This window comes from Phoenix dactylifera, chromosome 9 (genome assembly GCF_009389715.1).
Source record: "Phoenix dactylifera cultivar Barhee BC4 chromosome 9, palm_55x_up_171113_PBpolish2nd_filt_p, whole genome shotgun sequence".
Classification (NCBI taxonomy): Eukaryota; Viridiplantae; Streptophyta; class Magnoliopsida; order Arecales; family Arecaceae; genus Phoenix; species Phoenix dactylifera.
Window position 1 is genome coordinate 20006511 of NC_052400.1, and position 119546 is coordinate 20126056.

At 39.7% G+C, this 119546-nt stretch overlaps 9 protein-coding genes and 1 pseudogene across 15 annotated transcripts; 2 read left to right on the top strand and 8 right to left on the bottom strand.

Annotated features, from left to right (window-relative positions):
• Window positions 1-2969: 2969 nt before the first annotated feature.
• LOC103710230 (protein DETOXIFICATION 51-like) lies at window positions 2970-5379 on the bottom strand. Its single transcript, XM_008795882.3, has one exon. The coding sequence runs from the start codon at window positions 4922-4924 to the stop codon at window positions 3275-3277; it is 1650 nt and encodes a 549-aa protein (XP_008794104.1). The 5' UTR covers window positions 4925-5379; the 3' UTR covers window positions 2970-3274.
• A 15282-nt stretch (window positions 5380-20661) lies between these two features.
• Window positions 20662-31737, bottom strand: LOC103710229 (nuclear poly(A) polymerase 4-like). Of its 2 annotated transcripts, XM_008795880.4 has the most exons (12): window positions 30756-31736; window positions 30561-30638; window positions 26745-26852; window positions 25176-25238; window positions 24921-25082; window positions 23508-23621; window positions 23361-23423; window positions 22934-23263; window positions 22680-22844; window positions 21486-22547; window positions 21304-21380; window positions 20662-21200 (listed from the first exon to the last, which is right to left on the bottom strand). In XM_008795880.4, exons 1-12 carry the CDS (start codon window positions 30879-30881, stop codon window positions 21176-21178), a joined length of 2373 nt encoding a protein of 790 aa, XP_008794102.2. In that variant the 5' UTR covers window positions 30882-31736; the 3' UTR covers window positions 20662-21175. The 2 variants fall into 2 exon arrangements, with proteins under 2 accessions (XP_008794102.2, XP_008794101.2); XM_008795879.4 differs by having other exon boundaries at window positions 20662-21380; window positions 30756-31737.
• A 12086-nt stretch (window positions 31738-43823) lies between these two features.
• On the top strand, window positions 43824-47717 carry LOC103710228 (protein IQ-DOMAIN 14-like). Its single transcript, XM_039130374.1, has 5 exons — window positions 43824-44111; window positions 44338-44620; window positions 45471-45936; window positions 46485-46691; window positions 46801-47717. Exons 3-5 carry the CDS (start codon window positions 45529-45531, stop codon window positions 47509-47511), a joined length of 1326 nt encoding a protein of 441 aa, XP_038986302.1. The 5' UTR covers window positions 43824-44111; window positions 44338-44620; window positions 45471-45528; the 3' UTR covers window positions 47512-47717.
• An 8436-nt stretch (window positions 47718-56153) lies between these two features.
• On the bottom strand, window positions 56154-67118 carry LOC103710227 (profilin-like). Its single transcript, XM_008795876.4, has 3 exons — window positions 66782-67118; window positions 64993-65130; window positions 56154-56600 (listed from the first exon to the last, which is right to left on the bottom strand). Exons 1-3 carry the CDS (start codon window positions 66902-66904, stop codon window positions 56466-56468), a joined length of 396 nt encoding a protein of 131 aa, XP_008794098.1. The 5' UTR covers window positions 66905-67118; the 3' UTR covers window positions 56154-56465.
• Window positions 67119-69705: 2587 nt separating this feature from the next.
• Window positions 69706-72910, bottom strand: LOC103710226 (annotated as a pseudogene).
• Window positions 72911-73158: 248 nt separating this feature from the next.
• On the bottom strand, window positions 73159-79652 carry LOC103710225 (phosphatidylglycerophosphate phosphatase PTPMT1-like). The gene is made up of 6 exons (XM_008795874.4): window positions 79008-79652; window positions 78276-78398; window positions 77785-77878; window positions 75792-75874; window positions 75538-75627; window positions 73159-73737 (listed from the first exon to the last, which is right to left on the bottom strand). The coding sequence occupies exons 1-6, from the start codon at window positions 79191-79193 to the stop codon at window positions 73456-73458; spliced, it is 858 nt and encodes a 285-aa protein (XP_008794096.2). The 5' UTR covers window positions 79194-79652; the 3' UTR covers window positions 73159-73455.
• Window positions 79653-88243: 8591 nt separating this feature from the next.
• LOC103710223 (leucine-rich repeat extensin-like protein 3) lies at window positions 88244-89984 on the top strand. The gene has a single exon (XM_026805873.2). The coding sequence runs from the start codon at window positions 88442-88444 to the stop codon at window positions 89708-89710; it is 1269 nt and encodes a 422-aa protein (XP_026661674.2). The 5' UTR covers window positions 88244-88441; the 3' UTR covers window positions 89711-89984.
• A 442-nt stretch (window positions 89985-90426) lies between these two features.
• On the bottom strand, window positions 90427-95563 carry LOC103710222 (acid phosphatase 1-like). Of its 2 annotated transcripts, XM_026805874.2 has the most exons (4): window positions 95017-95563; window positions 94604-94813; window positions 90918-91079; window positions 90427-90788 (listed from the first exon to the last, which is right to left on the bottom strand). In XM_026805874.2, exons 1-4 carry the CDS (start codon window positions 95403-95405, stop codon window positions 90527-90529), a joined length of 1023 nt encoding a protein of 340 aa, XP_026661675.1. In that variant the 5' UTR covers window positions 95406-95563; the 3' UTR covers window positions 90427-90526. The 2 variants fall into 2 exon arrangements, with proteins under 2 accessions (XP_026661675.1, XP_008794092.1); XM_008795870.3 differs by lacking the exon at window positions 90427-90788 and having other exon boundaries at window positions 90830-91079; window positions 95017-95556.
• Window positions 95564-102559: 6996 nt separating this feature from the next.
• Window positions 102560-108797, bottom strand: LOC103710221 (NAC domain-containing protein 75-like). Of its 5 annotated transcripts, XM_017843571.3 has the most exons (8): window positions 108102-108620; window positions 107884-107951; window positions 107456-107677; window positions 107072-107249; window positions 106020-106576; window positions 104812-105063; window positions 104426-104533; window positions 102560-103243 (listed from the first exon to the last, which is right to left on the bottom strand). In XM_017843571.3, the coding sequence occupies exons 3-8, from the start codon at window positions 107576-107578 to the stop codon at window positions 103163-103165; spliced, it is 1299 nt and encodes a 432-aa protein (XP_017699060.2). In that variant the 5' UTR covers window positions 107579-107677; window positions 107884-107951; window positions 108102-108620; the 3' UTR covers window positions 102560-103162. The 5 variants fall into 5 exon arrangements, with proteins under 5 accessions (XP_017699060.2, XP_017699061.2, XP_026661673.2 ...); XM_017843572.3 differs by lacking the exons at window positions 107884-107951; window positions 108102-108620 and adding an exon at window positions 108706-108797; XM_026805872.2 differs by having other exon boundaries at window positions 104426-104527; window positions 107884-108627.
• Window positions 108798-113478: 4681 nt separating this feature from the next.
• Window positions 113479-116670, bottom strand: LOC103710220 (probable tRNA N6-adenosine threonylcarbamoyltransferase). The gene is made up of 4 exons (XM_008795866.3): window positions 116000-116670; window positions 114689-114844; window positions 114211-114583; window positions 113479-113700 (listed from the first exon to the last, which is right to left on the bottom strand). The coding sequence occupies exons 1-3, from the start codon at window positions 116555-116557 to the stop codon at window positions 114212-114214; spliced, it is 1086 nt and encodes a 361-aa protein (XP_008794088.2). The 5' UTR covers window positions 116558-116670; the 3' UTR covers window positions 113479-113700; window position 114211.
• Window positions 116671-119546: the final 2876 nt, after the last annotated feature.

Below are 119546 nucleotides of genomic sequence, written 5' to 3' on the forward strand. Positions count from 1 at the left end.
AAGTAATTTGAGAGAAAAAAAACGTGTACACTAAATGAAGGTCTCTCTCTCTCTCTCTCTCTCAACCACTTTAAACCTCACATGCAAGAGCATTAGCGCCAGCCTTCTTACCAAACCAAGGCAGACATACCCATAGCATTGCATGGACATGCATGGTTGGGGAAGATGATGGTGGATAAAAGGTGTTGAGATTCAGGAAAAGCCAAGAGGAACCCCATACACAATAGACAATAGCAGCAGGAAAACACATCACAAAAGGATGACTTCTTAAATGGATTGTGTTTGAGACGAAAGGAAAGGAACCAGAACTGTACGACGACAGTTTGTCCATCCATGTGAGGAGCATGATGGTGCTGTTCTCTTTCCTCCTTTGTTTCCCCAACGTATAGGAATGGCGGTCATAATTGCGACCCTAACAACCTAGGGAATGCAGGCGCCGGACCTCAATTAATGCTCTCATTGCAAAGCGCACAGGATTCAACTGTGGGTCGTGCGTGGAATTACTTTTCTTCTTCCTGGTTTTGTCCGACGAAGGGAAAGAATATAAGTAAGTAGCTTTTGTTTCTTCTTTTTTTCCCCTGTTTTAAGGAAACGTTAGACATAGGCCTCCCTGCTTTCTTTGAGCTTTCAGTCAATGAAAAAGAGGTATAATGTAACCAAAAGATTAATGGCAAAATAAAGGGAGGCAGAGAAGCAGACAAGATTGCCTAAAATGGCGAGAATAAGCTAGCATTGGTTACCACCTTCTTTTGAAGTCCGACAAACATCGCATCGTATTGATCATACATTGTACGTAGATAATAGTAGGCAGCATTTAATTAGGAGGAAAAGAGATGAGAAACAACATCTTGCGAGGCAATATCTAAGGCCACTACCTGGAGCTGGAGTGCTCCCTACGTAACGAACCAAATAAGCCCAGGTGCCAATTAAGCAGCCTTAAAAGCAATGAGTCGTGATAGCTAACCAATAAGCCAATACGGTGAGGCTTTCAAATATTTTTATTCATTTTAGGTGCTAAAAGGGCCGGTGTTGGCAAAAGAGAACAAGCTAGGGCTAGGGGACACGGAAGAACAGTACTGGAACCCAACGTTGGGGCCTGGGGGTCACCATCTCTGCGTTCTGAGCTAGTGGCACGTGGGTTGGCCCTCACAGGTGCGAGCCCTGGGCCCATGCGGTGCGAATAATTTGGTGCATGGAATGTTGGTTTTAGCGCCGTCAGCTCGCGGCTTCTCGGCTGGTTGGTTGCTGGCTTCGTTCCAAGACGCAACTCGCAATGGGGCCTGGCTTTTATTTATGCAGCTCGAGTACATCCTTTTTAACAATGAGGAAGAGCACACCCCTTCTTCCCGGGAGTCATGCGCTTAATGTCCAAATGAAAACATTAACGGGTTGAGATTCTCTCCCGCTTCGTGTTCCCATTCAATTCTTTTAAGCTCAAATTAGAAATTGCTGTCCGTTCTTCTTGTTCCCAATCCATTCTTAAAGTTCAATGAGATATTACAATCCATCCTGGTGGGTCGCACCAGCCAGCGATGGAACCCATTTAAGCTGGACGGTATGGTTTAATCGGACGAAACTTGAATGTATAGAAACTAAATTGTTGCAGTGATAACCTAAAATTTCTTCGATGCACGATCAATGTGAAACTAAGATCTAGAACATATTCAAAAGAACTAGCCAGAAGGTATTCTTGAATTTTTTTTAACTCAGCATAATTATCTAAATTCTTTCCAACAAATGATTAACGAGGGACTAAACCGAACGTATGGATCCTCGTATGCTCTTTATATTTGAGCTCTAGCATCCTCATTAGGTTAGATGTTTAAATATAATCATAAAAATCATGATCGACCTATGCTCTGCAGCATCCGCTACTCCACATGGACCGTGAACCGAGTTTGCTTTTACAATTCAAAGCCTCTCCCAAAAGGATTAGAGAAAAAGTAGTATTTGATACACACCCACACGGGTCACCATAGCATTCCCGATAACTATTTTTTAACAACCATATAACATTACCATCCAAGATCCAAACATCCAATTGCTTTTGGTTGGTTGAGTCCTAAACTGTAGACTTGGATTCCAACTAGGTTAGTCGCAATTTTGGAGCAAAGAGACCTAATTGGTCGGGCCTAATGGAGATTCAATTTTACTCAATTTATCCTAATTTGACCTTGTGTACGCATTAATTCAAAGAAATATTCTGAACTGACTCAATTTATAACTGGATATTCGAATTTAGTTTTATCCTTAGAGATTGTAAGGCTTTCTGCCTTAGAATAGGCTGAAGGAATTCTTTTATATATACAGGCTGACCACTAAATTAGCTGGTATGATGTCATCAATTGAATTGCAAGCGAAAGAGAGATAGCTAGAAGTGGAATCGTGATGTGTGGAGTAACAATAGACTACCGGGTGATTATTCTTGAAACTTAAACTACATCCTTCTTTTAGTGAGAAATCTAAAAGCTATCCTATTCCTTATACTAAGTTCCCAATATAACCCAATGTTGTTCCTTTGCAAAAGATATTGTTGACAATTTCCAAGGGACTCAAAAGTCCCCACAACTCTAATGCCAGTAATTGTTTGTTCTGGCATACCTAATAGTTTTCTTGGCAGAAAGCTGATTCGTTTCAGAAGCCTACAACATTTCAAATATGTACATTTTTTTTTACTATTGTTGTTGTTGTCACAACGCCGCTGGAAGTGCACCCTAACGTTTGAGTAAAATTTATAGCCGAACCATTTCATGTAAATTTTACTTGACTCGTAAAGATGAAAAAGATCCCATTTTTTTGCAGCAAATACCCTACCTTGTGTGGCCTCCATTCTGCCTCTGCTTGCAATAAGCCAATCAAATGAAAAAGCCGTGCGTAGTTCAGCAATCATGGAAGAAATGTAACGCACAAGATGCTGGCCAACCACTCAGGCATGCCGTTCAAGAAGCATGCAAAACTACAAGGAAGCATTTTAAGCTGAGAAAAATAGTTAAAAATAATTACAATCCAAGGTACAAATACAAGTCTAGTAATACAAACGCATGCACCACCGAGTCACAGGCACAGATCCTCGCACTCTCTGCTCCTAGAAGTCATTACCCATGGATACAAAGTCCATCAAGAATAGCTTCAATTAGATAGGAAAAATTATATATAATATATATATATATATAATTATTATATAATCCATAATTCTCGCAAAATCATCTTTTTCCTCTCTATCACTCTCCAGTCCTAAAAGTTAGAATTCAGAAGTGCATTCTATATAAATAGGTCACATCTGGATGTCTACCACTCTGAGGGAGATGAATGGCTCGTAGCAAGTTTGTGCAGCCTTTCCATCCTCGACCACCACCACCTCATCATGCACTGCGTTGCCTCCCTCCTTATTATCTTTGGGCCCGGCAGGTGGGTTCCTCGTGAGCACCTGAGCCCGCCAAGCCTGGGCCTCCCAGTCGGTGGTCCCCACGACGTAGAGCATGAGGCCGGCGCAGCAGACCTGGGCGGCGAGGAGGCCCATCCACAGCCCCGTGAAGCCCACGCCGAGGACGAACCCCAGCCCGACGGCCACCGGCATGCCGACGAGGTAGAAGGCCCCGAGGTTGACGCGGGCTGCGTGGGCCGGACGCGCGCTCCCCCGCAGCACCCCGCACCCCACCGTCTGGGGGCAGTTCCCCAGCTCGCACAGCCCCACGATCGGCAGCGCCGCCGCCGTCAGCCGGAGTATCTCCCCGTCGTCCGTGAACATCCGCCCCCACCGCTCTCGCATCCCCGCCGCAAACCCCATCGCCGCGAACCCGATCCCGGCCGAGAGCGCCACCGAGACGGCGGCCGAAGCGCGGGCGCTGGCCGGGCGGTTGGCACCCAGCTCGTTGCCCACCCGGGTGGAGACGCCAAAACTGAGGGAGGAGGGGAAGACGTAGACGAGGGCGGTGGTCTGGATAAGGACGCCCATGGAGGCCACCGTGGGCTTCGGGTCCGGGAGGAGGCCGCAGAGAAGGATCATCAGCTCGTACCACCACCACTCGAGGCAGACGGAGACGCAGCTCGGCGCGGCGAGGCGGGCCAGGGGAGCCCACCCGGAGAGGCACTCCCGCGTGGGAAGCCGCCACGTGGGGTCCGGTTCGCCGCGGAGGTGGAGGAGGAGGAAGAGGAGGAGGGCGATGTTGGAGGCAGCAGAGGCCGCCGCGACGCCGGGGACGCCGAAGCGGAGGTGGGCGACGAGGAGGAGGTTGGCCGGGAGGTGGAGGAAGGCGGCGACGGAGGCTGCGAGCGTGAGAGGTCGGGTGATGCCCTGCGAGCGGAGGTATACGCGTAGGGGATGAATGAAAGACAAGGAAATGAGGTCAGGGAGGGAGAAAATGAGGAAGCTTTGGGCGACGGAGGTGATTTCCGAGTCCTGGCCGAGGAAAAGGAGGATCTTTGACATGTTGAGCCAGAGAAGAGAGATGGGGATGGAAGAACACAGGAGGAAGAGAACAGAGCGGTGGAGGGTGAGCGACAGGAGCTTGGGCTGGTTGGCGCCGAAGGCCTGCGAGCAGAGGGGCTCCATTCCCAGCGACAAGCCCGAGAGCACAGAGTAGCCCGTGATGTTGGCGAAGGCGATGGCGAGGGAGCCGGCGGCGAGCGGGAGGTCGCCCAAAGATCCCAAAAACAGCATAGAGAGAACAGAGCGGGAGTAAAGAAGGAGCGCGGTAAGCGCGATGGGGAATGAGAGGTGGAAGAGGGATGAGGCCTCCCTCAGGGTCTCGGCCAGTGAGGGCAAGAGAGGCAATTGGGCGGGCTTCTCAAGCTCCGGCGACTTCAAAGGTTGGTTCTTTCCGGGCTTCGAGAGCGGGACGATGGTGTAACAGAGATGGGGCATTAGTGGGTTCTTTTCGTCGGTGGCCGCCATGGAAACGGCGCTGCTGTTCGTATTACACATAGTGGTAGAGGCTAGTTGCAGAATTCAACAGAAAGAGAGGAGATTTCCCGTTGAGTCTAGATTTCAAAAAGGTTGCATTTTCGCCGGCTTCATCAACAGAAATGGAGGGAGGGGAGCTAAAACTGAGACTAGAAGAGAAAGCCCTCTTGCTCCCGGAGAAGATTGTGCTTGTTTTCGTTTCTCGGCCTATTAATATAGGGGAGATCGGCCGGAGATTAAATTATTTCGGTTTTGCAGCAAAAGATGAGAACAGTTTTATACTATCGTTCACAGAAAATCATAAAGGAATAAATATTAATAGTTACACCTATATGTATATACATACATAGATACATACATACAACATACATGTACATATATTTCGGCGTGCGCATGTGTACGGGCATGTGTATAAATATATGTATACATATATCTGTATATATGTATAAAATGTTAGTGTATTTGGCTTTCATAACTGTTTGTTCAAAAATGAACAGCTTCATCATGGTTAAATATGAAGCAATGGATTTTCCAATTTACCCTCTCTTCTTCTTTACTTTTTTTACCTCTCGCAATGTGACGGCGGCATCACCTGCTTAGGGAGCAAAGTCCATCAAGGCAGATTAAGTTGGCACAACCGGTGGCAATGGCATCATAGAAGGGCGAAGCAAGATTGGCCAGGTCAATGCAAGCTTCGGAATTCAAAATCGAGCAAGGAGGGAGATCGAGTCAACCCAGCCAACATGGCAGTGCCATAGAAGGAGAATCAAAGGTGACGAGGTAAATCAAAGTGCCAGGCTTAAGCAGGCTTGGGTGGCAATAATATCATTGTAGAAGGAGAAATCTAGAGTAGCCGGATCAACCAGGGCACTAATATTAAGCAGGGTGGCATTGGAGGCAGAGGATGGCAAAGAGGCTAGGCCAAGACAAGCGACAGAGAGGAAAAGGTTGGCGAAGGTGAAAGATAGCGGCAAGGTTACTTGAAAGTGAGGGAGAGAGAAAGGTGGTATGAAGAGAGTCGGAGCCGAGAGGATGGTTATGGCGGTATTACGAAAGGCTCTAGCTATGACAACTACAATACGGTGCTGGTAATCTAGGAGGATTCCTACACTTGATGCGGACTGCTTTGGCCGTTACTATCATAACTTTTATAATTTTTATATAATATTTAAAAATTAAAAAAAGGTACTATCATAAAATTGTTTTACAATATTATTCTTATCATCTTTCTCTCTTTGTGGAACACAATCCAGCACATAAAACGCATATGAAACTATATGGATTTTGATTAGATGCACAACAAATTGCATGGAGAATTCATAATTTCGACAAATATTGGAAGATTTGGGTCGCCTAAGAGTCCAAATATTATTATCATCTATTTATCAATATTACTGGAGATATGGTTTGTTATAAGATTTCATACTATGTTTTTTTCTTGGACCTTGCTCCCATCGTGATTATATTTTTCTTGGTTTGAAGTATTGGTCATAATGACCGGGCGGGACTCCTTTCAATTCCCGTACTTTCCCCCCGAAATGGCAACCGGGGCGCGCACGCAATTGATAAAAATATAAAGGAGATCAACTTTCTCAGGTGGACCACACGTATTGAGATTTGAGATCCCCTCCCCCCTGCGCCCGTGGGGGGGACTACCGCCATCTTTTATCTCCGACCGGCGGCTCATCCATCCGTATCGTGGGCCTGGGCCATCGCCACCGCCCGATAGATTCACAGGCTGTACCACTGCACGACCCAAAAGAAGAAAGCCAGCCGGATTGAAGTGGACAGCTGAGACGGTGCTTTTCTATAAATCTAACACAAAACAGCTATTTTGTGACAGCACGGTATGACGACGAAACAGTACTTGCAGGTAACCTCTTTTTGCTGGATGGACGGCTCTGATTCAACCGTCGGCTCACATGGTCCTTCCATCCATCTTTCTTTACTGTACTAGCGGGAAGCGTATGTTTTCCGTGTTATTATAAGTGGCACATGCGTACTTCCGGCGCGGGGATCCCATCTGCATGCTAATGCTTTCGTTTGCGCCATTTCCTACCCCGAACCTACTTATTATAATCATATTATTTTTAGGTTTATGAGAAACATTGGCCGCACACGCGCACCACCCTCATGCTCGTACTTGCATTCCAAGTGGTATCAGGCTACAGCGACGTAACCTGACCGTCTCAGGTGAGGATTGGTGGGACAAGGTTTCGATCAGGGAGACTTTCGGGGTGCAATTACCTGAGAAGGTACTTACCATCTTGCTACCTTAGGAAGCATTGGATAGATAGGTTTGGGCGGCGACTGGGATGGCCAGTATGCGCTTGGTCAACTAGGAGCATGCTGATTAGGAGGAGAGACAAGATTTTTCCGATGTGTGTGGATTGCCTAGATTCGGTGGAGATTGTCAGCCATATTTTGTTTAAGTGCCCACGAAAAGCACGAGTTTGAAGAAGGGTATCGTTTCCCCTACTGGAGACCGGTGTGGCGGCTGGGGACCTTCTAGGACATGTGAGGTCTACCATACAATCTCCGAGCACTGCAGAGTAGGGTATTGCTGCCATCTACTTGGCTTATTACATCTGTTTGGACAGAAATGATGGAGTCTTTGAGGACAGGAGGGCACCCATGAGGTCTATTATGGAACGACCTCTCCATTAGGCTATGGAAGTTATTGAGACTGTCTAGTCTGATTCATCTAGAATGGCTAGGGATATCTGGAACCTCCTCTTCGCCATCACAGTGCCCAGGTTTGTCCTTGTTTCTTGAGAGCCTCCACCCTCTAACCATCTTAAGGGGAATTTCGATGAGGATCTGCCCACTAATGGTGATGGTGCTGGAGTGGGATTTGTGATCAGGGACCACGACTCCAGGTTAATTGCTATGGGGGGCATCGTTTCTTCGAGATTTCAGTATTTGGGGCGAAGCTTAGGACAGCATGGGAGGGACTTTCCTATGCGAAATAATATGTTAGAGATTGAGTATATCATCCTGAAAGGAGACTCAGCCTTGTTAATTGAGCGCTTACTGGAGGAGAGGCGGGGAGAGCTAGAGCACCCGCTCCTGGATGTTGCAGGAGTGTCGTACTTTCTATGTCAGGCATGTCTTTCGGGAGTCGAACAAAGTTGTTGATTAGGTCGCCTCATTTGCTGCCCATCATTTTGGTAAAATCCTTTAGACCTAGTAGGCCTCTGTTCCTTCTTCTTTGCGCAGCCCTCTTGCCAGTGATGTAGCTGGTTGTAGTCATGCGAGATTGGTATGAGCAGCCAATGTACCAAAAAAAAATAAAGATGTCAACGAGGATGGATATTTAAATATTTTATTTATTTTTATTTTAATCAAAATTAAATGAAGGTGGTCTTAAGAATAGAATTAAAACTTAAAAACTATTCAATTTTGATTACAGTTTTAATAATTTTTTGATTCAAAACCGAATCCTACACCGAACCCTGCACCGAATATGAAACCGAATGTACTCGATACTTAATAGCATTAATATTTTATATATTTAATAAAAAGCCAAATTACTAACATTATGAATATGGTTTTATTATTTTAGAATATATTTATTAGATGACAGTATGAATTATATTCTAAAGATTATGGGTAATATTTTTTAATTTAGTTATTTATATATAAAAATCTAAAATTAAATAAAAAAATTAAATAGTTTTTGATTTTTTGGGTTTGGTTTTGGATTTGCAATTTTTTTCAGCACTGGTTATAATTTTTTACTTTTACCGTTTTGATTTAGGAGAAGAGAAAGTGAAATTTAATTTTAACTTTGATTTTTTTTATTAGCTGCACCGATTCGATGCCGTTGATATATCATTCCCCGATGACGGGCTTGTTGGCTCCCACATATCTATGGCGGATTATATTCCAACCAGAACTAATGGGAATCAAGCGTTGGTGCGGAGGACGCACAGCCGTGAGATGGGCGCGTCAAAAAGGGGGAGCGATGACGGTTGGATTGCGGAAGCGAGAAACGGAGGTGGCGTGGGCCCCGCAAATGATTCGCGGGATCCGTAATTTCGCCCGGCAGGTTGGCTGAGCAAGGGGCAGAGCCTAGCATCCGTACGCTCGCATACAGATTTCTACGAGGTCGTCGTTATCTCTCCCCTCTCCAAAAAGTTTATTAATAATAATAATAAAAAAGCTATGAAGGCACGACGACATGCTGCGTTGGAGGAGCCGTAACTTGGACGGCAGATGTTCGAAAGGCCGCATAGAGACATCTATACGGGCGTTCGGCGGGGAGAGTTGTCCGTTGGAAGGAGACAGTGTTCCACTTCTTCGTTCCATCGCTTAAATTTTCGGATAGATGTAAAAGAAATGGACTTGCTCTAACGTGCACGGGGGTGGACGGGATGGAAGCGTGCGCACCGCCTTTTCGCGCTGTCTGCCTGCGCCACAGCAGCGGTTAGCGTTTGAGGGCGGGCTGGCGACAGGGGCTGTGGCCCTGCGGGTTTGTCCGTGACGAACACGACAACCACCCCACCGATCCAACGGGACGAATCGATTCCAGCCGTCCCATCTCCGCCAGCGAGCCAATCAGGTGGAGGGAGCACTCTAGAGCGCGCGCTGGGGCCCGGAAGCCCGTCGCTGAAAGAGATAAGGTGGGCCCCCCTCCCCAGGGACTTCGCGCGGGGCCCACTTGGCAATTATGGTGGCGTTAGGCGCCCGCCGCACTGCTCTACTTTTTCGGCCGAAAGAGATATGGGAACGGGAACGGCCCGGAACGGGATTCCTCCTCGGGAGTCGACGAATATTCCCACCCATGTGACGGTGTTTCGACCGTCCGATCAGGGCGATTGCGTGATGGGATCACTGGTTCGATGGTCCTGATGGTGTGTTGGGGTTGTGCGAAACGGGTCGCGCCGGGGGCGGAGAAAAGGCTGACGGCCACGCCTATGGTTGTATCACCTTCAACAGTAATCGATGGTTGCTAGTGGGTTGGCCTTTCGGTCCGTCGCACAAGAAAAACTTTAACCCATGAATGGATCATCTCAATGGCACTACTTTTAATTTTTCAAGTTTGTTTTTTTTCCTACGCCGGCTTCTCACACAATATGCAAGTGAGAGCAGCTAATAAAGTCAGAAAAAATAACTGACGAAGACATGAAGGGTCTCAGCTTTGCACGCTGTAGCTACGCAAAATGGCAAGCCGTGTTTGTGATTAGTAACAGACATGCACAGTCTCTTAATATTTTCTCAAATGATATGAATAGCATCTCAGATATATAGATAATATTTATTATTATGAACCTTTTTGATCGTGCTCATGTCCTCAAAGACAAGATATTATTTTCAAAACATTTTCAGAATAAATGAAATTAACTTAGGGCTGCTTTCGGATTAGAAAACCAAAAAAAAAAAAAAAAACAGGAAGGTTGCATGATAAGATCGCACGCGGCTTCATGTGACTTTGCTTACATGACACACTCATGTTCCGTGGATAAGAAAGTATCTCTGTTTGTTTTGGGTCACATCCAAATGCTGACCACATCCTTCATATTGCCAGTACTGTTGACTTGATCCCTCTTATCTCCATGTGCAAGGTGCCGTGCATGCATCCGCCTCAAAATTAGTGCTCTTTAAATGCTAGTTACCAAACTAAAGCGTCATCAAGCCTAGGTAGGAGGGCAATTTAGCATTAATCAATTATTTTCTGGATTTTGTGATGGTGAAGTTGTCAAGATGCACTGAAGCAGCCTGCAAATAAATTCCAAATGTACTTGTCCCGTGGGCCCAGAAGGGATTAGAGAGAGATTAAAACGGCTCGAAAGCAGATACAATGGATGCTGATAACTTGGGCTCCACTATGGCCTCCACCTTAAATTTCTTTCGAAAAAAAATCTAGCTTATTGACTGTACTTTGTTTCCGACTAATATGTCCCAGATTTGGACGTTGGACCGATGACGTTATCGGCCTACTAAGAGATCTTGCCATCTTTTTCTAATAACCTAAGTGTTTCGGCGTCTCCTTTCGACTGTCGTTTTGCATTTGTAGTATGTCATTTCAAAGTTCAAACATAAACAAAGGGCAGGACTTGGTTCAAATTAAGGTTTATTTCTTTCAGTGGTAATCAAGAAGATGGAGATGGAGAGAGTCTACGTCAAAGTAGGGGAGGTGCATGCTTATCTATCACGAAATAAAAAAAAAAAAAAAAAAGAGGGCGAGCTTATCAGAGTTCTAGTGCTATTATTGCTTCTTGTTGGCCTAGTTTATGCTTGATGATGTGCCAGCTAGAGTTTGGCTCAAAGAGATGAATCGATCCCGTACTTAGCCATCTCTCATTGAGAATAATCTTAAGCATGACTCAGAAAATGCCCAATTAATTCAATAGTCTCTGCTAGGCTTGAAAACAAATCCTTCCTTTTCTAGCACAACTTTCTCTTCTTCTTCCCTTCTAAAACATCTATTTTATGTTAAATATTTGAACTTTCTACTTTAAAAGATGCAAACTTTTAAATAGAACTTTAATTCTTTCTTTTTTGAATAAATTCAATTTCTTTTAAAATTTAATTTTTAATAATCTTCTATTGGATAACTATATGCGTGTGCAAATCCTCGGCTCAGCTCGACAAACCATAATGTAGGCGGTATGTTGACTTTGAGTTCGAACACGCACTGTGACGTATAAGTTGTGGCTCTTAGTGCATGCGTGCTGGTAGGTTATTATGAGGTGTCAGTACTAATGGGCCATTAAGGTTTTTATTGTGAGAGCTATTGAAGCCTTTATAGATCTCTCTGGCAGTTATTTGGACCGAACTTATAAAAACGCTTCAAGTCCTAGGTGTTAGCATGTTACATCCAGACCTATTGAGACTCTGAGAGATTTGTCCGAGAGAGAGAGAAAGCCTCTTACACTTTCTTTTCCCACTCCCTTTCTACTTAATTTTTCACTATTTCTTTCCTCCTTTTTCCTAACATTTCAATTGGGTAGCTAGAGGAGTTAATTGGGCCAAGTCTCCCACATGATTGTGCTTCTAAGAGGAGGATCAGGATTCGTGGTACGTTGAAGATGATCAAACCATGGATCCGCGCCGGGGTGAGGGGGTGAATTTTGTTTTGAGGACAGTATTTTCACACACCTCACAATTTCATTCATTTAATTTTTATAATTTTATATTTTTATTATTGTCCTTACAATTATTTTGGGCATCTATTAGCAATTTTTGGAAACCACGCTACTAACATTTACTGCCTGCAGTAGTTAGGGAAGCATGGAGGCTTTATCGTTGGAAAAAATACTAACCGCTGACATTATCCTCACTTATCCAGTTAAAAACATGCCATGTACTAAGCCAACTTTGGGCTGCCAGGGATCTGCATGCTGCCGCGGCAATGGTCCATGTCTGGTTTTGGTTTCCATTTCCAACTTACCACCTCGCTGATACGACTCTCCAAAAGGTGTACTGCTCGAAAGCTGGAGAGCATGGAAGTAATGACTTCAAAACAAAGGAACCATTAATTGTCACCCACGGACTTCATTCACTTAAAATATCTTCGAATCCTTCTGAAGATGCTACGATCAGCAACCAGGTTGTCGCCATGCACTACAAGTTGTCGTGCCATCTTTTGCATGCGTTCCCTTCATGCACGTAACAATACCTTCCTTCCAAATGTGACAAATGGTGAGTGAAAATTTGATGAAGCGACGACATGGTAATGTGATGCCACCTTGGCACCATCTAATCTCCATTCTCCCTGGTGTGTGGAACTTTCCTTCTTAGAAAGATGGTGAAGGGCCGGCCTACGTCCACCATTTATCCTGTGCTTCCTTGCAGGGCAACAGCTGGCATAGAGAAGACCCACACGCATTCTCCATCCTCATGTGGCCTGTGTTTCAAAGGCAACTTGCACGACGTCCATTCTTCAAACGCCTCCCTTGAAGGGGGAGTATGAGGTCCTTTCATGATAGGAAATGACTTTGCTAGGCCTTCATCAAGCAGGCTAAGGTCTATGTAATTTGGGTTGACAAGGTTGTGTGACTCATGATATTAGGTTCAAGGACCCAATTACAAGCACGAGCCATGAAGGAGGACGATATTAAGATGCATACATGTAGGGCGGAGGTCTCAAAAGAAACTCTTTATTTGCATTACAGGCGACATGACATGTTACCACTCGCCAAATCTTAGCCAAATATTGCGAACATGTTGAATGACTTCGATATCCAGCCAAGATTAGTAAGGTCGTGCTGTGCAAATTGCGGCTAGCTGAACATGTATATATTGGCTTTGATGGTTATAGCGACATGATCATGTTAGCCAATTGCGAATATCTCTTCCTATTTACAAAGAACACCATGGTATTGAGTACTTATATATTTTGACTTTGAATGTGATTTGTAATAGCTTTCCTCACCTGGAAATATCTAAGGTAGGTCGTATGGTTTTGCAACAAATTATGATAATTAATAAGCTGACTTCAAAAGCTTGGAATGATAAAAAAAAGTGGGTCTCTAACAAATTTTGATAATTAATCAGCTGACTCCAAAGGCTTGAAATGATAAAAAAAAAAGAATCGCTAGCAAATGTGTATCAGGCTCATGAGCTTGGACTTGCTCAACTGTTCGCATCCTTCGTGCTTGGCAACCAGAGGATTTAAGATCTTCAATTATTGGAACTTAGATAATTATGATACGGTATATCTTCTTTCCTTCCTCTCAAGAAAATAATATATTTCAGGCTCAACATCCTCTCTCCCAATCATGAGTGCATGTGAAGGGCTAAACGAGTCGAAACAATAACCAAAATGAATCAAGATAATCATCAAAATGATCGAAATAAGTCAAAATGATAATCTAGTCGAATAACTAACTGATACGAAGAAGATTCAAAACTCACCATTTCCAACAATCTGTACTGAAATACCATGCTAACTAACCAATTTGTTCTAAAAATTCAAGTTGATAGAGAACAAATCAATATGTATATCAGGTTTAGCAAATCATTTTTACTCACGATCACGTGACAATAAATACGCATGAAGGAATGATGACATGATTCCTACCTTTAGTGATAGCTAGGACCCGGTTCGCATCCTCGACTTCCTTAGAGAGTTAGAGGGACCACTTCTAGTGTTCCAATAAAGCCAAGCTCAACGAGCCTTGTGTTGCAGTTGCCATGCTCGTTGGGACCGCCTCGAGAAATGGTCCCTCGGGCTAAATTTGGGTTTGTGTGCCACCCTGCTGCATCTAATATATTTTTTTTTCAATGTTGAGGACAAACGATTAAAACATTAATAGGCGACGTCCTACGACTCCAAGAGCCAACATCGATTGCTTTTTTCTTAACTAAAGACGGGCAAATAACGTTTTCCAGCTTGGGTTCTTTTCTACTGCTCCCTCCTCTCTAGACTAAATGTTTATGAGGACATCTCATTCTGCCTCTAGTTAAGTTAATCATTATGTCCCTCACCATTGATCCCAAAATTGTTTATGGGACTGGTGGGGATAACCCTTAAGAAACTGTTTGGATGATTGGGTTAAAAATTCTATAGGATTCATAGGTTAGGCAAATATAATCAGCAAAATCAGAAGATTACAGGTTGGTCCAAGCCTATATTCATAAATATCTAAAAGTGCCTTTAGAGTGGAAAGGGTCCGAATTCTATAAGAAAAAACAAATCTGATAATTTTTTTTTTATAGAAATTGGGCTAGCCTACTCCAAAGTCATTCCTGAATATTTATAAATAGGTCTAACCCAACGTGTAATCTCATAATTTTGCTGGCTGTAAATCCACAAATTGTTTTATTAAAAGTTGGAAGGAGAGAGCTAAGATGAGACCCTCTCTTGATGACCCACGAAACAGCTTTCAGCAACTTGCCCTCTCCCTTTTGGGAGTCCTTAAGGGCAAACACTAGCATGCTGTTGTATGACTGCATTGCACGAGTCTAATATTTTTAATTGAAGGGGCTGTAATGTCCTTCACGTGCTAATGCTAGATTACCCTGTCCTTGTTTAATGCTGGTTTAAATATTTGTTTAGAAAATTGATTATGTTGTTGAGTTATAATCATAATCGCCTCATCCTTGGGGATGAATTTTGTGAATCCTATTTCACCAATTTTTTAGGTGCTTGTGCTTGGTTTCAAATGAATTATCACAATTCCCGATCTTCATTTTTATCAAGGAATTTCTTAGTTTAACGTGCTTTTTGCAACCACTAAACAACCTTGTGTCAATCTCCATTTTTTCTCATGAAGTCCGGGGTCAACTTGTGGTTTTTAATGCCCCTGGACTTTGCCCTAGTTACATTCCCATCCCCGTAGGTCAAAAATTTTTAATCGGATCTTTTTGAGTTTGTTAATTGACTCGATGCGACATGATAATCAAGCAACTCTTAAAATTTGCTAAAATCTCTAATGACCCCTTTCCAACTCTCATAATTTCTCTGATCATGTATCAATTCAAAGGAAAACCTGCAAAACTAGAAATTAATCTGAGCTAAGCGTCCCACTTAAGGTATTTTCTTAAATACAAATTATTTCCTCACTATACAGATGATCGTGAAACTATTGTCCCTAAGATGCAAAGCCCAAACTTTCTGCACCTTAGGTTGCACTCTCGTATAGTACACCAATACCCACATACTTGTTAATTTGTTAGAGAGAGAAAAAGTATGGTTGTAAGGATGAAGAGAAGAGTTATTGATATACATCATATTATATAGAAGTAAAAAGAAAAAAAAGAAAAAAAAAAGACGACACATCTAAAAACACGTATGGTCAAAATTTCAAACATTCTCCTAATGAACGAGAAGAGAAACGAAATGTCTCTTCGTTAAGAAAACCAAATGGCCAAAAATTCAAATAAACAAATACCTCTAATAGATAAGAAAAGTTTTTACAAATATTAAAACTCTAACAATCCCTCGCCATTTTCAAAATAAACAAAAATATTGATATTAATAAATTCATAAGTGTTAGTATGATGCAATGCTGCAGGTAGAAAACTTCTTACCTATAGTTTGAATGTATTCAATCAGGCTCTAAGAATAAGAGGATTAAACCTTGATCTTGTTAATAGTGTTGTTCGAAAAATTATATTCATATCATACTTGAGTACTGGTGTTTAAATGACTGCGTTTTAAAAGACCATGCACTTTATCCTATATTCATAATTGCTCTAGGACTTTACCAGTTAAATCTATAGGTAGAGACCTTAACTTCTACACTTTAATAGGTAAGCTTATCAAAAGTGCTTTTTCTTAGTCCAACATATATATCTATAAGCTTATTAAAGACTTAAGCTCTATCCCTCCAACTCATATGAAAGAGAAAGTATATTACCCCGTCGAAATAGAATTTGGTTCAAAATCTCAAATTTCAAAGATTTAGTGCACTTAGAAAATATGACCTTGTTACAAATCCAATCGGAAACACTTATGGTTAATTTCCTTTAAACTCTTGACTTGAGATATTCAACTAATATACAACTACGCTAATCCCATTATACTGGTAATAATCCCATCTCCCTCGAGGTTTTCCATATCTTTTCTATAGATATAGCTTTAGCAAAAAGATCAGCTAGCATCTCATTAGTACCTTACCCTATCTTACTAATTTTCTAATATAATGATATTTTCTTGAAATATGATTTAGAGTTGCTTGTAAGTTTTTTATTTTGTGTCAAGTGAATATCTGCCTTATTATCGTCGTACATAGTTACTAGTTGCACTGATCCCTCTATAAAAGAAATATATCTTAGAAATATTCTTATCCAGATTATATCTTCACTCGCTAGTGACATAGTCACATATTCCGATTAAAACATTGCTATGCACGTATGTTTTTTGGATGACTAAGCAATAGCTCCTCTACCAAGTGTGAATAGCCAACCTCCAGTAGACATAGAATCCATCTTACCAAAAGCCTAATTTGCCACACTGTAACATTCTAAAGTAGATCGAACACCAGAAGAATGCAAACCATAGTTCATAGCACATTTAAGATGTCTTAAAACTCCATCAACTTCTTTCCAATGCTCATAATTAGGTGTTTTTAGAGTTTTATTATTTTCAAAATAACTCTGATTTTTCTTATGTATTAGAGGTTGTTGTTTCTTTGAACTTTTGAATGTTTGGTTTCCTTAATGAAGAGACACTTCGTTTCCACTTCTTATATGTTGGGAGAGAGTTTGAAATTTTGAGCAACTATATTTTTTAACGAAGAGTTACATATTATTTTTTACTTCTTATAATACAGTGCACTTGGCATATACTGATAACTCTTTTCATCGTTCTGGGCATATACCGATAACTCTTTTATAAATAAAAAGTTTGTGGGCATTTGTGGGTACGCATGGCCTAAAATGTAGGAAGTGCGGGCTTCGTATCCTAAGAATAATATTTCCACAGAATCACCTACATAGTGTCAAAAAAATTATTTCTTAAAAAATATTTTAAGTGGTATGCCTAACCTAAATTAATTTCTAGTTTTGCAAATTTTTCTATGAATTGACAGGTGAAATTTCCCAACACTCTCAACCCCTTTCACCTCCTTTGATGCTCCTTTTGCACTTGTTGCTTTGCTCACCCCCTCACCGTCACCTCCTCTTTCACCATTGAGGTCCTCCATTGCTATTAGAAAAGACTCATTTACTAGACAAATAACTTTTCTATCTTTGTGTGAGGAGAATGAGAATAACATAATAACTAATCAATATAAGAACTACCAAAATCAAACCCCAAGAAACCATAAGCAAGAGAACAATTTTTAGGTGGAAAACTCTCCAATGTGAGGAAAAAAATCACCGGACCTAAGTCTATCTCAAACCTCCACTATCAACAATAATAGGTTTACAAAGTATCTTCTCTAGGCTAAGTTAGAGGATCACATACATCAAAGATCTCTTCCTTGGATCACAAACAAAGAGTTGATATGAAAAAAGAATGTAGGTTTCAATAATAAAATGAAAACAATCTCACCGAGTGTAAGTTTGCATAAGATTTTTCTTTTTCTTGGGATGCCTTGTATAAGATCTTCATCTTCTTCTTCAGATGGATTCTACAAACATTTCACCAAGGCGGCTTTTTTTTTCTTCTTCTTCTCATCGACCCTCTAATAGGACAAAAAATTATAACTCCTTTTTTTTCCTCTTTTTATTTTTTTTATAAAAATTTTACTTATGTTGCTGGTCGCACTCCACACAAGGTGGGAGTCAGCACAATAGCCACCATCCACCGCAACAGGAGCCCCCACCGCCATCACGGTCTCTATCATGGTCGATCTCATCCATCCCAAGAACCCCACTTTTACTGAGATGGCCCGGATCTCCTCCATCCATCACTGCCTGCGAAAAGATCTACCTCCGAGAGATCCTCCCACCATCATTGGCATTACCCTTTCTCTCTGTGCTGCCCTTTCTTTCTCATTCTCTCTTTCCAGTTTTTATTTCTTTTTCCCTATTTTTCCTGTTCTTCTTCTCTCTTCCCTTGTTTCTCGTCTTCTTCAGTTCTTCTTCTCTGAGGAGACGATCATCGACGTCAAGAGGAGGGGAGGGGGTCGTAGGGAGAGAAAGGGAGGTAGGGCGAAGCAAGCACCCAGAAGAGAGGGCAACAGAGGAGACCATGGAATGATGTTAGAGCATGAGTCGCGGCTGAGGGGGAGGGGTGGCGCTCGATCAGGTGGAGCCGGTGCTCTGAGACCCCGATCTAGCGGAGGATGAGGAAGAACAGGTTCTTATGGCAGCTGGCACCTGGCAGCAACCGGAGGTGGAGGAGGCGAAGGCATAGAGGACGAAGAGGTTGGTGTAGATGATGGAGGCCAACACGAGGAGATGGAGCGTGGAGGTGCAGAGCATGGCCTGATGAAAGCAGCCAGTGCCATCACCAATCTGAAGCGAGACGAAGAATGCGGGGTCGAAAAAGAGAAGGGGTAAAGATCGAGGCAGTGACAGGACTCACCGAGATCTATGGCTCGATTTCTGATCACTGTTCGATTAAGGATGCCATAGATTATGTCCGTAGTTGGAAGATATGCGCTTTTCGCGGATCGAGGCTGGATGACCTCTCGGGATCAATGGAGGGAGAATCGCCATGAAGGAAAGATGGAATGAAACGGTATTGTTTAACCAAGGTAGAGGACTTAGCAAAGTGTTTAAAAGGGATAGCCTATTTTCATCATTTAGGATGACGGTGCACTTATGATATCAGGTGGATTGTGGGATGATATTGGATCAAGCTGCAAATGTGAAGGATCCAATTAAAAATTTTCAGACTCAAGGGAGTGGGTGTGCAACTCGGCAAAAGTCAAGGGGTTCCAACTATAATTTTCCTAGTATATTTAGAAGGCTTATCGTTCTGATTTAAATAAATTATATATTTAACTAGAGTTGATCAGCAATCAGGTGACTGCAGAATAATGAGGAATGGAAACAAATATTTACGTGAACAGCTGACCGAAAGAATTTTGGCTTCGTCAATGTATCTGAATTATATGTGCCGTTGTAAGGTTTCTGATCATTTTCTGTATGTTATAAAATATCAAATTATTTATTTTATATAAGCTCAATCAAGGTTTCTTTTCGATACTTGGGAGGCTTGAGCCTTGACAACTCAAAAATCGAAAGAACACCCAAAGCTATCAGCATTTACGAGAATAGCTCAGGATGAGTCGCTTATGGAATGTGGAACAAAGGAAATTATTGTATCGCTTGTGAATATAGAAACCCTGGAACATCAACTTCAGCCACTCCCTCGTGGTTGACGTAAGTATTACAGTAAGCACACCAAATCACAAATGGGCATGCCATGCATAGGAACAAGAATATGCGGACGTTAGTTTTGCATCCACACAACAGGCGAAGAGGACCATTGGTGCAATTCGATGAAATCGTTGGACTTGCAGGAGATTTTTGCACTCCAAGAGGAATAACAATAAATAGGTGAAGAGGACCATTGCTGCACTTCGATGAAATCATTGGACCTGTGGTAGACATTTGCACCCCAAAAGAACAATAAACCTCGAACAACGATATATAACCTTGGGATAGATTCATTATGATGAAACCCTTTCTAGTAGATATCTGCACGCCAGAAGAATGAATACCTTACACGATGAAATCCTTCATATGCTGCACTGATAAACACCGCGCACTTTTGACATTACTACGTCCTGAAGGCATTATTGATCCAATAGAGCCACCAAATCGATCATCTAATCCAAAGACCAACAAAAAGAAATAAAACAAGGATGGCGCCGACATCCATGACCCTTTCTCAAGTAACAACAGAATATTACGAGACTTCTAATGAATAGGCCTGCTATGTCCTACAGTAAAACTCCCCACTCCACAGCATAAACCAAATGCAGTCCAGGACAAAAATCTGATGGAAACTCTCCTATAAAGAAAATTATGATATCCATCAAACCTGTTGGAAAGCCTGAGAATCAAAAAGAGAGAGAAATAAGGTGTGAAATCAGCATGCAACCACATTACCAGGCTTCCTCAATATACTTCTTTTGGGTGGCAGAACAGTTGGCCACCGAGGGAACCGCGAAAATTCATCCTCGCAAAACTTACAGTGATTTATTCAATTCCTATAAACCAAGCAAACCAGCATAAATAATTTTTTTTACCATTACGGCACGCATGCGTCTGAAGACAAACCACTGTTTGGCCTTTGTATTGTCAAGCAAGAGCTAATACAAAATTGCACGCCACAGGAGATAAAAAAGTTGGAAGTTGCAAATAATTCTCCAATAGAATCAACGAGCTGATGGAGATGACACATGCAGTAACATCCAGAGAAGGAATTCCAGAGTTAAAAGTTATATTATAACAGGAAAGTATACAAGGTGACATAAAAAAAATTTAAAAAAACGAAAGCAAATGAATTAATTAGAGAAAATAAACCTACACTAATCTAACCTAGAGTTCAGAATTCCTTCAAAACCAACTCCCTGGTATTGATCCCACCCGGTTAGACATGACAGACACCAGAACCCAAAGAAAAATAACAGTTTACAGGTTCCTCAACCACCTCATAAATGATCCTCATAAAAGTTCTAGCGCTTGTATCATCTTCCATATCTCCCATAAAACAACTACTGTACACAACTTGCCCAAAGATCCCCAGTCGTTGAAGCTCACACCACGAATTACATGTATCCATCAGCTGTCATATTTGCATAAACCAATCCATGCACAAAACCCAAACTCAAGTCGAGCAAAACTTACCCTCCCAAGAGCAGGTGATTCTGTCTTTCCTCCAATGGCAAGTTTCCAATCCATTGCAGGTTCCATTAAACCTCATGCTGTGGACGTCACGCTCAACCTACCACGAGCATAAAAACAAAGACCACCAAACAGGACAATATAAAGAAAACAGAGCAATCAAACACTACAAACATAAAACTTTAGGGATTAGAAACGCATGCCTTATTGCAGATTTCTGGGCAGCATCAGAGTTCACCCCCCCACGAGCTTTGAGAACCACTCCAAGTGTGATATTTGCCTTCACATATCAAAGACGAGAATAAAAAAAAATAGAGCATTCGGTGAAAAAAATTACATTACCACATTAAAACTTCAGAAGGAAAACATGCAGCAGAAGAAAAACCTCGAGCTCATCTGCCATGCCATTTTGCATCATTCCCTTTCCATTCAAGCACTCTTTCTCCAAAGGCACAATTCCTTTCTGCAATGATTCCAGGCTGTCATTCCCATCATTGTTGGCCACAAGTTGCTCTTGTCCCACCTCTGCACACATGCTCTCTGAACTGCTGCAAACAATTGCTGAAGCCCTAACAATCTCCACATGTGAAGTTCCATTGGTCAGCTTCCTACAAACATCACTGCTGTCATTCCCACAGTGCACTATTTCTGCACCACCTGCCTCTGCAGACCTGTTGACACCAGCCAAACCCTTCTTCTTCAAACAATTAACCTCAGCGTCCACTGTCATCTCTGGCTGATTGTCCTGAGAAACAGGTCTGGCAATACCATTAACATTTACATCAGGTGAGAATGTCCGCACCTGCCTGCTTGGGCAAACAAAGTCCATGTTTACCTGCTTATCCAGTTCTATTAGGTTATCATTTTTCCTCTCAGGCCAACGGTTATATGCACCATCAGTATTCTGTCTAACCACTTCAGTTTCCACAACCCTACTGACATTAGGTGCTTCCACAGATCCACCAATTACAGATTCAGCTACAGGAGACTTCTGCCTATTTGGGGATGCCCGTTTCTCAGGTTCATTCGACTTAAAATCATTTACATCAGCATCTTTTTTCCTCTTCAGTCGTCCCTCTGCAGATCCACCTTCACATTCCTCAGATCCATTTTCACCACCAAGTCTCTCAACCTGGTGCTGGCTTATAAGCCTAGATGGACGAGGCCGTTTGTAACCTTCTGGAAAGACATAAGAAGGAATCTGCTTCCTCCGAACATGAGATACATATATTTCCATTCCAGGCTTCCAGAACATATACATATTAACTGAATGCCTGAACTCATCAACTGTTCCACGTATGTCAAATTGTTGGCCTTCTTGTATTTTCACCCCTTGTTTCCTTTGCAAGCCCATAAAGAAGGCACAATGCGAACACTGTCTGGATGGGTCTACATACTCATTGGGGTATGGATGACACTGCAACATCCCATATGTGTCCCGCTCAATCTGTTTAAGGTGCAGAAGAGAGGAAAGCATAGAAGAAGGCACATCAAAATTGTGCTATAAGAACAGCCTGCATAGAATGAAATGAATTTTCTGAGGTCATGAAGAAAGTTCCAAAACACAAATGGAACTTACCTTCAGGGTCAACTGCCTCAATCGAGATTCAACCCTTCCCTTCCATAAACGGAGATCCTCAACATCTGCAGCAATAATGTCAACCTGCAGATAGTTTTTGTACGTTTCGAAGAAAAGGTAAGGCTCGAACAAAGCACTCCAGATGGCCTTGTTTAATTCGATATCCTAGTAAGGAGGGGAAAAATGAGTTTCACAATGGAATAGTAAAAAGACCTTGCTCAGCAATGCCACAAAGGATATCACAAATTTCATACCTCACAGATTTTATTGCCCGTCTGGAATTGTTCCATCATAACTCGGAGGGTGCTAGTTGATACATTATAGCTAGAGTTCATGCATGGATATGCAGGTGTAATTATAGGCATATGATGAGTTCGATCACGAGGGTTCTTGCGTGGATCCCACACAGGGAACCCAAGTTCATGCTCCTCAATGGGACATAACATCACAGGATTTGGCCAGCGCCATTGTGTATAGACTCTGAAGAATCGGGAGACAAGCATACTCGGCACAGCATTGGGATAAAGCTGGCAGACACGAGCAACTAACAAAGCCCAATTGACACCCCCAAGAAATCCAGTCACCTAGAAAAAGCAATGAAAAGAAAAGAAAACATGAAAAAATGAACATCCAAATAGTCAACTAATTCAAATAATACCAAGCCAAAAACCTCCAACTTACATTCGAGTATACACCACGCTTCTTAGCCCAAAATTTTAAGCATGTAAGCGTTGTGCGGAAATTCTACAGAAAACCGACATGGCTCAGAAATGTACACCAACAATAAGAAAACTACTAAAGAATGATGGAATCCTTAAGAATTGTAACCTCAACATTAGGGACAAGTCGAAGAATTTGATCTGCCACCCTGCAGCCGTTAAGACTTCGAACAGTTGCTTCATCAACATTGTAAAGCACAGATCCATGAGAGATGTCCAAATCCTGCATGAAAGTAAGTAGAGCAACACTACATACATCAAACGTAACATAAAACCGAAAGGAAAAAAAAGATCTACATTGCACGTCAACTGGATCTACAGGTAGTTGATTGTCAAACAATAGAGGATCTCAAATCTATGTTGAAACTGAAAAATAGCCAATAAGTACTACAGAGAACAATTAGCCTCCAGGCACAAAATTGCTGACACGGTGTAGCTGGTTGGAATAATTTTTATCACCTGCAGACATCTTCTGTGACATTTAAAATACAAAATGATATGTTCTAAGAAAGATTTTGTCCCATATATACCGAATATGTGCAGCTAGTTAACTTCTGCAATGAAGCCCCAATCAACCAGTCCTATGCCAGGCTCAACTTATTTCTCAATTTCAGACATGAGCTTGCAGGCCAACACAAAGTTCAAAAGCCACATTTCCATCCACAAAGTTTCTGGGCGCTAAAGAACAGATAATGATGCTTCTCTTGGTCGATGATGAGAAACATCTAATAGTGAACATGATTTTCTCAAAAAGTCCACAAAATTTGGAAAATATCACTTCTAGAAAAGTAAAAGGAGAAATAAGAGAACCTAACCACACAAAGGGCAAAAGTTTAGTATCCTAAAAATATAAGGAGGAGTGATCCTCTCAGTAAGCCCAATTTTGTAATGTAACATTAAAATATGAATGGAGAATTATGTGTTGCCAATAGATGCTGACTGCACTGCATAAAATAAAAACATTTTGTTCTGCTTTGAAAAATTTTGTCCATATCAAGAGGGCAAGCATGCTTTGCAAGAGATATGAGAGCACAGACTTGATTAAAAAAAAAAAAAAACCAAACTATTGAAATGACAAAAATATAAAAAAATGTAATGAAGTTACCAACAGGTAAAGCAGCAGACATAGTAAAGGACAATCTGCATAGAAAACAGGTCAAGAAACTAGGAATTTAAAAAAAAAAAATCACATTGATAGTCAACAAGACCAACTTACATAAGGCATGATATATATGCAGCATTTTAAACTACCACTTATTTAATGATCAAAGAAAAACAAAATAAAAGCAACTTGATTTGTAAATAGATAAAAGGCAAAAAGGACAGCTGCATAGCCTACCCAAGAGAAGCCGCTAAAAAAAAAGCAGAGAAAAAAAGATGAGATTGCAATATATTATAAGTTTAGATGATGGAATTGACATGGAATGGAAACACTAGGAAATAAAAGCAATACAATGACATGGACTGGCAATTTATTTTACAAAAAATATGGGAAAAATTGATTAGTTGTTAACAGACTTACTTCAGGAACAACTAAGAGGGAGATACTAGCATAAAGAAGATCTATAGATATTCCATGGAATTTGAATTTCATAACAGGAACATGAGCATCTGGCACAGGTTGTAGCTCAGTCACTTCATCCATTTCTGCCAAAATGTTATGCAAAATAATGAAAAAATCCTCCTGCAGACAGCACCCAACAAAACCAGTGTCACAAAATCATGCTAAGGTTTTAAATGTTTCGACATTAACCAAATGGAACATTTATAATTAAACCTCTTGGTTAACATAGGAAGGTCCAACACACAGAGTGTCAATGTCAGCCCCAGGTCCATGAACCTGTCACAACACCAAATAATATATAATACTCAGATATCGAATTCATTAGTTGCATGGCTATCCAGAAAATTAAGAGAGAACATTACAAAAGAATGACCAAGTGAAGAAACAAACCAAAGTATGAATCTGAAAAAAATGAGATAACAAAAATTCAGATAGACAAACCAAATTGCAAGTGCTTTGGAAGTAAGAATCTAAAAAAAATGAGAACGAAAATTCAGATAGACAAACCAAATTGCTAGTGCTTTGGAGGGAAAAAAAACAGCAATATGAGACAGCACATGAGCAGAGTATTATCACATTATATAACGAAAACTTAGGTGGGTCATGTAGGAAACAATGTAGATATGGTAGCATACTGAGATAGAAATATTCAAAGTAAAAGTATAACAAAAATATGCACCAGAATGTTGACAGACCTCACTCTAACTTCACAATACCTAACTGTATGAAATGGCTGAAATAGTAAGCAATTGCACACAATACAGACATAGCACCAACAAAGAATGATAAAAAAAGAGACAAATAGGCCTGCCCACAGGCTGAATTTTCTATTGTTTGGGCCAGGTAGGTGGGCTTTCTACTGCAACCAAGTAGCCAGAGATTGGTCCATTGAGTGTTGACGTCAGGTTGACAACCGATCATGAAATATATCAATAACTTTGAGATCAATCCTAATTTACATGGACAAGTCCAAAGGAAAAAAAGAAAAAAAATCCCTAGGAAGAGCAACGCTGGAACCTGTTAAGGTAATATAAGGATTGGCAAGAGTAAATAAATATCCCTCAAAATAAACAACAGCAAATCAATTCATAACAAATTCTTCGAGTCAGGCTAGTCAACCATTATTGTTTTTGCAGCTGTTTTGTTGCATTGTCATCAAGAATCCACTAGAAGTGAGTCATTCAAAATTCCTACTCTAGTTCATTTAGCATCCAAACAAATTGCAATGTCTTTCTTTTCATCCAGCTGCAAGAAAGAAAATAAACATGATGACTATATAACAACAAAGAAACTGAAATCTCAAGCTACAAAAAATATTACTATACGTCATCAAAAGTTGAAAGGAAAAAATCATCAAGATCTAGTTCTACCCATAAACCAAACCACTAAGGGCAATAACAATTTTATAATAAAAATGTAAGCATCACTAAAGATAAAAACAATATGTTAAAATGCAAGCAGCGTGAAGAACCAAAACTAATCCTAAAAATTGACACATAATAATGTCACAAATTTTCATCCATATCATAAATTGCTTTACAGTCATAATGCATCTAATTATCTGTAAAAAGCATTATCACTAGTGCTAAAAGGTTATAACGAGGATTTTGACAAAATTTCTAACTGGTTAATTGGTAAATAAGAATTCCATGATTCACAGAATTAGCCCCAGTGTAAATTCTTAATAATTATCGCTATGGTAATAATTATGGTTCTGGAAACTCAAGAAAGATATAAGAAAAACTAGTATTCAATATCCCAAAAAGGCATAAAATGTCTTACCCCTAAGCGATAAGATCCAAACGTAAAAATGACAGCATTTGCATCCTCGACCATTTGATCAGTGTACCCCCTCTGATGAGTTAATTGCTTAACCCAGCTTTTAACAATCTGAGAGTCCATCAAACGATACCACAAGGAGTCAAATCCATTACAACTGAAAAGAATGTGGAAAACAATTGAATCTAATATAGTACAGTTGAACAGGTAAACAGAAGGAGAAAAAACCAAACAAATTGCATGGAAAAATAATAGCAATTAATGATCACCAATCAAAACCATACTAAAAGTAGGATGATCACTGCACCCAACTTTCAAAAGCAACATTACGATCACTTTAATATTGTCACTGAGCAACTTACAAACACCAAGAAATATGTCATAAGCCAAGTTGTTATGCATTGCTTAAAAATGGTAAATTCAAATAATCTAACAAAATCCATGGTAGAAGACCTGGAAAGAGAATACATGTATGACACTTGATAAAGTAACTTAAATCTACAATCTACTTCCTTTTATGAGGAACTCATCCATTCCCTCAACGACAACATAAAGCGGCAAATTCAAATAATCTAACAAATTCCTACAGGGAAAGAGAATATGAAAATTTCTAAAGTAAATTTAATTTACTATCTACTTCCTTATAAGAAAAAAATCTTCCATGCCTGTAATGGCAATACACCTTAAGTGCCTTATAGAGAAAGACTTCCATAAAGCTTGCTAGGAAAATAGTAACCGAAAAAGAAAAAATAAGGCATAATTAGGTGCCTCGAGTTGTGTGTGTGTCTATATATATGTAAGATAAAAAAAATGAAATTTAATACTGTATGCACAAAATTTTAGTTCCTTATTATTTGTATAACTCATTCTTCACACTTTATGAGTCCTTATTTATTCCAAATTAGGTTCCTTGAAAAGCAATCAATAAGTCTTCCAATATGAGCTTTTGATTTAGAATTTGTGCGACGTCAATTTCACATAACTAGCAAATATGCAGCCCCTGAGAACACAGTTAGCAGCACAAAATAATGATTTCATTTCAGCAAACTGTTATTTAAAAATATGTATTGATGTTGACCCTCTTTACACTCCCTTGTCCACATCACTTAGAGCATCTGTTAATTATACAAGTTCTTGTTACTCCCAGACAATTCCTCCATGCTTCCATGCAGCATGTGAACCAGTCTCTTCTTTTCCACCCACCTTCCAAAGTGATTTCAGTCCAACTAGGACCAAGGACAAAGCTAACCAAGCTTGAAGTTGCCCTTGCCAACTGGCTATCGAGAATTATTTAGTAAAGTAAACCCCCTCGGTCACTTTATACAAATGTTTGCTAGAAACTTCTCTAGACATATTGTCTGGAAATGGACCCTCACTCCAGCACCCAACTTCTGTGCTGATTCACACAATAAGCTTGAGAATGTGAGCATCTGGCGAGAATTCATTTTTTTTTATTGTTTTTATGGCATGATACAACTTATTTGCTCATATAATTCCTTTGGCAATGACTTAAGAGGAGATGAAGATCATAATTACCATATGAAAATAAAAACAATCATACACTATACTTTCAATCTCTAATCTTCTTTTGCTAATTTTTAGTTCAATGATAGGGTCAGAATTCACCTAAACAAATCACTTGCACCATCCCTACGTAACCTTTAGCATAATCCATGAAACAAAAAACTTGAAATTTAGAGCCATTTTATTTTAGCTTTGATTGCATAGTCAGATCCCAAGCCTATTACAGATCCAATTACAAAGCTAATCTACATCAACAACCACATCAATTTCATCAAGATGACTGTGTTTGCCTCAGTTTTATCATCCATTAAACAAGAAAAATGTGCCTTTTCTTTCAAAAGCATCAACAGCACAAACATATGCTTGTTTACAAACGGAAGTTCATCACTCTAGACTTTCTTTTCTTCTGAAACACCAAATGCACTCAGAAAACACTCTTATACACGTCCTGACTTTGCATTTTTTTTGACTTGGAGATGCTCATTGGTACCCGCATTAAGTCAAGTTCACACTGCTTGTGCTCAGCAAATAGGAATGGGCATAGGTTGCATATAGTCCACCAGGTCACACAAACACCAACATAAAGTTGCACACTCCACTTAAATTTACATTTACTTTCTGAAATGATAATCATGCAAATCATGACTAAAGCATTTTCATTGCCTATACATGTAGCACCCTTGCCTAGGCAAAACTTAACTTGATTTGCGCTGGAGACCAAAAACACTCAATTTTTTTCATTGGCAATATATATGCAAGATTTAAAAAATAAAATTCTTCTGTAATGGCATAATTACTTCATTGGAAAAGATTGGCACTTTGACTTATTGATTGTCTACACTCGAGATCATTCTAGAAACAAGTTATAAGAAGATGTTAATTAAGAAGTCAAAGATATCATCCGTGCTGGAGGAGGAAGAGAGATCAAAGATGATAGAATGGACCTAGTGAATAGTCAATCAAGGAAGCATGCTTGCCAGCTAAAAACAAACGTAGATTACTTTGTTTTATATCCTCCATGTTCCAGACCTATTTATATTCCGGAATCCAAGCAAGGTTCCTAATAATCTCTCAACAACTGATCATTCCTAATAATCTCTCAACAACTGATCACTTCTTTTCCTCATTTCCTACTAGAGCGATCCAAGTGCAACAATTGATTCTCTGCACTCGGGTTCACTCTAGATAGAAGTTATAAGATGTTAAGGAAGAAGTCAAAGCTATGGTCCATGCTGGAGAAGAAACGAGGGAGGAGGAGAGGGCAAAGACAATAGAATGGACCTAGTGGATAGACAATTAAGGATGCATGCTTGCCAGCCAAAAACTATCATAGATCATTTTTGTCTTATATTCTCCGTGTTCCAAACCTATTTATATTCTAGAATTCAAACAAGATTCCTAATAATCTCTCAACAAGTGATCACTTCTTACAAAACTTAACTCGATTTGAGCAGAGACCAAAAACATTCAACATTTTTCCTTGGCAATACATGTGCAAGATTAAAAAAATAAACTTCTCTTGTAATGGCATGATTACTTCATTGGGAAAGACCAGTGCTTTGATTGTCTGCACTCAAGTTCACTCTAGATAGAAGTTATACGAAGATGTTAATGAAAAAGTCAACGCTATCATCCGTGCTGGAGAGGGAACGAGGGAGGAAGAGAGGACAAAGACAACAGTGTGGACCTAGTGAATGGTCAACCAAGGATGCATGCTTGCCAGCTAAAAACTATCATAGATCATTTTGTTTTATATTCTCCATGTTCTAGACCTATTTATATTTCATAATCCAAACAAGGTTCCTAATAATCTCTCAACAAGTGATCACTTCTTTTCCTCATTTCCTACAAGAGTGATCCAACTACAACAGCAATTTAAAAGAGAACCTGCCAATTTTTGATGTCATTACAATTTCCAAGCACATGCCTAACAAACATGCTGCTAATAAGAAAATCATCTGGAACATACAAATTCCATATTTTAACTATGATATCTTCCCTAAAAATTTTGAATATCTACCGGCAGAAAATTTAGAAAGCATTAGATAAAACTCTAGATGAATTGACTCAAATGTAACCACTTTTCTAACATCTAACACATTCAATTATTCCTAGTTATTTAGCTGATCTACTACATAAATTGCTAATCAATTCTTGACATCATATCTAAAAACATACCATAAGAACCCAACCTATGAAAAGTGAAATTCAATAAGAAAGCTATCTTAGGGCATAAACCAAGAAACAAAATTCAGAGTGAATAATTTGTTAGATGGAAACTTTAAAAGATATTACCTTGTCTATCTCTTGTAAAACCTCCTCTCTCTTTGCAGCTTCCTCCTTGCTCTCATAGAGACCAGCATCAACCAAGAACTTCCGCATAACAAACACATATTAGAACACCAAGATTTTAAATATATAAACAGGTAATTACAAGATGATACCACGAAGGGAGGAGGAGGAGAAGAAGAAGCAGAAGAAGGGGCATACTTTTTCTAGTTCCTTTGTTCTCTGGAGATCCGCCTCAGTGGGCCCAGCAGTGGAGATAGGTTTTGTTATGCCATACTGCCTTAGAGGCGGTGGCGGCATTCTGCCCATGGCATCAGAACTACCCATCGGACGGCCCAATGAAAGCCCTACCCAAACCTTAAGCGAAAAATAAGAACGTCCGCAGCACTGAAAGCCCAAGAGCGATTCAAAGAAAATAGGACAGCTAAGATCTTGGAGACACGAAGAAGAAATCCTTAAAACGAAAGGGAAAGTTCAAGAACCAACACTCAAAAAACGGTCTTTGACTCAGATCTTCGAGAAAATAACATCAATAGTGACAGGATCAAAGTTCACAACCCTAAAAGCAAATCGATACACCAGCTCTGCGCGATGGCGGAGACGGTAAGCACCTCGGGAACCCTAGAACCAAAGGAGGACGAGAAATTGATCCGCGCTGCAGAAATCTAACAAGGGCAACACTTTCAAGAAGAATTCAGCGATGGGAGGAAGATCCGACGATATTAAAAAAAATATTTTCAGCAATCCAATTCAGATAAAAGCGTTCCTCTCGTCAGATCGAAACCCAAAAATCTTCGAGAGGAGGAAATCCAGAACCCAAACACCAAATCCGACCGCAAAAACGATAGATAGATTCGAGCAAGAAATTATATCCAGCGAAGGAGAAAGAACAAATAGATCTCTCCGAAACCCTAGAAAAGGAATCCTAGGCGAAATCGAGGAGCAAAGGAAAGGGGATCGAACCAGAAAGAGGATCGGCTCTGCAGGGCTTCTTCCGCTGAGGCGATCTGTGGATCCGCCACCGGAGGGAGGCGGCGAAACCCCAAATACGCGAGCGGTTTCCCGGGCGGCGAAGCGGGGGGCAGAGAGAGACAGAGAGACGGCGAGGTCTTGCACGGTAATCACGGAGCAGGGAGCGAGCGCACGTGTTAATACGGGGAGGTAATTATATTATTATTAGGATTAGAAGCGAATAAAAGGAAGCCGGGTTTGAGAAGGTTCCACGCGGTTTCCCAGCGGCGACCTTTAAGCGGTTTTGTGGAGAAAAATTATATCCTACACCGCGTTTACGACGTGTTGATAACCACAGCCGTTCGTTTCTATCTAATAATCACAGCCGGTGGTTTTTATCTAATAATCACTGCCGCTTGCTTTCTTTGATAATCACAGCCGCTCGTTTCTCTTTGATAATCACAGCCCGCTTCTTCCTATAGCAATATATATCACAATAAATAAATAAATATGATAAGTGGCATTCAAAATAAATATAAAAATTTAAAAAAATAGCCGTGATTGGCGGCGTATAGGCCGGCAGAAAGTAGCAGAAGGCCGATGAAAGGCTGGTAGAGGCTGGCGGAGGAACGGCCGGAACCGTCCTCGTTGGTGGGCGGATGCACCGTGGGAAGTGAAATATCCCTTTGAATTCTCCCTGCCTTGGCTGGGTCAAATAGGGGAAAAAAAGATATGGCCTGCGTCGGTGCATCTCTTTCGCTGTCGCCTGCTGGTGGACTGATCTCGTCCATCCGACGGTCCCGATAGGACAGGAGAAGAGGTACTGAACTGGACCCGTTAGATTCTTTACTTTCTTTCTTTCGCGTCCTCTCGTTCTTTTTTTTTTTTTTTTTTTGCTAAAAAAAAAAGGGAGCAGGGGGGAGGAAGGGACAAGCCCAACCCCGCGTAGCAGCCACCCCGCCAGGAGAATGTTCGATGCGGGCAAACCGGGTCGTGTGTTGGGCACGCCGACCTATTTTACTTAGGCCCTGTTTGGGGAGCTGTTGGAAGTAGAGCTGTTGGAAGTAGAGCTGTCTGAAGTAGAGCTGTTATAAAAAGCTGTTTGTTGTTTGGTAACCACATTCGTAAAGTGCTGTGGTACTTTGTTTTGTGTTTGGTAAACAAATTGAGAAAGTACTTTTATATGACAAAATTACCATAAAGGACATTGCATAGTATTATACAACACAACATAATAAAACATAACATAAATTAATACATAAATATACGATATAGTATAATATTATTGTAATACAAAATAATATTATGTTAATATAGCATAATAGTAATATAATTATTAGAGTAAATTAATATTTGGTAATATAACATAATATTAAATTATTTAACATAACATATTAATGTATTATGATATAATGTAATATATATTATATTTATAGTATAATACAATAATAAAAGTATAAAATATTATAATTATTAGTATAAATTAATTTCTCATAATATAACATAATATTAAATTATTTATAATAACATATTAATATATTATAATGTAATGTAATATAATACAATATTTATAGTATAATACAATAATAAAGGTAAAAAATATTATAATTATTAGTATAAATTAATTTTCCATAATATAACATAATATTAAATTATTTAACATAACATATTAATGTATTATGATATAATATAATATGATATTATATTTATAGTATAATACAAAAATAAAGGTATAAAATATTATAATTATTAGTATAAATTAATTTTCCATAATATAACATAATATTAAATTATTTAATATAACATATTAATGTATTATGATATAATATAATATGATATTATATTTATAGTATAATACAAAAATAAAGGTATAAAATATTATAATTATTAGTATAAAATAATTTCCCATAATAATTTTTCATAATTTTTCTAAAATTAATTTCCTGCGGTCCAGGGGCTCTTCTTCGTGGTCCACGCTCGAGGAGGACCTCAGCGTGGGCCGCGAGGTTGATGATAAAAAAAAAAACAATAGATTGATTTTGGAAGGTATGGAAAAGGATTAAATTTTTTTTTTCTAAAATGTGGTTCAAGAGATGCATACAAAAATTGAAAAGAAAAATACCTTTTCTTACGGAAGGGAGTCTGACGGCTTGGGTTCTTGGCTCCAGCAGATTTTTAGGTTCATACAGGGATAAACTATGTAATTATGTTATTTTAATATGAGCATTTTTGTCAAAAATACAGTTCTCCGAAAAAGCTGAAACAGCTTCCTCCCAAAAGCTCCAAATTGGAGCTTCCTCCCAAAAGCTGTTTTCAGCTTCCCGCAAAAGCTGAAACAGCTTTTTGAAAAATTTACCAAACACAGTTTTTCATCAAAAGCTCCCCCAAACAGGGCCTTATACCCTCCCCACCCGTGAGCCGGCTTGGTTACCCGACCCGACCCTCCGTGTGAGTACGTCACACCTGGCACCACCCAGGCTATCAGCCGACCAGTAGCACTTTCAGACCCCGTGTCCAGGCGTGGAGCATTCGGTCCCCAAATTTAATCGACGCCCGTGTGTTTCGAACCTGGAACCACTTGGTTGGAAGTAAACGCCCCGTTCCAACTGAGCTACCACCTTGGTGGTCGTCCTCTCGTTCTTTGAAAGAGAGAGAAAGGATGGCTTGTGAACGGTATTCAGAATTTTTTTTTTTGGTCAAAGTATAGAGGGTCGCGTCAGACGACTCAGACCGCGCGATGGAATACAAAACGGCTGGCGACGTCTTGCTTTCTTTTTGTTTTTTTTATGAACGCGAATTGCTAGTTTAACGAATCCGTAGAGCCACGCGTGTCGTTCACGTAATTCATGGGTTCAGCCCGGGGTCTGGGCAATTGAGAATATGGGCTTAGGCCTGGGCAGGGTGGGCTGTGAGGTTCTGCAGAGCCTGAGCTTGAGAGAGGCCTATCCCACTAAAGTTTGGCCCATTTACAGCCCAGACTCACTTGACTGCAAAAACAAATCATTGTTTGGAGACACGTTAATTTCAAGCTCCTTTTAGAAAATGACTCGAGCTCATCAAGCTATTGCCAAGCTTGACTCGAGCTTGAAGTTCAATACTCCTTTCATACACAAAGCAGAGCAAGAGCATATTGCTTCTAATCTTAGTGATCCTTCTTTGCACCACAATATATGTTTGTAGACAATTCTGATCCTTGCGCAATGCATATGAGTGCACTATTGATCTTGTTCACACAATATCGCATTAATGATTTACAAGAATTTGGTTCACTCTAATGCGATCAATGCTAGCAAAATGCTGCAGAGCAGATTCCACATTGAACTTGGTTTGGCAGTTCAAGAGCCAAACTTGAATAGTTAACTTCGTGTCCTGATACAAGACCCTAGTTTTCATTTTTGTGTCGAGTCAAGCCAATTCAAACATGTAAGGCATGAGAAGAAGTAAATGGCAAATGCTTTGCTTTCTCAGTGAATGCACCCCGCCCTCCAACAGCTTGTGCCTTTTACCATCATCATTCTATACAAGTGGGAGCCCATCAGGGAAGAGTTACAAAACAAAGTGTGAAACCTGCGGCCCAATTTATCGCGAGCGATTGGGACAGTTCGCTTCAGCTCGGGTGGCCCACCAGGGACCAAACCCAAGTGGGCCAAGTGCAATGAATCAAACTCCAACTGTTTTGGCGTTATCTGGGTTGTAGTCAAATAGCAAAGATAGCGTCGTACGCGCTTCCATCAGGTCTCATCTAACCACAAGCCTCAGCTGATGGGATCTTTTCTTTTCATCATGACTCCTGACGCAGCTCATTTGGATCTCATCATGGCTCCTGACTCATTTGGATCTCATCACATGCCATGCTATAATATGGATTAAATAGGTTACGTTTAGTTTAGATTGTTGGCCAGGATATCTTTAGCACAATTCAATGTGGCCAGGGCCTTATGTTAACGTAGGAGTCCAGCGGTTGGGCTAGTAGGAGAAAGTACTTCACTTGAAACACCCACTTTTGTGTGCGTACGCACGTATATGTGTGTGCACCTGTGTATGCATGCACGTGCATGTGCACGCGAGAGAGAGAGAGAGAGAGAGAGAGAGAGAGAGAGAGAGCATATTAAAATCTGTTAACTAACCAACTAACTGCAAAAGTTTATATGTTGATTGGGAATAGATCAACACTGGATATGAGTCTCGATGCCTTCCCTCCCATAAAACCTTAAACATGTACATGGGAGGATAATTAAGTCACAAGAACTATTGGAACTTGGACGCCAGAATATTCTGATACATTAAGCAGATTGATATATAAGTCCAACCCAACAAGTCATATTTAAAGTCCAGCTCATAATAATAAAAACTACTGTCTAGCTTTCTTAACTAACTAGAAGGATTATAACCAAAAAAAAAAAAAAGTATTTGAACTTATAATCTCCAATAAATCTGAGCTTTGGTAGCATGTTAATGAACCAATTAACCTTCAGCAATATATATCAAGCTTAACATCTTATAGTCTTGTATTCCATATTAATATCATGATGAAGATTTATCATTGAGGTCCAGCTCATGTGCTCCACCCATAACCTATCCCAACTGGCCAGCTTATCCAATCTGATCCTAACTATTCCTGTTGCGTCAAATAAAAGTAGATTTACTAACCTGGAATTGAGTGACGTTTACTGATTGAACCATTGGCTGGGCTGCGCCGAACAGGATAGTTTCCAGTTCCAGTCTAACGTTGTAATGCTAACCACTATAGATCAAAGTTGATCCGGCCCATTACCAGAGCCCACAACGTAGGCTTAGTGATTTTGGGCTTGGAGTTCTCGGACTGAGATGGAGAGTCCAAGATCAGTGGCCTTTTACGATTGCTAAATAGAAAAAGGTACAACCAGGAAGTCTAATAGCGTTGGACGCAATGCTAAATTTCTCTTTTAACATGAAGCGTCCATCAATGCAATGAAGTTCCTATAGAAGACTTATAATTTAGGAACATCAAGTAATTTTATGCTATCACAAAGGCCCATTAGAAGCAACACGACTGGCTCATAGTCAGCCTACATGAATCCGTGTTGCAGTGGATTAAGCACCGCGACTGGCTCGTAGACAGCCAACAGAATCGGTGTTGCAGTAGACTAAGCACCACAACTGGCTCATAGTCAGCCTCTATGAATCCGTATTGCAGTGTCCCCTAGTTCATATAGGCTATGGGCCGAGTTTGCTTTGATATCATTTGTAACAACCTAAATCCTCATCCAAAATGGCCAGCTGGAAAATATATTTTTAGGTTCCTTAATTCTGTATGAGCACTCAAGATCTTCTCGGCGAATAACTGATCCGGGACTAAACACATGCCCGCACATATCATCATACTTTAATAATAATCTGTCTCCAAGTAATGTAATCACTTATAAAATCCAATATTTCGTTATGCTCATCTTCCCACTTTCAGAATTCTCTTGTAGTTGGGGGGTTTATCCCCTCCATTTCCATTTTTTTAAAAAAAAACTCAGATAGGTTTCTTCCTTGCCAATAGAGAGAGCATTATTTCGCTTTCATTTTCTGACATGTATTAATATAGTTTTGGTATTTACTTCAGGGTGGCATAGGGGGGGCGCAAATGAGACTAAAAATTCTGGAAGGGTGAAGTAAGCTGTTCTTTTTCTTCAACTTCGTTCCGGGGACCATCAGCTTTTCAAACTGACACGAATGGAAGAGGCGGGACAATATTTTAGCACTCTTTTATATCTATTTTGGGCTATTAATCTTCTTTAGAGAGCTATCATGGCCTGTTTGCTTTGTAATATGTTACCGTTATTTACTTGTATTCATAAATTTGACATTCATGTGCACAAGATGCCTGCAACAAAACTGCCATTTCGTTGTCCGTTTTTCGTCTTCTATGATATTGAGAGAGATGCTGAGACCCAAAGCAGTTGTTGCTCCTTGGAATTCCCGGATGGAAATTGGCTTGAACTAATATTCAGGACACAGCAATTAATATAAAGTTTTTTGGGTAAAAAATTTCTTGATCATGAAACCTGAGATCCAAACCCAAGCCTAAGTAAGAGTAAGGCTCAGACCACGCCTGAGCATAGAAAAATTATGTTGACCTTAGGCAAATTCTGAACCATCGGGAAAGTTTAAAAATGGGTACCGGTCTCGCGGGAGAACAAGAAATTGTGAGGGCTAGAATTTTTTCCTCCAGTCGGCATTCAGTGAGCCCATAAGCATGGGCTTTTTGTGTTGGCATTAGACAAGCTCGTTTCCATCAATAACTACACTACATTTTTTAAAATATTTAATTTATTTTGATAAGTATTGTTGCCAAAATCTAATCTGACGGATTTAAGTGAACCAGTGAAATTGGATGATAGAACTGCTGGCTTGTTCGGAGAGAAAGTTCGACCTACAAATAAAGAAGAAATCAAAGATTGTTGGACCCCATCGAGGACCCTTCTATACCTAAGTCAAGCAGTACTTCAGTAAAATAGAGTAGATTTGAGAGTACGATCAATGTGGAATAGAATGAGAGAGATGCTCTCGATCGGCTGAGAGTCGGTCATCTGGATAGATTCAAGGGGTGCTAGCATCCACTCCTACAATTCATTTGGTGGGTTTCTAGTTCTGGGTTAGGTCGCTCCTTAGCTCGTAGGTATCCTTGGGTCACCTTTCCTTGCTTGGTTCCTGGTCTTCTACCTCTAGGGCTCTAGGTATTCCTTCTCCTGCTTCACTCTCGTTTCTATTTCTTCAGCTTCGACCCCCCTTCTTCTTCTTGTTTTCATTTGTTTCGGGTCAGGCGAGTGACCATGAGCGGCTTGTCCGCAAGCTGGTTATCCAACTCTGAACCCTCCTCTAGGATGCTTTCTAGTTCAGCTTTTGATAGCTCGAAGGAAGGACCATCTGGATCCCTTTCGATCCAGATATCGAAGAGTGTCCTAGATCGAATGGAACTGGATAGAATGAGGAGAATATTTTGCCCCTCCTAAATTTTCCTTGAGTTTGCCCAAATTTAAAAATTGGGTTACTAAAGGTCTTACTTCTTTACTCTACCTTTATGAAGACACTCTAAAGGCAAGGCTAAGATTCTTACTACCATATTTTTTTATTTTTTTTAAGATCGGTACCCTTTGGTATCGATTGAATTGGTTCCCAATTCATAGAGGATCATAGTCAGATTCTTATCTTTTATTGCTTTTTACCTGGAAACCTCTCCTCAATTCATGGGTGGAAGGACTGCTTCTTCTTCATTTCACCCAAGCAGCCTTGGGCTTTTTGAGCAGTATGGAGGCTGCGAAAGAGCTTTGAATAAGCCCCCCAGCCTTTTGGACAACGATCAACGAGCGTTGGATGCTCTTCTTTTTAGCCAAGATTTCTCTTGTACGCGAGCTTTTGGCTGAGCAAATGCTGATCAACGTCAGTCTAAACCCAGCCAACCTCCAAGGTGAAGATCTCTACTTTCTTTTCCTTGGTATGAGCTATAATTAATCGGCTACCTAACTCTTTCTTTTTCTGTGCAGAGATAAAGTTGGATCGAGCTACACTAAAGAAGGTCATCACGGTAAAGAAGAGGACGACCGAAGATAGTGGGGTTGGGCCTTCCACTAAGAAGTCTCAGGTCATCCCAGTTCCAGAGACACCAGCAACCCTGGCTCCTTTAGAGGCCTTGGTCTTGAACAGAGCTCCTCGGGCGGAGGCACAATCCGAGATGGAGATCGTATGTCCCATTTCTTCTCAACCTCTAGCACTTGCAGTCGAGATGCACAACCACAATTGGTTAGTGAAAACCATCGATTTTGGGCTCAACGGTCCTGGTGTTGCCCGAAAGTTGGTTCGCAATGTCTTGCTCCCCAACAACATAGCCTATCTAGGGAGCCAAACAATAGATGACCTCTTCATGAAGGTGTAAAGGATAGTCATCGAGGTAAGCTCCAAATTTCGATTTTATTGGATATATTCGTACCCGTGATGTATGAAATGCCCATTTTAGTAAAAAAGAAGAAGAAGGAGGAGGTAAGCTCCAAACTATCATACTTAAACTTATTTGAGATTTGACATTGCGCTAATCATTTCTCTACTCACAACACTGACACCATGTTTGTCCTGCATGAGGTTTTCGTGGCCGTGAAGCATCGAGTCGCAGAGCTTGAGCAGAAGCTTCGTGATGCCACGGGGAAGGTGGCCAATGGAGAGGCAAGGGTGGATGAGGGATGGGCCAGGTTGACGGTTGTGGAGGGCAAGCTAGAGGCCTTGAAAAGCCGAGCTAAGCCTGCCAAGCTCTATAATGTCGACGTCAAGAAGGAGCTGCAGGCGACCAAGCAGTAGGATATCAAGGTAGAGGAGAGAACCCTCCGAGCTGTGGGGGAGACTTCGAAGGAGTTTCTGCGAGAGCTTGCCGGGGGCGTCACTAACTTGTTCTTGCAAAGTTTGTAGGAATGCAAGAATCAAGTGGCAAAGCTCTTCCCTAAGGTCGACTTCAACTGCCTCAACCCTACCATGGAGGAAGAATCCGATGGTGCCGAGGAGCAGGAAAGGACGCCTCTAATCCTCCATCTTAGGATGCGGTGGTCGAGCTCCTTTCGTCAAGCCCCAAGGAGTAGGCTTAAGGGCCCTTGTACTTTTTCTTTTTCTTTCTTTTTGCTCATAGCGCGGCGAGCTTGTTCTGCTCTACAATTAAACATTTTGATATAAATGAAATCAAGTTGTTTTTGCTCATACCTCATATTCTTTGTCATGTTTGAGTGTTTAATGTTCCACTCAAAAAGTTAAGGTCATCTCCTGGACATCGGGTCAGTTGTATGAGGCTAAAGTGTCTTTAAGGATAGGCTTAGGTATTTGCATTCGTTGTTGAGATCAGCTTGTTGAAGCCGAGAGAATATACTTTGGTCCTCCGTAAATCCTTATCCCAAGTTCCCAGTGTGATTGGGCCAAGGTTATTGGTTTTGGTCCTTGTTGGAGAAGCTTTCAAGTACTTGTGATCGAGCACTTGGCCTCCATTCTTTGGCGTTTTTAGGTTGGTGGACCGTGTTCCTTTAGGGATAAGCTTGTAAGTCTTTGTGGCACTTGGATTTTGTATGTGGTAGTAAGCACATATGTTGCCACCAAAATCTTGTCCAATGGAGGTTTGGAGAGCACCATAAATCTACATGCAGGAAGAAAGAAGAATAATGGAGTTTGTCAGAGCTAATTTGACCAGGGGGCTTCGATGTCTAAGTTAGACAGAGCTTTGGAGGAACAACAAAAAAGAGAAGAGCAGTGTAAAATAATTGGATCTGCATACTTGGTGCCTGGGCCCCTTTTTATAGAAGAGGTCAGCTCGTCGACCTATGAGAGGTCTGCTCATCGAAATAAAGGAGGTTAACTCTCCGACCTGTGGGAGGTTAGCTCTTCAACCCATGTGAGGTCAACTCTTCGTCTTGTGGGAGATTAGCTTGTCAACCAGTGGGAGGTCCTATGGGAGGTCTACTTGTTGATCCGACTAGGGAGAGAAAAGAATTTTCTCAACCCGTTTAAACTCAAATCTCTCAAAAAAAATAGAAGAAGAAGAAAGAGTTGTGAAAGTAGGACTTAAATCTTATTTTCTTTCATTGATATATATACCATAAATTGAGGTACATAGCTCTTATATATAATATTAGTGAGTTCCTCCTTTTCACAATTCAGGTCGGATTATCTCTTAGTTCAAATAGGACTAAATCTCCAAAAATAAATATGACCAATAGAAATAATTAAAAAAAAAATAAAATTCTATAGAAGTAGATATCGACTTCTACATTAACTTTGTTTACTATCGCTCCATCAAATTCTTCTCGAATTGAAAGATAACACCCAGTCAAAATTCTTCTCGAAAAAAAAAATAGTTTGACCAGCCTATTTTTCAGTCAAATGATGGGATTTAGGCCCTTTTCAACCCTCTAAGAGGCTGGCTCTAAGTTGTAGATTTTACAAAGTTATTCGATTTTGTAAAAAAGAAAATCATCTTAATTGGGTATTATATGACCAAGTTATGACATCTAAAAATTTGGTGCGTAATTTGACTTCTCCATGTGGCGAATCTCAATTTTGGATCCTACCTAGTTCTACCCATATTAGCCAAAATAGTCTACATCGAGTCTGGTATTCTATATAGAGTTGGTGGTCTTTCTGAATGCTTGTAGTGACCAATGTGGTCCATAATGAGTTTGATGTTCTTCTTGATTACTCGTACTAGCCAAAGCAATTCACATCGAATCCTACTCATTGTGGCTAAAGTGGTCCATATCGAGTCTCGCAATCCTCTTGGGTTGCTCGTCATCTAGCAGGAGGTCAACTTATTGACTTGTAGGAGGTTGACTTGAGATAGGTCAACTCTTCAACTTGAGAAGACAGCTCATCAAGGTTGTAGTCCTTTGAAGCCTGAGGTTGGCTGCATGGTAGGTCAACTCGAAGAAAAAGATCTCCAACCTGTACAAAAGAAGAGCAGAATGACAAATATAAGCTGATAGATAGCTATGAGATGTCGTACCTAGGTCCTCTAATACGTTTAATATAGTGATGAGGGTATGAATTTTCATTGCGATTAGGCTCCAAGATCACTGAACGAGCTATAACCATCCTTCCTTATCCGGATCCCCTTAATCATCGGAAGCAGTTATACATACTTTTATTCCATCCAGAATTCAAAATATTTGAAATTGATCTTCCCGTGTGCTACATGTCGATTCATAATAAGCAAGCTGATTTTAGGCCATATCAACAAGCAAAACCGCAGCAAATAAACCAAATCTCTTCCCGTGCATCAACCTTTTTTTCTCGAAAAGCCGACCACTCCAGATCACTGCTGACCATAAATTCCAAATTTGTATGTTTGTGTGAGATTCAACGATCTAAACATGACGGCAACATTATCGATGTCCAGCTAGAATTGCATCAGCCTAGCATGCTTAATCAGTACCTCCAAGCCCATAGTGTGAGCCCCAAGCCAAAAAGGCAATAGTGTGGAACTGATACAATTGAGAGTGTTTTCTGAGCAAGAGACCCGTGCACGACCAAATTGAACTCCACGAGAAACTTCATCAATCACTATCCATGCTGCATGCAAAGGACATCACCATTGATGTCCCTCCATTGTTTCAATGGAACTCCCTAATGAGTCATGCTTTCACATGATTTTTTTTTGGCTCCATCGGTCAAACACTATTCAAACAAGCTTATGGAAACAGTCTTATCAAAAAGCGGGTGACGCACGTTACGCCATCCCACAACTATTTCATGCTGTCGTGTTCATTCACCAACGTATCGTCTTCCAACACCTCGATGCGACCGCAGGCAGTCTTAGCACAATTGGAGCCATGTCGGGCCACACGAGTCCGGAATGATTTGGTCCCTCTTTTGTCCCGGTCGTGTTTCGAGTCCACGACTCGACCATCATCTCAACCCATTTACGACACCACTCGTCCCTCGATTTGTTTTTTTTTTTTAAGGCAACGATAGGAGTATTTTATTACACTACGATCCCTCGATCGAATGGCCAACGTTTCGTATTTGAATTCTGACAAAAGAAGGCGAATGATAGAGGGGTATTCTAGTCATCGAGCCGCATAATTCCTACCTATGCGGAATCTTCGTTAGCTTAGGATTCCTCCTTTCAAAAAGTTTAAAAAGATTCGGTATCTTAGCGGGAAATTCAAATAGGGCCACTTTCGTAATTCCATTGAACGTCTAGCCCAGTTTTTTAACCTGGGTTTTACGGTAGTCAAAAACCCCCACCCAAGGTAAATCGCAGATATCCACGGCTCGGATCGCGAGAAAAAAATAGCGATACGAAGATGGTCATCCATCAGTCCGTAATTACGAAAGCGACCTCCTTCGTTCGTTTCTATCTCCATTCTGCTCCCCAGCCATTAGGAACTATTATTAAAAAAAAAAAAAATACGGAACCCAAACCCATTCTGTACGGTCGTCCCGTTTTCGTTATTTTCTGCAAATCCAGGGATATTTAATAAAAGCCGTTTGGATTTTGCCCGCATGAGAAGCGAGATACTCGCATCAAGTCTTTAATGGCCGCTACGTCAGCCGGCGACTGGGACGGTTGCCAAATTACCCAAATACCCCTGCCGTGCACGTTGGTTTCAACGCGGCCATTCCGTGAAAATGGAAAAATGCAGGGGCTTTTCCGGATCGTGGCCATTCACAAAAGGCGCAAGGAGACACGTGGAACTGCGAATAGCTTCTCCAAAGCCCAAGATTGAGCACTTTCCCTCCTCTCCTCTCGGCCCCCATAAATGGGCCTATGCTTCCATTTGCGGATAAAGATCCATTGCCTCTCGTTGTCCATACAGAGGAGAATTTAAAACCTTCCTTCCATTTCCGACGAAATAAAATTAAAAGCAGAGAGAGCGATGGATTCCCTTTTCAAATCTCCACTCCTTTTCGCCCAAAATCATCGTTGCCATTTTGGAAACTGGGGGGAGGAAGTACCGAAAGGAGAGATCTTTCCTTTCTCTCGTTAGAAAACCATATATATATATAAAAAAATCCTTCCTTTCCTTCCTCTCTTCGTAGCATAGCCTTTTTCACCAAACCACAGATTTGATACAGGGCGAGAGGACTGTTGGAGAGGAGCGGAGAACAAGAGTAAGCTTTGTTTCTCCTTTGTGTCTTTATGTATGTATGTATTTTTTTTTTTCTTTCTGTTTTTTAACTTCCCCTGTTCCATGGTCGCACTGGGGGTCAGAGAGGTGGAGCCTATGATGGCAAGAAAAAGAGATGGAGAGCCGTTTCTTTGTTTCTTTGATGACGTATATATAAGATCTTGGCAGGCGAGAGAATACTCTGACCTTTCTTTTCTTCTCTGTTGTAGGAAATCGTCCTTTGAGGGCAGCTCTTTTAGAGCAGAAAAGCTGAATGGTGTAGCAGAGAATAGGAAATGTAGAGAGAGAGAGAGAGAGAGAGAATCTGTGATAAATAAAAGGGTAGGGCGATTCACGAGGTTGTCAGCGGCCAAGGGAACGGGGTATATAGCTTCGCCCTAGACACAATGCTCCAGAGGTGAGAAAGAGGAGGTGGAGAGTATCCATACGGTCGACTCCGCTTTCCATTTTGAATTCTCTGAGGAAAAACCCGAGCTTCCTGAATTCTCTGAGGTCGGTTTTCTTTCTTCTATTATGTGCCATCGTCCTTTTCCGAGCTTGGCTATTGGCTCGCAGAGAAGGAAGGATACAGCCGAGGCCAAGGTGTCCTTCTTTCTTCTTTTTTGTGGCGTTGTGTTTTATGGCTACACTTTGTTTGGAGATAAGAGGACAGTGAGAGAGAAGCTCTAACTCCGTAGCTTTTCTGGGTTAGAGCGGGGAGGTGGAAAAATCCAATCTTTTTCTCCGAGCATTCTTCTCTCTTTTCTCCCACCGTCCGTCTCTTCTGCTGAAGTTTTGGATAGATAGAGAATATTTGGAAACATGAGCTGTTTTCCCCTGCGCCTTTTTGAACTTCCACATTTGCTATAGATGTAAGGAAAGAAAGGCCCAGTCCGTCCTTCGGCCTTCTTACCCTTTTTTGAAATCTTTGAGACCGGCCGGTTATCCCATCTACCGATCTCTTTCCTTCCCTCATCTACCTCCCACTCTCGTTTTGCTTTCTACTGCCTCTCCTTTACGGGTTTTGCCTGTAACATCTATTAGTTTAATGTGCTCGGGGTGGGAAAGACTTTCCTCTCCCCTGCTTCTTTCCGGGACATCCTTTTGTCTTGTAATGCAGTTCGTCACGAGGGGTTGACAGGTTTTTGTTCAAAAAAGTTCCCATCTTTCTATCCATTCTATTCTCCATTACTATTTCCCTTCCTCGTTTCAAAGTTTTTATCACTGTCAACTCCTCTCTTTTTGAGTTTTTGACCACCTCAGTTCTTATCCCGCAGCCTGAAAGAGATTCCTTCCGCTTTAGTTTTTTTAATATTGCGTGGCAATTTGATTCACACCCCTTTCCCTCTTGTTCTCTCTGTAGGACCTCTAAGCTACCCATTCCCCACTCTAGCTCTTCTCCTGTCCTGTCCGGCCGGGAGATGGGTCGGGCCGCGCGGTGGCTGAGGAGCCTGATCGGTGGCAAGAAGGAGAGCAAGGTGCCGAAGGAGCAGACCAATTACGGGGGCGAAGGGAGGAGGGAGAAGAAAAGGTGGAGCTTCGCGAAGTCGGCGAGGGACTCCAGCGAAGCCGCGGTGGATCAGAATCCGTCTTCCGCGGCGGTGGACACGGCATGGTTGCGGTCTGTCTATGCTGAAAGTGAGAAGGAGCAGAGCAAACATGCCATCGCGGTGGCGGCAGCCACGGCCGCAGCTGCCGATGCCGCCATGGCAGCAGCACAGGCGGCGGTGGCGGTTGTTCGGCTCACAAGCCAGGGGAGGGGCAGCTTGTTTGGCGTCCACGAGCGGCGGGCAGCTGTGAAGATCCAGACTGCGTTCAGAGGTTATTTGGTAATGAACCTTCTGTATTAAATCCTACTATTCCTAGATTTAATCTCGTGCGAAATACTTGCGAAATTTTAACTCACAGGATAGATTGTTCTGCGAATCTGATACTTTCCATTTATTCTTGTTTCCATTTCCATACCGATTGCTATATTTGACACTTCTTATTTCAAGCAACAATATTTATAGCTGTGCCTCCCTTTCTACTTTAATCCGAACCACTCACTCATATCTTGGCCATTCTTCTTACTAGATGTTTAAGGAAGGTCCATGGACTTTTTATTGCTATTTATTTGATTTATGATGGGTCCTGATCAATTCTCTACGATCCCTCTAGGGTTTATGGAGTTCCTTACTATTTCTTGATTCGTTCTGTTAATCCAGTTCGCTTTGTCGCCCGTTTCTGAATGGAATAAAAGTTGGACTACTTGATGATTTTTCCTCTTGTTCTGCAACTCTTATTTGGTAACCCATGGAGGTTTTTTTTTTAAAGAAAAAAAAAAAGAGATTAGCAGCATTATAAGATTAAATCATTAGATTGGCGCTGTTTGCAGGCAAAGAAAGCTCTCCGAGCTCTCAAAGCACTCGTTAAGTTGCAGGCGTTGGTTAGAGGATATCTAGTTCGCAAGCAAGCGGCCGCAACTCTCCAGAGCATGCAAGCTCTCATCAGAGCTCAGGAAACTGTTCGAGCTCAGAGATCTCGCAATCTTGTGCCCAGCGACCGGAGGTCCCAACCAGAATTCCGCCCCCGGAGATCTCTGGTACGTTCAAAATCCCAGCTTTTTCCAGGGAACTACACTACCAAGGCAGGCATCGCAGGCCATCAGCATTTTGATTCCTTCTTCCCCTTCCTCTCCTCCTCGGTCACAGGAAAGGTTCGACGACACGAGGAGCGAACACATGGCATCGGTCCACAGCCGGAGACTTTCGGCGAGCCTCGACAACGCTTCCAATGGCTTCGACCGGAGCCCAAAGATCGTCGAGATCGACACCTGCCGCCCCAGGTCGCGATCTTCCCGCCGGACCAGCCCCTCAGTTCTGGACCTGGCCGACGAGCTGCCCCCGCAGTCAATCTCCTCCCCTCTCCCTTGCCAGATTCCCTCCCGGATCTCCATCCCCGACTGCCGGAACTTCCAGGACTACGACTGGTGCCTCACCGGTGAGAAATGCCGGTTGTCGGCCACGGCACAGAGCACCCCCCGCTACATGAATTCCACCGCAGCCATGCCGGTGACTCCGGCCAAGAGTTTGAGCGTTGCCGAAGGAGTCTTCCGCCGGTTTCTGAGCAACGCTCATTGCCCCAGTTATATGGCGAACACCCAGTCCTTCGAGGCGAAAGTCCGGTCACAGAGCGCACCGAAGCAGAGGCCGGAGCCGGCCGGGACAAGGAAGAGGCTCCCTCTTAGTGAAGTTATGGTGGAGTCCAGAGCCAGTCTTAGTGGGGTCGGAATGCAGAGGTCTTGCGCTCGAGCTCAAGAGGCTTTCAACTTCAAGAGCGCGGTGGTGGGCCGGCTCGATAGGTCTTCAGAGCTCAGCAGGGAAGCAGAGACGAGGGAGTTCTACTTGCAGAGGAAGTGGTGATTCCGCCGTAGTCAAAAGACCTAGAATAAGAGAGTAGAACTCTCTTACTTCCTCTACTATCCTTATGGCTTTTACTACTATTATTATTATTATCTCTTTCCTTTTCCTAATGTTGTAACAATATTGGAAGAGAAATCAGAGAAGCAGTCGTCTGGTGTAAATTCTTTAGAATCTATCCAACTTGAAGCATCCTTCGTTCCGTGCCAGATTTTGATTTAAAAATCTTGATGGTCTCGTCATTGGAAGAGGACTAGTGGTATAAGGGGGCTCGTAGTAATGTGCGAAACCTTTCATGAGGTTTTACTACTGTTATCTTTTGAGAACGTACAAGAAGGCATTGTTCCCAGTTTGCCTGACCGGCTTCATTACTTGGGGTTTGCGTCCCAAAAAATAACCAGTCCCATCGATTTGACGGTTTGGGTTTGCCCATGCATGTGATTGGAACGGATGGCTGGACCCAGTTCAACTGTGGCTACACCGGATGGTGAGCTAACCTTAGGATTCTGGTCGGGTGGCAGCCTGGTGTGCTCCGTACCTTACTACCTTATCGGCTGAGCCGGTGAGGGCGGGTGAAGGCCAGGTTGGGTGCTCGAGAGCAGTGCGGGTCCCACACTCCTTGGACCATTTGATCGCCCAGCGCAGCATTGGACCGCTTATTTTGTCCTCGCATGCTTAAGAAGTGTGGCACGTGTGTTACATGTGACAAGTAGAATTTTTTTTGGTAAAAAAAAAAAAAAACTACATGCTCCACGTAGATTCCAGAATGCATGCAAGGTGAAGAATTATAATAATAACACCTTTTGAAAAAAATGAAGCAAGGTAAAAAAAACTGCATGCTACATTTTTATATTATTTCTAAAAATGAAGCTCCTCATTATCCATCATGAAAAAATGTAGTCATAAGCGTGTCATAAAGATATATGTGTTTCATAAAGATAAAACTTTTTTTTTTTTGGTAGGAAAGGTCTCTCTCTCTCTCTCTCTCTCTCTCTCTCTCTCTCTCTCTCAAACACATCCAAACCTGCAGTATTTTGATTGACATTCATAGTTTCAGAGTTCAGATAATCTATATTATATTTTTTTTCTTTCGAATAATACCTAAAGGGCCAACTCACGGAGTCATGGTACTTTGGAGTAAAGGACTTGATACTGGACCTTTTTTTCTTCTTATCGTCCATGATGCTCCTTTTGGACTGTCTTCCGTGTCTTTTGCTTCATACCCGGCATTGAGAGACGCTTCCTGTCTTGGTCAACTTGATCTGTACCGCTCAGGCCTCTCACAGCATCACTTCAGGAGCCCAACGAAAATTAAAATCCATGGAACTCAGCCTTTTCTCTCTCACCTTGCAGTATCTTAAATATGATATCCTCAAGGTAATCTGGTGCCACTCCATTGGCTTGATTTCGAAAAGTATATAAGTCTACATTATGGTCTGTGGAGACCACAGCAGTAGAGAGTAGTTGGTGAGCTACTGCTTCATGCCACTCAGAATCTCTCTCTCTAAAATTTCTTTTCAGTAATGATTAGGTTTTGATTTGATTGATGAGAGGGTTTAGGAGGCTGTGCATGAAGTTGGAACTCCCCCCATGTACTTATCTTCTCTGTTTCTCTCTCTCTCTCTCTCTCTCTCTCTCTCTCCCTCCCTCCAGGCCACAGCATTCAGGCCCCGTGCTTGCATCACCCCTGCTTCGCCTCTCCAACCGAAATGGGCCTCCCTAGGGGGGTAATTTGGGAATCCGGGCCTCACCCCCTTCTCTTTGACCCTTCCCTCCTTGTCCTCTTATACCCCGCTCTTTATTCACGGGGCACCGTTTACGGCTCCATCATATTCTCACCGTGGAGGGTGAGGATTAGATCAACGGTCATCCACTTCAAATTTCAAAAAAAAATTGGAGCAGATCACGGACTTGTGAGCCGTTCATCTCTGCGTCCGTGATGGATACGGATTGTCCCGAGGATAGTTTTAAGATATCGTGCCAGGAAACACACACACACACACACACCCGTACGTAGGAATCTTCCATGGAAGCAATCTCCGACGAAGCATCATCTAATATCTCTCTGACATGAGTGAAATTTTCCAAGCTAATGCTCGTTGGTACATCGGATTATATTTTAGAATGTTAAAAAGGATTAGGTAAGATGTGATTTTTAGAGTAGTTCAGGATGGATTTTTTTTTTTTTAGATGTACCTGCTCTCCATGTTTTCTATTCTCTTTTCCTCACCTGTGGGTTCGCGAGTGAGATCCCGCGTCAGAGAGAACTCGTACGATGCAAGGTTCGGGGGAAAAAAAAAAATAAAAGATTAAAGACATGATTACCTAAACCATCAGATTGAGGTGTCTTAAGTACTAAGTTAAGGGGACCTGGACTTATTTAGCGGTGGGTGACGTTGGTGCTATCTTTCGGGGCATTTTATAATCGTGTTGATTATGTCAAGATCCCATTTCGAGATGCAGGATTAAAGTGGAACTCTCATGTATGTTGGTTGAAATTGGAAAGCAAGGGGAAAATGAAATTAAGAGCAACTGTATTTTTTCGAAAAACCTATGTTCTCGTGTTTTCTTGCTTTGCTCTCTAAATTATGGTATTTATGCATCTATAAAAGTGTCATATGAATAACTGATGGAAATTTCATTGCATTTGAAGGCCGGAGAAATCCATCCATGAAAGATTGGATTATATAAGATTCGCTCATGTATGGCTTGATAAAAAAATTTTAACGCCAACTACAATCTAAAAATCATAGCATTGCCTTAGATTCTGAAGATGACCCTATTTTTTATATTGAATGGATTTCGATCAATTCTTTTACCTCAAACCAGGCACACAACATTTTTTGGGAGGTTCTTTTTTTGCTCTCCATCAATATAAGTACTTCTTTTTCAACCTCCATTTTATAATCAGAAAGCAAGTGTTCTAATTAAGGTTCACAGTTTGCATGCTAGATAAATATACAGTAACCTGATTTGCTTCATAGGCTTCATTAATAGGTCATAAACTCTGTTTTTCATGACTTCATGATGGATGCATAAAAACACCAAGTCAAAAACATGGTAAATGCTATTTACACTTACGAAAACATGATCTTATACACTGCAAAGATTGTATTAATCAATCATTTACACACAAGTTATTTGTACAAGTGAAAACTGAGACTAGTTGCAAGAAGGTGAAAATTTATTGGATCTATTTACTAAAATTTTATTATTGGATCTATTTTGATTCCGATCCGTAGCTTGGTCACTTTCACGTCAGAATAACACTTCAGCTTTTGATCATTTACGTATTTATTTATGTCCTTCAGTCCTTGTATCGTTATCTATCATATTTATTGGACTTTGGCTATCAGATTCCCAGCTTCACCCATGCACGCACTCGCTTCAGGCCTGCGGACTCCAGCTAGCTTCCACTGGTGCGGTCAGAACACAAGACCCGGAAAGATGGGCACGAAAACGATGAGGGAATTGAAATGCTACCAAATATAAGTTTTCCAAGCTAGTAGTAGAACCAAGATCGATAAATCCGGCACTGTTCAAAGCGAACCTGTCTTTCCTCAAGAGCATTGCTTGCACTCTAATAAAATTTTCCATCTTCCGGGCTCGGCTAACGAGGCTTGCAATTTTTTTGCATCCATCATCGTCAAGTATCTTAACAATATATTCAAACATGGTGCATTAAACTAAGACTGTTTAAAAAGTTAAGATGCATTTAAAGGTTAGTTTAATGCTTAAAAGCGCTTATGGGTGCGATCGTGCCTGGTATTCGCCTAAGCAAGCTGGTGGTTAGGCCATCAACTTGTGAGGTTAGTTGGAGTTTGATAGGGAGAAAATAATGTTGCATCTAGGGTTTGTAATAAAGGTTTACATGCGTATATCCCAATGTTGTCAGACTGTTTAATTATGTAAACTAATATTTGAGTGTATTTAGAATAGAAAAACATACCGGCTAGGCTAAGCTCGAGCAAAGATTCAAAAACTTCCCTAGTCTCCATGCTTTGCTAGGCTTTTTTCTACGCACAAGCATGTATTTTGAAAAAAAAAAACTTATGATGAAGACCGAAAAGGTCTCGATTAGGAAATGCTTTCCTTAAAACTTATGTCTCGCATCTCTTCTATTTTATAGCTTTTATTTATTATTAAACTTTTACTTTTGAGTGGGAATCTTTGATATAAGGTCAGATGCACCTCTACACCAACACATTTTGTTATGAATAATTAGCCGCTTTCCTAGATGTGGCCATCAAACAATTGTGAAAGAGAAAAAAAAAAAACACAACTACTCATAGAAAAGTTAATCTTAGAACACTTGAACTTACAAATATGGAAATTTATGTCCAAGCAAATGAAGATTGTGACATAGGATGCATGACAAGCAACAAGCAGTCATGTAATGCATATTATTTGCTTTTATACATGCATGACAACGAACAAATGTGATACACGAGCAGGGTTTTCTTGGGGAAACAAAGATTTCAATATCGTAGCCTAGCTATTTAATTTAGGTTACGGTCTCTGTTGCATTGTTTGCACAAATGCTATGATGTGAGGTAATGTTTACATAATACAATGTCCTTGGAATTCTTTCTGTCATCGGATTTATCGGAGTCATCGTGTCAGGCCGCCTGTATCAGTGTCGCGAACTGCCGGTTCTTGGGGCCATCTCCTCGCCATGAGGCACCTTCGGCCATAGCTCCTGCGTCTGGGGTCCAACGAGCCAGTGGTCCCGATCATTGTGATTTAGTTTTCTGCCATCCAGCTGAGCTTAATTGGACGGTCTCACGTTTTTGGCTCTTCAGGAATAGGTCCCGAACTTCGAGCCGGTGCGGATCCGAAATGGATAAGGTTCAACTATGAGCCCACTCCTTATGAATTATGATCTGAAATGAGGTTTGGGTAGCCCAACTTGGGCTTTTCCAGCTTATATCGTCAGTTGGAGGCTATTTCTTTCTGCCTTGATATCCCACTGGTGGAGAAATATAAGAAGGAGATGACATGGATGCCCCGCATTCCCCAAAAAGGATGTCAACAAGCCATTGGTCCCAATATTACTTACTTGGTTTGTGAGGATTCGTTGAGTAGATTTTGGATAATTATATAGAATCAAGGAACCGAGATAATATCTACCGACTAAGTAACTATTTTGGATGGGACCTTGAATTGTTACTTGGTTAATGATCAATAAAAAAAATAAAAAAAAGTTAACTTGGTAAGGCTAAGTCAAGGTTAAGATATTCGAGGGCCGTTACAAGAAATTGTAAACTTGGATGTAAACTTTAGCAATGACTCAAAATTATTGTTCCCAAAATTCATTTTTAGCATGTGCTTGGCCTCCAGTATCGGTGCAAACATCTGATTATATACTTTTATTTTAGAAGACCCCCGGAGAAGTACCGGTCTAGTCTCAACATCATCTGATGATAAGCTGTACATCATCTGAATGCATCAGGCAACATCCAATACAATGTTTTGAGTCCAAACATTCGAGTCTGAGCTAGATGAGCTCCAGAGGAACTAACCATAGCTCGGTCGCTGCTAGATCCCTTTTATCTGCACCATAATTGACGTTCGAACCAATTTGGTAGAACTAGGTCTACCATCAGTTCTATTTTCTCTATAAAAGCTCATCAAGAGGTAGCTTGTTCTAGTAGACTTAGAACTTTATTTTTATATTTTAGTTGAACTGTGAGGATACCCACTCATCACTATTAATACAAAGCAGTTCTATGGCTTATAATACCCCCTTATGTAGACCAGTTTTTTTTTTTTTATTCACCAATCAATGAATTTACTCTCACTCGAGAATACATGCAATCTTAATAATCAAACCAAAACCAAATCAATAATCGAATCAGATAATTGAAAGATAGTTAAAGTGAAAAGAAGGTGAATGATTTTGTATCTTTTGCTTGATGAGAGAATGGGACAAATACTACAAGATCAACAAACCTATGGAATGGGATTTCCATATTTTTCATATAAAATTCTCTAATCAACATTGGAACTAGATCTATTTTGCATCATATCTAACTGATTCCTTACCTTATTATTAATAATTATATCTAACTGATTATTTGGTTCACTCTTAATAATTTTCTTTGCACGGTGGATTTTAGGGCACCTTGGTGGTTTTGGGGATCTCTTAATAGTTTTCTAGTCTTTTTCTAAACAAAATTTTTAAATTTTTTATATTTTTATCTTTAACAACCTTATCTTTGTAAATTGAGTTATTACAACAAAAACATATTACCAACTTGTAACGACAATCATAGAAAGGAGATGAAGATTCTTAAGGCAGAAATTTAGTTTCATCTAGTTCAGGACAAACATATTAAAATTGGATAAAATTTGTTTGGCACGAAATTGCCATTTTATAGGATATTTGCTTTTGGTAGAAAGCCCATAGGGCACTCATTTCATCTAGGAAAGATTCTGAAATTAGGTGATGAATCTAAGCTCGGTTCTATCCCTATTTTAGTATCATGACCGGCGAGCACTCCCGCTTGAATAGCATTATACCTTCTCAACCTTTGAATGAGAGATTTGGGATCCGATTTGGAGTGGCATTGATCCTCACTTCAACCCTGAAATAGCAAAACCCGTACTGCAGGCTTGACTCAGTTGGCATGGAGCTTAAGCTCCGGCCAAGGTCCAAGTGGAGTAGTTGCAGATGACGTTAGAGCCCCTCCCCATCTGAAGAAGGTAGGGAGGGGGAAGAATGGTGATGTCATTCCTGGGCTTTTCTTGAGTTTTCTTTTTGGGGTAGCGGCTACAGCAGTGGTGGCAATCGGGTGATAAACGGGTCGGATCACATATAGATCGGATCAAAAAATTATAAACCTGAACCCGATCTGTTTATTAAACATGTCCGAAATTATAACCTGAACCTGACATGTTTAATAAACAGGTAACTCGACCCGACCCGTTTAACCTGTTTAATAAATAGGTAACCTGTTTGCCCAATCCGACCCGACCTGTTTAACCTGTTTATCCAACCCGACCCATTTAACCTGTTTAGACCTTTTTAACCTGCCCAACCCAACCTGTTAAACCTGCCCAACCCAACATGTTTAGACCTGTTTGGACCCGTTTAACCTGTTTAGACCTATTTAATTTGCCCAACAGTTAAACGGGTTAAACGGTTTAAACGGGTAAGAAATCTAAAATCTGTATCCGACCCAATTAATAAACAGGTTAAACGGGTCGACCTATTTACGATCCGAACCTGTTTAGACTAAACCCAAACCTGTTTATGGCGGGTCGGGTCATATTTTGCCACCCCTAGGCTATAGGCATGCATGTTGCACAATGTGGCATGCAAGTGCATTTGGCTCACAAAGTTCACATTATTAAACTCAAGTCCTCTTAGCAGAGTTAAATGCGTTCACCTCAAAACCTAACCCAATAATTACCATCATGATTCCTAACCAGCCCTCTAAAGTCCTGCACTTTATGAAGATACTTTTATGCTAAAGATGATGGGTACTATCTTAGAGCTCGTTTGGCTCGTGGAAAGTATTTTTTTCTAAAAATATGATTCCTGAAAAATAAATTCCTGAAAAAAGAATGCTTGAAAAAGTACTTTTAGCATGTTTGGTACTTATGATTGGTTGACCATCCACTTTTTGAAAAAATTATATATAATTTTTATTATATTCTTAATAAAAATTAGATCTTTAATGCCTCTTTAATGCTGAAGGATTTTTTTAAAAAAAAATAAAAATGAAATGATTTTCGGCTCACGAGAAAATAACTTTTGCATATTTCTCATGAAATTTTTTTCATAAAATGTAGAAATCATATTTCAATAAGAATATAACTTTTTCATTTTCTTCTTTAAAACCTTCAATCAAACAAGAGGCACAAACGAGTCGTTTAATTAACGGACTCCAACAAAACACCCGTACTTGAGACAAATTGGCGGCAAAAACATATTTTACAGTAAATTAAAGTGATGCTGCAGCAGTCCATTGCATCAGATTGTCTATCAAATCAAACATGGGAATGGGTCATAACATAACCAAAACATGGGTATGTCTATCAAATCAAAAGTGACCAGTAGCACAGCTCGGTCCGACCAATCTACTCCAATATACGCCGAGAAGTCACCCTTGTGACCGGCGGGAGCAAATGACCGTGCAACCATCCTGCGGTTATTTGGTACTCACTGAATACCTTAGTTGTGACTGGCCACTGTAACATTTTATTAGTTAAAAGAGCAAAAAAAAAAATAAACTCACCTTCCTGCACATTGAAAGTAGGATCGTACATCATCTACTCCAACCCACAGGAATACGCCTATAACTTAGTTTATTATTTTAAAATTATTACTTAGTTAATTTCAAGCCAACAAGTTCTTAAAGAAGTATGATCCAACATTCACATGTAGGAGAACACACAAGTCGCATCATTCATCACAACAAAGCAGTGCTTCATGCTATTCAAGATTAAGTAATTTTTGGAGCATTCGAGAGCAAGGCACTAAATTTACTCGACATTATTTTATGCAATATAGTTTTGATTGCTAAAAATTGCTGTAGATGATGCACAATGGCACAAAGAAGATTAGCATAGCATCCACTTATTCCAGCATCAAGTATAGAAGCAAAAAAAACAAACAAACATGCACATATGGTTCAGGATTTTCTACACCACTTAAACCTCTGAAGATTTTCTTATGGATAGATGTCACCATTCAGTGAGCTGTAATAACCCGCAGCAGATAAAAGTTACAGATAGGAAAGTTTAAGATGGAGACCATGCCAACATATGGACTGAACCAGAATTTCCCACAAATATTCCAAAAGCATATGAACTGACAAACAGATTTTCCCACAAATATCACACAATATCAAGCTGATTATTCGTTGGTTCCAACGCCAGGAAGATGCAAGCTCATGTCAAATATTCATACCAAACAAAATAAAACAAGTTCCAAAAACCATATACCAAATTCAGAAACCTTGATCAACAAGATAATCACCAAGCCTCTCAACAACCATGTTGCACTGCCCAGGAGTCATTGGCTCATCATATATGCCAATGATCAAAGCCAGATTGGTTTTCTTGACAGTGACACCGCCAGAACCCTGAAAGTTTTTTTTTTTAAAAGGGGAAAAGTCAAACACCAATTAAACAATCCAAAGAACGTCAATAAAAAATCTGTCTCCATGTGTTTATGTGCACGCAAACACACAAAGGAAAAAATGGCCAGAAAGTACTTAAGAGTTTGCACGGATATGGTTAACCAATTTATACTGAAACTGAACTGCGGTTATTGGTTATAAATACTCCAAAGAAAGGAATCCTCTTCCCTGAGAAAAGGCTACATAAGCTTGAAATGGAATGTGGCAGCCCCACTTTGTCGCCAATGAAATAATACATCCACTTTTCACTTTTCAAAAAGTGTGAATCAAGTGAAATGCATGATTAATAAGTGCTTGTCTGCCACAAACCCATTTCAAGTCCGGTCACTGCCTTATGACATATGATAAACGTATTCAGCATCTCAGCAGCTTTTATGAATGTAGGTGGGTGACAAAGCGCTGCACTGATATTGTTCTCACAATAAATGTAGCTATTAACAAAAAACTGAAGCCTTTTCAAATGATTTAATGCAAGTCAAGCGATTTATATATGACAAGCTAAAACTTGTTCAATCATGAATAATTAATTACAAGCAAAGAAATTAATGATCAAACAAGCAGCAGCATTCGACATCCAATTTTAAGGAACAAGCACCAAAATATACCACTGATATCTCGGTGCTACTATACACAATCACACACACACACAACCATACACATGTACAGGAATCCACTTTCAATTTAGCCAAAGTCGGTCTGTTAATTTTCATGTAGACAAGTAAATCAAGGTGCAAGCAGCTTGTAATGGCAAATCACTCTCGTTTTCTTTAATCCTTCATGGTTTATTGTTTTTCTCAAATTGTCCCTAGAAAACTTGATTAGTTTTTCAAAATGAGAAAAAAAAGGTGCTCACCTGCAGGAAAGGGCATTGGGCAATGTTGATGTTAATTTGCACAAGTGGTGGGTAAACCCAGCAGGTATTATGGAAGCTTAATAATTTGTGACCAGGTAAAAAGCAAGTTGAGATGATCAAAATTGGTGAGGCAAAGCTCAAAAATGCGGACATGATATACAGTGGCCAGGGTACTACATAGTGCACATGAAGTTGCAGAAATATATGCAGTAGGTATTATGGAAATATCTAAAAAATAAATAACATCTATAAGAAAAGAAAAATAAGCAAAAGATAAATAATAAATAAGTAACAATTAAGAAGAAAACATGAAAATTAATTAGACTATCACACTCATTTGATAACCTATTCAGTATGGTATATATACTAAATGAAAAAAATAATGAACAATCAAGCACCAATACAATAAACAAGCCTATCCAATATTGAACAATCAAGGTCTAAGCTACCGCATGGTTTATAATTTAACTCAAGTACCTAGACAAAAACTAAACACATAGTCCTTAAGCTCCTAATCTTCATAAAGATTCAAAAATCAATTTTTCTAGAAACAAATTATCATAAATGATCCATCATTATCAAAATCCATATGCACTAAGACCACATTTGCAGCTGCTTGGACTTATATAGGCAACGAGCAGCCCTCCATGCAAATAGATTATGTCCAAGGTGGTCACCAAGCTACATTCACATTTATGGACTCACGGGCGGCTGCCTGGACTGCCTTCTAGATAACCAAGTTTAAACATAGATGTCAAAGCTGCTTTTAAGCCAGTCAATAAGTGATATTTTGACATAATCTACAGTATCATTGTCGAGCCAGATTCCAAGAAGTAATAGAGGAACAAAATAGATCAGGAGGAGAACTCCATGGAGCAGTGGACCAAAAATAACCACATCAACTAAACTAGATATAAAAACACAAATACTAAAGGAATGAGAATAAACAGAAACAAATGAAAGTGCAGAGTGGAAACAAGGCAGTTGTAGAGAAGTAGGGAATATGAGTCCATAAAATTTTTCCTAATAATAAATTTCTTCATGGATCTAAATTATTCCAAAATGTAGGATATTGCAGGGTGACAAAATATTAGGGAAAAAACAAGTTTACATGTGATATATTAGCTGGCTTATGGCGCTCTCTATCTCAACTGAATCAGCTATAGGAGTTATGTTGCTCGCAATTGGCCCGTTCACCCTCCTATCAAATCACTAAAAAATGACTTCAAAAAATTTCCTTGCATTTGATCTGGACTAGCTTTTGTATTGCCAGATTCCAGGTGCTCCAGGTCTAGCAAGCTGTTTTTTTCCAAAAAAAAAAAAAAACTCATCTCCCCCTACCTATGTATGCATGGTCATCCTTACTGCTCTCAAATGATTTTTGGGTTATATTTGTTTGCCTAATTTTAAGCTTTCAATGGTTATTTCCTAAAGTATATGTGACTAACTGTATTGTGTTATCATCATTGCTGTTGATCAAAGTTAAAACCCTAGCTATGGCAGCTTGCTCTCGATTATGCATTTTGTCTGAAAGCAGTTCTTCTTATTGATCCAAAACTCTCATTATGTAGATACATACGGACACTTCATACATGTGTGCCTATAAAGAAAAAGCTACCTGAAAGCACAGGCTGACAGATTATTGCCATATCAGCGAGGTCACTAGTTCAGCTCCCTTTTCTGCTTTGATGCCCTCTATCTCTCAGTCATATTTTATAATTGCCTTGGGCATATGGAGCTTAAACAGCAAGAAAAGTGTGATTTAAAAATCAGAGAGAGGGTTGAATACGATTTCATTTCAATATCTTGATATTAGAAGGGAAACTAAGTATGTTTTCATTTTATCTAGCGCTCTTTACACTGAATTGTTTTATTCTGGAGTCTTGTAGGAATAAAACTGAAGTTACTAATGGACAAGAGAAGCAAATTTGCCTCTATTCATGGTCTGTGATAAATAAGAGTGAAATTAGACCAACTAGAACTGTAAGCCAAGCCCCACTTGCTATTAAAAGATACAATATGGTCTAGGTAATTCAGTGCGAGTCAAAACTCTACAGATTTCAAAAACAGCCTTGATGCAACTACTTGGAAGGAACATTGTGGTAAACTTTTCAGTTTATCATAAGATCTCAGAATGATTTGGTAGTTTGGTTGGTTCAACGTTAAGAACAACAGGTGATTTGGCTGCCTGAACATAAATTTAATTCCTTCCCGCAACATTAAAGAACTTCGTAGTATTAGTTTTTTATGTGAAAAGAAGAAAAATGGGAGTTGATTTCTCCTCTTGTTAAAGGGAGAATGACTTGCTCATGGCTTCATTCACAGTTCTGCAGAAATCAATGAAAATGATCATATTTCAGTTAGGCGAGATATAACACTCTTACTTTACCTTCCATATGTCTGAATTTCTTTCAACTCTCTTTTAATTCAAATCCAATCATATATTGCATTTTGAATCACTTCATGATCTCATCAAAAGAAAATTCACCTTTCTAACAAAGCAACAAGATGCTTACAGACAAAATATGAACTTTGAGATGTCTATCTATGTCAACATGCAAACAAATATGAATCATAATATGCAAGATCTATTCTAAAATGTGATCCATGTGACCTCACGTGTGGATAAAGTCTGATGACGGCACCATATTGGGTAAACCTGGCCCCCATATACAGCCAAGCCACATGGCAGTCTGCTAAGCACCACCATAGACCAAGACTGCCAACAGAAACAACCCAAGCACTGCCAGGACATGTGGCTAGTACGCGATAGTCAGGTTGCTTTATTAGCATACTTGTAATTGGATCTTTTTCCTTTTTCTTCTTTTTTCAGTGTGGAGGGTTAACATTTCATGCTATACTCAAATGTGTAAAATTGTATATTTCATTTTATTTCTGAATCTTACATAATTCTAATTTTTTATCATTCTATATATATTTTATAAATTTTATATTTGAAAATATCAAAATGCATATGCACCCACATATGTACCCACATACCACATGAGCTATACAATACGCTATATAGCATGGAATGCCGTACCGGCCCGTAAGGGCCGGTACATACCGGTTCGGTCCTAGATCGGTATCGAAACGACAAAAAAATCGGTATTTTCCGGTTTTTTATCCGAACCGGCCGGTACGGGCCCGTACCGGCCGGTACCGGCCTCGTACCGGTGCGAACCGGCGTACGATTTTTTTTTTTTAGAACCACAGCGCCGCGCGCTGTGGTTTTTGAAACCACCGCGTACCGGCCGGTACATACCGGATCGGACCGGTACCGTACCGGTCCGGCCGGCCACTGGCACGCCGACCGGTACCAGTACAGCGGACCTTGCTATACAGTATCCCAGCCACCTATATATATATATATATAGCCCATGTTGTCAGGATCAAGGTCAAGCCAAACATCGTAGAAGAGTTAATCAGATTAAGGCATGGATCAGATCACAGATTGTAACATTCTTTTTGGATTTCTTCAAACAAGAATGTTAACCTAATTAATGTTAGGAAGAATATCATAAGGAGAAAGAAAAGGCATGTTTGATTGGGGGGAGTTGGACTTTGGAATGGAAATGGGAATGAATGATTCCGATTCTAGCCGTTTGGTTGGGGGAAGTCTCATTCCCATTCTGATTCCGGGGGGAATGAGAATATCTCAATCCCCCAAAACCCAATCCCTACTCTTCCGTATTCAAATCCCATCCCAATTCCGATTCTGGTAACAAACCACACTCGTTGGGGGATATAGCCATTCCGATTCCCATTCTGATTCTAATTCCAATTCCGGTCGCAAATCAAACACGCCCAAAAAAGATCTAGATATTAACAAATGGTTGCAAAAAAAAGTCCTTTGCTTTTAATTCCATGAGCTCCGTTTTTTTTTTTTTGTTAATCAAAACCCTAATGGATTTGTGAATTTTGTATAGTCAAGGCATATTACTAATGAATAAGTAATTCTAAATGCTATATAGTCAAATGAATGATAGAAAATAGACTATCACAATATTCAATATGAAAAGAACGAGATGGATGGGTCATACAATTTAAAGGATTGTATGATCCATAGAATGGATTTAGAAAACCCAAACCATCTCGACCCAATGATGAGATGCAGATTATTTAGAACCATGTTGATTCAAATTATGTGCCGTTGACATTTCAACAACAATCTCATCAGCTGCTCCTTAGAACCTTGCCAGAATCTTAGGTTATTGATTTGCATTAAAAGGTCAATTGTTGTAAATTGATGAGATGTAACCACTGAGCAAGAAATTGGATAATATAGGAAAATGGTTGGACAAAATAGTGTCAATACCAAAGAAGATGCAGGGTTCATATAAAACTCCAGATAAAATCCACCAAAGGAAAAATGAAGATGATATCTATGGCAGAACTTAGCTTCGCAAGGAGAAATATCAACAACCAAGGAAAAATTATTAAAAGATATGAAGATTTTACCCAAGAACAACCTTTGAATAACGTAAATGTTAAAAAAAGCAATCTGCATGTCATGATCATTTGTTGGAGGAAGATGACCCATTCTTTCATGATTTGTCCAGTTTACCAATATGCCTCATGAACGACAAATTCAGGATACCAAATGCTATGGCTGAAAGTAACTTTCTTCATGATTCAATGGTCTAGCAACATTATACAGAATGATTCCCATCCATCATATGCATCACTAGAATTCGCCACGTCCCATGTTCATCAATGGATATACTCAAAGTCCAGACTGCCTCTTCTTAACACCTTCATCACAGAGTTCAATGCAAGATCTGAGCCTGAGAGATGCACAGAGGGTATTTTTGGAAATAAAAAATTGGAGCTAAGCAAACTGTGGCCTTGCAGGCAGAAACACTTATCACGGGAATTTCAGTTTAATAGTATAAAAAGATGATGCAGCCTCTTAGTTGACTGGATTGTTTTTCCTAGCTGATTTAAAGTTATGGTTTGATCTGAAACTGTTTGTTGTGGTAAAAGATAGCAAGACTCCTCTAAGAAAGAGGGAAATGAAATTAAAAGGAAGAGCATTGGAAAAAGATAGGATCTACAGGTATTTTTTTGGGTGGAGTGAATACTAGAGGCCCAAGAAGAGGAGAGGAAAAAAATCTTTTTTACTTCAAAAAGAAACCCAGACACAAAATTTTAAAAGTCTCTAGAGGCCCAAAAAGAGAAGAGGAAAAAATCTTTTTTACTTCAAAAGGAAACCCAGACACAAAAATTTAACAGTCTCAAAGGTACACCAAGAGGTGACCAGCCCAAGGGATTATTAGGGAGAGAAGGGACACACAGGTGGAAGAGGGTGTTCATACACCAGACACAGAGAAAAGAGGGCATGCCTTCCTCTCTGTTTCCCTCTCCCTCTTTTTCTATAGGTCAGCACTGCCCTACAAGCCCACAACTAAATAAGCTAATGATCTGGCATCTTGAGTTTCCACATTGTCTTTTAATGATATAAACCCTCAAAATGAAAAAAATAGATCATCTAATATCCACTGTACAAATATAAGAGCACTAAAACTGAAATTGTAGTCCTAATAACTGAAATCAAAGATAAAATCAACAATCTACATGCATCACATTTACAGATCCAAGATGGAGATAGAGTTCTAGATTGAATAGGTCGCAGAGAGAGGCTAGATTAGTAACAGCAAGCATATGGCATAATAAAAACTTCGAAATGGGTGCCAAAGTCTGTTTTTCGTTTCTTGCACAAGATATTTTTATTCTGCCTGCAACATAATATATCTGTGAGTTAATAAGGTGGTTCACAAGCGAAATTTGTGCAAATGTTTAGTCTAAGCTTTATTGTAGATCTATTTGATATATTGGTGGACCATAGATAGAATAGCTCCCCATTGGCATTGTAGTGACCTATTGTTATCGTAAAAGCAGATGGAAGGTTTGCTGCTTAAATGTTCACAGAAACTCCAGTAATCTGCAGGAAGCTCCAACTCACTTAGGATTATAAAAAGAGGAATCAACTTTACAAGAATAGGGTACAAATTTTTCTAAGAGAAAAACTTTGATAATTTTGTTGGGCAAGCACTAAGTGACAACCGCCATATGGTTGTCAAAACCTTGCTTTGTTTACTTTTTTTCCTTTTTCTTTTATGATTTACAAATCACTGGGTAATTTAAATTATTATTTTAGGAAGTAGAACAGAGTCTAGAACAAATGGTGTTCTTTCATTGGTATGATGAAAAGTTTATCATGTTTTCACTTTATATTCTTTAAAATATTTCTAAGTTCCAAGTTCCAAGTTCCAAATATATAATATTAAATATTAGACAAGAATTCAATGTTTTACCAGTATTTTGATAGACTGGATCACATATACCAACTCAAAAGGTTCTCTATGCAATTTGTAGCTCAGAATTGTCTTTGCAATCAATTCTACCTCCAGCAAATCAATTTCCCGAGGTAAAATGGTTCTACCTGACTCCTACTAGGTTTCAGTATTTCACAATATGGGACTGCTACTGCCTATATTCTTGATGATTGTATACTTTTGGCTGCTCAATTTCCTAACCACATTGTGATGGCGTACATCTAGTTTCTACATTTGGCCTTCAACCATAATTTCACAGTTCAAACACTTCTGGACACTTGTTTTGTTATTGATTTTCATTATGCATAAAAATCTTGATAATTAATTGTTACTCAAAAACAGATGCTAATGGCACTATATTATTTAATGCTTATCTGTGTTCTGCTCACAACTAGATCATAAGATAGCTGATTGGAACAAATTATTGGCTCATAAGGTGGCAGAGAATTATTTTAGTAGTACAGCTTTTCTGATCCATAAATATGAATTCGACTCTCCTAGACTTCATGTCTTCTAACCTTCCATAGTGTTGCCAAGCTATACGTGCGTACTGTATTTCCACTGATGTCTCTACTGCTTCATTATCACTCTAATGAGAACAGGAATATAGGCTGGAAATTCTTCACACTAGTTGTGCATCTCTAGTAGTTAGGTAGCCTAGGTTTCAATCCCTATTTTGTTCTTCATATTACAGGTTCCAATCATAAAACTATTAGCAGTTCATCTAGACAAATAATAGCTTGATATTTTTCACATGTTTTAAAACCATGACTTTATTCTTTGTTAGTCAAATCAAAGAGTAAAATACCATAAAACTACACCTTGCCAAAAACAAATTAACTAGTGAGCTAAAGATCATCAACAGAGAGTATTTCAAGTATGAGGTATCTGATGTTTCCTAAATAACTGAAGAAAAAAATCGGATTAATCATAAAACATGATTTCTGTGATGCAATTAAGACTAATCTAAGATCAGATGCACTAAAACATTTCTCGAGTAGCAGTACAAGTGAATTTCTATGTATATCATAAACCTTCAAGACCACTATAAAAGACTTAAAAAAGATCCAGACAAATATCATAACTCATTAGCATTACTAGATAAAATGCAAATGAATTTAGGTGATAGCACATGGAGTCTAACCTTCTTCCCTCGAATAACAGATCCTGGCTCACCCTGGATCACCATGTACTTTGTAGCACCAAGGTATAAACCAGTTGGTGCAAGGGATCCAGGTTCAGCAAAGTCATTCATAATCGCAGCGATCTCTTCAGGCTTGAACTGCACCATAGAGAAATAATAGAACTTGTAAGAAACAAGAAAGACAACTATACACATAATAGAACCCTGAAAGCTAAAATTTGTGCATGAACATGAACAAATCATGTTATTGTCTGCAATATCATCTTATTGGTTATAAACATGATTTATTTTTAATAACCATTTCATTAAAAAAAAAAGAGAACCCAAGCACCCCCATACCCACCCCCCCTCCCCCCCCCCAAAAAAAGCATGCGTGCATGCACACATTGAGTTCTTCAAATAAAGACTAATCCTATGAAAATAAATATTTGAGGGTTATAAGTGTGTTTTGCCCCTCCACTGTTTAATGATCTGGATGATTTCATTCCTTTTCAGTCCACTAATGGCATTTATCCAACAAAAAAGAATATTTGAAGGGATGTTCAAAATCCCAGCTGATGATGACAAATGTACAAGAAAAAGTATACACACATGCCACCTAGTGGACTAAATAAACAACCTGTATTACAATATCTCTAAGAAAATCTGCAGATAAAAAACATCTACCATGCAGGAACTAGATATTATCTGACAAATTCTATTGTATCATATTAGTAAACATCAATGTTACAAATATTCTGAATAACAACATTCGAGGAAACAGAAAAGAAAAAGCCCCTGCTCGCACAAATAAACTTCTAAAAGCATAGATTGAATGCTATCAATAGATCCGTGCTGAAGCTATCAATAAGTTTTGAAATAAAGCATGCAAGTAGGGAGTACTCAATAGAAGAAACAATAACAAGAAATTCCAACAGTGCAAAGTAGAAACCTGTAACCATGCACAGATATGCATAGTGCAGATAGATGCATCACCAATTTATGTACAACCATATTCAGCATTCCAGCATTATAATTGTGAAGTTGGCCAATCAAAGTAAAATTTACTAGCAGTAATTAGTATTAAAATGTCTCATGAAAGTCAAGTATCCAGAAAAGTCCAGAAATATGGAAGTTATAATAAGATGCTGACAGAAATATGAAGTAAAATTTACCGGCAGTAACTAGTAACTAAAATTTCTCCAAGATCCGTTATTGGCCTAAAAAGACCTGATGATTATGATGATGGTTAATGCACCGATCGAAAAAAACAAGAACAACAACAAACGAACCTGAAATTGAATATAATGCGTCCAAAAATGTGACCATTTAAGCATAACATAAGAGATCATTCAATCCCGACCCCTGCTAGAATACATCTCGCAAGAAAAATAAGCAGCTATTCAAAAAACAGCAAAAGATAATTTCTTGAAGCTTTCAATCCCTTCAAGTCAAAGATCAAGCATACCAAGAAACTCGTAAGGATTCTATGACACCCTAGGACGAAACCATAATAATAAATAACACATCAAAAAGAGAACAGATGATCTCGATCTCATACCACACGCGGTGGGTCAAATACCACCGACTCGGATCAAGAACCATCTCCCCCTTTCTTCACCAAACTCCACCAACAAAGAAAAATAAATAACATCATCGAAATCAGCTCGTCAGATCTAATCAAGAAACGTTTAAAACGAGGGAAAAAATTTAATTCAAAGCAGTCAAGAACGGGGATTGGGGAAGGGAGGCAATTCGAATCAAACCCCATATTAGAAAGTAACATTGGTTGGAATCGAGACGGAGATACCTGAGGAAAGTTGGCGCTCTGCGCCCAGACGCTGCCGTCGTGGCCGACAATGGCGGCGGTCGTCAGGTGCTGCCCGTCGATCTCGCACATCAGATGATCGTCGACGTACGTTTGCCACGACATCTCCTCCTCCTCCTTCTCCTCTCGCGTTCTTTCTGGATCCCTCGGCGAGGCCTGGCGTGAGTGATGGATGGGGCTCTCGCTTCCAGACGCCGGTGGTATCGGGTCTTTTATATGGCCCAAGAAAGGAGTGGAATCATAGCGTTGAATCGAAGCACCGAAAACGGAAATTATTATTGTTATTATTATTATTTTTGAGGCACCAGTGATTACCACGAGAAGAGCATAGGTGCACCTAAAATAATAATAATAATAATAATAATAATAATAATAATAATAATAAATGATGTAGAGCAGAAGGAACGGTCTCAAATTTCTTATAAAAATAATTTTTTAAGTGACGCACAGCAAAAAAAAAAAAAATGCAATCTGGCCAGCGGCTTCATTCGCTTTTTGAAAGATTTGAATAAGCCAAAAAATATCAAGCTACATCGAGCTCAAAAATAAATATTTCAATAAAAAAATATAAATACTATAGATATTTTAAAAAATATTTATAATATTTATTTTTTAAAAAAGATTGAGTAGCCTGAAAAATTTTTATCTTCATCGAGTTTGGAAATAAATTTTTCACTAAAAAACATAAATATCATAGATATTTTAAAAAAAATAGAAAGAAACCCTATTGATTTCAAATGAGCTGTGGTGGGGACACGCACCCTAACGGCAACCTCCTGCCACTTGAGTACATCAAACATGGATAGCAAAAGAAATGTCCTGGATAGCTTCCATCTCATCTAATCTTTAAAAAAAACAGCTATTAAGCACAATGCTAATATATAATATTTAAATATATTGGTAAGCCATTTATTTTTATAATTATATGGCTTAGTGGCCATTCAAAATTATTAGATCATGCACGGCAGAGAATCCAAACTCCATGCAATATATTCTACAAATCTACATAAGTTTTTCAATATTTTCTTTCATTTTTGCTTTTCTTTAACTCCTTTGCTTTTATTATGTTGTTAAACACTCCCCTTTTCTAAACACAGTACATTAGTTTTATTTTTTAAACTATAGGCATGCACTAGAAAACTATTGCCTCGTATCCAAGTCCTTTTCCTTTTGGAGTTCGGCTGGTCCTCTCTCATATTGCCGCTGCTTAACCCTTGTATATTAAAAAATATTGAACCATAAGATGTTCCTAAAAGCAATTCTTTAAATTGCCATGATTCAATGACTAGCTAACTGGTGTGGGTAAACTTCCATAATTGCTCGATTAACCACAAACAACAAACAAACATGCATTTGAATTGTGTTTAGCTTCATTGTCTTTGCATTAGACATACTTGACCTCAAGGGTGAAAAAACTTATTAGTTTCGTAGAGAAGTTCTCATGGCTTAATTCGATTTCTTAACTTGGATTCAAATTGCATCAAATACCAGAGATTTAAAACCTAGCAATGCTGATAACACCCACCCAGGCCAAGCAACCGAAGAACGGACAACAGTGGTGTACCTCCATTGCGGAACTTAAAGCCCTAGCTATGACAAAGAAATAATCTTCAAAAATAAAAAAAAAAAAAAAATTAAAAAAAGCGTGCCGTGCTACATTTAGCACTTCGCTTTGCATAAACCCTATCGCTTTTATTCTAACAATTGCAGGTTATGTTTGGATGATAGAGATGCCTCACAGTATTCTCCTTGTAGATAAAGAAGAGACATCACCAGTTGCTTTGAGGATGGGAAATGCGACTAGAAAATCGTACCTTCAAGATCATTCTTTCCCCATTCAGAGAAGGGGACCTCAGAGCTTTAGAGCAGGACCACAGGTTCGGCCTAGCTAATCTAAATCCAAGACCTACCACTCAGGAAATAGTTGAAAAGAACCAACTCAGCATCCAAACAACCTGGTTAACAGATCTAAAGGGAATACCTGCAAACCAGTAATCATGAACCCGGGAAAAGGTGTGGGTGGAGTGAGTGGGATTTTGCTTGTTCCAATTATTTTCTGTCGGAAAGTGTGGTCAGCCCTCATACTTCCCTTGCTGTTAAAAGAAGACAGGTCTCTTGACTCGGGCAATCACAGTAGCATAACTAAGTACTGACAATAAAAATGGTCTGTTAGTGTGTTAGTAACTTTAGATATCTCAAAGCTATTTCCTGGAACAATACAAAAAATCAGTAAAAAACATCTGATATACGAAAACAAAGTGATGAAAGCATCTAATGGTGGCATTAACTGATCAATCGTTTGTATAGTCTGACTAATGAGAGGTTTAAGTACAATATAAACGATGACTAGTTACCACTTTTTTTGTATTTTTTCTTTCTTGGAGGGTTCCATCAATTTTTTTAAATTTCTTCTAAAGAAAGACTTCCAGAAGTCTGTTTTTAATGTAGGACGGGCAGAAATTTCTTACAGTCGGCAATTAGAAGGGGTTCAACTGTAGGACTAGAGCTCAGGGATAAAATGGAAATGTCAGCTAAAGCATTTCCAAAACTCCACTTATCCAAGGCAAAAGCTAATAAAAACAAGAGTGTGTGTGTGTGTGTGAGAGAGAGAGAGAGAGAGCTTTGCAAGCATTTTGGCTAGTCTTGCCTGTATGATTCCATGCCAAACAACTCCAAGTTCTTTTATAATTGTAAATCACTTTTCTCTTAAACAACCGCAATTTCACAGAGTATGATTCTCAGTCCATCTCTCATGTATATTGCCTGCGTCCAACTAATGATACATAATCTCAAACCGCTATCAAAACTAAAGCTTGAGGATATCAGGTTCACACGATCACAGGATGACGGGAAAAACCAAACTCAAGAGAAGGGGAAAAAGGAAAGTTTTGTTTTTTTCAGATATCAATGATCATGCTGTTTCCAATGTGATACTCTATTTTCACACCAGTTAGTATGTACGACTTCAAAAAGCCTACGAGTACTCCCTGACCAATGATAATGAAAATGCAAAGATGACTATGGCCTAAAGATTATCTGACAATATTTTTCCAAAAGGAAATCAACTGATCATTTGATTTCACACAATTAATCCCAAAATAGCTCCAAAGCCTTTTAGATTTGAGGAAGAAGAAAAATGCGATTAAAGTTTATCAGCTCCAAATTGCAAGGTAAATGAAAAACAGGGAAAAAAAAGAAGAAAAAGAAGGAAAAGAGGAGGCAGGGAACAGCTCTAAGGATAAAATGCAATATGGATTGTTGAATTGACAGGAAAAAACACCAGCAACAAAGCACAAATTTACTAGAGCTAAATATTGATGAGAATTGCATTTACTTTCAAAAATGTGATCCAAAGACCCTTGCGAGGACCATATGGCAAAGAACAAGGAATACAATCAAACCAAACTTGTTCTCTGTCCACAAAATTATTGCCTCAACATGGAAGTGGCAAATGCTAATTCATGATCGTGGAAAGTGGTTGCTAAAAGTGTGAGAAAGAGTGGAGATCTGACATCTCAAAGAAGAATGAGAAGAATGCACCCAATGGCAAACTACATGTCCTGGTCAATAAGGTAGTCACCCATTCTTTCAACAACCATGTTGCATTGCCCTGGAGTCATGGGCTCATCATAGATGCCAAAGATTAGTGCCTGGTTGGTCTTCTTGATGGTAATGCCACCTGACCCCTGGTATTAAAAAAAAAAGCACTTTAGGATGGTAGGACTTCAGGAAGAACGTGAAAAGAACTAGGTAAAGCCATTAGGCAAGAATCGACAAATGGGCAACTGAGCTGTGTGAATAAGAAATCAACAAATCCTTTTTTTGGGGGGTATTAAACTCCTTTTCCTTTACGTTGGAAATAATCAGTAGATTATATTTGATATGACATTGGAGGATTAGCTTAAATATATGATCATAATTGAAAAAGGAAAAAGAGATATCTAAGCAGATGTCTCAATCGTAGAGCCATGGTCTTCTATTAATTAAAAATGCAACAAACATTTCAATTTTGAGCAAGTATCATAAACAATCACCAGGATTATAGCTCTGCCTCCTTTTACCATGCTTACATGGAAAATGCATTAATGAACAGTATACTTGATGCATTTCAATCACCAAGAGCAGTCAATGCTACTCAATCAGTAGAAAAGGAGGCAGTAAATAGTGTTAGAGCAGTCAATGCACCAATAAGACAACCACCCACTTTTCTATCAATTACATATTCAGGGCATAAGAAATCTAACAAAAATTAGCATAAATAATTTAAAACATATGCATTATTTCCTTCATAAACTGTCAAATTTTCATGTACACTATAAGAAAAGCCAAGAATGAGCAAAGAAACGGTAAGGCGGTATAGAATCTTCAAACTTCAGAACCAGCAAAGCCAAGAAAAACCAAGAACTATTTCAGCATGGAGATAAGAATCAGGAAAAATATATGACACAGAAAATCATCACCTTCTTGCCCCGGATAACTGATCCAGGCTCCCCTTGAATTACCATATACTTTGTTGACCCAAGAAACAAGCCAGTGGGGGCTAGGGACCCCGGTTCCGCAAAATCATTCATAATATTGGCAATCTCCTCAGGCTTAAACTGAAGACGCAACAAAAAAAAATGTAGCAGCCCTCTCAGTTAGCAAATGCAATAAAGAAGTTGCAGCAAAGAACAGCATTCGCAATTAACGAGATACTTAAGATGAGAAAAATAATGCCAATTCAAGGAAAAACAAGTTGCTTAGAGAACATGTATATATAAACTCATGTTCGAAAAAGATTCGTAAAAGAGTCATATTATCCTAGGGCTGATACGATATCAGAAATGATATTCTCCACTTTGAGATCAAAAATAAACTTGGCATGTTGTCACTAGTGTTAGGATAGACATCCCTTTGGAACATTTGTACAATATTGTTCTACTATATAAATCAATCTTTAGGTTCAGTTAAAGATACATTTCGAGCGATCTGATCTCATTCTGAAAACACAAACAAGTCAGATTAACCCATCCAAATCCAATAATAACCAGATCAGAGAATGGATAACATTATAAAAATTCGATTGCATGATTTTCTGTAATTTAAATCGATCAAACAGAACCATTGCATGTAAAACTACAATCTACTGTTACAAACTCTATTGGACGGACGATCACAAGAATAATAATTATAAAACTTCCACCAGTATCAAATGAAGAAACAGTTGAGGAGCACAATGCGGTTAAAATCCAATAGAGATGGGAAAGAAAAGAAAGAGCTTTGGAAATAAATATACCTCTGGAAACCCATCGCTCTTGGCCCAGACGTTTCCGTCGAGTCCGATAATCGCCGTTCGCCGCCGAGGTGAGGCGGTGGCCCTCGATCTCGCTCATCAGATGGTCGTCGATGTACGGTTGCCAAGACATCTTCTTTTCTTCTTCGTATTCTCTCTTCCTCCCTTTCTTTTCTTTTCGCCTCTCTCTCTCTCTCCCCACGTATTGCTCTCTTCTAAGCCTCTCTAAATTTGGGGTTTTAGGAAGAGGAATAATAGGGGAAGGAGACTGGATCTTCGGTGCCGCTCAACCGCCCGTTCCCGCTACACGTACTTGGTCTTCGTGCATGCAATTCCGGCAAATATTTGAAGTTGATGGCCCGTTCAATTGACAATGGATCATGCCGTTGATTGCTTATCCTGGTACTGGAATTCGGAACTCTTACCAATAAGTACCTGTTAGATACGGTTGCCACCTCAACCTTAAATAATTCTGTAGAAAACAACCTCAAACTTTTCACTTTCATCTTTGGAAGCTTCCTCGGTGACAAATTCTGGAACGAGCAAAATGTTGGTAAACTGGAGTAAGATTGATCCTCGTCCATTGAGCCTGTAGCTTCTCTCTCTGAAAGGCCAACCCAGCAGTGGACCTGTTGGGCTGCATGGAGTTTCGTTCATTTTTAACCCCAACCGAGCAACAAAGCTGTCTGTAAAACAAATAATCAAGCTGTCAAGGTTTCCAACAAAAGGGAAAATGTAAAACAATTCTAAAAATTCAGCAACGACATGGATGTATGCAATTATTTGTGGAAATGACAATATAGCAGTTAGTATTGTAGTTACTGCTACATATGCTCATGACGACATGCAACACAATTTTGCCAGTCAAATTCGTTGAGAGTAGGATAATCAGCATAGGAGCAAACATTTCCCATGCACCAAAAGTTTTGGAAGCCACAGGCTAACAATAATATAATTGTGAGTTCAGAGGCCTCTCTTCAATGAGCTTATAATTGGAGGGCAGCAAACATATATAAAGCGTGTGCCTCTATATGGCAATGCTAAAGCAAGGCTTTCCTCTGGCAAGAACTGAAACGCACTCTTTACATGTGCAGATAAAAGAGTCATATAATTATGCATGTAAGAATCACCAGTTATGCCTAGAATAAATACAACCAGTTACTCCCTTCGCTTTACAGAATCTACAACGACCAAACATGAGCAAACTGGAATTACAATTCAATACAGATGGGTTCCCTGATATACATTTCCACATTTGGAGACCAAGGTATTCCTACCAACCATATATACAATAGCATATTCCTGCAATAAGTTCACTATTCTTCAACTTCACACAACTTACATTACACAAGTTTATTCTTTTGTTGACCACAAGTATGTTCAACTAGCAAGCTCGTATTTCTGGCAACCGGGTGGCAACTGGTGAGCAGCCACTGGAAACCCTCAGAGATGCAAAGAGGCAAGACAGCTTCCCTATCATGGGCCTGGCTCGAGCAATACTGTAAGATGAGATGCTAAGATCCCTAGTGGCATCTTCATAGCTACCATAACCTTCCAGATCTGCCTCTGTTATCAGTACCGCATCCCCTGCAGGCGAACATGTCATTGGTGTACTGTTTTTAGTTGCAGAGACTTCCAACTTGCATTTGCTGAAGTCTTGAACAGCCTATATGCAATAACATGTGGATAAATCAGAAAAAAAAATGTCGGAACATGTAGCGATAGCCATAAGGATGCCAAAACTCCAGTCAGTCCTATACTTGTATAAATAGCAGCAATTTGTACACTTGTCCACTAGTAGTTTCTTTTGATAACCATTGAATACTGATATTAACAACTTGATATTGCATATAATATAAAGCAACTAGGTAAATGCGATAATAACAGAAAACATCAGATGGACCATACATTAGAGTGGATGTGCAATTTTATTGGCCAAAACAAAATGTTCCAAGGAGGAACTGCATCAAGAACGAGCCAAATGATAATCTTTCTCCAGTAACTTTAGAAGGGAATGGAGAAAGAGAGAGAGAGATGCAATATTTCATGGGACATCACAATTTTTGTCACTCTCTTCAAGAGGAGAGCCACATCCAAGTGTGCTTTAATCTTTGTGGAAGCATGTAGAAGATGGGGAGGAAGAGGTAAGGTAGATGGAAGTTGGGATTCGTGAGAAAAATTATTGAACAAACTTGAAATAACAACAGAAATAGCCCTAAATATGAATTCCTGGAAGATGAAGATACACAAAACCTACCCAAATAGTTGGGAAGAGACTGGATGGTTATCATTATGGTTATTGTTTATGTTTTCAAGAGGATAGCCACATTATTCCAAAGTAAAGCATTCCCCTCTCTAAGATACACTAGGAATATCAACTCAACCAATTAAGGTTTCCACAAAAAAGCCACCAGATGAAAAGATACTGAACTAGAGCCAGAATTGAAGTTCTCATTCTAAATCAGATCTGTAACTACCATATTGTTCACTAGTTGCAAATTTATAATTATGATATGCAAGTAGAACTGGACGAGCTAGTTCCTCTTTCGTTGGTATAAATCAGAAAGGCCAGCACATGAATAATGGGATTGCAGGCTTTCTACTTTTCCAAGATGGTTATTGTCCACGTGGAGCTTCAAAAATGATCATATAGTGCAATGAACAAAGAACCATTCGCCACACAAGATCAAGAGATGATCATCATGAAAGCCCCATGATTACAACACCTGTCCAACAAATGAATAGGAAATTTATAGGTAGAACCCAAATATCAAAGGTGACATCAAGAGACATCATCTATTGCAGTTCCTCTTCATTGTAAAACCAACTGAATTTGAAAAGCATATTTGACATTGTGAACGTTTGGATCCAAAGAAGCCAATTGAAAACAAACAAGATGCCTAAATTCAAAAAAGAACTCTTACCAGAAAGGAATAATGATGATTAGCTATTGAAAATAAGGATTCTAAAAATGTATAGACTTAAATATGCTTTGGAATTCAATTTTCAGGGTAAAACACTGCATTTCTAGAAGCATAACCAGATATTTGCACATCCATTAACAACTGTTAAAGAGCTCATCCCAAAGTTGCAGGCAAAATTTTGGATCACCAACGACCAGAATGGATTGCCTCCAATGCCAAGATTACATTCGAAAATTAATTAAATGAACCAAGTCCAAGTTTCAACTTCCAGAGCTGCATAGATAATTCGTATATTATCAGCATATCAATACTAATCCATAAATATACACATTTATCTTCTGAAGGATTCAACACAACAGTTATGGTCTGAACCAGATTTATTTGAAAGTTAGAGAAAGAAATAAGTTTGTACTATTTCACAGGAATTCACTAGAAAAATTTGTCTGACAAACATTTCCCACAATCATGCTTCACCTATGCATAGCATTAGAGTGTTCTTTTTATATTTATTTCAGCTACAAAACAAAGTATATATTCCATACCTGCCATTGAGAAGGAGCCAAGAGTACTCGAGGCCTTCTTGATCGCACATACTGCAGAGCAGTTGCAGGCGTCATATGCTTATATTTCACCTACGACAATTTTGGACATTAGGGCATGTCAGCATGTTTCCCATGAAACACAACAATCTATGTTATGCTTCACAGTTTGTTAGTAGGGTGGATGGGGGAAGAAAAAAAAACAAAAGTTAGAGCAGTTCTCAAAAATTCCTTGTACTCAGAGAGCATTAAGTTACCAAATAGCATAAGACAATAGTTGTACTGCGCCCCCTCCCAGCTTTACAATGAACATATGTAGTCCTCCCACATGATGCATTTCCTGAATTTGAAAAAGCAAAGGTGAAAACCTGAACTTTATGTTTATTTACAGAGGAAAAGATAAATCCCATTTCAGCACATCAGCATATGAAATAAGGAATCAACATCTATAATGCCATAGAACACTAACAATCAAGTTTGTGACTACGAATATCAAACAGACATCTCATCACATCCATTCCACATTACTTAGTTTGCACATATGATAACACACTATTTTTTTTCAAACAGATTAATAGATCAACTACATAAGTCTGCTTGATTTCTGCAACACGCGCCTGAGTTAATTGTTGGGTGACTCCCTACTCCCCGATCATCATCTCCTTAACAGCAAGAAGTGTAGAATCAGTTGGTGGCTCAGATGGATGTATACATAAATTGATGCCCCAAATATTGCAATTTGTAAACAGAATCTGATTTGAGCCAATAATATGAGAAAACTGCATAACCCGTGAAGGTCCAGTTTTGTAGGTTTGAATAGGACGAACCAATAAAATGAGATAACTTCATTTGTACACATAAACAAAATATTTTCAAGTAAATATTATTAAGGTAAGTGTACAAGGATCAAGAGCCCATGAGAGAAACAGATAAACTGACATTATTGAGGTAACATGACATGATACTTTTCACATTTGACATAATATAATGGTTAGCAGGAAAAGGAAAGGAAATATGATCTTTCCAAACTGGTCCTAGGACCAAAACAAACTTTACAACTGTTTCCAAACTTGGAATCAAGAATAGTTTTAGAAACAAGGGTGGCTAGTAAAGACTAATGACTGAGCAAATTGCTATCTCAATATAGTCAAAATATCAGGTTATAATTAACAAATATTACATATATAATATTATATATGTAATCAAGTTATACAAAGAACAAAGATGCTTGTAACTTCTAGCGTCATCAGATTTATTTTTGAATTCCATCACTAAAACTCACTAAAGATGTGCTGCTTCCGGTCCTTTAGTTAAATTGGTACCTGTTTGCCAGATTTACCAACAGAAATACCAATTTTCCTTTCTGAACTTGCAACCCTTATCCAAGATCCTCTTCTGATGGCTCGTATTTGATCTATGATGCATATATTCATACAACCTTAAACAATTCCTCCACCTTCTTTAACTCCTAGCACTGTGCACAAGCACAGTATAATGTACTAACATGACAAATCATCACAATTTTTCACATTTCCTGATATTAACGAGGCTCAATTTATTCACAAGAGTGCACTTCAATGTTCAACATTGTAACCATACTCTGAAGCTGGTATCATAATCTATTATATAAGTTTTCCTACAAATTTTACCATTTCAATGATCATACATCTCAAAATCAGTTTCTTTACCAATATAGCCCATTAAATAGTCTCTCTTTGGCCTAACAAAAGAATAAGTCATGCACCGTACATGAATCACATCAAAGAATGATTTATTTTAAAATTTTAATCCAAAATAAAGGGGGAAAATCTAAGCTGCAATCCCATGGCACATTGAAGACAAGTCACATGATTGCCATATAAGAAATTATCAAATAGAGCAAACCTTGAAGATCTTATATAATCTGCTACTAGTACTGTCAAATCAGCTGGCCTCACATCTTGTAGTAATTTATACTTAAGTGCTACAAAGATAACCTAAAAAAGAAGCCGAAAGGTAGCTATGGGCCAAAAGGTAGCCGCGGGAAAAAGAGAATCTCAGATTATGAAAATGGAATCATTTTATGAATTGCAAGGCATCATTGCTACTAGTACTGTCAAATCAGCTGGCCTCACATCCTGAAGTAAATACTTAAGTGCTACAAGGTAACGCAAAAAAGAAGCCAAAATGTAGCTATATGAAAATAGATAATCTCTGATTATAAAAACAGTATCACTCCATACATAGCAAGGCATGGTTATATTTACTTACTGTGGATGAAATCAACAGCTCGGCGTATATCCACAAGTGAAGGGGCAAAAAGGTAGTCCCTTGTGGGAATCACTAGGTGATCAATGCCATAAGTCTGAAAACCACAAAAAGAAAATGAACATGTATAAACAACTTCATTAACAACACAGCATCCCAAAAATGCTAACCAACAAAAACAATAATTTGCTGATACCAGGTCAAATTATAGATTGATCAAGATATCATGTCATATTTAATATTGATGAAGTAATGCAGCACTAAATTGTATAACTTTTCATATATAAATACATTACAATGAAAAACTGCTATAAAATTTTAGGTTATAACATGCATGTAAGTTGTCACAAGCTTTAAGATTGAGCGATGACTGTTCAAGTGCCACAAAATGGATATATGCTGCTAGATTGCTTAGCTTATCTGAATAGATAAAATTAATATTTTTGAGGCATCTCATCATCAGAAGTAGGAGTACATGAGAAGGAAGCACTTGCCTGATACAATGATGATGGGACCAAAGTCTCATATGTCTCATTTAAGGTAACAACACCCTGAACCCCTAGATGCCACAAGCGCGGAACATCTTTGGGAAATGGAACTGCCCCAAGCAAGAGAAACTGAAAAATAAATACCAGTGCAAATGAGTAAAGCAAAGACTAACAGGCCCAGTCAACATCATCCTACGGAGCATGAGTATCTCGAGCTGCAATACATGCATGAGAGATTAAATATAATGATATTTTTATTAACATACTACAAGAGATGCCCATTTAGATTCCCTTGTGAACATAAATTTCACTATAAACCTTTTACCAAGAGATCATTTTTAATTCCCTAAGAGAGAATAGACAATTCTATATAGTGCAATTGAGAAATAAGTGGCATGCAATCAAACTGAACAAAAGAAAGAGTATGACATGCTACAATAGATTCAATCCCCTAATGCAAGTCCAAATCCAGCACAAACCAAACCGGCGGTCAGATATGCCCGGATTGAATTGGCAATTCCTGACCGGTTCAAATTGCTAATTCCACAAGATTCAATTCCTTTGCATGCAAGGATAAATAAAATCTTCTCCACGAAAAGGATTCCACAAAACAGTAACACGTAAATCACCAACCGATGTATACCCGCACCAAGAAAAGGGCCAATGACCTATTGATAGGAAACTGAAAGATAACAGAGCACAAGCACGGAAATTAGGTAAGTGACAAGAAACAAGAACCTGATCTACTTCGTCCCACCATCGGAACTCGGCCTGGATCTTGTTCCGTATTACGTTGTAGAGAAGGGTCGGATAGAAGAGAATCCGCGCCCCCGCCCCGATCAGCGCTCTCTTGGCCTTGATCGGCACGATCTCCCGACCGCCAGAATCGTCCAAGCCCCCGTCCTCCAACTCCGTGATCCTCATGACGGCAGGTTTCCGATCGAGAAAAGATCGAAAACAAACCAAAAACCCTACTCGATTCCTCCCCTAGCTCCGATCCACGTATCGAAGCAACAATGACAGCAAGAAATGGAGAAGATTCTATTCGAAGAAATCCTTCTGGAAACAGCCCAAATCTCTCGAATCGAATGCCGATCTAGAAGCAGCGGCATCGAATCAATGCGCTACGGAAAAGATCGAAACTTGAGAACTCGAATCTAGACCGATTCAAGCGATGGATATCTCGCTCGAAAGCTACGAGCGAGAAGATCCCGATTCCGAACAACAAATCGGGCGATTCTTCGGGGAAAAGACGGGGTGGGGATTAACTGGGGATTCCCCTCATCTAGAAAGTAGAAACCCTACGATCCTCTCCGTCTCGGTGGCAGAGAACGTGGAAGAACGAAAGTCCACTCCCTATGGCTTAATTCTCACGCCGGAGAAGGTACATAAATGCCCTGTTAGTATTTTTTAATTTACATCCTGATTCCTGACCTAACATTCTCGCTAGATAACTTCACTAGATCTCAACTTTTTTTTTTTCCAATCAGGGCAGTTGATTATCGTGATCGGAGGGTTAAAATCGGCGGTGATTATATGGAGCGATGTAACGAGATCTCCCAAACCAAAACACAAAGGGCTCCTTAAGCCCCCCCCCCCCCCCCCCCCCCCCCCCCCCCCCCCCCCCTCTTTTTTTTTCTTTTTTTTTTTTTTTTTTTTTTTTATTTTTTATATTAGAAATATGATTTCTAAAAAAAAAAATTATAGTAGAAAAAGAATGTCTAGAAATATACTTTTGGTATGTTTGATTAAACATGAGAAAATGACAGATTTTCAGACTTCTTATGTTTGGTTGAACATCCACTTTTCTGAGAAAATTATGTGTAATTTCTATTATATCCTTAATAAAAATCAGGTCTTTAATGCTGAAGGGCTTTTTTGAAAAAAAAATAAAGATGGAGTGATTCTTGTCTCATGGAAAAATAACTTTCTCATATTTCTCGTAGGAAAGACTTTTCTATGAAATGTGAGAATCATATTTTCATAGAAATACAATTTTTCCATCTCTCTCGTTTGAAAACTCGAACCAAACAAAAAACATATCATTATTTTTTTTTTTTGACCACACTTTCTCAAAAGAGCATAGTTCCTCTCGGTTTGGGATGATAACGTACTTCAAACGTCAGAAGATATTTTACCATAAAAAAAGGGAAGATATTTTTACCAGTCCAAAAATTATACCCTTATCTAGCTCTGCTTTTTTTTTTTATTTTTTATGCCAAGCCTGTATGCGTACAGTATTGCAGAAGAAAATTCAACAGGATGGAATTATGAGATGCTTCCTCATAACTGCAGACTCTGCAGTGGGGAACAACATTGATGCCCACCCCACAATGCAGAGGGACCACTCCAGAGATCAAGTGTGCCGCAACTTTAATCACGAAGCAATAGATATAAAGCCACATACTACATGCAATGTCAAAAGGTAAGCAGCAATGTTTGCCGACATTGGGAAGAAATTAGTCCTTAGTAGTAGATAAATAGCTACAAGTTATAATAAGAAAACATAGAGAAGCTATCAAGTGTCTAGACTCAACAGAGGCCTATAAAGATAGAAGAGCCTAGATTCATGATGTTACCGTTGATTATTTTGCGAAGCTTCTTTTTTTTTCCAGTTATATTTGTGAAGAGCCTTTTTTGGAGCCAGGACAGGAAGAAAAAAATTGGGTAGGATAACACTTCTTTCATGAGTCATCCTATTATATTTGTCGCATGTAGTTTGACGAAACTGTTAGCAATATATCTCCTAACTAAATAAATAAATCTATAAATTCAATTAATAAAAAAATCTTAAAGAAAATAATATACATGCATATCATTCGGCATCCAAATAATTCTATTTTAATACAAAATAAATCTATTCTAGCACAAAGTAAATCTATGCATTTAATAAGTTTATATCATAGAATTTCAAATCCTACCAATCTACTAATATTAAATTAAAAATAAAGGTAGAAGAAAGTAGCCTGATTGAAAGCAGGTCGAAGCGCGTAGACGCTGTCCCAAAGAAGTATTTGCCCCCACGTACGGGTCACCCGGCAATCCTTCTCGGAGATACGACGACCCTACAACCTCTTCTTCGGCACGTCTCGGAAGAAGTCAAAGCGAACCCGATCAAACTTGCAGATCCAGCAAAGAACGGAATGAAAAGAACTAAATAAACTGAATAAAAATGTAAAAATAAAATTTGGAAGTGGCTAAGAGGGAGAAGAATTTTTCCAGAATTTTTCCACTATTTTTCTGAAATTTTTCGTGCTTACAAAGAGATGAAATCAAGGGGTTTAAATAGGGGTTTTTACAGGGGCCGTTTGGTCATTTGCGGACGCGTTTTCAAACGCGTCCGTTTTCAAATGCGTAACGCCCGCTGGGCGTTACCTTTTTCTCAAACGCGCACGCGGCCCGAGATTTTGGCCGCGTGCGCATTTAAGTTTTTTTTTTCAACAATCCCCCACAAAAAAAAACTTAAATAATTTTAAAATCAAAATAAAATGCTGGATATCTTATATTATGTAATAGGTGTAGGTACCTTTCGGTTTGAACCTTCACTTAGTGACAATTGATTACATCTGTGGAGCCAAGGTGGTCTTAACCTTGAACCTCGGTCCATGGCTCAGATTAAATCAACAACACACATAATATAGCCCGATCTGGGTTCTAAGCGGGTTGCGCTATTATGGCCATGCGCAGGTATCTATCATGTGCTTTTTAGGGAATCGCCCATTTCCCATAATCGCGGCCTCACGATTGCACATATAGGTGAGTCCTAATAAGGAAGCTAGCAAGGAAGCTCCTGCCTCTTCGGTCTCGGACTCATTAAGAGTTATACAAACGAACTCATCCTACCGCTTGCTTTTATGAGCACTAGCGCCATAGGGATGAGGAAAACATGAAATAGTGCTCCTCTTAGTCACACTCCGGTTTGTTTCTACCCATTGAACCTTTTAAGGTTGGGTTCCCACCATGGTGATCTATCTTTATGGGCTAAGCCCCATCCCCCTCGACGACTCTAGAACCACTGTTCTAGATAAACCTTTTGTAAGCTGATCAGCCAAATTATTTTCTGATTTTACAAAATTCAAGGCAATAACATTATTTTTCAATTTATATCTCAATGATTTATGACGTACTTTTAAGTGCCTGTTCATTTTTACATTGGCATTTTCTTGGTTGCACTTATCTATTGCAGATTTACAGTCACAATGTAAGGAGACAGGTGGTAAAGGTGACTCATCTACAGGAAGGTCTATAAGTAGATCTCTGAGCCACTCAGCCTCAGTGCTAGTAGTGTCTAAAGCTATCAGTTCAGACTCCATGGTACTCCTAGATATTAAGGTTTGTTTGGTGGATTTCCAAGACACAGCAGCACCTCCTAGGAGAAAGACGTATCCTGTGGTGGATTTAACATCTAAGGTATCGCTGATCCAGTTGGCATCACTATAGCCTTCTAGAACAGCAGGAAACCCACTAAAGTGCAAACTATAGGACTTGGTACCCTTAAGATACCTAAGAATTCTCTCTAATGCTGTCCAATGATCTCTATTTGGATTAACAGTATATCTACTAAGTCTATTTACAGCATATGCTATGTCTGGCCTAGTATAGTTTGTTAGGAATCCTAGTGAGCCTATGATTTGAGCATATAGGCTTTGAAGGATAGGAGTTCCTAAGTTCTTCTTAAGATGTGTAGAGGGATCAAAGGGAGTAGAGACAGGCTGACAATCCGAATAATTAAATTTATTGAGTATCTTGTCAACATAATGACTTTGGGATAACTCAATTCCATTTGCACTTCTAATTATTTTGGTATTTAAAATTAAGTCAGCTTGTCCCAAGTCTTTCATATCAAACTTATGACTTAAAAATTGTTTTACTTCATCAATTATCTGAAGATCTGTCCCAAAGATCAGTATATCATCTACATAAAGGCACAAGATCACAAATTTGTGTCCAACTCTCTTATGATATACACATTCGTCTGTGCTATTGATTTCAAATCCAAATGTCATTATGGTTTCATCAAATTTCAAATGCCATTGCTTAGGTGCTTGTTTAAGACCATAAAGAGATCTGACTAGTCTGCAAACTTTATTTTCTTGGCCTGGGGTTTTAAATCCCTCTGGTTGGTCCATATAAATTTCTTCATTTAAGTCTCCATTTAGAAAAGCTGTCTTAACATCCATCTGATGAATCACTAATCTATGAATGGAGGCTAATGCTATAAGGACCCTAATAGTAGTTATCCTAGCTACAGGTGCATAAACATCAAAGAAATCTACCCCAGGTCTCTGAGTAAAGCCCTTGGCAACTAATCTAGCCTTAAATTTATCTACAGAGCCATCAGGCCTAAGTTTCTTCTTAAAGATCCATTTGCATCCTATTGTTTTACAACCAGGAGGAAGATCAGTCAATTCCCAAGTATGGTTTTGGATAATTGATTGCATCTCATTGTCCACAGCTTCTCTCCAAAAAGGTGAATCCAAAGATTTCATTGCGTCCTCAAAGGTAGTTGGAGAGTCTTCTATTAGGAAGGTATAAAAATCATCTCCAAATGTTTTCTCTATCCTGGATCTTTTACTCCTCCTAGGTTCTGCTTCTACTTCTATTGTTCTTGTCCTTATTCTACTAGAGCTACTAGCTATACCGCTATCTACTCTAGTCTTAAGTGGAAAGGTGTCTTCAAAATATGTTGCATCTCTGGCTTCTATGATAGTGTTGTTACTAATATCATTTATTTCTGAACTTATTACCAGAAATCTATTGGCATTACTATTGGCTGCATAACCTATGAATATGGCATCCACTGTTTTAGGGCCTATTTTCTTTCTCTTAAAATCAGGTATTTTTACTTTTGCCAAGCACCCCCACACTTTTAAATAGCTAAGATTAGGTTTTCTATGTTTCCAAACTTCATATGGGGTTAGATCATTATTTTTAGAGGAAATTCTATTAAGGATATAACAGGCTGAAACAAGAGCTTCCCCCCACAAATTTTCTGGTACTCCTGAGCTTATAAGCATGGAGTTCACCATATCCATTAAAGTCCTATTCTTCCTTTCTGCTACTCCATTTGATTGGGGAGAATAGGGTGCAGTCACTTCATGAATGATTCCATGATCTTCACAGAATTGAGTTATGTCATTTGATGTATATTCACCTCCCCGATCTGATCTAAGAATTTTAATTTTCTTTTCCTGTTGGTTCTCAGCTTCAATCTTAAAAATTTTAAATTTGCTGAGCACCTCATCCTTGGTTTTAATTAGGTAGATGTAACAGAACTTCGATAGATCATCTATAAATGTTACAAAGTATCTGTTACCTCCCCTAGAAGTTCTACCAGAGTCACAAACATCACTATGAATCAACTCTAATAGATCAGAATCCCTATTAACAGATTTAAAAGGCTTCCTAGGGAGTTTGGCTTCTACACAAGTTTGACATTTCTCATGGTTCTTGAGATCACTTTTTGGTATTAGATTTAGGTTCATAAGTTGCTTAATTGAATTATAATTTACATGACCTAATCTACCATGCCAAATAGAAGGAGGCTCTATATTCATAATCAAAGGATTTTCATTTATTGAAGGAGCTATTACATTCAATTTGAACAATCCTTCACTAAGGAATCCTTTTCCAATAAACATAACACCATGAGAAATTACAACCTTATTGGACTCAAAGACAAGACGAAAGCCTTGCTGGACAAGCAAAGAACCACTAATGAGGTTTCTCCTAACAACTGGAACATGTTGGACGCCGTGCAGTGACAGGACTTTTCCAGAGGTAAGCTTTAAGTCCACACGTCCTACTCCTAACACACGTGCCTCCGAGCTGTTTGCCATGATCACAGCTCCTCCACTTGAGATCTGGTAAGAAGAAAACCAGGAACGATCCGAACAAATATGAATACCAGCTCCGGTATCAATCCACCAATCTAGTGCTTGTAAAGTCATGTTAACTTCAGGAGTGAAGGAAACAGACCTGAAAGCTGTCTCAGAGGAGCCAGCGCCGGAAGTCACCATGTTGACTTGAGCACTGGATGTGTGTGGACCCTTCTTCTTAGATTGAAGAGGTGCAGTCTTCTTATAGAAGCACTGTGGAGACAAATGGTTGGTCCGACCACACACATAACAGAAACGAGCACCACCTTCCTCTTTCTTCTTCTTCTGCTCCTGGGATTGAATAGGCTTCCCATTGTAGTGGTGGTTAGGGTTTCTAGGGTTGTAGGGTTTCTTCTTGAAATTCTTACGGAAGGGTCGGTTCTGATTTTTCTTAGGAGGAGCTTCTACATTATATGCATTATTTTTAGATCCAGTAGAGGTATTATTTCTGAGCCTATGCTGCTCTTCAATCCTAATGGAGTTTAAGACTTGGGTTAGGGTGAGAATTCCTTGGGTATGGCTCAGGGTCTTAGCAAAATCAGACCAGGAAGTAGGTAGTTTATCTATCAAACAGGCTACCTGGAATGATTCATCCAAATTGGTTCCATTAGCCCTAAGCTGGTGGATCAGGGTTTCAAATTCATGAATTTGGTCATTCATAGGCTTTGAGTCCACCATCCTAAACTTATTGAAATCGGAGGCCTTGAACCTCTTTACCCCAGCATCATCAAGACCATATTTGCTATCTAGGGTGTCCCAGAGTTCTTTGGCACTCTTGGCTGTGTAATAGATATCATACAGCCTCTCAGAAAGAGCACCTAGAATTCTATGGATACAATGATAATCTATCTCATCAGGTGTCCTAGAGGGTGTGCTAGTGGAGGCAGAATGTTCAGTGTTGGAAGAGGTAGTTGGGTTGGACCCGTTATCAACTTCGATCGTACTTTCACCTATGGCTGAGATTAACCCTAATGTGGTGAGCCAGAACCGCATTTGGTTCTGCCACCTCCTAAAGTTATGGCCATCAAATTTTTCAGGTTTGGCACTAAGATGGTCACTAGTGTTTGAGGCCATAGGATCAGGGTTACAGAATAGTGACAGAAACCTGATTGAAATCAAAAAAATCTATGTCAAAAGATTGCAGTAATATTTATATTGAACTTTGGATGTCTAATTGATATATCCAAAAAACTAATAGCCAGATCAGCTCCAGATTGGTGGTGGAGCACTAGGCTCACTTAAGTACCAGCCTTTCTTAGGCACGTATGCCTTTTTGACAAGCTTTTCTTAGACACTATTAGTTAGTGGATATAATCACTAGAAATCACACAAATTCAATATTTAAAATAACCTAAATGCAAATTTAAATTAGATATTGTGGATTAACTAATTTCAAAATTTTTCGTTTGAATTTTCCGAATTAGCAATGATTGATTACTAATTTAGTAGTAGCAAATCAATTATTTTAATTGAGATCTAAAATATCAATTTAATGAATTATATGTTAGATTTGAATTATTGCCTTATTGAAATAATTGATTACTAATTTTATGGCAAATCAATTATTGTAATTAAGATCTAAAATGTCAATTCAGCGAATTAAAATATTTATTCCTTTATTAGAATAATTTATTGAGATCTAATAAGTCAATTCAATAGATTAACTATTATGTATCAACCAATTTCCGAATTTCCCGTTTGAATGGGATCTGGAAATTACTCCTTGAGAAGTCCAAATGGAGGTATAATAAACCTCTTGGAGGTTAACCAAATTATTAACTCTTTAGAATAATTTATTATTGATGATGTGCTAGCAAAAACAATTATTGCAATTAAAATCTAATATGCCACAATTGTAATAAAGAATTTAATTAATTATATATTACTAACAAAAATAAATACTTCTTTGGATTGTTAGCAATATATCTCCTAACTAAATAAATAAATCTATAAATTCAATTAATAAAAAAATCTTAAAGGAAATAATATACATGCATATCATTCGGCATCCAAATAATTCTATTTTAATACAAAATAAATCTATTCTAGCACAAAGTAAATCTATGCATTTAATAAGTTTATATCATAGAATTTCAAATCCTACCAATCTACTAATATTAAATTAAAAATAAAGGTAGAAGAAAGTAGCCTGATTGAAAGCAGGTCGAAGCGCGTAGACGCTGTCCCAAAGAAGTATTTGCCCCCACGTACGGGTCATCCGGCAATCCTTCTCGGAGATACGACGACCCTACAACCTCTTCTTCGGCACGTCTCGGAAGAAGTCAAAGCGAACCCGATCAAACTTGCAGATCCAGCAAAGAACGGAATGAAAAGAACTAAATAAACTGAATAAAAATGTAAAAATAAAATTTGGAAGTGGCTAAGAGGGAGAAGAATTTTTTCAGAATTTTTCCACTATTTTTCTGAAATTTTTCGTGCTTACAAAGAGATGAAATCAAGGGATTTAAATAGGAATTTTTACAGGGGCCGTTTGGTCATTTGCGGACGCGTTTTCAAACGCGTCCGTTTTCAAATGCGTAACGCCCGCTGGGCGTTACCTTTTTCTCAAACGCGCACGCGGCCCGAGATTTTGGCCGCGTGCGCATTTAAGTTTTTTTTTTTCAACAGAAACAACAACGGTTCCAATGAAGGATTGGATGGAGGATACTGAGAAGTCCACGCTTAAAAGTGTTCCAAACTTCACACCAAGTTCCACTCAGAATGTTGGTGTGAAATGGTGACTGCTTGTGGATCCAGTTGCTGCTGGCTTCTTCCTCATGAGTCATGAGCATACTTTGTGCACTTCCCACTGAGCCTGGACGAATTGGAAGCTGGCACTCCTCATGAAGCCATTTGTTTCCGGCCAAACGTTACATCTATGCGGTCATACGGAGCAGTTCCTCTTCGTCTTTACATCCTTTCAAGGTTAGAAAGGCTCAGAAGCTGCAGGCCATTACGGCCAGGCCTGCGTACGACTCCTTGACCTATGAAACGATGCATGTGGAGAGGAATAAGCCCCCACGAGCTCCACCAAACCCTGAAGGTCTCATGACCCAGGTCATTAATAAATTTCTGACGCATTAAATCGCCTCCGCCCTACCTTTCACAAATACACAGAAAATTACAGTAACACTTCCAATAACATGATGCCAAGCGTCGGACAATAGCACCAACCGAATAAATCGAACAGCCATTGCGCCGTGGGAGACACAGAGCCCATCAACCCACCGCGTTCACCAGACCAACCACAACCAGTCGCAGAGGAAATCCACTCATTCCCATCTCCTACCCAAAATGCAGAGCCTTTGGTTGTTCACTTTGCTTGCATTTCTAAACCTCTCCTTCCCCAAAGCCTCATCGGCTTACATTGGAATTGGTGGTGGAGCTGGAGTCTGGATCAATGGGAGGGGTGTTACTGTGACCACCAGCCCCCAAGCCCCACCACCCAGCACCTCAGATCCCATCCCCAGCAGGGAGTACGCAGCCCTCCAAGCCTGGAAGTCGGCCATAACAGAGGACCCATCAGGGATTCTGAGTTCCTGGGTTGGCCCTGATGTGTGCTCCTATAAAGGTATCTTCTGCTCGGATCCCCCGGAAGACATGTCCTCATCCGCTATTACTAGTGTGGTGGCAGGCATAGATCTCAACCGTGCCAACTTCAAGGGATCTCTGGTGAAGGAGCTCTCCCTCCTCACCCACCTCTCTATCATCCACCTCAACAGCAACAGATTCTCAGGCACGGTCCCGGACTCATTCAGAGAGTTCCAGTACCTCTCAGAGCTGGACCTCAGCAACAACCTCCTCTCAGGGCCTTTTCCAACCTCAACTCTCGTCGTCCCAAACCTCAAGTATCTGGACCTCAGGTTCAACAGCTTCTCAGGGGAGGTCCCAGATGAGGTCTTTGAGAAGGACCTGGATGCCATCTTCCTCAACAACAACCAGTTTGAAGGCCAGATCCCCATGAGCATCTGGGGCGCTCCAGCCACTGTGATCACCCTAGCTAACAACAAGTTCTCGGGGTCTCTTCCTGCTAGCTTTGGATACACGGGTGCTGGGATTAGAGAGATCCTCTTCCTCAACAACAAGCTCACAGGCTGCATTCCAGAGGGACTTGGGTATCTATCAGAGATGGAGGTCTTGGACTTGAGCTTCAACTCGTTCGCAGGCCGCCTCCCAGGCTCTCTGTCGTGCCTCACTGGGATCGAGGTCCTTAACATAGCACACAACCAGCTAACAGGGGAGCTTTCTGACTTGGTATGTGACTTGAAGAGCCTTGCAAACCTTACGGCGTCTTACAACTTCTTCTCTGGGTTCAGCCAGGACTGTGCAAAGCTCTTCTTCAAGAATGCGGGGTTTGATTTTGCTGGGAATTGCATCCCTGGGACGGGCATGCAGAGGCCTCCATCAGAGTGCATGGAAGTGCCTGGGGGTGGGCTGAGCTGCCTGAGGATCCCAACTACGAAGCCTGTGGCTTGTGCTGCAGGAGCCATCATGGGTCCGGGGGGAGCAATGGTTGGGATCCCGTTTAACTTGCCTGCGTCGCTGCCTTCCTCTGTGCCATGAGCTGTGTGAAGACCGGACCGGACCGTGCGGTGGTTGATCATTAAGCGGCGGGCACGGTTCCTTCTCTTTTATATTTTTGGTGGCTTTAGAACGCTTTGACGTCCAAATGAAGCTTAGGCATGCGTCTAGACACTCTGGATCCTAGCTTTTTTAGAATTGAGTGTTTGTATTAGTATTTAATATATTCCCATTCAGAGTTGCTAAGACAAGAGTTCTCTTTTTTTTTAATCCAATTAAAGCCAAAAAGGAAGGAATAAAGCATCTGCTTCTTCTTCTTCTTCTTCTTCTCCTCGCGAGGAAGGATTAAAGCACGCTTTGTGACCAAAAACAAAAACAAAATCTGCTTCTCGGACACTTTTTCTCGAGCTAATTAATTAAATGTCATGCGCCTACAAAGAAGTACCCGTGAGGATTTGAGGGCAATCATGCGAACCTGTTTCTGGATAAGCCAATTTATCAAGAAGTTAAAAATGTACTTTATCTTCCGGGATACCGCAACCCAATATTGGCAGCAAATCCACAACCTAGATAATTTTCTTTACTCATCAGAAATAGATGATGTTTTGCTTAAAATGGTGATGTTACATGGGTCCTAATCATCCGGGCTACAGGGAACCTGGAAGTAGAGGATTCCTGAAGTAGAGGAATCCTATGACATGATGTGAAGAACCAAATTAAGCGAGTCTAAAAAGGTATCAACATTCTTTAATCTTTTCTAGACAAAAGACTTCCATTTCCATCCGATGTTATTATTGTTAAGGTTATTATTTTACAGTCCAACCGAAGTTCGTTCCAGCTACAGTGAGCTTGAAAAAACTACAAAACTAATCCAACAGATTGCATTTCTATTATGTGAACTGTCTTCAGTGGGAATTTGTGTTTCCTCCTCACCAGGCATCTCACTAATGAAATGTCCAATTCGGTAGAGAACTTCCTTTTCCCAAAAATTCTCTTAAGATGGCAGCTTATCAAACACAAAATTCTTCTATACTGATCCTTGATTAAGTCGGTGGTTGATTTAGATGGGCCATGTCCTAGATAAATTTCGCCTCTTTGATGACACATTGTCTGCTGACTGCTGTTGTAGCAAGGAATATACGTTAGAAGTGCCAGAGAACAGATACAATTTGTAGAATCATTCTTCTTAAAAAATAGTTTTATTTAAAATAAATTTCTATAATTCCAAATATTTCATTGAATGTAGTACATGGGGTTTGGGAGTTTGAAGGATCGCGTAGCCATCGGTGAACCCAACAAGTCGCTCCATTGATCCCCAGAGTTCCCATGGATCCTGTGTCCTTGAGCTTCCAACTGTGCTCGTTTTTCTGATTTATAGGCCACTGCTGTCTTGCCGATATCAGAGGCTTCCCTGTCGCATGACATAACATCATTTAGTAGCAAATACTTCCTGGATCCATATATATAAAAGTTCTGTTTAAAAGTCAGTTTATCCTATGGCACAGAAAACTAATCAAGGGATTCTAGAAGGTACATGTCAATCATTCAGAAAATCATAAAAGGATATTAAGCCGAAATAGATGAGACAAGGAATCTAGGATAGCAGGGTGTTTTTCTTTTGGGGGGAGGGGGAGTAGGAAATTGGGAACACAAGGGTATGGATTTGGAAGATACTGATATATGATATCACTGTTATGAAAATACGAAATGAGAAGCTATAATTAAAGGGATAAGAGTCTAAAGTTTGACAAATATGCCCAATAGACCAAGACTCAAGTGTTTTGCAAGTGAAAGTAAGAACTTATTATTCAACCAGAAGCCAACTATAGGTGTAGAAGATACTTAGAACTGAAATGACTATATTACTATAAATTTGCATAATTCACATACTTGAAGAATTATTTAATATAATTTTCTAGAAGTAGTTTGAGAAAAAAAAGAAGCCAGAGGAAAATTGACTGCATATCCAATTAATGTAACATTAGGTCATAATAGTGCAGATCCGCTATGAAAATTGGCCACTATGATGGAGAACTATAATACTGCAAGTTCAGCAAATATGGTTTAGAGGTTGATTAATACTGATGAAATTTTCCAACTCGTGTTATTCTCAAGTTACATTTAAATCAATGATATGACTGAAGTTGCACTAGGTCTGACATTGCATTTGAGGGAATAATAGATTGCTGCATTTTATGTATATGCATATACACAATCGTGAAATTTCATATATACATTGGTGAAATTTTCCTGGTCAGCAAGATCCAGTTTCACAGAGTTGGAGTTTCACATGCAACATGCATCCTTACTCTTGCTAGTGAAAGCTATCTTTCATAAACACTTATAGCAAATTGATAATACTGGAAGGAGGCCTGATGATTTTGAAGGATGAGTATTTTTTTAAACATTGCTACAAGGGCTGCAAATAGATCATGTTGACAAGAAACTGAGACATATTCTACTCAAAGAACCTAACTTTGAGTCAAACAAGGATCTATGAATCAAGTCAAAAGTGAAACTTATATTTATTAAATAAACCAGCTAAATTCCAGCTGATAGAAGAGCCAGGACCAGGCATGACCTAACCAGTATATAGTTGCATCAACGTATGGTAGAGTCATACTCTATTGACTTGCCCCACAAATAGAGAACCATAATTGGTATACTCATCTCCAGACCACATAAGCCCAACCTAATTGAAAAATCTTACCACAATGTAGTTACAATGATAGGAAGGGTTCAACCAGATATTGGCAACGCCGTTTTTTAATACAATGTAAGAACAACATACATTGTGAAGTGTAGAGGCCAAAAGGGAGAAAGGGAGCAGATGTAGGAATGCAGCGGAAATCGAGGAAGCAATCATGATTTACATTTGGAAGTGGCAGAGGAAACAGGAGTTCAAATGTGCTTCAGGGACTGGCTGCTCCCATTATTAGGTTATCCTTTTTTATAACCACAATGACTGAAGTAATACATGTAAGAGAGAGTTGAGTTTATGTTCTAAGTTGTTTTAGGATCTTCAAAAATTAGATTTATTTTTATAAAAGCCTATTCTTACAAACAAAATTGTTTGATTTAATCATTTAAAGGCTCCCAGTATATAATTTTTAACGAGCAAGCTGGACCAACTCCAGCAATATGTACAATCTCAATAAGCAAAATTGTATTGTTAGAACCTTTTTCAGAAGATTCATTATTTATGATAGAGATTTTGAGGCATTATTCATTACATAGTTTGTTTAACATTTAATGTAGAATATATTTGAAGATCATTGATACTACTATTTAAAGACCATGGCATACAGTGGCTTTAAATTACCAATAAGGCTAATAAATCTCGGGATTTATCCAAGATCGACTCTACCACAGATATTTTTCAAGCACTAATACAGGGCATGTGATTGCACCAAGTCCATCGAGCACCAGGATCAACCAGGTGGTGCATGTGGTAAAAGCTAGGCACATTGTGACCACATGTTGATGAGCAGTTTTAGAAATCTGACATGGTTGCTTGAAACATGGGCATCGGTGGTTCAAGGAATTCTTTGATGGTAATTTCTTGCACTTCTATGCAATTACTTGGTTTAAAAGGAGAATGAAGACCCTGATTGGGACATCTTCAACATTTCTGACAACCAACTACTGTCTGCAACTGCAATAAGTTCTACAGAATCAGCCATGAACTCTTGTATTTTGATTCTTCGACATGACAACCATTCCACCTGAAGAGTCCTTGTCTTGTACTCAATTAATCTCTGTGTAGTCAATCCTTATTGGTTTATTTCTCTACTTGTGAGTTATTACCATCCCTTTCTGCCTTCTTTCTTACCATGTTCTCATCCTATTAAAAATGTCAAGTCTTTTTACTGAATGCAAAACCAAACCTTGTCTCCCAATCGGCCTATCTCTACTGATCGACCTGATCAATCTGGGGCAACCCAACAGCCCAATCGAACACTAGAAAAGTTTTCCCAGAAAATATTTTTGCATGTTTACCCTAAAATGAAGTTCCATGGAGTTCTCTATGAACCTCTTGTATCTCAATTCTTCAACGTAATGGCCATTCCACCCTAAAAAATCTTTTTCTTCTACTCAATCAATATCTGTGTAAATTAATCTTTATTGGTTTGTATCTCTACCTTGGAGTTATTATTACCACTTTCTGCTTTCTTTCTTTGCCAAGTTCTCATCCTATTAGACATTTTAAGCCCTTTTACTAACGCAAAACGAAACCTTATCTCTTGATCAACCTATCTCCACTAATCAACTCGATCAATCTAGCATGCCGGCGAACCAATCGACCACTAGAAAAAGCTTCTCAAATGCAATTATATAATATTTTCTTAAATTGTCTAAAATATTTTAATATATTTTGTTCCATTTTGTGTTGAGTAATTTCTGGCAGTGGAAGCTGCAGCAATTTTCATCTTTATAGATGAAGCTTCAAACCTCCTGTTTCAATGCTCACATTGTTGACAAACTTTTGAAGGCAGTTTATATTACACCATTAGAACCTAAGCAAATTGCTATCAAATGATATTCCATAATGTCAATTGGACAACCTACCTTGCCAAAAATAAAAGTATTTGTTATGAACCAAATTTTTTTCTCCGCAAAATTTTATGTGTCAAACATACCTCACATAAATGCAAGTAAAAGATACAGAGATATCTTATTATGTTCTGTGCTAACACTTGAGTATTTATCTACCATATTCTTTTTCCATCACCTTTATGACGATGCTTACTCCATTACCCATTAGCTCAAGCTCCAAATTAATTCTCTGAATTTCATAGCACAAGATCATCCTAACTCTGTAGTTTCGAATTAGTCACTTCGACCCCATCAATGCAATTTTACCAGTGTTACAGCATCGAGAAGAAATGCAGTGGGGAATCATTTCTTAAAGAAGGAGACAGAGAAAGAATGTACCTCAAAATGAGCCTTGTCCAAGAATGGTACCCCGCGAATGACAGATTCTTCTCGGTGGCATTTCTTTCAGCCTCAACCCGGCCGGTCAGAAGGATTATCTGAAATCCTAGACCCAGGAGCTCCTCATACAGCCTCAAACTCGCCGGTAAAGCTGGCGCCTTTGCCAGATTCAGCCACTCATCGAATGTTGTCTCGTTGAATTCCTCCGATCTACCAAATTTTGATACTTTGCATTAAGGCTAAAATCTCCGAAAAAATCCAACCATATGAACTGCTGGACATAAACTTCACCGCGAGTAATTGTGACTGATTTTTCGGTAAAAAAGACCGGACAAAGAAGCTTTCTTTGATTGGTTTAAAATCAAGAAAAATAGGAATAAAGAAAAAATGGGCAAAAAGGGGATATCCTGTACCCGTATCCGTTGACGGCGTAATAGGGGAGGTTGGAGAGCAGCGTCTCATCGACGTCGAAGATCCAGACGTCGTTCCCATCTCCGGCGACCTGAACGGTCTGGGCGAAGGCCAGCGACTCGGCAGCGACCACGTCCGAGTCCAACGCGTAGCGATCGCCGTTCATGTACTCAGCCACGAACTGGAGGCATCTGGCCGGGATCGTCCCCCAGTACCCGGCGTTGTTGGTCTCCTCGGAGAGCCGCCAGCTGTCGCAGTAGAGGCCGTCGCTGTCGCCAGAGGCCTGGTTCTCAGAGATCATCCGAAGGAGGGATTGGGAGGCGGCGGCGGAGGCGATGACAGAGAGGAGGAGGAGGAGAAGGACGGGGGGAAGGAATCGACGGGATCCCATTTGATTTGGATATGGAGAGAAGCAAAAGGAACCCTAACCCTAACCCTAGAAGGATCGGATTGGGAGTTCTTGGGGCTTCCCCTTCTCCTCCTCGTTCTCCGGGAGGGAAAGGGAAGCCAATCGGAGATTCAAGGCTTCGTGCCGATCTCCGCCATGACGATTATATATACCGCGAGGAAATGGCATCCTTCGGTAATAATCTTCAGCATCTGGGCGATTCTGTGGAGGTATTACGTGTGCCCGCGACTCTTAGCACCGGTACATTCCCCGTCTTGCGTGGCAGAAAAGGATTGGAGGCCTTTTTTTTTGATAAATAGAATTAGTGGCACGGCACAGCGTTCCCTTACGCTTTCCTTGCCCCTAGAGTACCACAACTCATTGACCGTTAGCTAGCAGGATATAGGTTGGTTTGCCACCGTTGTTTCGGTGCAATTCATGCCATAAATCCCACATCGAAAACGAACATAACTACCGCTGCTAAAGAAAACCTGACAAAAAAAGCCGGCATGTTGTATATTTCAATCTTTAGTGCAATTATTGGGATGAGAGACATTATGTAGAGTTATGTATTGAAATAGCTTGACTAGGCAATCAAATTCTTGATAAGTATTATCAATTTTTATAATATTTAAATAACATAGGTGCATATTTCTACGATGGCATACGTTTGCAATTTGATATTTGGTGAGTTGGATAAGATCGAGATCCACAAAGAGTATTTGTTAAGGCAAAAATGCATGAATGGGTCCAGTTAGAGATAGAATCGTGAGGACGAAGACATCAGAATTTAAATGGAATGAGTATGTAAGGATTCGTACGGATGTGGTCTATTTTAGATGACTTTTTGAATCGTTATAAAAATAAAAAAGAGACAATAATTGAAAAATATTTGCACATTGTGAAGACCATTATACTTTATTTAGCCTTGTAACGGAGCACTTCACCTTTTTATTCTGGTTTGGCCTTTTGAACCAATTTTGCCACAGGATTTATCCCTTCTTTCTACTGGCCGGTGCACAAGAAAATTCATCGTCTAATGAGATTTCTTGTTTTTGAAATCATTTGGTGTGATGGTACATGATTTGCATCTAATATTGCTGTGCAAAGAAAATTTGGAGGTCTCATCATATGAAACATGCCTGCCAAAGCTTTCATGGTTGTAGATTTTGGTTATTTTCTTTAAATCCCTGACATATTTGCAAATTTAATGGCTCTTGTTTTAGGGGATTTCAGTCTGAGTACTGTGACCCTAAGTCTAATTACTTAGATCATTGTGAGGTACTTCATCAATTCACCCTCCAACCTCATATTTAATAAAAAAGAAATGCAACATGAATACTTCTTCATGCAATTGAACTTGCGACCATCACCCAGTATATATATTAAGATGTGAGGTGCAAAATGACAGATCCACATTCCACTGGCATAACCATGTCCAGTAAATTACCTGATTTTGTCAAGAAGTCTTAATTAACGCATGTTTCATTGACATATCATTGGTTTAGGGATGTTTCAAAATCTGAATTTCATGTATGCATTGCATGTAACAGTTGACTATTTTTTTATTGGTAAACTAAATAACTTTTTGACTAGATAAAAAATAGGCCATGTTTTAAGTTAAGCCAAATAGAATCAACATGAAAATATTATAAAAAAAATTCTGAGAATGTGAGATGAACTCTTTTTTTTTAGTACAATCAGATGGTCATAGCGACCCTAAAAAGAAACAAGAAACCCAAGCTCGTAAATCCTGCTTACCCCAGAGTTACAGAACATGTAACCCAGAGCTTGTGAAGTTACAGAACCTTTAGCCCAGAGTTTGTGTAGCCTGTAAGCCCTGCTTTCCCCAGTTGAGCATTGAATTTCTGAACCAACAAACGCAAACAGCATCTACTCGTAGTACTGTTTGTAGTTATATTGGAACGGGATCCAATGGATTAATGTCAATGTCACAGGCCCATGCATTCCCAGCAATCCAATCTAGAACCTTGTTAGCTTCTCAGAAGATAGGAGTTGCTTTTTTTTTTTTTTTTCTTTTTTTGCTAAAAGAGAAGTATCATACTAAATATGTATGAATATAGTCAAGAAAATCAAAAAACAATACATCACGGAGAGTACTAAGCAACTCCGCCTCACCCACCCATCGATGTCCATCCGAATGGTCTGCAGCAAAAAAAGCCACCCAATCGGCAGCCCCATTGGTCTTTCGAAATACATGCTCGCCTGAGTGGCCAGCCCATCACGAACCATATATGAGTTGCTTTCAAAATAGCGAGTATCTGCTTCCGGTGCAAAAGACCAATATTAGGTGCCCTGCAGAGTTGCAAAAAGAAGGAGAGTTAGTTCAAGATATAACTGTATTTGAATCTCCTCCTAGTTAAAACCTATTTCTTTTTGGGCTGCAGCACAGCTAACTTTATACCTGCCCAAGCACCTCTTAATTCAGCAACTGGTATAGAATTTGAATTTAACCGAATCGCGCAGCCCTCTTTAAAAGTCTATTCTATCATCGCGCAGCTGCGGGCCTTCCCTGGGCCGTCTTGCATTTTGTTTTCTTGTGGGCCTACCAAAAGCCTAGTATATTTGTTGTCCTCTTGTGGGCCTATCCTATGAGAACATTGAGAAGTCATAGGTTTTAACTGGTCCATTAGTAACGCTAACACCTACGTGTGGTGCGGCACCAAGATGGGCCCCTAATATGCCTTGGGTCAGGGCACTGTGACGACCAAACCTAAAATATTTGCCCAATAACATGGCATAGTATATAAGTTGGCATCCTGTTCTGATCTATTGATTTGCCAGTGGAAAGGGAAAACAGTACAACAGGCCCAGGTTCTAGTCTAACACTTTATAGTTGGAAATTTCATACCAAGCATTATTTTTTGGGCCTGGTTTGATTGGTAAGAATAAAATGGTACATGAATCACTTGTTTCATTCCATGCCAGATCTTCGTATTTTATAAGCATGCTAGGAGGATACGCACTGGTAGTGCCAGACTGTCAAAAAATTATACTCTACACCGTATGCACCACGTGATTGTGCATCAAGATAAATACTTTATGAATAAAATTTATAAAAATGAGCGGTCGTGACTAGCTACGTGCACGGTAGCTACATGGTACACGTAGTGTAGGATATGATTCTTTTAGGCTTTCAGTTTAGTCCGGGATTTATTTTTATGCGGCAGGCCAAGACTGCTGCAGGCCTTGGCATGATTCTCAATTTATTTATCACGAGGTAGGCAACCAATAATTGGTGAGAGATTTTGGGGATTTGTGTTAGTATTTGGTTGGTCGAGTGGTTGAGCAATGGGTTGCAGGGTTCTGACTAAACAAGCAATCACTCCACTTTTGTCCATTTTGATACTAAAAGACGTCAGTGGGAGCTTCAGGAGCATATCATCATTACGACGACAAACTGGATTAGCAGAACGGAGGTCACAAGATTAAACGATGAGTATCAAAGTTCTCTCAAGTGCTTCTCTTTTCCAGAAAGATGGTATTGGTTGGTACCATCGAGCTTTCTCGAACCTAGACAGATGTTTTGTAACCATGAGGAGCATCCTCCTTGCTTTAGTTGGAGGAATCAATGCAAGTGTGATAGGTACTGATCTTGACAATGGAGTGATGAATGTAAGTATTATAGGAACAAATATAGTACAATATGCAATGCATGGGGCGCCTCAAGAAATGAAAGCACTGATCCCACCAATCAAGATTATTTATTTAAAATATATTTAAGAAGTACTCCTCATTTTAGTTATGTCTTCCTTCTCTTTTTTTTGAAATTATGTAATTCTCTTCTTATTTCTCTTTTTCATCATGTATATTATGGACGCCTTATTAACAGAAGTAAATGCATGGTCTCACGAGATAAAAGGCAGATGAGCAAGTCTGCATGAGATATTAGAGGAGCTTTAGATCTCTGTATGGACAAATAAAAAAATTGACGTGCCAGCCAAAAACAAGTGCATCAAAAGTTGGGTTGCTTGGAACTTTCGGGACTTAGTTTGGGTCAGGCTGGTCTAACACTAGCCTGCCAATCTTTTAGGGCTTTGATCGAGAGACATGTTAAGTAAATTTAGATCGGGTTGAGTTTGCACGATGATCAACAAGATTGAATCCAACTTAACCTTTATTAACAGCGTGTCCAACATCATTTAATTTGAAACTCGAACCATTTTCATGACGACTACCCTTCAATTCAAAGCTCACCAAACTGGGCAAGAGTGGCAGCATAGACCGGAAATTAGAACAGAAACTCATGACACAGCCCAAGCCAACCCAATGCGATCGAAAGCGTTCATCTGAGAATTGGAGGACAATTAAATTTTAGGGGTCAAATAATTACTTTGGTCTAACCGGCCAGAAGTTGCACCCTTACAGCATAAAACGCACTAAGCTCCTTTATTATGCGAAATAACCAGGAACCTGCTGTAGGGCCCACGGCAACTATAGTGGGGCTGGAGTGATATTCATGCAACGTACGTATAGATCACGTTCATCTTTAATCTTAAATTAATTATGATGCCATCACGATATGGCATGTTTATACTTATACTACAGATATATCAACGTAGGATCCATGTATATATATATCTCCTCCACACGTAGCCATGAAGTATTGTCACAGAAATATCCTCTTCCACGAGTAACCGTGAATACAGAATTAGAAGTTCCATCTTCCTGTTTCTTCTATTCCATGGCTTTCAAGAGCGTGGTGTTTATATCTCACTTTGTTATACATCCTCTAATTTGCGTGGTTTCCTTCTCCATTTCCATATCATAGATACAGAGTCCACCAAGGCTAAGAAGCAAGGAGATGACCAGAGGGAAAGATACTCCACATTCAGAGACAATCACACAGACAGAAAGAAACCCGGGCCAATGACCTTTAAACCCCACTATCCTAGCAATCAAAGCAACCTAAACAAGGAGCTCGGCCTTTCTAGCACAAGAAGAATCACGGGTTCCTTTTGAATTATTTTATCTTCAATCATTTTAGTTGGCAACCCATGCATCCTTTGGTGCGAGGAAGGGCCCATCATTGGCTTCCCGTGTGTCGTTATAACTTAAACTTGCCTAACGCACGAAGTATAATATATAATGGCAAGAGCTATCTCTGAGGAGATTAAAGGTAAGAGAAGAGAACCAACCATTCTAAAAAGCAGCTCACTTGAGAGAATCCAAAAAGGAAGCCCATGTTCCGTTATTCTCCTCTCCACTACACAATTCCTCAGGCGACTTCTTTATGGGACCGAATCGGCACACATGGGAGCCCTAGCAGGGCTATTCCAGTTCCCTTCGAAGAGCATCCGAGATCTGCTATAAAGAGAGAGAGATGAACTTGAGCTTTTTGGAAGGGGTGAAAGAGACTAGACATTCTTTCCTATATATCATCCATAGGGACACAAACAGACACATATACATCACCCCCATTCTATTCCCCACATGTCCATTAGGATTGGAGGATTTTCTCCATTTGGCTAAAGATGTTGGAACAAAAGGCATCCATTGGCTTTGTACTAGGATTGCAAGGACAAAATGACCATATGAACCATTTGGGATAAGCTTGAACTAGCTTGTTGCTAATAACTAAAGATGCTAAGTAACTGTAATTAGTTGCATGGAAGGAACATTACAACAATTCTACTTGCAAGAAGTCTGCTTACAAATTACTGCACTATGTCTGGTAATTTTGGTCGTAGGTCAAAAAGTACAATAGTTGAGACACGTGTGAAGCTAGAGCTACATGCGAATTTACACTTTACAAATAAACTGAAGAATGTAGAAGTATTAGATGCGATGACTAAATTTGCAAGTGATATGCAAGCGAAAATATATAGAATGAGAGATACTTCAATTTAGTATTTTATTCTTCTCTATGTGGAAACAGTAGTCTTACAATTTGGATACTTTCGAGGGAATTGGAACAAGATAGAGAAGATCAGCACGATCCTGATGAGAGAGGATTTGGGGATGAAAAGTGTATAAGGAGGAAAATTTGAAACGTGATGGAGGGAAGTGAGCATTTGCCCTCCTTTGAAAAAGAGGAAAAGAGAAGTCTGTTTTGGTCCTATCCTCATCCTCTTGCAAGCTCTTTATTCCTTGTGCTGGGGAACTACAAAGAAGGTTCCGCAAGTCTCCCTACATGCACGTCCAAAGCAAAGAAAAGGATGTGCAAAGAGACCACCATGCACGTTCCTCTCTCTCTCTTTCTTCCAAGCAGGAAATATTGCAGTAACTAAAGGTAGGTCATCACCGCTGAGAAACTTCGCATCTCGTAGAGCACAATCGAATAGAATACTGCATAAAGCGGAACTAAAGTGGCTCTTATTTAACCATAACACACGCGAACAGCAGTCACAAACACAATCATTTTCCTAGCTTTGACTACAGACTTAAACAAAGGTTTAGGGGATTGCATTTTGATTACAAAGGATGCTATATATCATCACCATGCCACGTAAAAAGTTGCTGCAAACATTTTTCTAAGAATTTTGAAGGAAATTTCAGATCACCATGTGGCTTTCTTATAAATACTCTAGAAGTTGATGAGATGATTTTTTTTTTAAAAAAAAAAATCATATAACTTTAACAAAATCATCGTGAGAAGAGAAACATCTCATCAACTTCTAGAGTATTTATAAGAAAGCCACATGGTGATCTGAAATTTCCTTCAAAATTCTTAGAAAAATGTTTGCAGCAACTTTTTACGTGGCATGGTGATGATATATAGCATCATTTGTAATCAAAATGCAATAGTTACATCAAAATTCTTTTAGACTGATAATACAGTAATTTTTTTTCAAATAAAATGGTGGGTGCTGCTGTTTTCTTATTATGGTTTAAAGGGCTAGATCAGACGTAGTCTGTTGCAACTATTTCTTAGCAACATTGAAAATTCAATGGAAAATGCAGTACATGTTGCAGTCCAACAACATGCTAAGCTTGTTACAGTTCTTTAATAGATACAGCCAAGAGGACATGCTTTGACACAATACTTTCTATGTCACAACACAGCTTTTATTTTGTGCCTTAATTGAACACCCTGACTTCATGTATAAAAGGACACTTCATCTTTCTTGATTCTTAAGAAGAAACAAAGGATAAAGCAAAGAAGTATTTTAAATTGAAAAAGGAGAAACATTTATTCTTCAAGCTTCGAAACCATTGAAAACTTCACTTCCAACAACAAACACTATAATTGAAAGCTCCCTCTCTTCGAAAACCTTCTCTTTTTTTTTCTCTTCTCTTCTCATTTTTTCTGTTTCAACATATAAGAAAAAATACACATAAACAATAAAATAATAATAGTTATATTACAATTAGCAATAATAACAACAACAACAATAAAAAGGTGATTATGGGTTTGATATGGTAATGATGGCAGTGTTTATTTTGATGCATGGTTGGTTGGTTCCAGGGATTTTGCCCTTCCCTTCTCCAGTCAGCAACAGCAGCAACTTCCTTTTTCTTTTTCTATCTTTTTTTTTTTGTTTTTTCCTCTCTTTTTTTATTTCCTTCAACACATTTGCACTTTGTTTCTATCCGACCTGGATTATTGTACGATTAGTCTTTACTTGCCGAGCCGTCAGCTCCTTATCCAAATCCCTTTGGTGAAGAAGAGAGAGGAACCTCTTTGTTTTTTCCTCCCAACTTGTTTCACCCCTTGAAAAGAACAACACTGTAAGTTCTAAGTACTGATGACACTAATGATGATGTTCTGTTAGCTTTCTTCGTTCTCCTCTCCGTTATTACCCATGATGATCTGGGTTGTCAGGTGACCAGTATGGGTACTGCCATTCTGTCTCTTGGGAGTGTGGAACAGATGTTTCCTGTCACAGCATGTGAAGGATTTTCAAAAGAGATGAGTTTTTTTATACGTAGATATGTGCATGAGATCCAAACATGGATCACAACCCTAGAATAAAATGAAGAGATTATGTATTGCTAAAAAGAAGGCACAGAAAAATCTGGTCAAAATTAAAAATAAACATTTTTAGAAGAGGAAAAGGATGCGCATTTTCTATTTATTTCAAACTGAATAATAAACAACATGGAAAAAATTACGGTGACATCACACTGCTTTATTCCATCAGAATAAAAAAACAAAAATCATCACACTGCTTGGTTTAGTAAGTGTTGCTGTATATAAACCATGCAATGGAGGACCCAAATGAAATGTTAGCACCTCTGGTAATGCGTATCATCAAAATTTTAAAAAAAAAATAATAAGAGAGAGAGGGGGGGAGGAGGAAGAAGATAAACATTTTGGTTCTACGACATCATTAGACATGAAAAAACAGAAAAGTGCCTCTTTGTTTCTTTTTCTTTTTCTTTTCTATACCAGTTTTTAAAAAGAAAAACATGTTCTTATTAAAAAGGAAGACAGCCCACAAGATAAAAAGCTTGTGTTGTCACTTTTGTTGGTTTGAAAGGGAAAGAAAGGAAGTTTCTGTTTCTACCTAGGTCATAGAATAGAGGAGGATCTCTCTCTCTCTCTCTCTCTCTGTGTGTGTGTGTGTGTGTGTGTGTGTGTGTGTGTGTCCCTCCCTCCCTCCTCTCTCTCTAGCATATACATTATGCCTCCAAGGTCTAGATTCTGTTTTTGTTTTTTGTTTTTTGTTTTTTGTTGCACATATATTGTCCTCATACGAAACCAGATAGGCCCACATTTGATTTTAAATTCACCAGCTGAATGCTTTTCTCTGATAGCTTGTGTTGCCCAATAAGAACAAAAACAAATTATAATTGGCATTGTTAGATTAAATAAAACCATATATTTCTCCTTTCTTTGTCTCATTCAGATTTACTTATGATTAGCTATGGAACAAATATATAGGTTCTTTTTCCCCTGATAAGTTGATAGTGTATTGTTTTGTAAAAGCAGGTAATTGTAACAAACTAAACCGACCAAACAATTTGTAAGAGAAAAGAGAAAGACAAGTGTTCCCAATGTGAACTGGCAATATAAAATATATCTTGGTTTCTAGGTTAATTTCAAGGGTCAGACTTACTCCTCTAATGCCAGCTGAAGTGCAACCCATTATCAATTCTTCCAGGCCAGAAGCGGATCTGTGATCCAGCTTCTGATGCTGCTGAAGCTGCTGCTGCTGCTGCTGCTGCTGTCAACAGTTGCATGAATTCCCAGTCAATGAAAATATTAGAAGAAAACATCTAATGAAGTCCTATACTCGGACCATATGCTATGTCAATCTAAACAAAAGATTCTATATAAATGGCGAGGATCCAGCAATCATTAATTAAGATTCTAATTAAGCTTTCCCACATCAAACGATGGACGCGTAATCCTTTTAATACCAATGGACCAACACACCAACTCATCAAAACCTCATCTTCTTAGGCTATCAACATATAATTATCCAATTATATCAGGAGATACCTGAAACTTATCAGCTTGGAGTAGGAGCCTTGAGACATGGTAGGGGTCATTGAGCACAACTGAGGTCTGGTGCAGTGGAGGCGGGGAGATGATGGTGGAGACGGTGTTTGTAGGCCTGCTGATGTGGAAGGCTGCGGTTGGTGCCGCCTGCTGCTGCTTTTGGGCCACATGATGATGCTGCGGTAATGCGTGGTGGTGCTCAGCTTCCTCATGCTCCTCTCTTGCCTTTGGTCCTGCTCCTCCCATGCCCACCTGCTCCATACCCATAAAACACTTGTAGCTCAATACACTTTCTTTTCCCATTTCCTCCTCCCCTTCTCTTTCAGTTTGTTTGTTATGTGTCCCTTTTCTCCCACACCTTTTTTTTGGAGTAATGTTTATTAAACGGTGATAAAATGTTCATGGTGTTTTATGTTATGATTTATATATGTGGACACTGGCTCTTTGGGTTGCTTGCACTTCGAATAAAATGATGTGAAAGTTTAGCTAAGAGGGCCTATTTTGCTTTATATACATAGGCCTTGTGTTTACGTTAGGGTATACATGTAATATTTATGTTAGGGTACGATATAAATGATGGGAGCATGGTCTTACATGGATGCTGCTAAAGGTTTTATAAATCAATTTGAGGAAAAAAGGAAAGATCAAATATATACTTTAAACATTATTTTTAAGTAGAATTCCTTGTGTTTTGCTTGGGCAAGCCCGTATCATAACTGAAATTCAGGAGTCTTGTACGGTCTTCAAATCAAATTTGGAAATTTCACATCATGGAGAAAGAAGTGTTCTAATAAAGGTAAATAAACTGCATTAAATTGAAAAGCCTTCTCGATTTTGCTTACGCTATCTGATTATGTGCAAATAGATTGTAAGCACTCATAACTTTGCCTTCATTGCAAGGTAAGTATACGCGAGCTGAATGCTGTTGATTTGGTTTGTGCATGCGTACATCACATAAGGAATATTGTATCCAAAATCTCATTTTGTGGTAGTACAATCTATTCTAAACAAATAAGAAAAATGGTTTTGAAATGTGAATAGTTGCAACAGATGCATTATAAATTGTTGTTGGTGATGGTGATGTTGTTTTTGCTTCTGTTTTTTATTATTATTATTCTTATTATTTACCTTAATAGAAGAAGAACTGCATTAGTTGCTGAACTAATTAAATCGGCCTTTCCATGAACGACTTTATTATAGATACATACCTCATCAAAGCTTTTCCTAAATGGAGCAAAGCTGAAATTATCTGGCTTGATATTCTGCTGGATATCCAAGGCAGTGTATCCTGAGATACCAGCCCTAGAGTTGAGCTCATCCCTTTGGCTAACCACCTCTTTTGAGGAGCAGCTCCCACTCCCGCTCTCCCTCCTTTGGTCCATTATTCCCTCCCCAGCTGCTGCTGCTGCACTCCTATCTGACCAGTTACACTGCCTCGGCTGGGTCTGGTAGAATATCTTAGACACCACCAGCTCCCCTTCCTTCTCCTCCTCAAGCTCCCCCAAGTGGTACTGGTGCATGACCCAGTTGGTCTTCTCAGGCTTCCTGTGCTTCCCAAAGTTGGTGTACAGCACAAGTATTTTTTTGCACCCCTTTTTCCTCCCATTGACCATTACTGGCCTGGTTTTGCCAGTCTTGTGCCACCTGGTTTCACCCCTCTGGAGGTCGCATTCTGTTTGGATCTTCCTTCTCTTTCTTGTGCCTGTGGTGTAGGCCTTGGATGGCCTGTGGAAGAAGTGTTTGCTGAGGCCATCCCTTGTCACACCTGAAACAAAGGCGTACAGGAGATGATTGAAAGGGAATCATTTGAAGTTAGGTGTGACCAAAGGGACCATTAGTTCAGATTTTCTTGTCAGATGTAACAACCTCGAGAAGTAAAACCAAACCAAATCAAATCAGCACTCAGAGAGGTGAGAAACCTATTTAGAAACTTCTCCAGTATCTTTCCATCACACACACACACACACACACACACACACACAGAGAGAGAGAGAGAGAGGGGGAGAGAGAGAGAGAGAGAGAGATCGAATTTCAAAAAACAAGTAAGAGCTTTTTATAAACAATAATTCTTTTGCATATACCCACAAACACATGGAGAGAGAGGGAGAGGGAGAAACACTGAATTGAGTGTTAAAGACGGGAGGAAGAAGGATGGAACGTATACCTCATAAAACTTTTCTCTACATACCCAAAGAAAAACTGCATAAAATAACAATTAATGTGAAAGAGAAAGAGACTTTTTGTGTGTGAGTTCTCCAACCTGGAAGTTTCTCAGGGTGAGTGTAGCAGATGCCATCCTCTCCTTCTATCGTGGGTATGAACTCATCTATCAGAGGATGAGACCTGGACTCTTCTCCTTTAACCTTTGCCTCAAGGTGCTCTATCAGTTCTTGGTCTGTTGGATCAAATTTTACGCCTGCCGGTAGCCCAACCCAGTCCTACAATTGTCAAACCGTAATATACAAACTGCTTCATTCTTCCAACCGTACTATTTAATTGAAGAATTTTTAAGGGAAACACCCCAACTAATAAAGCAAACCTTATAAATTAAAACTACAAGTATGCAGATTTCTTATTAATTTCATTTAATATCAGTTACTGCCTCCATAAAGAGAAGTACGAAGAGAATTTTATGTTTCCATACCGGCTTGCGGTCGAGCTTGTGGCCACAACTGGGACACTGCTTGGATCCACACATCCGATGCTCCTCCAGCTTGGCATCAATGAGATCGGAGCTGCTGGCTGAACCTATGCTACTCCTGTTCATGGCTACTTCATGGGCATCAGATGCTCTCCTCCATTACTTTACTGGAATCTTTTCAGAGGAAGTCCCACCGACTATACTAATCAAATTCTGAATAAACCTCTGAAAAAGTTTGTGAGCACCAAGAAAATCAGCAAACAAGTCTTGTTCAATTGAAGAAAAACAAGCACCATCATAAAGGGGAAAAATAAATAATAAACTTAGCCGCCTAAATAGTACGGAAATCACTTATTGAACTGATAGCAGAAGTTGAAAAGCATTTATCAAGAGCAAAACAATTTATAACAATGAAGGTGGAAGAGAATTACTCTTGAATGAAACCTGGATCCAGGATAAGGAATTCGGCACCAACCAGATGAGAAAGACGACCAGGAGTCTAAGGAGAAGGAAGCAGAAAGAAAGGGAGGGAGAAGGGGGCGAGAGAGAGATGCCAGAGTAAGAAAGAAACGAAGGGAGAAAAGAAGAAACTGTGAGTGTGATATTAAAACCTTCTTTAGCTTGAAAAGAAATACACGAGAATTCCTACTTTAACTGAAGCCCATGAGCAAAAGGAAGAGGTCCTCAAAAAACACTCTCTCTCTCTCACACACACAACCCCTTCAAACCTGTGCCCCAAACCTGGCTGTGTATACGCGGTTAAGAGAGAGAGAAAGAAGGGAGGGGGCCGGCGAGGGTTTTGATATCACTCCCCACCTTTGGGTGTTTTTTTTAGGAGTTCGGCTACTAAAGCAAAAGCAGGAAACGGCCTTCACAGCTGTTACTGCACATTCCAAAGAGCCAAAACCGAATACTATTAAACATAAAGCATCAACACTCACACGGCATGGAATTTATACATAAAAGAGAGAGCCAATTCAGGTTTGTCTCCCTGAAAGAAAAGACCCACTACTTCTTGGATTAAGGCCAAAAAGAATATCTCCTAACAAAACAAAAGAGGAGAATGACCACCCGTCCTACAGGTGGATGGTGAAATTACATGAAACCACAAAAGAAAGTAATATTCTTAAAATAAAGTAGAAGCTGGATCTCTATTTTTTCTTGCATGAAATGATGGAATTTCATCTATTTTTCCTTTGTCTAATAATGAAACTGTAGGGTGGAAAAGAAGAAAGAGGGTGATAGGAGCTCACATGGGTTTTGGGATGCGCTGAAATGATGATCCTTTTGGGCATGAGGGAGGAGGTTTGCAGATGGGAAGTGGGGTTGAGGGGGTGAATCCATAGGTTGCTTCATACCTAAGGCAATGGAGGAGTACACTCGATGGACCCCAAATAAAATAAACTGAAACATATAATATACCACACGCCCAAGCAAACTTCAAATACAAGCAGGATCACAAATTATTATATGCTATTCCTAACTATAAATATATGCAGGTACTTAAGAGAATATTAACAAAAAAATTAATATAAATTTAATGCATGATTTAAGAAATCTGCACCTGTTTATCTTTAGCATTTCAGGTTTGCGTTTTCCCCCTTGCAGCGTGTCCTCGTACGAGTTATTGTTAAGAAAATTATTTAAGTATTATTGAATACTGGGGACAATATCCTCTTGTGGAGGAGGAAATAGTGTGTAAGGAAGGGCCAGCTAGTGGCATAAGCTTGCCGTGGATTTTGTCGTGAGGTGGGTATGACCGCAAGGAAGGAGAGGGTGACAAGGTTAGGTTTATCTAAATTTGGCTCTGGTTTCGTTCTCCAATACTCCACTCATTAACAGTCTTCGTATCTCGCTCCTTGATTCCTTGAAGCTTAGATTATATTTACTCCTTCAGCACATCTTTGTTGTTCTTGAAATCTTAGCATATACGATCAAATCTAGTCATTTATACTCCACTAATTAACAGTCTTCGTATCTCGCTCCTTGATTCCTTGAAGCTTGGATTATATTTACTACTTCAGCACATCTTTGTTGTTCTTGAAATCTTAGCATATACGAGCAAATCTAGTCATTTATTCTCTCCTTTCTATATTGTCATTGTGATATAATATATGCTTGTATAGGAGCATCTCCAACCTGAGCCTTGAAAGGTTGACTTATATTGGACAAGATATAAATATATATATATTCTATAAAATATGAGATGAATGCATATGGTAGTAGCTTTATATTTAGACCTAAGTCTAATATAAACCTTCGATAGCCCCTCAAAAACGATAAAATATAGAAATTATATGCATTTATCGTATTTGCCTTCCATATTGCCTCCCAAGTTGCACACAAGGCAATTTTCCCATTGATATAGGGATATAAGTCATGTCAATCTTAAATTCATTGATAGATTAATTATTACCATCTATTTATGTGCATATAAGTATGCATTGTCCCTTGTATTTGCACATTAATCTCCATATATAATGTTGTGAGAGAAAAAAAAAAAAAGAGAACCACTTACAGTATAATTATTTGGATTTCAATATTGGAGACGCGCTACCTGAACTCTAACCCAAAATCTATAGTTACTAAGCAAACAGATATAACAATAGAGACAAGCCCCAGTTTTTTTTTCTGGCTAAAAATGGAATCTCATACATAATGTGTACGAATACAGCCAAGAGAATCAAAAAGCAATACATCACGGAGAGCAGTACGCAACTCCACCTCTCCCTCCAATAGGTGGTCTCTGAGTGGTTAGCAACAGAACAAGCTACCCAATCTGCCGCCCCATTAGCCTCTCTAAACACATGCTTCACCTGAAATACTAGCCCGTCAGAGATCGAGGCCCGGATATCTCTCACCAACGAATGGCAGTCGCCGAGCCTCCCAGAAGTCTGCTGGATCCACCCAATAACCATCGCTGAGTCACCCTCCAAAAGGACGTCTCTTTCCTGCAAGGCACGCCGAACATAGCACAAGCCCGACCAAGCTGCTCTCAACTCCTCCCCTGGCACCGATGTATCAAACAAGTGGCAACATCTAGCCGCAATCACCTTAAAATTCGGGCCCTTGACAACAAAGCCTGCATCTCCCCTCCTACCGCCCTGCAAGACGCATCTATCGAAGTTGACCTTGAGGAAACTCGAGGGGTGGGGGCTCCAAGGTGAAAAACACCAAATGGGGCGCTCCATGAGTAGATGTGAAGCCATAGATGTCTCGAGCTGTCAAAAGTCTATCCGACTGGATCGCCTGAAAGGCCTCCAGCGCCAGCAACCACATCCTTTCCACTACCACCTCCAGTGGAAGGCACCTCTTCCCAAATGTCTATGCGTTCCTCGCAAGTCAAATCTGGTAAGCAGTATAGGTTGCCTTGCCTCCGGTCTGGACTGCAAGGCCTCGGCCAACCGTCGAAGAGCCTGAAGAAAGGATGTCGCATGACACCAGAGGTCTGTGGGGAACCCCGTCTGCCTCCATGCCCTCCTCGCCCGGTGGCACAGAAAAATAGCATGGTCCAGCAACTCATCATCCTGACACGCAGGGTACTGGAGGTGAATACCCCTGCTCCTCCCATGCAACAGAAGTCTTATTGGTAGCCTACCCCAAGAAAACTTCCAACGGAATAGAGCTACTCTGGGGTACAGCCCCAAACGCCAAATCTAGCCAAAAGCCACCCCCAACTGCCCCCCATCTTGGACAACGCAAGAGACGCTGGCTACTCTGACTCTAGAACTGCTGGACGAGCTCCATACCCTGATGTCGAGGCAGGGGTGCCCCGGATCTGGGAGCGACCGAATCCGTTCCGCAAATGGCTCTCCAAACATCTGATCAATCTAGTGGGAATCCCACCCTCCACCCCTAGGGAGAAGAAGGTCACAGTTTATTCAATCCCTATAACTGATGTTAAGAGATTTATAAAAAAAAAAGGAAGAATAAAACTATACCTCTTCTAGTTAACCATGTAATGTGATTGGCCTATCTAATATTTCTTCTTGCAAGAGCTCCAAGAAGATGAGTTCAGCCTCTTTGCGATGCTTATTTTGCATTACAGGTCCTTCATATAGACATGCCCATTCCCACACTATGTAAAATACGCATTGAAGAGGAACTCGACTCTAAGAAGGTTGGCTATCTTTATGGTTCATGCACGAGTAAATGCACCTATAATGTGCGCGTATGTGTGTGTGAGAGAGAGATTTTTGGGGTTGAAGGTGTAATTGTAGCCCTACCTATCGACTACTACGGGGGAGTCGAGGCAAAGTTGGATGGTGTATTGGTGTGCAAATGGGTTGGCGGCAAAAGACTGCGAGACCCGAGACTAGAACCCAGAGGCGATGGTGCGCTCCGTTTCCATTCCTCGTTGGGACATCCGCTTCCATTCCGCAGTGGGACATTGGAATGCTAGGCATAGATCGCATCATCCTCGAGGTTGGAGGTGTGTGGCTAGAAGACGGCCGTTGCTTCTCAATATCTGTAGGATCTAGTGTGGCTCTTATCAGGCCATGCATATATATAGAGAAGCAAATGATGCCCCACTACTCCGAAGAATTTTTTTGGACGGATCACGGTTCTATGCTTGAGTCAGTGTATGCCCTTTTATTTTCTAATTTTATTGGCCGCAATTACATTTGTCGCGTGTGAGCCGCCATTATACTATATATATATATATATATATATATATATATAACGGAAAGATAATCTGCATGTCCCACGATTCTAGAAATATCCTGGAATCCACGTTAATAAACCTAACAGATGCACGAATTCTGAAGGACAACCGAATCGCATTCCACTCCGATTGCGGGTATAGGATATGCAACCGGCTCAGGCCCATATGATCGTTAATTTCCCATGTAGGTCGAAGGATTTTTGGCAGTCCATAGAAGCAACGAAAAACTCATCACTTACCAGCGCCTGATGAGATGATGGCCACCATTTTACGTAAATATTAGTCTTAGCACAGGCAACAGACTCATTGTGGTTTTAATAGCATTGAAATTCCAAACAACGCGCACCTACATAAAAAGTTGACAAACCCAACTCTTTGCCCTGATAGGCACGTGCCCAGCACGTGCAAAATACTAGCGGATATAGTGCATTGTAAAGCTTCTATAACTATTATGCCAATCCCAAAGCATCATAATAGTTGCAAATAGGTATTTACACTAACCTTATTGGATCTCCTCTCCAACTCCAATATGGGCCTCCGATCCCAGAAACAAAACCAAATACAGAACCAAAAAACAAATCTGCTCTACACTATGAGATCTTTATCTCAGATCAGCCGATCGGTGCACCATCTATATAGTTTATTTTTATATTGAACGCGAATACACTTTTAAAATTGATTAATAACTTTAAGACCAAAGAACTTGAATAAGACTTCATAGTGTTTAAGGGATTATATGCAAATGTGTTATAAGCTGCTAAAATTAAAAAACAAGGGATTTACTCATTATTTTCTAATATTTTTATGTATCTTTTTTGAGAAAAAAGGGAGAGGAAATCCCATCCAATTCATTAAGACAATGAAAAATGAACAACAAAAAGTAAATGAAACAAACTCATCTCAGTAAAATCCGGTTGCTTGGTGGAGATCTTAAAATGCAAACATATAGACTAAAAGCATATAAACCCTCTGACCATGGGGTTGTCTGGTCCTCCGAAAGATAGGTAATCACCATCAAGGGCCAAGATTACTAAGAACGGGCCGCTTATAGAAAATTTGCCATGGTCCTCCGAAAGATAGGTAATCACCATCAAGGGCCAAGATTACTATAGGAGGGCCCAAGGTTCAGGTCTCAGGTCGGTTGCATGTCTTGGTGGTCAATCTTACACTTAATCCACCAAGCCCAGAAGTCGGATTATTTTAGAGGCATCCACGGGAATCTGGAGCATGAGATTTTACTTGAAACTGTGTCAAAATCATAAATTTGATGGCTTCAGAACAGCTTCAGAACAATCAAAATTGCCAAATCGTTATCAAAATGTAAGAACGCAGACCAATTAGCTTGCTGCGACAAGGATAATCACAAGTCTAGCATGCAAGGAATAATTTGGCTAGAAGTAAAAAATGTACATTGAGCAGAGTCCACACTGTTACACCAGTGTTAGTTTGCCATGTTTACAGAAACAGGCGTAAATATATTAGGTTTCTATAAATGCACATTGAGCTAAATATCTTACAGACACGATGAAAACTCAAATGTCTCCAATGCATATGGAGCTGTTCTTGTAAGTTCCTGCATAGCCTGGTTACATATAAACAGATAACCATTAGAAAACATCATGCTACAGGAGGCATATAACAATTGCAAACACTATCAGACATAATAGCCAGGGGAGGAACAAGGGCACAAAATTAGACAAGAATATCTAATAAATGGTCTAACACCAAGAGAAACCCCGAAACAGAAAGGTGTTTAAGATGAACTATTGATGAGTGATTTCTATTAAAATAAGAGATGCATACAAGATCAGCGGCACTAGGGAATGAACAAGCAATGAAACAAGCATCTGTGCTATTTTGGAAAAAGAAAAAGAAAAGTAATATGCAACTCTTCAGCTAAGGTCTTGGTGAATGGGAACCCACATGATGGATTTTAAAGTCATCGAATTTGTTCCTTCGGTCATCTATGCTTCCTAAGATTTTAGGGGATTCAAACAATAAATTAGAAACATGGATTCCCCATCTCCTCCTGTGTCAGCTTATAATTTATTGCAAGCATTGAAAACACAACCTTTTCACTCAGTACTCATACCTTAATAGTCTAATTTCTCTGGAATCTGATCTGACTCTCCACCCGCATTATCTATTTTCAGCATACATTTTTCTCTCCAAATTGCTTGCACTTCATCAGTTCGGAATCTCTGGGTAAATGTTGATTCCTCCAAGGGGGTGGTCACACCATGGGCAAATGCAAGGAGACCAGTATATGCTATCATTGCCCCATTATCAACACAGTACCTATCATCAGTTGCAAAAAGCCTACAACCCCTCTCTGAGCACATTGTCCTCATCATCTCTTGCAATCGTTCATTGCATCCAACACCACCAACAATGAGAACATCGTTCTTATCACAATGTGCCATTGCACGTTCGGTGATTTCAACAAGCATAGCAAACACTGTTTCCTGGAACATCACACATAAAAATAGAAATCAGTCACCAACTACTATTTATAAAATTAGTCAAAAGTAAGCTGCAATCCGGTGCATCTGAGTGTATAAGAAACATACCTGTAAGGAGTAACAAAGATCCGCAGGTGTGCATTCATTGTTTTTAAGCTTCTCAGCAGCAGTAGCTTCTATATAACTCAATATCCCACTAAATGAAACATCCATTCCTTTGACAACATAAGGAAGATCTATAAATTTTTCTCCTTTCTTCGCAAGCTGAATCGGAGGAACACCACTATCAGACAATTTATCAATTATCATATGATACATTAAAAGAAGATTAATATGTCACCAGTGAAGAACTTAAGAAAATGATTTTATGGGAAAAAATAAGGTGGTAGGACGCTTTGAAATCAGGAGAAAATTATTGAACTGAACAACAGGCCTGTGTAGATTGCAGTATCATCTGAACAAAAGAACTGGCAAGAACTTCACGAAGAAAGGACCAACATTAGCAATCTTTTTAGAAAAATGCCGCACATCCAGAAGAACGTCCTCGAGAGAATTTCAGAGTATCACTTGTTTCTGAGAAAATTTAAATAGACTGTTTGCCCTTTTCAGATATTCACAACCGAGAGGTACATAATTCTATTACATGCAGAGTGTTAAAGGATACTAGTGCATAACAGGCATCTAATTATTCTTAACTCGTGAAAATTGACAGAACCTGCTTCAGAAATTCTATTGCAAATGCTACCTAGGTGATTGAGCCATTTAACTAATAGATGGATAACTTTAAAGAGCTAAAGAAGGAAGGAAAGATAAATGAGGAGGTCTGGGCTGCAGATACGGAGTTCGGCAAAGGCACTCTTCAGGTGACAAAACAGACATATCGCCACCTTTTCTTTTTCTATCCCTCGCCGCCGCCGCCACCCCCCCGCCCCTCGCTGCGGGCGCGGGCGGAACGCTAGGTGATATAATACTGATTATCATAAGACAGGTTAAAATAAAGATCTAATGTAATCTAAACAATATTATAATATATTTGATGTTAATATTATTGAACAATGACTAATCATGATATCGCCATCTGTATGTTATAATGCCGAAACCAAAAGTCACCAATAAAATGATACAAGCATCAATAGAATTAGCATGACCATCATTCTTCGTGGTAAGCAGTCAAATCAAAATAGCGATGGAACTCAAATTTAGAGGAAATATTGGTGGATCCGATAAAATAAGAGCTTATGGGTCTTCTTCAATTATATATGCCAAATATCTACCTTGGTCTTATTATGGATATGGATTGTGAGGGAGATCGAGGTTTCTAAGAATCGGATTAAATACGGTGAATGAATGGAGATGAATGAGGCATCCAATTCAGGAAAAATTTCGGAAAAGAGATGAGGAGAAAGGAAAGCAGCAAACCTGTTCGATGTTATACCCAGGGCTGGGATCGTTGGAAAGGGTGAGGACCCTGGCGAAGCGGTCGAGGCAGTTGCCGACGGCGATGTCGATGGTCTCCCCGAAGATGCGGTACCGGCCCTCGCTGTAGGCGATGACCTGGGTGTTCCCCCCGCTGACGTAGAGAACGACGGGGTCTTGAGCGCCGGTGACGACGCGGCCCATCTCGATGTGGGCGACGCAGTGGTTGACGGCGACGATGGGCTTGCGCCAGAGCTGGGAGAGGACGCGGACGGCGAGGGCGGAGACCTGGAGGGGGGCGCCCATGCCGGGGCCCTTGGTGTAGCAGAGGCAGTCGATGTCGGCGGGGGAGAGGCCGGCGGCGTCGAGGGCGGAGCGGAGGAGGGGAAGGAGGTGGCGGAGGTGGTGGTGGGCGGTCTCGCGGGGAAGGAAGCCCTGGCCCGGCGGGGTGATGTACGTGTGCCGGGGGTTGGAAAGGATGGTGCCGTCTAGGGTTACGATGCCCACCCCAATCTTGTTCGCCGACCCCTCGAACCCCACCGCGATTAGCCTCTCCTTCATCTTTTCTCTATCACTCGCTTCTGAATCCAAGAAGATGGGAGAGAGAAGGGATGGAGGCGGGAAACGGAGGAATGGGGATCGAGAAGAGGGAATGGCCAATGGGGTTTAGGGTAGAAGGGTGATTTTGGAGATCTTGGGACGAGGAGTAGCTTTAAGCTAACGTCGGTAAATCATGTGCCGGTTTTCGTTCAGCGTCATTACTGTCGCTCCACGCAAAAATGCATTAAAAGTTTTGGTAGAATGAAAATGAAGCCCTCCAATGCATTCTAAACCCCCTGTAGCCAAGATATTCACCAGTGACTTGGAGAACTTTTTAAACAATTGCAAAGCCAAGATATGCTAGAATTCACCTTTGTTCATCAAAACTAAATCTGTTTGGTGGAAAATAGGTGAAATTCGTGAACTTAAAACTTGCTTATCAACCAATTTAAACCAATCTATCACCATAGTCTACATTGAAAAATCTAATTTGCTTGCTAAAGATGTAAGCACAATGAATGAAACCTGATTAGTAGTAAACTAGTTCATTAGACAAACCATGACTAAAAGAATCTCACTGAGTTTGTAGATGTTCAAGATACAAATTAATGAACTAGATTCATCCGAACCCTATGTTTAACTTCAGTAAGCTAGCTGAGTTGTACTAATAAATAGTTCGAGCGAGTATAGAGATAGATACAGACCAATATGAGCCGATATATGTGATATCATCGTAGATCAATATAGGTACATACCACCAACTTTATGCAAGTAACTATGAAGCGTGATAGTAGTATATTGGACAATATGGAGCAACATGCAAATACATGATTAAGCTTCAATAAAGAGTGAATTTAATCTGCTAACTCCATAATAAAAATCTTAACATTAATAATTGATAGCATTCTTTGGCCTTCAACATTTCTTTTGGATGAAAACGCATGGAAACGTATGCATCTAATAGATGAAAAGGATGTTGAAGGAAAGAATACACTTCAGTTCAAGAGAGGGAAACCACGTTTAGAAGATTAAAGGAAAAAAATGCAAATGTTTGACAAGTGATGTAGACAACTTGGAGAGAGCCAAAAAAACAAAACCAAGACAAAGAAGAAATGGAAGAATATATGAATAGTGGTTGATGACATCTTACACTCTTTAAATTATTTTTGATTGTGGTTGATGACGAGATGATGAAGATGTTTAAACTTTAATTATGGATAGCTTGCGAGGACACAGCACACCTTAATATCATCTATTGCAGGGTCCAAAGCAAAATCTTTCATAATGCATACTTTAGGTCCAAAGTGATGCCATTTATATGTCACTTGGTTGGTATTTTATGTGTTTGACATAGCTACATTTGATGTCATGGATATAAAATAATCGAATCAGAAGCAAGTAACATAATTAATGGATGTTAGTATGCTGCAATCAAATTGGTGTTACAAGGCTTCCATGGATTAGCCCCTTGGCTACGGTGTTGACCCCACTTTCTACGTGAAGAGCACGAGTTTGGCTCACTGAAAAGAGTTCAATGACCGTAAACGAACGCATTAAATTCTCATCTCTGTTTCCGGCAAAGAATGGGCAAAATGCTGGAAAGATGGGAAACACAGGGAAAAGGAAAAAGCTGGTCAAAGTTTTAATACGATAGATGAAGGCCAACAAATGGGCCACGGTCCACTCCTCTAGAAGGCTGACCAAGAGGCAGATAACCAAGCCCCGCAAGTCCACTTATTCCGGGTCAGTCGTAAACCCAGGTATGGAAGGAAGGAGGTTCCTGCCCGTTAGCCCTAAACGGGTCTATATGAGAGGAGGGCTTATCTACCATCCTGTCTCTCCAATACAAAATACATGTCCAAGAGCAATTAATCCGAGATAAGCTCGGTGCATGTGGAGTCTCGGGACAAAAGCAATATCTCCCCTAATATTATGCCAACATGAAAGATTACAACAGTGACTTTCCATGACAAAATTAGGCCCCTTTCTCAATCACGATTTCTGAGGTCTCATGCTAATGTATGTTTTGTCCAACATGGTTATTTATCGAAAAAAATTTGGATGCTTAAACAGAACTTAAAAACATAAATAATGCTTTTCGACTAATTTTTTTGGATGAGGCCTTCGTTTGTTATATAATCCATAACTAAGGCCTATAATTTTACATGTTCTCGAGCATCTAGAAATGGCCATTAATTCTTAGTCCGTCATATTGATTTTTATATTTTTTTTACAATATTTGCTATATTGAAATAATAGTATTTTAATTTAAATGTTGGTTCCGGTTAAAAAAGAAAAATATTCTAAAAAGATGAGGGGCCACCATTACATGTTATTACTTCATAGGCTCTAATCAAAGCTCAGTTTGAAAAACAACAATAAACAACAATTTCGAGGGTCTTTATTTTTGGGGGATATTTAGAGTTTTCAGTATATTGATATCGTTGCTACTAGAATCTGAGTTGAAATCGGTCTCCAACCAAAGTATGCTGAGGTCGGCTGGAACTAGGTACATCGAGGTTGGCTGGAATTGAGGAAGAAGGTGGAATTGACCTACAAAGAAGTTTACTTGCCAAAAAGTTTTCCGTCGAGGGACTCTCCGATGCTTAAGTCAAAGATTTAGAGTAACAAAGAGAATGAATGTAGAGGAGCGTAATATTACTCATCGAAGGTCTCTTAGTTATATCTCTATATAGGATGAGTGTAGTGTCCGTTACCTGATTTATCGAAAAGTGTCGTAACCGCACTATAATAGCTAATCGTACATTAACAGCATGATAACATCTTTCCATAATTGACATACAGATGATTGTGTAGATCATGTCTTTACCGTTGTATTGGTGTAACCGTTGCCAAAACCATAATTGTGGTTCATTGATGTCTTTTAGCGTTGCTCTTGGGCACGACCGACCAGAATGGCACGCCGGTCACTACCAAGGTCATTCACTTCGATCAAGACTTAGGCCAAATAGGTCGGAACAACCCAAGGTTAGGATGACCAATATTCTCT

Coding starts and splice junctions, on each gene's coding strand:
- LOC103710230 (XM_008795882.3), bottom strand. CDS start 4,924: ATGTGTAATACGAACAGCAGCGCCGTTTCCATGGCGGCCACCGACGAA.
- LOC103710229 (XM_008795879.4), bottom strand. CDS start 30,881: ATGGGTAGTTCTGATGCCATGGGCAGAATGCCGCCACCGCCTCTAAGG. Junction 25,239..26,744: donor TTGGATCTTATCGCTTAGGG/GTAAGACATTTT, acceptor GTGTTGTGACAG/GTTCATGGACCTGGGGCTGA. Junction 22,845..22,933: donor CGGGCAATAAAATCTGTGAG/GTATGAAATTTG, acceptor CCTCCTTACTAG/GATATCGAATTAAACAAGGC.
- LOC103710228 (XM_039130374.1), top strand. CDS start 45,529: ATGGGTCGGGCCGCGCGGTGGCTGAGGAGCCTGATCGGTGGCAAGAAG. Junction 45,937..46,484: donor CTGCGTTCAGAGGTTATTTG/GTAATGAACCTT, acceptor CGCTGTTTGCAG/GCAAAGAAAGCTCTCCGAGC. Junction 46,692..46,800: donor TCCGCCCCCGGAGATCTCTG/GTACGTTCAAAA, acceptor CCTCGGTCACAG/GAAAGGTTCGACGACACGAG.
- LOC103710227 (XM_008795876.4), bottom strand. CDS start 66,904: ATGTCGTGGCAAACGTACGTCGACGATCATCTGATGTGCGAGATCGAC. Junction 65,131..66,781: donor AGAGCGCCAACTTTCCTCAG/GTATCTCCGTCT, acceptor TCTATGGTGCAG/TTCAAGCCTGAAGAGATCGC. Junction 56,601..64,992: donor CTGTTATTCGAGGGAAGAAG/GTTAGACTCCAT, acceptor AAAAACTTTCAG/GGTTCTGGCGGTGTCACTGT.
- LOC103710225 (XM_008795874.4), bottom strand. CDS start 79,193: ATGAGGATCACGGAGTTGGAGGACGGGGGCTTGGACGATTCTGGCGGT. Junction 77,879..78,275: donor TCCCATCATCATTGTATCAG/GCAAGTGCTTCC, acceptor TGTGGTTTTCAG/ACTTATGGCATTGATCACCT. Junction 75,875..77,784: donor AGCTGTTGATTTCATCCACA/GTAAGTAAATAT, acceptor TTTCAAATTCAG/GAAATGCATCATGTGGGAGG.
- LOC103710223 (XM_026805873.2), top strand. CDS start 88,442: ATGCAGAGCCTTTGGTTGTTCACTTTGCTTGCATTTCTAAACCTCTCC.
- LOC103710222 (XM_026805874.2), bottom strand. CDS start 95,405: ATGGGATCCCGTCGATTCCTTCCCCCCGTCCTTCTCCTCCTCCTCCTC. Junction 94,814..95,016: donor TACGCCGTCAACGGATACGG/GTACAGGATATC, acceptor AAAATTTGGTAG/ATCGGAGGAATTCAACGAGA. Junction 91,080..94,603: donor TGGACAAGGCTCATTTTGAG/GTACATTCTTTC, acceptor GTCATGCGACAG/GGAAGCCTCTGATATCGGCA.
- LOC103710221 (XM_017843572.3), bottom strand. CDS start 107,578: ATGAACAGGAGTAGCATAGGTTCAGCCAGCAGCTCCGATCTCATTGAT. Junction 106,577..107,071: donor TCACCCTGAGAAACTTCCAG/GTTGGAGAACTC, acceptor CCTTTGTTTCAG/GTGTGACAAGGGATGGCCTC. Junction 105,064..106,019: donor TTAGGAAAAGCTTTGATGAG/GTATGTATCTAT, acceptor GGTATGGAGCAG/GTGGGCATGGGAGGAGCAGG.
- LOC103710220 (XM_008795866.3), bottom strand. CDS start 116,557: ATGAAGGAGAGGCTAATCGCGGTGGGGTTCGAGGGGTCGGCGAACAAG. Junction 114,845..115,999: donor CTGGGTATAACATCGAACAG/GTTTGCTGCTTT, acceptor CCTCCGATTCAG/CTTGCGAAGAAAGGAGAAAA. Junction 114,584..114,688: donor ATCTTTGTTACTCCTTACAG/GTATGTTTCTTA, acceptor GTGATGTTCCAG/GAAACAGTGTTTGCTATGCT.